We start from the raw sequence: 104,316 nt of genomic DNA, 5'->3' as shown, positions 1-104,316 counted from the left end.
TCATTCATATCTGTCTTCTTTTGTGCCTGCTTCCCCTCAGCTCGAGTGTTAAATCCCATGTCCCGTGAAATCCCTGAAAACCTGTGAAGAAAATGGACGCCAAAGCAAGTGAACGCTCCCATCCTTCGAAACCACCATTCGGGTTCAAAAACGTATAGGGGGCGACCCACACAGCTTCTCTGATTCGCCCCTATCAACAGTGTTCACCAAAACATGGTTTACTGAGGAATGTTTCAGTTGTACTATCTCACCCGTGTTTTGGTGTGTGTTACCCTCCGCTCAGTCTTACTAATAGAGATGCCACCGGCCTGGTACCAGATATCAGGCTGCTATCAGCTGAATGTGCTGGAGTAGATATAATAGGGAAAAAAGAATGGATCTGATCCAATCCTGTAGTAAATCTAGCCTAAAATACTGCTGTCACTCGCTGTCATATCATGTTATCTTATTATTTCTTAGCTTTGAGGTGGTAGCTAGAGAGTTTGGGCAGCTTGAGGATGATAACCTTTTAACTTACATACTCATCTTAGAGGGGATTTCCGATGTTTCAAAATGGCTGCATATTTAATGGGTTGCGATGTAAACAAAGTCATTCAGAGTGGTTTGGTGTGAAACCACAAGCCTAGTTCTAGATAAACTTACCGAGTCTAAGTTGTTCACAGTTGTGGTGATAGGAACCAAACGTCTGAAGAATTTAAGGCCTCTTAAAGCTACAGCAAAGAAAGCTACTTGAAATATACTATGAAATGGATATGAATCAACTGCCTAATGACAAAGTTTAACATTAGTTAGTTAACATTAGTTAGTTAACATGAGGTAGAAATCTGGTCTAAAACATTTACAATTGGCAGAGTGGTACAGGTATTGTACAGCAAAATCCACATTGGTAAGTTTCTCTAGAATTGAGCATTTCATGTCAAACCACTCTGCAGGACTTTATTTACATCTCAACAATAGAACTGTGCAGAAATTATGAAAAATTTGTGAACTTTCCCTTTAAATAAAGTGCTTTGGTTAAAAATAGCTCATTTTAAAGCTTAGTGGTTTTTAAAGAAGACATAGTGGGTCAGTATCCGAAAACAGTTATTACCAAGGTTTCGGTATTGGAAGAGAAGGAATGATACTGTGCCAGCTTTACTTGCATACTCACGATGTACAATCAAATCTTGATTTGTTTACCAAATTAAGTTACCTGTCAATCAGTCAGCATAGATTTATCACCTCCACTTATCCAGCAGAAATTCTGCGACACTGCGTTCTCCGCACAAGAGTTTAACACACTGTTTGTAGACTACACGTTAAGATCCTGGTCACTCCTGGTTTAAACTGTTTGAAGTGCTGAATTTTATGTTTTACTCACTTAGAGAAATACAATTCAATTTCAGTTACACTGGCCTGCTTCATCTGTCTGTTTCACTGTTATTTCAGCTTTACTAAATATGTAACCGTTAATAGTTTAGGAACCATAAATAGTGCTTACATCAGGCAATTGTGTATTGTATTTTGTAGGCCTCATCTGTGAAAGGTCACCCAGTTGCGATTTTGGAAGACTAGAATCATTTCAGTGTTTAACCGCAGTGTTTAAACGCATTTATAAATTTATTGAGAATGCACCTACAAATACAATGGACCTGAGCTGTAATACAGTTCAAACCACTGCTCTGCAGGAATGCCTTTCGAGTGCTCTGGCGCGCTTATTTTTCTGGGTTGCCAGATGGGGTTCCACTTTCACACTCCCCGTAATATTAAAAAGCAACATGTATATGTTATTATACTCAAGAACGAACCTAACTGAGTAAGATCACCACGTTTCCTTTTGATGACAAATATAACCAGTATATATAATAATTAAAGTGGGCCAGACCGCGCTGTCATAAACGCTCCTGCACGTACTAGCAATTTTCCCCTCTCAGAAAACTGAGTAACTGGCAACCTGACAATGTGAATCCCGCCTTCTTGCGTACGACGTCACATGGTGAGGATGCCCTCCTTCGCTCATTCCTGCAGGCCGCCCTGTTTCACTAAGCGACGGACTTTTTCAAAATAACAAAAACAAACGACCTAAGAAGAGTATTTGTTTAGCGCGACTTGCAGACTGGATAGTTTCGCGCCTGTATTTGTGCGTTTCTGAAGATGCTCTGCGGCGAGTGGAGCGAGCGGAGTGCTGCAGTGTTTGAAAAGGCCGGGTGAATTCTGCCGCTGCCGCCGACCAATCGGGAGTGAGTATTTTTCGCGCTGATTGGGATGAGTTTCCCGCAAGCCTTGACTCGAATGAATAGAGGTTGGAGTAATCGTAATGCTGCAAACAGGTTATTTTCAGCTGAAAATCAATGTTCGTATCGTATGGCTTAAAATATTGTTATATTAAACATCGCGTTAGAATTACAGAGGAATAACCAGTCTGTTTGTGGAAAAAACAAGCCGCTTGCTAGCGTGTCACTTGAAGCAGCTGCAGCTGCAGTATGCTATGCTAGCAGGCTAGCTCGTCTCTTGTGTTGGTCCGCCAGTCAAACATAGCTGGTTGGCTAAGCGCATAGAAGGGTTTCAAATTCTGTAGCTAGCCGCGTTGGTCAGATTTGACGTTGCTGCGGGCTCACTGACCCGGTTATTTCTTTCTCTTTCTGGATTTAGATGTTAAATTCTGTAGCTAACCTTGGAGTAGTTTCCTGCATTAAACCACAGCTCAATTGTCATTTTTTATCGTTAAAGCTAGCTAGCAAGCTACATCTTAGCCGTTAGCCATGTACCATTTTAGCCTTATGGCTAACATTAACGTTTTTTCTGTGTTTTTGCGTTTCGTTTCATATTGATACCATTACGGCGTTCATAGCATGTAACTTTGCAGGCGACTAGTTATCTAGGTTAAGTGTAATTATTAACCCTTTTAGCAGCTGGTCTAATGGCTGCTGGGATTGAGCCCGGGCGCTCAGCTGGACTAATTTAACCTAGCTAATGTTAATTAACGTCCCCTATTTAAAAGCTGATCATCCTCAGAAATCGTCCGTTTTGTGTTTGAGTGGTCTACTGGGGAGTCTCCGTTAAATCCATAAGCGAAGCAGTGATCGCTATCTGATCAGTGGCTTTCTCTCACGTAGTGAACGAGGCGGCTTACTGTGATTGCCCATCTTGACAATGAGTTCACATTAGCTTGCTGCCTTCGTTCAAGTCTGAGCTAGTAGCTGGACGTGGCTTCGTTTTTTGACGTCTTGTTTTTCATTACTTTCGGTCGTAACTTTTCTTTAACATTATATTGTGCAAAAGGCGCCGGTGACTTTTTTTTTGCCCTTAATGCACACACCGTTAAATGCTCAGATGCAGCCATTGAGTAAGTTATTGTTGTCATAAAATACCTTTTAATGTGGAAATTTGCATGTTTAATGGCTTGTTTTTGTACGCATAGAAATTTCTGAACTTTTATCGGTCACTGCCGCTAAGAATGAACACATTACACTCGGACGGTGATCTCATTCAGCAGCACACTAGCCGGCCACCCACTCACAGCAAATATAAGAGGGTAGCCATCTTTATGTAGAGCAAAACCCATTTCGTATAACATGAACTAAGGGTTCTCAAACTGCACCAATGGTCTGATGAAGCTGGCGGTATATTACTAATAGGAAGTCCTTTCAGTGTGAGAGCACAGCACCGCGCATACTTTGCTCTCTCGGCCTTCTGTATTCGCTACAGGTGCATCTGTGTGGATGCAGTGCGTTGGCTTCACTTTGAGCGCGGCTGAATGCAGACTGAACGGCAGCAAGCGAATATATCGGAGCACTCATTTTTACTGAGCACGTTCATTTTACCGCCTGTTTCGTTGATTTTTATTTATTTATTTAGAGAAAGTTATCTCTTTTTCGTGTAGGAAAAATGTGTAAAATATACGTAAATAAGCGAAATGAGGCACCGACTTCAAATTTGTGTTGTTTTTTTTTTGTTTTTTAAATTGCAACATACACCGAACAAAACTATAAACAGCACTTTTTTACTTGAAAAGTTTTACTGAAACCCTGCACGAAAACAGTGGGCCGGGAAACAGAATTTCTATCTTGGTATCCAGTGTGACCACTATTTGCTTATAACAGCTCAACACATTCCTGGGACATTTCTTTAAAGTCAAAATAGGAGCAAAACCAAAAGTGTTGTATTTGTGTTTTTTGTTTGGTATAAAATATCTCTCTTATATTGAGGTCTTGTTTCATTTTGCAACAGACACCTGATTGGCAGTGATGGATAGTAAGGGGAGGTCTCTACCTGCAATGCCTGAGCCAAAGAACCCCACCAGTATGAAGCAGCTCTCCGGTTCACCAGGTGGATGTACGGGACGTGGTGATGGAAGCACAGATCCCACCCTTCTGTTAGATAAAGCAGCTGCTCAGGTGGCAGCCACCCCCCAAGAAAGTGTTCTACAGAAGATGAGTAACCACAATCACACTCATGGTCACAACCATGCTCATGAGCGTCTGAAGGATCTGACCTCTCGCTTGTTAAATGGTGATCAAGATAAAATTCCAAAGCTCTGTCCTGCCTCTGCTACACCCCCATTCCTTAAAGGTGTGGAGCCTGGCTCTCAGCATGGCAGTCCCCAAAGGAAATCTGAATCATCTCCCGAGCTTACACTCAAAATAACCAAACATTTGGCCAATGGGAAGTCACCGCCACCAAGTCGCTATGACTCTAGCTATGGAGAAGAAGTGACAGAGGAACCAAATTCAGCTTTGAGCCTCTCTGAGGACATTATGGATTCTCCAGAATCTAGAAAAGAAGGGAGGAAGAGGAAGAGGGGGCCTGTGAAAAAGAGAGTGCCACCAAGGCACCCTATAGTGGCTGCTGCTATTGACCCTGAAAGATCCTCTGTCATGCACACCACCATAGAGCCATTTGACAAGGCCACAGAGTCACCTGGCTTAACCCCTGACGCAGATGTTCTGCCTACCGAGTCTCATGATGTGACTGACACTGATGTGCCTGCCTGTGTATCTCCATTTTTTGTTGTGGTATGGTTCTGCTTCCAGTTTACTGTCTTCCCCATTTGCTCCAGTTACCATATGTACTGTAGTAGCATCAGTGGTCATTTTCAACGTAAACTCCTCTGTTTATTAGAGATGTCCAATTTAACCATTTTTACTGTACATGACTGAATACATTTACTACATGTGTTGCATTGTTAAACAGGAAACATGAGTTTCTAACATAAAAGCTAATAATAATTCACAGCAAATAGAGCATCATAGTTGCTTGAATGCTGTAAAGAAATAATGTCATATGAAGTAAAGTGAAAGGTACTTCACTCACTAGTGAACAAAGTGAAGTGTTTTAATTTTACATTTTTCAAAGATGCCTAGAAAAATTATAGTAGTGATAACACAATGTCATCCTGTGCATTGAACTCCACAGAATATTGAGTATAATCTGAGAAAAGGGGTTCTGTGACTTGCAACAATAGTGGAACCCTTTTTTTTGGTGCTATGGAGAACCACTTTTAAAAGGTTTAAATGATCATGTACAGCTGACTCCTTCATATGGGGGAGCTATTTATGAATTTAAATGCTTCCTGGAGCTGTTATAGTCTTGTATAAATATTGTCTTTACCAACTAACCCTTTGTTTTTCTTGTGGCAGCCCACGTCGACAGCTGAGGAGGACACTTGTGTGCAAGGCGTGGATGAAGTAAAGGGGGGACCTACTGAGGACCAACCTCATTTGCTGTTTTTTGTGGGAGATATTGTCTGGACTAAAGTGTCTGGATACCCCTGGTGGCCATGCATGATCACTACAGACCCAGAGTTTAACCTTCACTTCAGGCAGAAAGGTAAGAACTGGCAGGCATGGTGTAATAGCATAATTCTATTTATAGTTTAAGATATTTAGATAGATTAAAACAGTAATGATGCAATACTTCTTGTTTCTCTTTAGCAGTAAACAGCAGGACAGGGTTATTGTACCACATACAGTATTTTAGTGATGCTCCAGAGAGAGGATACATTGCTGGGAAGAATATGGTCAAATTCTCTGGAAAAGAGCAGTACCAGTTACTCTGTCATGGCAGCAAACAAACCAGTGCGCATTTTGCTGGCAAGAAGGTACTACTGCTTTTCATTCATAGTCTGTGTCATTTGTGGTGTTACTGATGTAGTAGATTTTTATTTATTTTTTTTGTAGAGCTGTTTTTCACAGATTGCTATCTTGTCTTTAGCTGTCAATCCCACGTAAGCTGCGGACACCATGGGAGATGGGCATCTCCCAAGCAACGGAAGCTCTAACTTTATCTGTCGAGGAGCGTCTGGCCAAGTTCAGCTTCACATATGAGGGTGGCCATCCACAGTTTAACTCTCACATGATGCAAGTGCTGCAGCAGCAGCGTGAACAGGAACAGCCACAACAGGGTCACGGGAAATTTCCTGAGACAGCTAGCCTCACTCCCCCAGACTCTACCCAGTCCAGCCCCATCACTGTACAGACTCCCAGCAGCCCTCTCCTTTTCATCTGTCCCACTGACAGCACTTCAGCAGGGAAAATGCCCCTTGGCACTAAAGCACCAGCCAAGAGGAGGCGATACAATCAGCACACTTCTGTGAGGAGGAGAAAGAAAGTAGTGGTGCCTGCCGTAGTTTTCCCTCACACTGACGCTACTGTACAGGTTAGTTGAAGTATTAAGCATGTTCCATCTCATTTTACTCTAGTTTTTCTTGCCTGCTCAAAGTTGTCTATTTACATTTCAGGATATCCCTGTTGACCCATATAAGCAAGAGCCTAAAAATAAGACAGATTCTGGAAAACTGTCTAAAGAGTCATTGCTGAAACAGGTGTGCTTTTTTTTTTTTTAATTAATTTTTTTTTTTTTAATTGTCTTTTTTGAATTGTCTTTTTTTATGTGGTACATGTACCTATCTGTAACTATTTGTACTGTAAGTCTTATTTTGCATGCTTTAACATGTATGTTTGTCCCCATTCGTAGGATATCTTCTTTGCTGACTTTGACCCCCAGCTAAAAGCACCTCAAAAGAAACAGGGAAAACTCAGGCAGAAGTTTCCAGCCGCGCCAAACTCTCTTAAAAATAAGAAAATTAAGGCATCTGCTAGAATTGAAAATGCTGAAAATCTCAACATAGAACCAGCAAAACCAGTGATCATAGGTAAGAGCCATCTGGCATCTCTGGTGTTCTTCCATAGTTTGCATCTTAAGCTGGGTTTGTTGTGCAGGTAATGTTACATATGTTGTTACCAGCTGTGTTCAATCTGAACAACAATGTAGTATTAAAGTTACCATTTTGCACTTATGGTTAATTTTGTATGTCTCTTGTAACAAGATGGAACAGTGGGCAAGATGAGGAGAAAACCTAAAAAGGACTCGGCAGATGCTGGATCTAGAGGTTAGCTAATAATTGTCCCCTTAAGGATAGTTAGGGGTGACCATGATTTTTTTTTTTTTTTTTTTTTTTTTTTTTTTTTTTTTTTTTTTTTTTTTTTAATCCTAACTAAAGCAGCTTTATAACACTGTATACATGCTGAGAAGCTTGGCTGTTCTTTACACAGACAAGGCGGCTTTAAAGCGTGCACTAGAGGAGGCTGAGGAGGAAGAGCCCCATCCCAAGAAGAGAGCTAAGCTGGCAGAAGGTTTAAAACGACACAAGAATCAAAAGGTATGCTAATTACTGTAGATGTTCTTTTTATATATATATATATATATATATATATATATATATATATATATATATATATATATATATATATATATAGAGCACATGAACATTTTTATCTGGCATTATTTCATGCTGGAAATCAATGGGGTAAATCAGTGTGTTTGACTAGGCTCTTAAATGGAGTCCAGGTTGTAGTTGGAAAGCTTTGAACAGTCTAATATAGCAAAGGTGCTTGTGTGTGTCTTTTCTCTGCACATCTCGGCACCAACTACAAACGATCATTAGTGCCATTTAACCAGTCATTCAGCTGGAAAGCTTATTTATTTGCTATATTTTAGAATTGGCTTTGGTGGTACTGATAATTTTTCCTCTCAACCTTTCCAAAGGCACAGACTACTGAGCCAGTTGCCAGTATAAAAAGGAGAAAGAAACCAAGCTCTGCCATGGAAAAAAGGAAGGGATTCAGAACGCCAGCCTCAGGTAAATGTGACTAGCAGTTTAGTAGAGAAAGACTTACATTTGCCTTTTGGACTATTTATAAAATAATGTTTCTGCTGTTTTGCTTACTTTTGTATCAGGAGCAGAGCCTCATGCCAACGCCAAACGTGTTAGGAAGAGGAAGAAGGACTCCGGTAACCGATCAATAGGTGCTACATCCAAGAAGCGTCGCCCTTCATCTCAGCTAGAGCTAGAGGTATATTTGTTTTAATCAACCCAGGGGTATACCATAAAGGAAACTTGACATAGTTAGGTTCTCAGGCAGCCGTAAGTGATGCATCACTGTTATTTTTTCAGACCGAGTACAAGTATGAGTAGGTTTGTAAGGACCTGCTGATACTGATTTCAATACCATGCTCAGTTCCATATTTAGAAATGAGTAGTTTTTAGTGTAAAATAATGGGTTGAACCTTAACTCAGAAATCAAGCTTATTATAAATAATGTGCAGTATCTAGCTGTGCTACAGTGGAGAAGAGTGGGTTTTGTTGCGTGTCAAAGCGTTTCTGTAGAGCTGTAAATAAAGTAGGTTTCACAGTTTTGATCCTCATAGGTCTCTTTTAATAATGGCTCTGTATGGCACAGTGACACCCAAGGCTAATCTGAGGACCGAGCTTGTTGAGTTTTGTCTTACTGTGGTTGAATGTCTTCTAAAGCCTGACATACACTTTGCGAGTTTAGAAATCTTGTTCTTTGTTGAGTCACAAAGCCTACAATTTATGTACTTGCACTGTACAAAAACGCTCAGTCCATGCTGACTATGAACAGCTTTGAATAAATGTAATTCAAAAATAACACAATGTGAACAGATTACTGAGCAAACACACTGACAAGCTGGGCAGCATTGCTAACACTGAGCACTGAAGCTAAAAGACAATGTAGGACAAAACAGTCTTTCTTAAGCCTCATTGTTTCAAAAAATCATTGTTTATACCTGGCCATTCTGCTTATTAAGTCGGTATATAAAAACTTTGGTAGGAATTGTCGACTTTTACACCTCCGTTTGGTTAGCCTACATGTCGCCACCCGTATTGGGGAAGTGGTTGTGATAGTTTGTTTACAAATGGTGTAAAACCTCAATGTAAGTCATACGGGAATTTGCCATGGTGGAAAATTAAAGTGGCCAACTTTCTGTGTGAGCTCCACTGTGTCATGAACACATCTCTGTTTGAGCCGCGCCTCCTTTACTGCCAGCTTGAGTGGTTTGTTCATTAGTGTGGCTTTGGACACTTGGCTTATGTTACACGGTATCAACGGGTATCTCAAAGTTGGTATCAGTGAATTTTAATGAGTGATATTAAATGAGCACAGTACCAGCCTGATACCCAAAGCCCGTATCTGTATTGTTGCATATTGTTGCGACACAATAAGGATTTGCTTAATTGGGGATGTAACACTGTAGCTTATAAAATAGAGCTGTTCATTCTGGATCCTGGAGGGCTGGTGTCCAGCACACTGAGCTCTTTGCTCAGACACAACTGATGCCATTCTGTTAATTCACAGGTTTAGTGGGGGCATAGCCCTTCAGGACCCTTCTCTGCAGATTTATGAATACTCCTTCTCTGCAATTTGAGTTTAGTACTTCATCTATTTCATGCATTTGTTTAGAATTTTTGGGGGGGGAATATTTCTGCTTTGTCACATTTTTAGTCAAACAAAAACATTGACTTTTCCCTCTAACATTTGATGGAACCAGATTTTTCCTACTCTCCTGAGTTTAAACAGTAAAATAACCTGCCCTCAGCATAGTCTTATACTACAGTCATACTCAGTTTCCACTGCTGGATCCGTTGTTAATCCAAACAGTTGGGAAGTTTATAGACTATATCCAGTTATAAAACCGAAGACTAGACTTTGTAGCAATTAATATCAGAAATTGGCCAGATTTAGGGTCTTTGGATAGGAACAGAGGTATTTAGCTTAAAAATAAGTAAAGAGGACAGATGTGCTACACATGTGCATTTATATCACCAGAGAGTAGATGGGTAGTTAAAGGAGTTAAGCTTCCTGTACTGTTTAATAAAGCAGAGTTGAGCTGAAAGCTCAAGCTTGAATCATGTTTATAATTGCCTTGGATTTTGGCCTTCATTAATGATGAAATTAAATGCATTTTAGACTTTGTGTGACGAGAGACCCGATTCTCCCAGTGACAGTACTGATGAGGCCCACACAAACAAGAAGGCAGAACGTGCAAAAAAAGAAAGCGTGTGTCAGGTTAGTGAGCGTGTCCTTGTGTTTTTACTGTTGGTCTGTGCAGACATGTTTTTCATGAGGTGTGTATGTGTGTAGATTTGTGAAAAGACAAGTGAGGACTTGGTGATGTGTGAGGGACAATGCTATGGTTCATACCACCTGCAGTGTGTGGGTTTGGATCAGCCAACAAACAAGGTGCTCTGTACTGCTTGCAGGACAGGTGAGCAAGATGTTTGCTTTGCTTGCTCAAATATTTTGTGTTTATGCTGTGACATGTCATGCAAATGTAACTAATTCTTATTGTCTGTCTCTCTCAGGAGTGCATGCATGTTTCACCTGTAAACAGTCTGAAGGGGAGGTGAAACGCTGCAGTGTCCTGCACTGTGGTAGATTCTACCATGAAGCATGTTTGCGTTTGAATGCTTTGACTGTGTTTGATAACCGAGGGTTCCGCTGCCCGTTGCACACCTGTCTCAGTTGTCACTACAGCAGCCGCGGCACTGCAAAAGCCACCAAAGGTAATATAATGCATGACTAAGGCCAGAGAGAACTGTGCTAGTCATCTTGTATGGCAGAATCTACTAGTAACACTAATTTATGAAAGCTTTTTCACTATAAATTATTTATTTCTCTGGGTTTGTTAATGTTTGTTGCATTTTACATTAATGTTCATAACATTTGTTACTGTTACATTTTAGGAAAGATGATTCGCTGTCTGCGCTGCCCTGTGGCCTATCACACTGGAGACCTGTGCGTAGCTGCAGGAAGCGAAATGTTGACATCTACTGCTATTGTGTGTACTAATCACTTCAACCCTAAGAAAGGCTACAGCCATCACTCGCATGTCAATGTCAGCTGGTGCTTCATCTGCTCAAAGGGTAAGAATATTCCTGTGGTTTGATCAGATTGTGCATTTGAGCATTAAAGGAATTTAGGTTTGAATCCTTTCTTAAGCATGCCATACCCATTTTTGCTAAACTTAATTGTTGTGTTATAAGCTCTATGCGTGTGTTTTTGTTTTAGGTGGCAGTTTGCTATGCTGTGAGTCATGTCCAGCTGCATTTCACCCTGATTGTCTGAACATTGCCATGCCTGATGGCAGCTGGTTCTGTAATGACTGCCGCTCAGGCAAGAAGCCCAAGTACAGGGACATCATCTGGGTCAAACTGGGCAACTACAGGCAAGTCTCAGCCTGCACTAATCATAGAAACGGTTTGCTGGCGGTCTTCTGCTCAGAGCATTAGTTTTAGATGAGCTTACAGTATTTCAGTGACTGTAAGCCATGTATTTTGTAGAATATCCTAGTTTTTGTTGTTTATATTAATCACATTTGTTATATTGAACATTTACATAAAATATTGAAGTAGTATTCAAGGTCATTAAGTAGACCCTTTCTGAAACCTTAGGTGGTGGCCAGCAGAGATCCGTCACCCCAGAAATATCCCTACAAACATTCAGCATTTGCGGCATGAGATTGGAGAATTCCCTGTTTACTTCTTTGGGTCGAAGGACTACTTCTGGACCCACCAGGGCCGTGTGTTCCCTTATATAGAGGGGGACAGGGGAAGCAGGCACCAGAGGAATGGCATTGGGAAAGTCTTCAAGAATGGTCAGGGTTACTCATTAATATAGGTTTCAGCTTATCTTAAATTTTACTGCTTAATAATTTTGATAAGAACATAACGCAGCGTCATTCACATGAACCTGATTGTTCCCTTCCCATTGTTAGCCCTGCTGGAGGCTGAGGCTCGGTTTAAACAGATAAAGATGGAACGAGAAGCTAAAGAGGCCCAGGAGAACAACAAGAAACCTCCTCCATATAAATACATCAAGGTACCGACATATTATGCAATTTTATTTGTGCCTCAAGATCAGCACTGAGCAAATCACACACTTTCACTTTTAGCCATCTGACAGAGTAATGCTGTTCAGATGTGTCCAGTGTTGTTGAATGGTGAGCAAAACTGTTAATGACAACACTCCTCTCCTTTTTTTAGATTAACAAACCATGTGGGCGTGTCCAGATTTACACAGCTGATATCTCGGAGATTCCCAAGTGTAACTGTAAGCCGACTGACGAGCGCCCCTGCAGCTTTGAGTCAGAGTGCCTGAATCGTATGCTTCTGTACGAGTGCCACCCTCAGGTGTGTCCGGCTGGAGAGCGCTGCATGAATCAGGACTTCACCAAACGCCTCTATCCTGAGACCAAAATCTTCCGCACAGCTGGCAAGGGCTGGGGCCTCTTCACTCTACGAGATATTAAAAAGGTTAGAACATGAAGCAGTCTGAATGTGTGACTGAACCTTTTTATTTTATTTTATTTTATTTATTTATTTATTTATTTTATAGTAGTATATCTGGGGTCTGGGTGGGACTAAGTACAACATATATGGAACAGGAGTGGTTTTCTGTGGGTTGGCAATTTGTAAAAGAGTGTTGAAATAAACCAATTAGTATGTTATAGATGTGATTTGAATTTGATTGATTCTTTTATCCCACAGGGCGAGTTTGTGAATGAGTATGTAGGTGAGCTGATTGACGAGGAGGAGTGTAGAGCCAGAATTAAATATGCCCAGGAGAATGACATAACTAACTTCTACATGCTCACTATCGATAAGGTAAATACTTCAGTGAAACTGATGGACGTGTCATTTTGTTTGCAGTATTTCTGTCTGCTCCTGCTACACAGGTTGCAGTCTTTTCAGTGGCTGGACAGTGCAGTAGAGCTAGAGGAACAGTATTTAATTGGGAGTGCCACTGTGTAGCTTGCTGTGGTGCTACAGTATGAAATACTACAACAGTGTTCTAAATAGTATAGCAAGCTTTAGGAACCATGTCTCATGATTACATCTGACTATATGATTTTAGTTCAAAATAAACAGTCTAAGTTGCACATAGTTGTACTGCTTGCCATAAAGCCTTTATCTACATTAAACCTGACCTGTATTAACTTGGTGTCTGTGTATAGGACCGGATTATAGATGCAGGGCCTAAAGGCAATTACTCTCGCTTCATGAACCACAGCTGTCAACCCAACTGTGAGACTCAGAAGTGGACTGTGAACGGTGACACCCGTGTGGGGTTGTTTGCTGTTTGTGACATTCCAACCGGTAAGCTTAGAAAACTCCTGCTAGATGAGCGTTCTACAGTACGCAGTACCACTGTTTGATTTAAAGTAGTATTTGTGTTAAATGAAGCTCTCTTCAGGAGAGGTTTAGGGTTGCTCAAGATGTTCTGTTGTATGTAGGCACAGAGCTGACCTTCAACTACAATTTGGATTGTCTGGGAAATGAGAAGACAGTTTGCCGCTGTGGTGCGCCCAACTGCAGCGGTTTCTTGGGGGACAGACCCAAGGTGAGTATATGTCTATGAAGACCTGTGCTTTTACCGATCTTTCATGGTCCGTAAAAACAAATTGAGAATGATTAGATTTGGATAAGATGGCGTCAGAGCTTAACCAAGGACCTAATCACTCGTCTGCAGATTGCGCCGTCTTCAGAGTCAAAAGCAAAGCCACCGAAGAAGAAGCCTCGGAAGCGACGTGCCCGGAATGAAGGGAAGAAGCAGTCTGAAGACGATTGTTTCCGCTGTGGTGATGGAGGAGAGCTGGTCCTCTGTGATAAGAAGGGCTGCACCAAAGCCTACCACCTGTCCTGCCTGGACCGCACTAAGAGGCCATTTGGTAAGGCACATACTCTTTGTATAGCCTAACTCTCCAGGCCAGGTATAACCCATGTTAAAATACCTAATATTTAAATGATTAGACCTGTAGGAGTTGAAGAAAGATGGAAATAGCTCCCAGTTGTGTACAAGTTTTTCTGATTTTTGTTAATCTGATGCACAGGTCGCTGGGATTGCCCCTGGCACCACTGTGATGTGTGTGGAAAGCCCTCTGATGTCTTCTGTCAGCATTGCCCCAACTCCTTCTGTAAGGCCCACGAAGAGGGTGCACTGCGCCCACACCCCATCACAGGCCAGCTGTGCTGCCAAGAGCATGAAGACTCAGATCTTCAGGCTTCAATGGAGAACAGCAAGGAGCTTTCCAGCACTTCTCAACCTCTTCTGCCTAAAAAAATAGCTAAACGTGGCCGCAAGGCTGGGACCAAGAACACCTCCGATAGAGCTGCCAATAAGGGCCCCAAGAAAAGCTCAAAAAAGGCAGCGGAAGCGTAGAGCTGTTAAGACTACCCTTCCTCTCCCTTCCTTTTCCCTCCCCTCTCCTTCATAGCCTGCCCGCCCTCTACTCATGATTCAGTGGTATTGACGTCGTCTTGACTGTTCTCCAAAACTGCAAGCACTGTGTGTCTGATCAGGGAAGTATGTGAACACTGTAGAGCTCCATAGAGCTGCCACATCAGGTCCCCCCACGCGCTCAACCTCCTCTCAGAATCGAGTGTGCGCACACTGAAAAACACACTCATGCACACTTGTGTCTATGTGCGTTCAACACAGAGCCAACAGACCAAACAGCCTCATTACTACACAGCATTACCGACGCCAAACTTGAATCTTTTTACGCCTATTTTAATCTTTGAGATAGATGCCTTTTTTCTTTTTTTTTTAACAGTAGATATGTATATGGAAATGTATATGAAAGACCAAAATTATAATAATACTGGAATTATTGATAGTAACAGATGCCAGTGAGTTTTTTTTTTTTTTTTTTTTTTTGTTGTTGTTTTTTTTTTTTTTTTTTTTTTTTTTTTTTTTTTTTTTATAATTTTTTTTTTTTTTTTTTAAATAACCAGTGGTATCGTTAAATTTAAGACACTATGGATAGCCCTTGAATTACTTTTTTTATAGTCAATTATAGAATGCATTTAACTATAGAGCAGCATATTTTTAGCACATTTTTGTTAGCTCATTTTTTTGAGTTTACGTAACAGGCTAGAATGTTAAGTCTCTGTGAAATCTACCTATTCAGAGTTTTAAAAAAGGCACAGTAATTTCAGACAGGGCGCTTCTGTGATATTTGGGTATAATAAAGCTTTTTAAAGCAGTTAAGTGTGAATGTGTGGTTTTATTTCATGGTGAATAACGGAAAATGTGGTTAAACTCACAGATCCAAACCTTCTCTTCTTGCATATTCCTAATGGTAGAGTTTTCAGTTTTATTCAGTTCTTCCTGACTGGGGAGGCATAGACTCGGGTCAAGACCCTAAAACCAATTTCCGACCCCTGGAGTATCCTTTTGATTGTTTTCCCTACTTTAAACACACATCAGCAAACAAACTAAAAGGTGGAATTACATTCAATTGCAGTGTGTACAGGTTATACTGAGGATTGATGAAGACTACTTGACTTGTTAACTGGGCAGCCTTGCTTTAGCACTTGAATTTTAGCTATTGTTACCAAGTAGTTGCTTAATCTCATTTCTCTGATAAACACTTTTTTTTTTTCTTCCATGAACTACTGGACTATGAGCTGTGTGTTGATATTTAATAGGAAGGTATACACCTAAAAGTCTACACCTTCAGTGTACGTACAACCCCAATTCCAATGAAGGTGGGACATTGTGTAAAACATAAAAACAGAATACGATGATTTGCAAATCCTTTTCAACCTATATTCAATTGAATACACTACAAAGACAAGATATTTAATGTTCAAACGGATAAACTTTATTGTCTTTTGCAAATATTCACTCATTTTTAATTTGATGCCTGCAGCACGTTCCAAAGAAGTTGGGACAGGGGCATGTTTACCACCATGTTACATCACCTTTCCTTTTAACAACACTCAATAAGCGTTTGGGAACTGAGGACACTAATTGTGAAGCTTTGTAGGTGGAATTCTTTACCATTCTTGCTTGATGTACAACTTCAGTTGCTCAACAGTCCGGGGATTCCGTTGTCACGCTGTTGTAACACGTGCAGAATGTGGCTTGGCATTGTCTTGCTGAAATAAGCAGGACGTCCCTGAAAAAGACGTTGCTTGGATGGCAGCATATGTTGCTCCAAAACCTGTATGTACCTTTTAGCATTAATGCTGCCTTCACAGATGTGAAAGTTACCCATGCCATGGGCACTAACACACCCCCACACCATCAGAGATGCTGGCTTTTGAACTTTGCCCTGATCACAATCCGGACAGTCCTTCTCCTCTTTGGCCCGGAGGACACGATGTCCATGATTTCCAAAAACAATTTGAAGCGTGGACTCGTCAGACCACAGGACACTTTTCCACTTTGCGTCAGTCCATCTCAGATGAGCTCGGGCCCAGAGAAGCTGGTGGTGTTTCTGGGTGTTGTTGATATATGGCTTTCGCTTTGCATGGCAGTTTTAACTTGCACTTGTAGATGGAGCGACGAACTGTGTTCACTGACAGTGGATTTCTGAAGTGTTCCTGAGCCCATGTGGGAATATCCGTTACAGAATGATGTCGGTTTTTAATGCAGTGCTGCCTGAGGGATCAAAGGTCACGGGCATTCAATGTTGGTTTTCTGCCTTGTTGCTTACTTGCAGAGATTTCTCCAGATTCTCTGAATCTTTTGATGATATTATGGACTGTAGATGATGAAATCCCTAAATTCCTTGCAATTGCATGTTGAGAAACATTCTTCTTAAACTGTTGTGGTGAACCTCGCCCCATCCTTGCTTGTGAACGACTGAGCCTTTCAGGGATGCTCCCTTTATACCCAATCATGACACTCACCTGTATCCAATTAACCTGTTTACCTGTGGAATGTTCGAAACAGGTGTTTTTTTGATCATTCCTCAACTTTCCCAGTCTTTTGTTGCCCCTGTCCCAACTTCTTTGGAACGTGTTGCAGGCATCAAATTCAAAATGAGTGAATATTTGCAAAAAACAAAGTTTATCCTTTTGAACATTAAATATCTTAGTGTATTCAATTGAATATAGGTTGAAAAGGATTTGCAAATCGTCATATTCTGTTTATATTTATGTTTTACACAATGTCCCAACTTCATTGGAATTGGGGTTGTAGTTGTGGGCAAAATCCACTGACCGCATTTTAGTCAAACAAGTTAGCTTCTCTAGAGATTTTCAGACTTCTGGAGTAGCTCTGTATCCACAAGATCCCACTGTGCTTTCACTTCTTGATGTCAGGCTTTGTTTGCTGTTTGTGCAGCTGTTTTAGTGTATTATGGTCCTTTCATATGATCCAGAATACCAAAGGTCCAAAAAGCTCTAGAGGAAACCACGGATATGATGCGTTTTAAGTCTTTGAACAAAAGCCACAAAACAAAAGGGTTTCAGAAATGAGTGAACACTTCACAGCCAATACATAAGGAGCCTTATTTTAAAACCCCAAAGATAGAAATTGGCTGCACAGATATACACTATATTGCCAAAAGTACTTGGTCATTGGTTGTCTGTCTTCACACACATATGAAATTTGCTGAGATCCCATTCTTAATCCATAAGGTTTAAAATGATGTTGGGCCACCCTTTACAGCTATAACAGTTTCAACTCTTCGGGGAAGGCTTTCCACAAAGTTTTGGAGTGTGTTTATGGGAATTTTTGACCATTCTTCCAGAAGCACATTTGTGAGGTCAAACATTGATGTTAGACGAGAACACCTGACTCGCAGTCTCTGCTATAATTCATGCCAAAAGTGTTCTATCGTGTTGAGATCAGGACTCTGTATAGGCCAGACAAGTTCTTCCACACCAAACTTGCTCATCCATGTCTTTATGGACCTTGCTTTGTGTACTAGTGCACAGTCATGTTGGAAAGAAGGGGCCGTCCCCAAACTGATCCCACAAAGTTTGGGAACATGAAATTGTCCAAAATCTCTTGGTTGCTGAAGCATTAAGAGTTCCTTTCACTGGAAGGGGACAAGCCCAACTCCTGAAAAACAACCCCACACCATAATCCCCCCTCCACCAAACTTTACACTTCGTACAGTGCAGTCAGACAAGTACCGTTCTCCTGGAAACCAAACCCAGACTCGTCCATCGGATTGCCAGATGGAGAAGCGTGATTGGTCACTCTACAGAACACATGTACATCTACAGGTCCACTGCTCTAGAGTCCAGCTGCGGCACTTTCCACCACTCCAATCGATGCTTTGCATTGCACTTGGTGATGTAAGGCTTGGATGCAACTGGTCAGCCATGGAAACCCATTCCATGAAGCTCTCTACGCTGTTCTTGAATCTAAAGGCCACATGAAGTTTGGAGGTCTGTAGTGACTGACTCTGCAGAAAGTCGGTGACCTCTGCGCACTATGTGCCTCAGCATCCGTTGACCCTGCTCTGTCATTTTACCTGGCCAACCACTTTGTGGCTGAGTTGCTGTCGTTCCCAATCGCTTCCACTTTGTTATAATACCACTGACAGTTGACTGTGGAATATTTAGTAGTGAGGAAATTTCACGACTGGACTTGCACAGCTGGCGTCCGATCACGGGACCATGCTGGAATTCACTGAGCTCCTCAGAGCGACTCATTCGTTCACACGTTTATGGAAGCAGTCTGCGGGCCTAAGTGTTTGGTTTTATACGTTTATAGCTAGTGTATATAGTGCCTGTCCGCTTACCTGTAAACCCAGACAATCCTCTATACCTGATCTGGCTCTGCACCTTTACACGGATAATGTATTGTTTGGCTTCAGTCATTATATACATAATAAATTAAAGAATTTTAAATTATTAATTTGTTTATCCTTTTGGCAAAATTTGGTACTCATGAATGTAAATTTCCTCAATCCAAACCAAATTCTGTTACCCTCAAAACAGTAAGTATGCGCCTTGTTTAATGTTTCCTGTAAAAACATGTGCCCTATGGCTCCCCCTTTCTTTCTTTACTAGCTAAAATTACTGATAAAATAACAAAAATATTACAGTTTTTAATGTTTATGCAGTTTGTTCACTGACGTTGTTCTACTGGACGTCTACAGACAAAAGGCCTGGCCGCGTCCCGTTTTGCCCGGTCAAGTGCTGCATCTCAAAATGGCTCCTCACTCCGCATACAGAGCACTACAGGTTGAACTCTGGGCTTCTTCCGTGGACCGGCCATCAAATGTCCAGCGCAGCGGGCTGAAGCCAGAGCGGCTCTTTGGTTCCGTTATTTTGCGCTGTTTGTGCGCATGAGCCACAGCTGCGAGAGTTGCGCAGTGTACTGCGCAGCGAGGAGGAAATCCGAATCATACCCGTTGCGGCCTAAACGAAGGCCTCTCTCGGTAACGCGCATCTTAAAGGGAAACTCAACCGATTTTTCAAAATTTATGCATAATGAAATGGTTAAAATGTAAACAGAGACATTCAGACTGCTTTGATGTGAAACGATCCGTTCCAGGGAAACTCAGAAGTGTCTCACTGGTGATTTTACGTAGTAAATTAAACGGCTATATTTGCGTTGCTGACACTGCGACCCCTGGTTTCTACCACCACCACTGTAGCTCCTCGACAATGAACCATGTTCAGAACTTGAGAAGAGCAGAGATTTAGATTATTATTTAGGATATTTCACCCTCAATATTTTAGAATTATATTAAGTATTTTCCTTTGATAATAGCTTTATATTAATACATCTTTTGAATTCGATCAATATAGATATTCAATATATACTTTTATGTTTTATTTACGGATTCACATTAATGTAACTGGAGCTGAAAAGTGCTCAGTACTATCAGTGTTGTGGTTTGTGTTGTTCTGTGTTGAGAAAATGAGAGTAAAGAGTGGAAATATTGGTCTCTACTGCGCATTTTTACTTTATCTTTTACACGAAAAAAGCAGCAACGTGGAGTAACTGACATAAAATGTAAGATGTGATTATTTTAAGACACAAAACTAAAAGTCACAATCATTTTATTCAGTTAAAGCACATTAAACCTATTCATTTCAGTATATACACACACATGACAGGTCTATTTCACTTCAAAAAAAAAAACAAAAAAAAACACACAGGCCTAACATGGGTTACAGATTATACATTTAAGATAGCAAAACGTCACGAATGCCAATAAAAATCATGTACAGTGTTAGAATAAAAATTCACATTTCAAAATACAATCCTAGGTTTGATCTTGTTATGACAACTGTTGTAAAAACTAACATTCCAAACCCAACTTAGCCTGGACAACTCACCATTTGGTCAATATTAAACAAACTAGTGGACACGCCTGGGCTTCCACACATGGAAAAAGAACTCCAAAAAAAAAAAAAAAAAGGTGTGCAGTGGAAAAATTGGCACATCTTTTTATGTTTTAAATTACATTAAGAATGAAAACTGGAATTTTAAAACTGTTGGAGAGAGAGCATGACGTGCCATTAAAGATGCTACGGCTCTGAAGCCATTTTGTAAAGTGCAGCTCCAAGTAAGACAGCTTCAGATTTCACTGGCAGCCAGTGTTATTGAATACTTAATGAAACCTTAAATGTATAAGTGCATATAATCCATGTTAAGGAGTCCAACTGGCATTCAGCAGCAGGTTACGGACGATTGCAAGTTCAGATCAAAATATACAGACAATAAACAAGCAACTTTCAACCAGTCCTGAAGCAAAACGGCCACATGCACCACAGTAAGCATCTATGTTGACACTAATTTCACACAGGATGGTGCAGTGACTGCGTTTGTGAGTGTGTACAGTAGTGTTGATCATTCCAGTGTATCAGATTAGCTTATAGTCACATTGATCTAGATCTCACATAAGAGCAGGTGTGTGTGTGTGTGTGTTTGTGCATGTGTATTTGAGGAGAAGACTGTGAGAGAAAATGTTAATGCTCCTCTTTGTCTCGTACTCCTTTCTTTTCCTTTTCATCCTGCAATGCAGTGCCCAGTTTCTTAATGAGAACAGACAGAACTTTATCCAGTGGGTCCATCACTCCTCTTTGAAGCCATTTGGGAATTGTAGTTCTTGCATGATGGAAGCCCAGCTTCTGAAGGATGTAGTCCACTCCCACTGGGTCGATCTTTCGACCTGTCCATGAAATTAACCTGAAAAACATGCACATATATGTTTGTATGCATTATTGCATAAAACAAAACTACAGATTACTTAAACCACTTTGTCAACCATTTGCAAAACAATTACAGACTACTCTCCCAGTCAATCACAACCCTCTCTCAGCACAACTTTGCAAAGAAAAAACTGACGAAATTCCTCAGAACTGATTTAGAGTGAGAACAGCATTTACAGTAAATGGGTTAGAATTATTAGGATAAAAGATGTTTAACCGGAGAACCTGTAATTCAAGCACATACACTATCCAGATCATATGGAGGCTAGCGGTGTTTTTAATTCCCAAAGCTGAAAAAGTTTTGTATTAAAATCTATGGAAAAGCACGGTCAAAGCTCAATGTCAAAACTTGGGTCAAATATATTGGTGTACCTGTTTGTTCTAAGGTAAGCTAAACTGTATTTGCTAAAAAGCATTGTAATATGATGCTACAGCACAAAGGGAGATATTTGTGAAGGAGGCAAAATTGTATGAAAATTTGTTCTTGAAAAAGTCCTAAGTAAAATTCTACATCACATTCATGACATGTTAAACTGCAGAACTGTTCACACATTTGTGCTCATGAGTGTGTAGATTCTGTTCTTACCTGAGAACAAATCCCAAATAAGAAAAAAAAAGGTCATGAAAACTGCTTAAGAGGGTTTTAAGAAGAAATGTTTTTAAAAGAATGGCCAGTGAATGAAGCCCAGTGGTCAGATCACTTAGTCATATGCAGTTAAGCTTGAGAAATTAAACAACTTAACTGTACAGTGCTCACATTTGCAATTAAAATCATTCTGTATAAATATGAAAACGTATTACATTTACATTTATTAACGGCATTTGGCAGACACTCTTATCCAGAGTGACTTACAACTTGATCATTTTTACACAGGTAGGCCAGGGTAGTGTTAAGAGTCTTGCCCAAGGATTCTTACTGGTACAGTATAGGGTGCTTGCCCTGGTGGGGGACTGAACCTCAGTTTACAGCGTAGAAGGCAGAGGTGTTACCCACTACACTATCCAACCATAGTATTAACTCCTATGCTTCCCATTGCTGCTGTTTAAAATTTGCTTGTATACAAGCCAAACCCTTTGTAAATTGGCCAACATCCATATCTTGTCAACTCCCAAACGTCTGTTTGGACTAAACATTTATGCTAAAATTGTAAATGTTTCTACAGATTCTATCAGACAGCATGAACTGAAAGTTTGACAGGCACGGCAACAGTAACTATGAGAGGCAGGACCTGGAAATGTATAAACTGACGTGAAATTACAAAATCCACCATTGTGTAATGATTAGATTCATGAAGACAGTCCAGATTTAATCACTAAAACTCAGCTGTCTATAGTAAGACAGCTGCAGATATTCTGTGTTTGTTACCGCAGTGTGGGCTCCAGGTGCCAGGTATTGCAGAGGAACTCCCGCCAGTCCACAGTGGTGTAGTTTGTTCCATCTTCTTTGGGTTTCTCCTTCTCGGTTGAGCCCTCTTCCTGCAGCGCCGTGGGGCTCTTCTGACCAGGCCGTGATGAAAACATCCGTGGGGCAAACAGGGCTGCAGCAAATTCACACGAAAAAACACACTTCAATAAAATTCCAGCGTGATGAATACAGAGGCTGAACATGGAGAGAGGTTCAGATTTTATACCTGTTATATTAGGTGTGTAAAGCAAAAGTTAAATTGAAACATTTATTTTTATTTAGCCATTTAGAACCGATACTAAACATTTGCCAAATACAACTGCACTTTTGCCAAAACTAATTCAGCAGTGCTCACTAAAATGCTTTTTTTACACCTTTAAAAGTAACATGACAGATTATCCTTTGACTAACACCTTAAAAGAGCATATTCACAATAATCTCTTAACATATTCTAGAATTATGCAAAATGTTTCTGACATGCTTTCATGTTTTTAATGCTGAAGTACAACCATTACATTACACACTGAAACTGCACAGTTGTTGTCTCTGGAAAATCTGTTTTCCTGTCTCATCTGACATTGTTGGTATTTATGAACTGCAACTAACCCCCCAATACAGGTATACACGTATCCATATGTACTAATATATATATATATATATATATATATATATATATATATATATATATATATATATATATATATATATATATACATACATATGTATATATATAAAAAATTATCTTTAGTCAATTAAGACGCATACATGCTCACTGAAAAGTTCCTGTTGTCTAGCTATTGTTACTCAGAAGCTACCTGGATTTCAGACAACTGTGCTTCAGTTTTAAACACTTGCCCCAGTGAAATGCACACTGCTGTAAATCCAAACTAGTATGAGTGCTAATATCTGCCTGTAAAGTGGTTGGATGCAAATCAGTAAACAGTGGTGGACGAAGTACACAAATCATGTACTTGAGTTAAAGTAGAGATACCCAAGGTAAAATATTACTCCAGGAAAAGTAGAAGTCCTTACTCTAGACCTCAACTTGAGTAAAAGTACAAAAGTATTTGGCTTCAAATGTACTTAAGTAACGAAAGTAAAAGTACTAAAAGATTAATTATGGCTGTTATCATTTTTGCAACAAGACTCGCTTCATGAACTCATTTCAGGTGAAAATCCTCCAGCGTCTCTCTTGGTAAACCAGTCTTTTAATAGAATGTCATTAATTAGTGATGCTGACATCTATTAAAATGATCATAAGCACAAAACACTGAAGGTAAACAGTTTCCATCAGGGAGAACCGAGTGGCTCTGAAATCAGTTTTTACTAACAAGCAAAGTTTCAGTTTAAGATTACTTTGTAAATTAGTTACAAGTTGAATAAAAACTTGCTTTAAACTCAAGATCACAAATAAGTTTTCCTTTACTGTATTGATCTGTAGGTCTCTGTTCATAAACATAAACTAATTTACTATAAAATGAAAGTGTTTGCATGAATTCAGAAAAAAAGAAGCATGCCAGTCAAACTGCATTTGTACATAATTCTATATACAGAAAAAAAAAAAACTACTTAAGTACAGTAAAGAATTACATTTACTTAGTTACTGTCCACCACTGTCAGTAAATAACTGCTTGATAATAGATTTTGAGGTGAATACAGGTGATACAGGTTTGGATGCATTTTACCTTTTTCCTTCTCTTTCAGGTAGGCAGAGACCAGATCATGCAGGAACATGATGAGTTCAGCATCCATGGTAACACAGATATGATCTGTAAACTCCGTCACCACACTGCACTCCACTTTGGGCTTGCTGTTGGCATCTACAGACAGAAATACACATGCTCAGATACAAGTGTCTAGATAAAATTTCACAAAACAACGACAATATCTTCTCTTAAATGATGGTACAAGACACTGATAAGCTGGTGGATTAAATAAGATAAGTGGGTTAAATAAGACGCCTGCTGTTCCAATTCATGCTGCACTGTGAGTACCACTAAGAGAAGGCTCCTCTGGGTCTTGCACGTGAATGGATTTGAAGTCAAGCTGCATCCTTGGCAAAGCGAAGATGGTCTCAGTCTCATGGTTGTAGCTAGATGAGCCTCGGAAGCCACTCAGCAAGCTGGAGCTCTTAGCAGCAGCTCCGTTCTCTGAATTATTTGCATCCACATTCCTTAGTAAATTCAGCTCTGAGAAAGAAACAGACAGAAATAAACAGAGATGCAATAATCAATGTTATTAACTTTATCAACTAATCATACCAGCTACAGAGTGTGTGCCTTTATCTACAGTACCTTCATTCCTCATTGCTGTGACATAACTGAACCACTCTTTGACTGTGGCAACTCCATGAGGTGGGTTCTCATGTCGGCGGCGGGAAACCTTGGTGATGGTTGCCATAGGGCTCTCTAGTGCTCCACAAGGCTTGGTTACCATGGTATTGTGTCCTAGGTGAAAATCCAGAGTCTGTACAATGTATGTAGAGTCATCGTTGGATCCTGGACACACAGATAGGGGGAGAAAGAGAACAACAGAAGACCCTGTTAGTTACACTTTTGTGTAGTCAAGTTGATGTTAGATTTTGGGAACAACATCATGTTAGTTTTTAAAACAACATTTTTACAAGAGCCGATTAATTTCAATTGCAAGCAGTTTGGCCAAAGATTACATAGATGTATTAGCAACTGTTTAACAAAGCTACCATTTTTGCTGCAGTCAGTGTCAGTATGGACTGTCAGGTAGGTTTCAGTACCATCCTCCCAGATCTTCTGAGCCTCAGTCCAGAAGGCGATGTTGGGCTCCTCCAGGTGGAACAGAACCCATAACTTGGAGCGGAAGTTGGGCCCATGGAAACAGGCAAGGGTCATGTGGTTGCCATGAAGACTCATGGAGCCTCCTAGCTGCACCGCATCCTCTGGAAGGGGCATCTGGAAGAGCGAGATGTGACAGCCAGCTACCATCTTCAGCACAGCCGGCCAGTGTCGGTGATGAGCTGCATCCATATCTGAGAGAGCGAGAGAGCAAGAGCGAAGCAAGAGTGATTAATTTTTCATCAATTCTTAATCATTCTCTAAAATAAACCTAAGAGAATAATGTTCTAAAGCCATCAGTTGGCTGCAGTTTCACTTTCCAGGCATGAGTAAGGTTCATGTTGCAACTCTACAGTCTAATCAAAGCTGAATCTTACACATGCATGATTTTTACACAGAGACCAGGATTAGCATGCACTGACGCACAGACACTCACAGAGCTCAGCAGCACCTTTTTCCACATTAGCCACAGGTGTTTTGGGGGGCGGGAAGGAGCCTGGGCCCCAGGTAGACAGCGCACGCTTGCTGGTGTCAAACTGCTGAGTGAAAAACTCCTGCAGCTTCATCCCAATCTTTATGAGATCGGGCGTGGTGGAGCGAGAGATAATCACCTGGAAGATATCCCACTGCAGGTCTCCATGCACAAAGATCTCACTGTACAACACACATATACAGATATGTGAAGGAATAATGAAATAATTTAAAGGCTTTGAAACTACAGTAGATTATGAAATTTCAGTTCTGATAAATCCACTACTCTCTTTTGACCAACAAACCTACTTTCCTGTTAAAGTGTAATTCAGCAGGCAGTACAATGCTTGTTGCTTATTTTTGATAGTTTCCTTTCTCTGACAGACCACTTGGTGCACTTCTCAACCCTTTACCTTTTCTCTGATAAGCTGGCCTCCGTGCAAAGGTTGACCTTCCACTCATCCTGGAGCTGCAGGTCAGCATTGCTGAAGACCCCCATTAGAATGCTAGAGCCCATGTAGTCCAGCCGGGCCTCTGTTGAACCCATTGTGATCTGGATCTTATGGCTGGGCTGCTGGTTGGGATGCTCTGAGATATGGGCTATAAGAAGTCAGAAATTAATAAAAATACCACCCAGTTTGAAATATCACCCAGGCTGAATTACCACCCAGGCTACAAACTATGAACATACAGTGTTTTCTAAATTTGAAAAACAGCCAATCTTCAGGTATGGGCAGGAAAAGGATCAAAAGGTGTACTTACAGACCATCTCAAGTGTGTTCACATCAATGTTTCCTCCCACCACTCCTCCTTTGGAGTCCAGTTTGGAACGACCTAGTCCCACAGCCATGCTGATCTCTCGATCTCGATTACTGCCCACCGAGAGACGTCCCTGACTCTTTAAGCCACTCGTTGTCCACCTATAAACACACACAGCCAAACACAAATTTGATTGCATCCACTATATATTTGGAAATACTATATAGACCTGGCACTTCCATTTGGTTTAATTGTATAAAGAGCAGGTTGTGACATAATATCAAGCTTGTATGTTCATGTAAATACAGATGTGGTGTCAGGTTGGTCTCGTACGTGTTGTTGCCCATTACGTTGCTCATGTTCATTTGGACATTGAGCTGTTTGAGGTTGATGACGAATACCACCAAAGTCTCCCATGGCGACCCCTGCTGTGCTGCTGCCTTATTATTCCGGAACGGGGTGGAAGTTTTAGTCACAGAATCTGCAGAAGACAACATAACATTAATTAAACAACACCTCTGTGAGTATTTATGGTATGGTGCAAGAATGTGGGAATGTAGTTTTTGGACCAATATTGCAATGGTGAATTGCTATTATTTTCCATAAATATATATATTTTTAATTATTAAATTAAGCTCTAGGCCTTTTGTCCTCAAGATGACCAGCACATCCATTTTTTTTCAGGCTTAAATGCTTAAAGGTCCTATATCTTACATTTTTCACGATTACATTTCCCAGTTATAATGCTTGTGTGCTTCTGTGAGCCTAAAACAGTATAATAATTTGTGCATAACCATTTCCAAACCTCTCTTTATTTTTAGAATTAAACAAGCTGTTTGTTGTTACTGTGCATTTAAGACTGATGTAAGTGAATAATTTCCATTCTGGTCGGCAGCCCTGCATTATGCCAGGTTCCTCGTGTACCTCGACGGGGTGCAGAGGAGTCAGACACACTACGAGAGCGGCCAGTAGCAGGTGATTTGAGGTGCGTGTGACTGGGGGTGGAATCATTGAACACATTGGAGGAGGGGTGCTGGGCTGGCTGGCCATCCCACGTCCTCCAGTATGCTTTACGGCTGGACTCAGGAGACAGATGCTGGGCTACACTTTCAGCTGAGTCTGGGGTGGCAGGGCCAGAAGCTGAAACATACACGAGCAACAACAGCAAAACTGAGAACAGGTTTAGGAGGATTTAGATGAAAATCAACATGCAATAGACACGTTATGATGTCTGACCTGGAAGATTAATTGTCTGGTCTCCAAGGAACAGTCGCCTTGCAATGCTGCGTCGGTACCAGGCTTTCGGGAAGGCCAAGATCTCACTGAGACGCCTCATGTCGTACTTAAAGGAGGCTGAACCAATATCGCACACCGCTAAATAAGAAGACATGCAAATATACTCTCTCAGGTGATGTATGCTGGAGGTGCCCAGAAGGTGAAAAGTTAGTGGTGTTTAAAAAAAAAAAAACAACAACACCAATCATCATAATGCACCCGTCTAAAGATGGCGATTCAACTCTTTATTTTATAGTTCCACCAGCTGCATGTGTGAACTCAGTGTATTGTTAAAAATAAATTGATACCAAGATAATCAAATCAAACGTTAATTGAACAGAATCAGGTCAGTACTTGATATTGGATATTACAAATGTACCTGAGATGTTAATGAGAGTGGTGTCCATCTTGCCCCCTTTGCTGGCGAGGAAGGTGTCAATAAAGGCAGGGCATCCTGTGCGCCTCATCCTGGACAGACTGACTTTGACAAACTCCAGGTTAATAGAGAGTGAGTCCTTCCTGCCTGTCACGGAGGTGCTCTCCTCCTCCACTGCTCCTGAAACACAAGCATTCATAAGCTTCACAGCAAATAAGTGCTAAAAGTGAAACAAGAACCTCAAAAGGTTCAGTAAAAAACCTCAAAAAAAACAATACAATAAAGCTTTATGAGGATCTCCAGTGTGGGACTCCTACCCAGTGGTCCTGGTCCTGGTGGCAGGCCAGTTACAGCAGACTTTTGCTTGCCGGCCCCGTAGGGATGGAACACGTAGAGAGAGAAATCAGACATGCATGCTGTGAAGCTCAGCCCTGAAGAGTTAGTGGATGGTCCTGATAAATCAGACTGACTGCTACTGTGTCGACTCCGCCCCAGAGGACTGCCCAAACCTGTAGATGGACCTGTTCAAAGAGATTTCAGTCAAAGCATTACAAAGAATGTCTGAAAGAATTTAGGGCTGAGCTCAGAAATTAAATAGAATTTTTTGGTGTATTTTCTCTTCATGTTTCTCAATATCTGACAGCCTAGATGATTAGAAAATATCAGTGGATGAAGTGTGCCTAAGATGTGACTGTGCAAGTAATGTCCTCACTATGTTGTGACACAGATCTCTGTTGCAATCCCTGTTTAAACCTTCAAAATATTTAATATTTAATAACATTCTTCTCTTTTATAAACTTTGATGAATATTCAGCCCTACAGAGAAATAAGATCCTACCCTTACTGCCAGGCACCCTGTGGGCATTGTGCACAGAGGGGGGTGTGGATGAGGGTGTATGTTGCGTTTCGGCAGGATGGGTGGAGGTGGGGGGTTCCAGTTCACCCCTATTGGAGGAGAAGACAAGGTCCAGAGAGGGTAGCTTCAACATACACTCCACACGGGACATGGGCAGACAGCTGAAGCGAATCTGAGATGGCTGAAAGACATACACACAAACTTAATCATTAAAGCACTTCAAAAACTTACGTAATACAACAAAGGGACAAAATAATACTCACATTCTATGATCTAATTTATGATGTTTTATAATCTATTCTTCTCTATTATAATTTTACAGTACTGTACAAATCAGAAACCACCCTTCACGTAATTAATTTCCAAACATAATGGCCATTCAATAACCAAGTTGTTCTGTACACATTTTTCAGTATTTTGTGTTCACATTTTGCTTCTATCAGTTTACAGTTTCCATTCTTTTAAAGAGACTCACTTTCAGTTGTTCAAAGAAATCTGCAGGGATATTTTTCCGTATTCAGTAAATAAAGGGTGGTCTTTAACTTTTGCACAGTACATGTACTTTTTTGCCAGAAATGAACGGTGTACTTCCTAAAAAAAAAAACCACACAAACTACCTGTACTCTGACGTAGACGACCACATCCACTGGAAAAGAGGAGTATGGCGAGGCAGACGCTGACACCAGAGAGACCTGAGACTCCTCCAGGGGATCCACAGAGTCAAAATGCCCAACATCCTCCTCAGGAGCACTCACTGTTACACACACACACACACACACACACACACACACACACACACACACACACACACACACACACACACTTCACCATAGCATCAATGATACACTCTACTTCTCTATATGCCAAACATCTCTTTAACAGATTAGCTAACTGAAATCTTATAAAGTACACACCTGTATAGTTCCTGTCCACTGGTGTAATGGGGATGGTCTCCAAAGCTTTCTCAAGGAAGTCCAACAAGCAAGGGCTAATCACCATTTCCTCTGGAAGAGTCTGCAGGGCCACCCATGCATACAGCTTAGCAGTCTTCACACCGACACTCGCCTTGCCTTTAGCTAAACACAAACAGTAGTTAACCTCTCTTACCCATGTCATGACGACAGCAGCTCTCAAACACTTCTCATTACTACTAATATGTGTTTGTCCACTAGACTGACACAAATGCACACAAAAGCTCATTTTACAAATTCTGCTCTTTGGCTAACATCAGATCAGGCTATGGAGGCATATAAAAGTAGGCAAGTCTCTCAAAGCGTGCATGCACCATGTGAGACGCAGAACTGATAATGCACCATGTGAGACGCAGAACTACACGCCATAAGCATTTAGTATTGAAAAGCCTTCTAGAATGAAAACCCACCCATTTCAATACCGGTTTTAATATGCCCTTGGCCTCACCATTTTCACTCAGGAGAATCCACATTGCCATCCTAAAGGTTGTTTCATTGTTTTATTAGCTCAAGTGAAGTCTGTTAGATGGGTCCTTGGAGGGGTGAGGGACTGAGTGAATATAATTAATTTCAGCAGATGTACTTGTTGAGAAATCATTGTAGTCTGACACAATTCCCTTTTCAAACCCCAGAATAAGAATTTATTTAAGAAATAAGAATTTATTCTGGGGCCAGTTTGCTCACTGTGGCCAACAGTGTCAAGGGTGAGCGTGTTCTGATTTGTAATGCAAAATAGTAAATGGGTGTGATGCATAACCAAATGGTGAGTCAAAGTTGGTGAGGGCATGTTAAAAATTACTGAAATGGAGCCAATGTTTCCTATTTCATTAGAAATGTAGAATAGCAGTGCTTAGGTGTGTGACACTGTGTGATAATGGGGTTCCTGGTACTGTAAGAAAGACTTGTTTCCCCAGCAAAAGAAACTCAAACATCACTCCAAAGCGCTGTGCCATGCAAACAAAATGTGTCTGAGTGGGCACCTTCATCGTGGCCATGTAGAGATTTACACACAGACAGCAAACACACACACACACACACACACACACAGAAAGAAAGTCACAAGCTGAAGCTAAGAAAGCCACAGTGAGGTGAGTACTGCGCTACTGCAGAAGCAACAGAGCACAGCCTGAGGGCCATGTGGTTGGCCATGCTCCAGGGATGCAGGCTGGGCTGGGAGCATGCAGCTGGCCTGGCTTGGCAGGAGCAGGCACTTGGGCAGATAGAGAGACAGAGAGAGTGTGTGTACCTGAGGGCAGAGGAGGGGGAGGAGGGGACAGGAGTGTGTTAGTCTTGCCAGGGGCTGTGGGCACAGGGCCAGGAGAGTCTCTCATACCATACAGCTTGGACTCTTTAGAGAAGGTTCTTGGTAAGGATGAGCCTCGCGAGGCATTGGGCGAGTCCGTCTTCAAGGTTTTGGAGTTGTAGTGCAGCTGTGGAGACATGATTCACATTAAATATGTCAACAACAACAACAACAACAACAACAACAACAACAACAACAACAACAACAACAACAACAACAACAACAGCAACAGCTTTAAGCTTTTTATGTGCACATCCTAATACTTATTATTCAGTAACATTGTAAAAAAAGAAACAAAACGGCTGAGCGATGAGGCGAGCATAGGAAGGATTAACCCGTCACATAGTAGGTGAAGGTTGCAAGGTTCAAATATGCCTTTCAAGACTTCTGGAATTGGAGACAATTAAATCGAGGAGAAAAATCAGGTAAAAATCCAAAAAAAAAAAAAAAAAAATTCTCTCAGCTTAAACACATCACAATGTTTTAACTGTTTTCTTTTAGTTCCACAGTCAGAGAAGGGTGCTTTTGCAGACGAGTGGACATGGTACCATAGCACCAAGCTAAAACCTTTATTAACCGCAAACTTGCTAGCCGAGCTAACCTTGAACTAATGCGCTAGCCCTGGGCTAATACACTGAGCAACTTGACCAAACCATTAAATACATTTGATTCTCATAAGTATGAATGGGATAAATGGTAAAGGTTTTCTGCAGGAGTGGAATAAAATCTTGTGGGAGCAGGACTGAAAAACCATGCAGACCTTTATGTCTGACCTTACTTTAACTTTGATTATCTGCCTTTTCAACTGACTTTATTAAAGCATCAGATGAGTAAGAGTGCTTGAGTGTGTGGCTGCAGACCTTGACGTCTACTCCCGGAATGTAAAAGACTGTGGTCTCGATGTCACTACTTTTGCTCTGTAGGGAGGAGGGCACTCTTTTAGCACTCAGCATGTTCGAGCTAGAGGTGAAGCTGGGCTGCAGCTTTCGTCTCTTTGGAGGAGAATCTTGATCCAGACTCCGCGAACTCCGATCACAACTCCTACAGGGAGGAGGGAGAGTATCACACATACGCAAATCTGATTATGTACACAGCAGATACACACTAACAATAAACTGTTGCTAATGACTGTGAGGTTGAACTGTATGTATGTGTGAGTGAACTTGTACGAGTGGCCAGGGATGAACCATTACCTGCGCACTGCGAGGTCCTCATGCTCCGGCGGCTGAGTGCTAGGATGTAACACACACTTTCCACTGTCAATCTCCACACGCACATCCAGCTCAAAGTCAATGTTCCGCTCGGTGGGTGGCGTTAAAGCTCCACGCTGAGGAGGAGTGGTTGGCCATCGCTCACTAAATAACGCAACCAATCCTGAGGACTTTTTCTGAGATGATCTGAGAAATACAATTGCACGCAGTCAGTCATGGAGAGCATGTCTGAGGATGTCTTGAGTCTTCATATGACCACACAACGCGAACAGGCAAGCTGATGTGTAAATATGCATCCATCTATGTGTGTATGTGGACCAAACATGCAGTATACAAGAAAGCTGGATTCACATATTCTCTATTAAATGTAGTTCTAAATGGACTGGACACTACAGTGACCATTTATACACTTATTCTAAAAAAAGTTGGGTTAACACAAGCTAAATCAACACTAGTAAAAAAAAGTTGAAAAAATAATCATTTGTTAAGGTGAAATGTAATAAAGATTAAGATTATCCCATTTTAGTACAATATCCAGAATCAACAAAACTGCCTGATTTTTATATTTTTATATTAACACCAATTAATTAAGCGGAAATTCTTTCAAAAAGTTCAATTAAGTTCAGGTAAAGAATGCTTTTCTTGAGTATAACTGACAGTATGCTACAGATGCATCATATAGGGGCTTGCTAGAAAAACAATGGAGTATTTCTTTAATCTTCCTTTAATTCCTTTAATCTCAACTCAGAACTCAATTCAATAACTGAATCCAGCTTGCAGTTCTACCTCACTGACTGTGTGAGAACTAAATATTGTGTGTGGTGCTCACAATGGCCGGCGGTAGTAGCTTGGCGCTCTCTCACGGTCAAATTCTTCATCCTTATCTGAGTCCTCTGACGAAGAGGTGGACAGGTCATCACGGCGACTGTCATCAGGCTGGAAGGGAATGCTGGGTGAGAAGACTTCAGGCGTAGCGGGCGCACTGAACACTGAGCATGATGGGAAATGGCGAGCAGGATCATCAATGGTGACAGACAATAAATCCATCTCTGTCTCCTCCGGGAACTTCAACAACCAGCAAGAGTCAACAGTCAGAGCATCCATCTACTCAACCACCCAACCATCACGTTGCCTATCCATCCTACAGTCTTTGGGAATTATGCCACATCTCTTCACTGATCCAACTTTTACCATAATTTTCTCAAGGAGACAAAGCCAAAAAAAAAAAAAAAAAAAAAAAAAAAAAAAAAAAAAATCATTCTCCATCTACAAGGTTCTGCGATTATAAAAAGCTAAATCTAGTTATTTTTTAAACCAATCATTTTAAGAGGTGCTAAAAAGGGCACAGGAGCAAAGAACCACTTTTTGTTCTCTAAAGAATATTTCAATTGATGATTTTTATAGGATAATTTTTGTAAATGATGCATGAAGAAACTTTCTAAAGTTTGAAGAACCTCTGTATAATGTAAAGGTTCTAGGAAGAACCCTGAAATAGGTATACAACTATCTGAAGGTTCTTTAAACCTTTAAAAAGGTTCTTCAAATTCACTCCTTTAAACATGGACGTTTAGGGAAGCAAAAGTGGTTCTTCTAAGACAGGGGTGTCCAATTCTAAATGCAAAGTGAAAGTTTTTTTGGAATGTGGCTGAAAGTTTTGATTAAAACAAATAAGTAGCTTATATCTAGAACTATAATTTACAACTATAACATGCTCCAGTTCGTGTGGAGTGAAAAGCAACCACAACAGCCCTTGGCATCACTCAAACCCTTTGTAGCCCCTTCTGCCCATTAAAATAATGTAAAAAAATTCCTCCCCATTTTCTTGTTTATCTCATCAAACCCATAAGCTCCTCAAGTAATCTAAACTCATTCACGTATACCTACTTTACCAACTAAATGCTCATGGTAACCAAATCTGTTGACCAGCTGCTTTTAACCAGTTAGTACTTTGGAGAGAGTAGTTCTCTTTTTCCCCAATACATGCATGTCTCCAAAACCCAACGGAGGAGAGAGGGATGAGAGATGAAGCAATGAAAGAACAGATGAAAAAGAAGCTACAGTGAATGTCAATAGTGTGGAAATGCAACACACAGAAACCCAGTTCCAGAGCTGTAGACAAAAGCGTCAACCAGAAAGACGAACACAGGATGACCATCACATTTCAGCTTCAGTGTGGCCGTGAGAGGACACGCAGGACTGATACAGCGGAAAACCAGAGGCCAGGACAGAGAGGTGCAGCAGCTCTATTCATGCTCTGTAGCCATCTTTGATTGGGTTTTGAAATGGCAGATTTGGTTATCCAGAAATACAGTAATTTCCATAAAGTTATTTTCACATTTGGGCTGTACCTTGAAGACAGAGTCGGCTGGACTCTGTGTGGGTGGGAGTGGAGTTTGTAGGGTGTCCAGCGGCACATTACTCATCTTAAACATAAATACATGTATGAAAAACCCATCCAAATATGATAGAGGACTGTACCAGTGTTTGAGCACATGTTCAGGAAAGGTTCTAACAGCAGAAGAATAAGGAACCTCTCCAGACATGACACATACTGGACACAGCAAGAGAATACTCTCACAGATAAACAGAGACCAAAGCAGCTACAAACATCTGTATGTGTGTTCATACGTGCATGAGTGCTTGTCTGTCTAAATATTCCTCTACGACTACATGTAAGACATGAACAGAAATGTATATGGCATATAGAAACAAACATGAAACATGAAACATGAAAGTGCAAAAGAGCTAAACAAGAATAAACACAATAATGCATAAAATAAAGATATGAAGTAACACATACACACACACACCCATGCATACATACACACTTCACATGGGTCAATGAAAAATGGGGGATTTCAAAATGATAATTTTAGAAATTCTAAATTTAAAAATTATTAAAAAGGATAAGATGTGCATTTTTATCTGTAAGAATCTATTCAGTGTGTTGGTTCACAGCTGTTATAACAGTATAAATGTATCTTTATACAGTGTAATCTACTTTACAGCCCAGAACATGTCAGCTGGAACAACCACACATCAATTAAAATATTATTACAATATATAATATTTTGAATATATATTTTCAACATTTTCTTTAATTAAATACACACTGATATAATTATACCACATGTTCATGGTTTTCTTAGCATCACACAATACTTAATAAAGAGCTTTTGACCTTAGTATTGCACTAAGGTCTTGCACTAACTAAGAAACTAAGGTTACTTGGGGTCTCCAAGCATTAAAACATGGCAAACTATATCACTAAATTATCTTTTTAATTGTTTATTTAATCTGCATTCATCGTTGAACAGTTGCAACACCTGACATTTTTAGATTCTGGGAGGCATAAATGCCTATACAAATTTTGATTCACTGAATATTTATGCCCATAAAGGAGGTATTATAGAGTAATGTGACATATGCATTTATTAAATAATTGAATAGGAAAACTTTGGACTGAAGCACACACACACAAAAATGCACATTGTGTCATTGACCCACATACACACAAGCACACATCACACACAAAATACCGTGTCAATGTTGAAGGTAACTCTTGGTCCTGGAGATGCAGCATCCACTTTAATGTCTGGAAGATCATCCATTTCTCCTAGTCTGGAACTAAAAGTACAAAAACACACACACACATACATACATACATACAATTGCATTTAGAACACATACAATCAAATCAACTCGGCAGTTACATTACTCATTACTGTCTGTGTACCTCTGTCTCTCAATCCTCTTCATGGGTGGTCTCCCAGCTGCAGAGATGCTCTTTGACCTGCTGTAGCTGGGCTTATAGCCAAGACCCCATTTATCCTTTAGAGATGCAGCCTGAAAAACACCATGGCTGTAGTTTGTATTCTGAGAGCAAACAGTCAGGGTAAAGGGCTTCACTGAGCACTGATGAAGGCCTCCTCACCCTCATACTGGACCGGCGAAGTTTCTTGCGCACATCACGGCGAATATCATTTACAGCAACCGACTCCAGCTGCTGGTACCTCTGGATTTCCTGATTTATAGTTCCCTCGCTCGCTCCCAGTTTTCTGTCGCAGAAATAGACAGAGAGGAAAAGAGAAAGGGAGGGAATGCACAAGAGTGAGAAAGAGTAGAAAAAAGTGAAAGAAAAAGAGTAAGAGATAGAGAGATGGAGAGCAAGAGTGAACAAGCGTGAGACAGAAAACGAAGTGCAAGAGGAAGAGGGAGAAAATATTTTTTAAAAAGTGGAGGGGTACAAAAGTGAAAAGAAAAAAAAGGGAAGAAAAAAAAGAAAAAAGTGCAAGAGCAAGTTAGAAAAGAGAAAGTGCATGAGAGAGAATGAAAAGATGGGGGGAGAGAGAGAGAGAGAGACAGAGAGAGAGAGAGAGAGAGAGAGAGAGAGAGAGAGAGAGAGAGAGAGAGAGAGAGAGAGAGAGAGAAGTGATGTGAAAGTGATGGAAAGATAAAACTCAGATTTTAATCCATCAAGTTAGCTTGTAGGCTTGACTTATTGATCCTACTGATGTCTTACTTGAGGTCATCAATGACTTTGGCCTGCTCATTGAGCTCCCTGATGTCCACTAGACGTTTGGTGAATTTACGTCCCCGGGCATCGATGATCTGATTACCCATAACCACCTGCCTGCGCGGGTCAATGGATTCCTGGTTAAGGGAGAAGAAAGTCAATATATAGTCATTATTAAAACACACAGCCCCACCGTCTGCATACACACACACAAACAGCAACCCCAAAAATCATAAACCCTAGACAGAATGCTGTGCTCCTACTGAATTGCAGTGCATGCCAAAAGAACGTTTTCCACACGCTTTTTTCACCATAGCGAAAATAATCAAATAGCAGCCCATTTCACACACTTGATTACTGAAGCACTTTCCATCCTCACACACACACTCACACAGAAACATACCCTTTTGGCCCTTGGGGATTGGGGGAAAGGGGTACTGAAATGAGATTGGTCACCCATTTCTCATAGTGAGAAGAATCAGACAGCAAACAATGAGCAAAAGGTTCCAGAAAAGTTCAAGCTGCCCCTACAACTCCACCACTGTCAGGATACAACTTATCATGTCCATTCTGTTTCATCTCAGCCACTGACTTTGAGTATAACAAACAGGATTATAAATCAAAATGCAAAAAAATATTACATACTGGAACAGTCACGTGTTAAATATGGAGTTTCTAGAGTAGAATAGCTTAACAAATGTTTTACATGCGTTTTTGATTAGGGCTGAGTGATTTGGGCATCATATGTGATTGCATATCTAATCCCAAAGATCTAAATGTTGTTAGGTTAAATTTCCTATTTTAAACATTTTGGCAATGTTGACTAATGTAAGATATCATTAAAATTACAGCTCTTGTGATTTTAAAATTGCACTCGATATAAAAACAACTAATTGTTCATCCCTATGTAGATGAGGTTAAATTTCGTTTTCACACAGTTTTCACCCAAGGTCAATGCAGATGCAAAGAAAGGAGTTTCAGAGAGATCAAGAGAGAGATGAAAACGGGCTTAGCTCTGAAGTACATACACAGCCCCAGGATAGGGGTCTTGGGTGTCTAGTTCTTTGTGCACTGGCAGAAGGAGGCAGTCGAACGCTTCTCGATTTGGAGCGAGTGATCGAGGACGCGGCAGAAACATCCCGATACTCTGAGTGTGTGGAGGGTGAGCGAGGGGGCAGTGTGGGGCTAAGGCCCAGAATGCTGTTCACCAGCCGCTTCCTGAATGAGACTCTGGGGCTCAGGTCCCCTTCCACACACTGTAAACAATGGCCACACATACAGCTAGCCAAACACTTCCACAAACATCTACCATGTACATACCTTCCACAGGGCACACAATACTGAAGCACTAAAACAATGACTCCACTTAATTCTATACACTGACATACACAGACAAAAAAAAGAGGTCAAACAACTGATACTGAAGCGCTTAAAAAGGAATACTCAAGCATTTGTCATCTTAACTGTTATCTGCCAAACTTGCATCACATATATGTGAGTGATATACCAGTGAAATTCTTCATCCAGTATGTCATAACTGCCTCTTTAGCTGAGTTTGAGGGATGTTTCAGGCATGTTTCAAATAAAAATTTAAAAAATAGTGGGGCCATGTGCACAAAGCAAGTCACAAACCAATCAGTACTGGCAGCTTTACAACTGTAATATTTTCCAAACTCCAGCAATGTCTGAGAGATTAAGGCACGGATGTATGGGACACACATACAAGACAAATGACTGAGTAATTCAACAAAGCTAAAGCTGCCTTTTTATTTATAAATTCCCATTCCACTTTAAATGGTCCAGCAGTTACCTTCAGGTGCCTGTGGAGGTGCCAGAATGCAACTGCTGCCCCATTTAAGGCAAAACAGAAAATCAAAACAAAAAGCTGGCCAATGAAAAATTCTGACATTAAAAAACCATTTAGGATTGTTTTTGCTGTGTGTCTCAAAGTAGGGAAACACTCATATAAAATAAAAACAGTTTGGCAGACAGTGATCCAATTTTACAAATCAGGAAACGTTCCTTGTTGGTAACATGGCCTAGCAGGTTTCTCCCTTCCCCCACAGATTGTGTTTAAAACTGGATCGCTGTCTGAAAAAACATTTTCAATTTAAAAGGGTGTTACTTACTTTTGAGACACCCTGTATGCATAAATAATTTGTGAAAAGAACAGAAAACCCTTTGACTCAGAATTCTATAGGCTGGTGTTAAAGCTTGAGATTTGGCTGAAAAATGCTAAAGTATTCCTTTCACGAAAATGAACTGTCACAAGAATACAGAGAGGCATCCAGCAGCACAATGTCTATGGCTAAAGAGCTGGTGTATGACAAAGAGCACTGACCATGTGTATAGTGGGGGACATGCCGTCACTCTCATCCTCATCCGACAGATCAGCCATGTTTTCTGAGTTCAGGTCAGTGATGTCATCTATGTCTTCTTCACCCGTCAGCGAGGTGAGCGTGTTACCCAGAGCATTGAGACGCTTACCAATGTTGGGGTCCATATGCACGTCTATCCCGCACATCTTCCATAGAACGTTCAGGGTCCACGTACCTGCACTGCTGCTCTCTATACAACAGATATCATTTGCTCTCAGAGACATAGCAACAATGAGAAACACTGAGGCTGATTAAAATAAAAGGACATACACACATACCTGCAGAGGCTTGGCCTGTAGTTCTTGAACAAACTTCATATGTGCCATCAGGGACAACACCTGAGAAAAACAGATCTTGTTTACACTTAATCCAATTACACAAGCTAAGCTCACATCAAGCCTTATTGTTCAGATGTAATGTTGCTGTCGATGTTTGTTTGTAATTGTAGATCACCCAGATCTGTCGTAAGTGTGAACCTGTGCCCTCTCAATCAAATTAGCCAACGCTCACATGCTGCAGACACTGAAGGATGATAGTGATATCTGCATGCTCAGCGAAGTGTGAAAGCATTAGAACAACTGGGTCTGTATCCTGTAAGAGTGCTGATCGTAGAATCAGTTTTTGTGATAATGACCATCATAAATACGGAGGAATCTGATCCTGCATTGTCAATAGCAGCTCTGTAGCAATAGTAAAGCCATGAAGCTACCTTAAATTTTAAAAGTACTATAAAAATCACTTAGTAAGCACACTCTCAATGAACACCTGAGGTTTTATGGATGCATTTAAAAAAATTATTTGGGTAGCTATTGACTATTGAGCATTGTTTGTTAGCAACATTAATCTTGTAGGTGCAAATTAAAACTGCCTGATCAACTAAATCTACAGTAAGTGACAAAAGCTCTGAAATTAACTTTCATTTAGTAGACTTTAGTGATGCATTACTCACAGGCATTCATAACCAGGTCTCCTCTGACCTCAGGCTTCCAGTCGTCCCATGTTGTCTCAAATCCCTCGGCGAAGCGGATACAAAAGTTCTTAAAGTGTCCTTTACTGACCAGGGATTCGGACGAGCAGGCCGTTATCAGAGTACTCTCTATGGTCAGCACCAGTGCAGAGCCCGTATCAAAATCCAAAGTGTGATTGGCCTAAGAGTGAACAGGAGAGAGAAACAAATCATTTTATACATACATACATACATACATACATACATACATACACACCAGCTGAAGACAGGTACTTAGTTAGCTAGCTTGTTTAATTAATCAATTACTGCAGCAGAAACTTAAAGCAAAAGGCTGTGTGTGAAAAACTGATTGGACTGGACTGTAACCTGAGAGGCGCCGGTGATAGGTAGGCAGATGCCCAGGTCGTTGACCGTGAGCTGGAGGAAGAGAGTGCTGAAGGCTTGTACACTGGTCTGCTGGATCGCTGGTAGTTTGTCCACCACCTCTTTAGTGGCCACATGAATGTCTGAATTTAACGCAAGCCGCTGCTCCTTCCAGTTATCATAGGCTGCCTTATAGTTGAGCCAGAACAGAACAGCTGAAACACACATACACAGGCACAAAAATAACTATTAACAAATACATATATACAGTATACATGCATTCACAGACTTCCCTGATATAGCAATACTTTACCTCTGTCAAACGCCACTGGTTGGGCAAATACTATTGGCCGGTTGAGTGTGATAAGGACAGCCTCTTTATCAGAGCAGCTACTGATCTCCTCCTGAAGGGCATTGCGCAAGCCAATACGAGTGCGGAAATATGCAACCTGATGAAAATCTGATCCGGCCTCCTCATAGACCTATTGTAATAAGAATTCTTTTTAAGTAAACAGCCTCTATTATTTGAATGTACACAAAAGACAGTGTGGGTGAAAAAGTACATACCTGGTGTTTGACGATTTGTCCAAGTGCAAGGTTCAGATCCACTTGACATTTCCCAAAAAGTTTCAGATAGCTGCTTCCTGTTGGCGTGGCCTTACACTGAATACGATTGGACAGCTCCAGCTCAATCAACCCAGTCTCAAAACGAACAGCTCGCATAGACGGAGTTGTGGCAGTCATTTGAATGCCCTACAATTAGACACAAATGATCCTTTTTAAGTTACACAGTTTAAATAGGAAATCATATTAGGAAATTCTGCCTTGTTTAAATCATTTTACAAACAGAATAGGTGTTATTCTAGAAAAAAAAACTAAGCACCTTAAATAAAAGATTCAGGGAGTAGAGCAGGATTTTAGGTTTGTCTCCATCAGTTGACACATCATGTTCATTCCACAGTGGAATAGGCTGCTCTCCCCCTACACACATCCACATTAACATAAAGCTGAGTAAATGTCATAAACTGCAAACTGCAAACTGTCATAATCTGAGATTTAATTGCAATCAATTATTGATTAATTGCAGTATTCTTGATAAAACACTCATCAGCATCACTAAATGGCTCCCAGGCTTACATACCTGAGACTTTCTGGATGACCTCATTGACCTCCTTCATGAAGACCTTCTGGAGGAAGACCAAGTGGTTCAGAAGATCTGTGGTCAGGTTGTGTTCAAATGACCCAATCTGAAAGGGACAAATCAAATCTTCAATCAAGCCATATGTAAAACATAATTTAAACAACTACAAATATGACTACAAACACTGAAGCTGTCAAGATAATTAATTCACCTCAGCCACGCAGCGCAGGTAGTTGCCCTGGAGATAGCCATGCTTGGTAGGCATGTCATCAGGGGCCCAGGGGGTATCACTGTGGCCTTCGTGCTCCTGGATAATATACTCTCCAGACATGATGACCTGTGGCAGGGTCAGGCTGGCTGAGGGAGGCACGGCTGACACGTCCACTGGAGAGACCTTGGACTGGAAGCACAGCTTATGATTGGGGAGCTCGAATGTGAACCTCGTCTGGGCACCTGCAAAACAAGACATTCATTTGACACTCACTCCTTTGATCTCTGGCACAGCTACGACTTGCAGCAGTAAATAATACTTCACATTCTGTGAGTCACAGACTTAAAAAGGTGTCAACCCATATGGTTTGCCAACATTTTTGTTGCAACTTCAGAGATATGCGGCCCTATGACCTTGGTAATCAAATCATAGAATTTACTTCTACTTCATCTATGACATCCAACTGAAGAATTTATGAGTGGTGGAAAAAGAAATTAAGCCTCCTTTAGAAGACTCAAAGGACCCAAAGGAAGTACCAGTCATTCCATGGCTCTTCATTCTGCCCATCTTGTACTCTGCCTTGAGAGATGGGAGCAGCGCGGCACCAATAGTGATCCCATCTAGCATGGCGCTGAACTTCAGAACAATTGGTTTCTTCTCCAACCCTTCAGGCAGCTGTGGAAACTCATTGGCCTCCACTGGCGTTTGATTAATGCTTGAGGCCTTATCAGATGGCTGTGGAGTAGGCGTTTCTTCTCTGTTTGGGGGTGGACTAAAATAAAGAGACCCCAGTTAGTATCAGCAATAGCATGCAAATAACAAATGTGAAGAATGTAGAGAAACTAGACCTTTACACTGATCATATTAATCAAATTCAGTGTTTTTACACTCTAAAGAAAAACAGAAGTTTTAAGAATATATTTTGGCCTCACGGATTAGAAGGCTGGCGGATCAGGTCTGAGATCTGTTTGGAAAGTTGATGAGAGCTGCGGACCATCATGCTATGAAGCGTTGCAGGGTGTTGTGGGATATTGATCATGATGGCACCCACTTTAAATACAGCAGCATTATTGGTCTTCAGCCCACGCTGGGCACTGTACAGAGCCTGAGACTTAGCAATGTTACACTTCACCACCGTCCTACAACACACACAGTCATTTACATTACAAAAGTTATGACAAAACAAATGCACATATAACTGAATGGCAAATAGCTTTTTCGAGCCCTAAGATTTGTTTGCCAGCAAGAAACTATGGGAGAGCCAATAAGGAAAGAAGGATGGGGTGAGAACATGAATGAATTTCATAGTTCCACATAAAATGCCAAACAGTCCTATGGTAAATGATGAAGAAAGCACATTGTGGGTCAGGTCTATAGAGGTTTTAGAAAACCATCTAATCACTATCAAATCACTCCACAATGAGATGTCCTGAGAAAGTGCTAAAATCATAAATAAACCCAACCCACTACTAAAACAAACCAAAAGCCTATGGCCAGGGGTTCTCGACTGCTAGAGTCCTACCTGGAAATTGTCCTAAATAGCTGTTTCCTTGGGCTGAGCCATCTCATATAGTATACCGTACAATCACTTACCAATTCTGAGGTATCCATCTCGCTTTCCATTAATCTCCATTAAGACTCTGGAATATTGTCAATTTCTATCTTTTCTGTCTTTTAATAAAAACATAATGGCACTCATAATGGCATCATTTTAAGCTATTTATAAATTAACCAATTCTTTGCAAGACCATTTTCATATTAATTCATACTGGTACTTATAAACTGACCTATGAACTTTGGTTCTTTTTCTACTGCAGGTTTCTCAGACCATCTATCTTTTTCCTACATGGAAAACAAGTGTTTGTAAATGTTTTTACCAATTTTTGTTGAAAACCCCAGCACTATACACTGCCAGAACATAAACAGGCCTCACCAGGTAAATTACTAACAGCATGATGACTTTTAATGGAGCACAATATGAAGTAAGGCAATGATTGTAAAAAGCCCCAGACAAACAATGGGAGAGAAGTCAGTTCCACTGTGGAATGAATTTTAGAGATGTCTTATAAATATATTATAAATTGTAATTCTATAGTAACTAGTGTTTATACTGACACTAAGGAAACATTAAGCTGCATGAAATACTGAGGAATATGAAACAATTACAGAGGAAAATTTAACATACAGAAACTCTTGCTTGGCTGTGCTGGTAGGGGAGGTTGGGAAATCCTCCAGTCTGCCAGCGAGAGAGACATAAAAACAGAGAGAAGAGAGAAAACAGAACATGACAAAGAAAAAAAAAAGCAAGAAAGAAAGAAGTAAAGGAAGAAAAACAAAGAAGTAAAGAAAGAAGTAAAAAAGAAAGAAATAAAGAAAGAAAGACAGATATGTAAGTTCAAATCATTCAAAAAATAGCCAAGGTGTTTCCTAGATCAGTCTGAAATCTGAAAAGATGTTAGAGGAAAAAGGAGGAAAAAAAAGAAAAGAAAAAACACCTGAAAACAAGCAAAAGTTTTACATATGTCAGAATGAAATGAAACAAAATAACTTTCAATATAAGCCAAGAAGTTTGTTTTTATTACATTAGCTAATACAAGTAGTTAGCGTAGGCTGTAACGAGTAAGGTGTTAAAAGTTATTCAATACAGATTAGAACAGCTGTAAAGGAGAGAAGTTTAAAAGTGAAGGATATGAGCTATAAATGTTAGCGATTGAGTTCAAAGTTTCAGGGTTTAAGAATCTGTAAGGCAGGGGTTGAAAGTATATACTGACTGAATGTTTGGTGTAATTCCCTCCAAAAGCACAATGTTCACTCCACCAATGTGGGCTGATGCACACGTCTCAGTCATCTTCTGATGAAGAATATCTACAGAAAGTAAAACATATTAGTGTGTGTATGATCACCATAGAGCTTGTAAGTGCAGCAGTGTTTTGGTGGACATTACCTTTCATTTTTTCCTTTAGCGTGAAGCTGCCGTGTATTTTCTTTAGTTCTGCCTCCATGGTCAGTCCTCCAATGTCTGCTTCTAGATGTGTACGGTTCACCATGCCCACACCAAATACTATCAGAGTTACATGCTGAGGCTCAGAGCTCACCAAGCTCCGTCTACGCCCTGGCCGGCTCGGTGGAGACTCCGCCTCAGACTCAAACACCAACCGGCATGGAGGCTCTGCAGGACTCCGCCCACCCTCTGCCAAAAACAAAGAGAAAAAAAAAGAAAGAAAAAAAAATGAATGAGATTTGTGATTTTAAGCTGCCATGTCAGTAGTTTTCACAAGTCTGCAACATAATATCTCCTGAGCAAATTATCCTCTGCAATTCATCAAACTCTGAGTTCCTTTAGTAATTGTAGTCCTGTTCAGATCAACCTCACAATAATGTTATTTTTGATGGCAGGGAGTAGAAGCTAATTGCTACAATGGATGCACAGTTCTTTTATTCTTCATTAAAAACACGAGCGCGGAAAAAACAAGCAGCCCTGTTAGGTGTAAATTATAACATTAAATGGGCTGTCTTTACTAGCCTAATGCTACTGTATCTGGTATTACAACCCCAATTCCAATGAAGTTGGGACGTTGTGTAAAACATAAATAAAAACAGAATACGATGATTTGCAAATCCTTTTCAACCTATATTCAATTGATTCTACAAAGACAAGATATTTAATGTTCAAACGGATAAACTTTATTGTTTTTTGCAAATATTCACTCATTTTGAATTTGATGCCTGCAACACGTTCCAAAGAAGTTGGGACAGGTGCATGTTTACCACTGTGTTACATCACCTTTCATTTTAACAACACTCAATAAGCGTTTGGGAACTGACGACACAATTGTTGAAGCTTTGTAGGTGGAATTCTTTCCCATTCTTGCTTGATGTACAACTTCAGTTGTTCAACAGTCCGGGGTCTCCATTGTCGTATTTTGCGCTTCATAATGTGCCACACATTTTCAATGGGAGACAGCTGTGGACTGCAGGCAGGCCAGTCTAGTACCTGCACTCTTTTACTATGAAGCTACGCTGTTGTAACACGTGCAGAATGCCCTCCCTTTATACCCAATCATGACACTCACCTGTTTCCAGTTAACCTGTTCACCTGTGGAATGTTCCAAACAGGTGTTTTTTTGAGCATTCCTCAACTTTCCCAGTCTTCTATTGCCCCTGTCCCAACTTCTTTGGAATGTGTTGCAGGCATCAAATTCAAAATGAGTGAATATTTGCAAAAAACAATAAAGTTTATCAGTTTGAACATTAAATATTTTGTCTTTGTAGAGTCAATTGAATATAGGTTGAAAAGGATTTGCAAATCATCGTATTCTGTTTTTATGTTTTAGACAACGTCCCAACTTCATTGGAATTGGGGTTGTAATTGAAAGTGTGTTTTTGTTGTTTGTTTGGATGCGTTTAATTCAAATCTGAACACTGAAGTTTTGATCCAGGGTACCTGAGGAAATCTGTGGAAATCCCACAGATACTCTAACCCATATAAATCAGCCAACTGAATTCCTCACAGATTACATTATTGGACTTCCCCTAGTAAAACTAATCTACAGGGTGGGCCATTTATATGGATACACCCAAATAAAATGGGAATGGTTGGTGGTATTAACTTCCTGTTTGTGGCACATTAGTTTATGGTAGGGGGAAAACTTTTCAAGATGGATGGTGACCATGGCGGCCATTTTGGATCCAAATTTAGTTCCCAGTGGGAAGAGGGTCGTGTCACACATCCAACCCTCTCCTCCCACTCTTCACACACTGATAGCAACACCGCAGAAGAAATGCTAGCACAGGCTTCCAGTATCCGTAGTTTCAGGTGCTGCACATCTCGTATCTTCACAGCATAGACAATTGCCTTCAGATGACCCCAAAGATAAAAGTCTAAGGGGGTCAGATCAGGAAACCTTGGGGGCCATTCAACTGGCCCACGACGACCAATCCACTTTCCAGGAAACTGTTCATCTAGGAATGCTTGGACCTGACACCCATAATGTGGTGGTGCACCATCTTGCTGGAAAAACTCAGGGAACGTGCCAGCTTCCAAAGTGGATTGGTCGTGTTGCTATCAGTGTGTGAAGAGTGGGAGAAGAGGGCTGCATTGACAATCCAACACAATGTGCAGCACTTGGAACACATTTTATAAGTGGTCAGAAACTTGTAAATAACTCATGAAAGAATAAAGTTATGTTAAAACCAAGCACACCATTGTTTTTCTTGTGAAATTCTCAATAAGTCTGATGTGTCACACGACCCTCTTCCCACTGAAAAAACTAAATTTGGATCCAAAATGGCCGACTTCAAAATGGCCGCCATGGTCACCACCCATCTTGAAAAGTTTTCCCCCTCCCATATACTAATGTGCCACAAACAGGAAGTTAATATCACCAACCATTCCCATTTTATTTGGGTGTATCTATATAAATGGCCTCTCCTTGGATCACCACCTTATCGTGGTGGAGGGGTTTGCGTGCTTGAATGATCTTAGGAGCTATGTTGTCTGGAGCAAAAGCTCCTGGTAGGGTCTCCCATGGCAAACTGGTCCTAGGTGACAGGTCAGACAAAGTGTGATCCATAATAACCCCTATGAAGACAGAAAAACAGGACTTGTGTACCCTGCCCGGAACAGGGTTACCGGGGCCCCACCCTAGAGCCAGGCCTGGGGAAGGGGCTCGCCAGCGAGCGTCTGGTGGCCGGGCATTTACTCATGGTGCCCGGCCGGGCCCAGCCCGAAGGAGTTACATGAGTCCCCCCTCCCATCGACCCACCACCAATGGGAGGGGCAGTAGTAGGGGTTCGGTGCGTTGTGGATCGGGCAGTGTCCGAAGGCGTGGGCCTTGGCGTTCTGATCCTCGGTTGCTGAAACTGGCTTTTGGAACTTGGAACGTTACCTCACTGGCGGGGAAGGAGCCTGAGTTGGTGCGCGAGGTTGAGAGATACCGGCTAGATATGGTCGGGCTCACCTCAACACACAGCTTGGGCTCTGGGTCCAATCTCCTTGAGAGGGGCTGGACTTTATTCTTTTCTGGAGTTGCCCATGGTGAGAGGCGGCGGGCAGGTGTGGGCTTTCTCATAGCCCCTCGACTCGGTGCCTGTATGTTGGGGTTTTCTCCGGTGGACGAGAGGGTAGCTTCCCTACGCCTTCGGGTTGGGGAACGGGTCCTGACTGTTGTCTGTGCTTATGCACCGAACAGCAGTTCAGAGTACCCAGCCTTCTTAGAGTCCTTGGGAAGGGTGCTTGAAAGTGCTCCTCCTGGAGACTCTATTGTCCTACTGGGGGACTTCAACGCTCACGTGGGCAATGACAGTGAGACCTGGAGGAGTGTGATTGGGAGGAATGGCCTCTCTGATCTGAACCCGAGTGGTGTTCAGTTTTTGGACTTCTGTGCAAACCACAGTTTGCCCATCACGAACACCATGTTTGAACACAAGGATGTCCATAAGTGCACATGGCACCAGGACACCCTAGGCCACAGTTCAATGATTGACTTTGTAGTCGTGTCATCGGACTTGCGGCCATGTGTTCTGGACACTCGGGTAAAGAGAGGAGCTGAGCTGTCAACTGATCACCACCTGGTGGTGAGTTGGATCAGGTGGTGGGGGAAGATGCCGGTCAGACCAGGCAAGCCCAAACGCATAGTGAGGGTTTGCTGGGAACGTCTAGCAGAAGAACCTGTCAGATTGATCTTCAACTCACACCTCCGTCAGAACTTTGACCAGATATCGGGGGAGGTGGGGGACATTGACTCAGAATGGGCCATGTTCCGTTCCTCCATTGCTGAAGCGGCTGACTGTAGCTGTGGCCGTAAGGTAGTTGGTGCCTGTCGGGGCGGTAATCCTCGAACCCGGTGGTGGACACCCCAGGTGAGAGATGCCGTCAAGCTGAAGAAGGAGTCCTACCGGGCATGGTTGGCCTGTGGGACACCAGAGGCAGCTGGCAGGTATCGACAGGCCAAGCGATCTGCGGCTTCAGTTGTTGCCAAGGCAAAAACCCGTGTATGGGAGGAGTTTGGTGAGGCCTTGGAAACTGACTTTAAGTCGGCTCCGAAAAGATTCTGGCAAACCGTCAGGCGACTCAGAAGGGGAAAGCAGTGTGCCACTAGCACTGTATATAGTGGAGATGGTGTGCTGCTGACTTCGACTGAAGACGTCATTGGGCGGTGGAAGGAATACTTTGAGGACCTTCTCAATCCCACCGACACGTTCTCCAGTGAGGAGGCTGAGTCTGGGGACATGGGAATAGGCTTGTCCATTACTGAGGCCGAAGTCGCTAAGGTAGTTAAGAAGCTCCTTGGTGGCAAGGCTCCAGGGGTGGATGAGATCCGCCCTGAGTTCCTCAAGGCTCTGGATGTTGTGGGGCTGTCTTGGCTGACACGTCTTTTCAACATTGCGTGGACATCGGGGGCGGTGCCACTGGATTGGCAGACTGGGGTGGTGGTGCCTCTTTTTAAAAAAGGGGACCGGAGGGTGTGTTCCAACTACAGGGGAATCACACTCCTCAGCCTCCCTGGCAAGGTCTATGCAGGGGTACTGGAGAAGAGAGTCCGGCTTATAGTCGAACCTCGGATCCAGGAGGAACAGTGCGGGTTCCGCCCTGGTCGTAGAACACTGGACCAACTCTTCACCCTCTCCAGGATTCTGGAGGGTTCATGGGAGTTTGCCCAACCAGTCCACATGTGCTTTGTGGATCTGGAGAAGGCATTCGACTGTGTTCCCCGGGGTATTCTGTGGGAGGTGCTTCGGGAGTACGGGGTACATGGCTCTTTGCTACGAGCCATTCAGGCCCTGTACAAACAAAGCTGGAGTTTGGTTCGCATAGCCGGCAGTAAGTCAGACTCGTTCCCAGTGAGAGTTGGACTCCGTCAGGGCTGCCCTTTGTCACCGATTCTATTCATAATTTTTATGGATAGAATTTCTAGGCGCAGTCAAGGGATGGAGGGTGTCCGGTTTGGTGACCTCAGGGTCACATCACTGCTGTTTGCAGATGATGTGGTCCTATTGGGGACATCAGGCCGCGAACTTCAGCTTTCGCTGGATCGGTTTGCAGCCGAGTGTGAAGCGGCTGGGATGAGAATCAGTACCTCTAAATCCGAGACCATGGTTCTCAGGCGGAAAAGGGTGGAGAGCCCTCTCTGGGTCGGGGATAGGCTCTTGCCTCAAGTGGAGGAGTTCAAGTATCTCGGGGTCTTGTTCACGAGTGATGGTACAAGGGAGCGGGAGATTGACAGGCGGATTGGTGCTGGGTCAGCAGTGATGCGGGCTCTTTACCGGTCTGTTGTGGTAAAGAAAGAGCTGAGCCATAAGGCAAGGCTCTCGATTTACCGGTCGATCTACGTTCCCACTCTCACCTATGGTCATGAGCTTTGGGTAATGACCGAAAGAATAAGATCGCGAATACAAGCGGCCGAAATGAGTTTCCTCCGCAGGGTGTCTGGACTCTCCCTTAGAGATAGGGTGAGAAGTTCAGTCATCCGGGAAGGACTCGGAGTAGAGCCGCTGCTTCTTCACGTTGAGAGGAGCCAGCTGAGGTGGTTCGGGCATCTGGTTAGGATGCCTCCTGGACGCCTCCCTCGGGAGGTGTCACAGGCGAGTCCACCTGGGAGGAGACCCCGGGGAAGACCCAGGACACGCTGGCGCGACTATATCGCCCAGCTGGCCTGGGAGCGCCTCGGAATCCCCCTTGGAGAGCTGGTGGAAGTGGCTGGGGAAAGGGAGGTCTGGGCTTCATTGCTTAGGATGCTGCCCCCGCGACCCGAACCCCGGACAAGCGGAAGATAATGGATGGATGGATGGATATATAAATGGCCGACCCTGTATAAGGATTACCCATAAAAACTTATCTATTCAGTGGCAGTTAATAGAACATGTAACCATTTAATCACTATGGGCAGTCACAGAAGTGTCTCACTCACCTGAGAGCGCATTGTCATGGCTTTTCTCCAAGATGCCTGTGGGGTCAGAAATGAGTGAGTAAAAGTTGAGCAGCTTATACATGTTCTGCCAGCACTCGGCTGACGGCTCGCTCTGCTCAGACACTGTAATGGAGTCAGAATCATCCATCTGGATGGTCATATGATCTGCCACGTCCCGCGACCCCTTCCGTGACACTTTGGATGTCCGTCTCTCCGACCTGCCCAGCGAGCTCCTGCCCCGCGGCTCCCGGTTGCGGGTCAGCGTGTCCAGGCCCGGCCCAGCAGCAGCCCGCTTGCCTTTTTGCGTGCTGAGGCGGGGGGCACCGTTCAGGCTGCCACGGGAGCTGCGGCTAAAGTCTGAGGAGCGGAACTCGCGATATGGTCGAGCCTTGAAGGTGGGAGTGGGTGAAGCGGAGCCAGCAGTGTAGCGACTGAGCTTGATGTCTGTTTGTGTGGCCTTGATGTCGTCGATCATGGTGCTGAACTGGTGGATGAGGCGCACCAGGGCCATGTCCACATGCTGGCGGATGGCTTGGCAGGCCAGTGTGAAGTGGCAGTGTACACTGGCTTGCGGACGCCGGCTCAGCTCATGAAAGGAGAGAGCGCTGGCTGACGGTGGTGATGACATGCATTTCTCCAGGATCACTGCGTTCAGACTAAATGTTTCAATCATCAGTGCTGGCTTGAACTCCAGCGGTGGAAGATTCACCATGCCCTGCCTATGACACATACAAACAAAGGGTAAACAGTCACATTACAATGCTTCTGTGCTTGCTCACTGACCTAGGTGTCACATGCTGCATGTTTGGTGCTCTTGAACCATTAATTAAACATTTTTTCTATTACTCGATATGTTATTGGATAGGCGGTTTAGATTATGTGTGTGTGTGTGTGATACATTATTGGTTTCTCAATGATAAAGGTATCCCTGCTCTGCAAATACACTGTTTATACTGCTTTCATACCACGTTTATGACAACTGAAAACTTACGTTTAACTTACGTTTAGACGTTAAACTCTGAGCTTAATACTTCCAACCTCATTAACAATAATTCATCTGTATCTGTAAAGGCTGCATTTCAAATAAATTACTACCTGTACACTCCATTTCATCTAGCAGAGACAGAGCGTTTTCATACAGTGTGAGTGACCAAAGAAAAGATTTCTAAAAATCATGTGTATGTCTGGTTTTAGAGGATGTTCAGCTACAGCTCAACCAGCCAAACTACAGATTTCAGATTTAAAAGCTCCTTGGATGCGATTCCTGTTGTCATTATGCTATAGAGACTGAGCAACAAAACTATGAATCATGCTTTATTTACAGCTGTACAGCAGCACTTCTCTGATGTGTAACAAAAACCCAGTCTTCAATCAAAGGTAATTACTGTGGCATAGCTGGCTAATGGACATTTTAGTAACATTTGGCATCAGCATGCAGACTGAGGAAAAGGAGTTGAGCTACTACCTTCGGGCTCGTTTGTTCTTCCTTTCTTTGCTGGTGTCTGAGTCAACAATGTCAGCCCTCAGACATTCCAGAGTGCCACTGAAAGACAGGTGCTCCCCGAAGTACATCTTATAACTGAGAGACTGAGGAGTGTCCTGAGACTGAATCCCCATGTGACTCAGTAGAGGCTTAAACACCACCTACACACAAACACACAGAGCTGCAGTCACAGTATCAAAAAAGGGGCACTGTGTTTCCAGTGTTACACACACAGTACACAGTCTAAAAACATTATTTATTTATTCACAAAGCTTTAGTAGAAAGGGACAGCAAGACAGAGACTAAAGAAACAAATCAGTGAAAAATCTAGTTAAGTTTGATATCTGATGTTCTTTATTTTACACAAGGAGATCCTAGGCTAACACATACCATCACCAAATTCATCTCAAAAACCTATCAAAAATCTACATATGCAAGTTTTAAAAAGGGCTCAGATAGACCTTTAAAGTTTAAGCTAAAACTGGAACTACATTATCATCCGCATAATGTCCTGCTTCATAGTTCTACTCCACTTTCAAACTGGACTCCTGTCTTGGCTGATGAAAACTGAGTAAATTAGATTTTTTTTTGCCACTTTTTTCATTAAAGAGCATGTATGTGTAGGTGCATGTATGTGTATATTACTTGTGCATCAGCTAGTTGCACTGCCGCAGGGCAGAGGTTAGTCTCATCTTGCTCAAGCAGGTCATCTTGGCTGGTGCTATGTTGAGAGTGTGTGTGCTGAGAGTGTGTGTCCATTGTGTTCTGGTCACTCGACAGAACTGTGTTAAAGTCTGACGCTGAGGGAATGGTCGGGAGCATGCCTAGAAAGAGACAACATATTTATCAGTGCGGTACTGCTAAGTATTTTAGCGGCACATTTTTTTTTTCATCCACACTACAGACACAAGCACACACCTCCAGTCTGCAGGCTGTTGTGCTGAGAGCGGTTGAGTGGAGACTCCTGCACGTTGCCCCCCTGGCGGTTTCCAACAGCGATGGACATCCAGTTGTAGAAGCTGACAGATGATGGCTCAGACAGGAGCGGATGCTCTGTCAGCATGTCTGTACAAAGACATGCACAAAAATATTAGATTTGGATAAGTACAGAACCTCTGCTGGCACTTGGTAAAATATTACATTCTATCTTACTTTCCAGTCTCCTATCTGTAGATAGGTATGTACCTGTACGTGTCAGAGAGCTGCTCTTAGCTGCCGTTTGTTCAGTAGTGCGAGGAGGTGTGGCTTCTAGCAGGTTATGCAAGCTGGGAAAGCTTCCAGTCAAGTAGCTTAGCAAAGACTCCTTTCGTGGACTATGATTGGACTGTAGCCCTGTCCGGCTCACATGAGCTGGTGAATCAGCTGCGGTGTCTCCACTTGTGTAGCTCAAGGACTGATAAGGATGCGAACCCTTATACAAAAAAAACACAAACCAAAAAAAAAAAAAAAAAAAATCACCAAAATCAACTGATTTACAAGTTACTGATACAAAAAATGCAAAACTAATTATTATTAGCACACTCACATACCTTGATCTTGAGACCTGACTCACTGTGAGTGTGAGATTTAGACAGCTTCCTCATGATCTCAACGCCACTCACAGGAGCAGAGGTTCCAGTGGGAGCTTGTCGACTGCACCCTCCAACAGCATCCAACAGCATTGTGTGTTCACTAACAGTGCCTAAACACAAAATAATAAGAAACGCACAACATTCAGGACAAAAAACAAAAAATATCAAATATGCCGTGTTTGCTCTTTATCTGTCGAAACTCGACTCACTGGTTCAGACATTATTTCCTAAATATGTATCAGGCTGAGGTGAAGTTTAAATTTACTGTTCGGGTTGTTGTAGGGCAATCCACACTATTAACAGATACCTTGGATTTTCCCTGCTTTAGTTTTTCTCTTTAGTTAAAGACCGCATTCAAGTTCAGACCAAAATTTCAGGCCCAAATAAAGCTCTAATGTGTAAGCATTGCCTAAAATAGTAAAAAGCACAGCACAACCCCAAAGTGCATCGCAGTAGTATTACTAAGGGGCCCTCTGGTATTTATCGTTTGTTTGTTCGGTTTTTAAAACCGCTAAACTCCAAATAGATAATACGGCATTCATCCATCACAATCGTGCATGATATTCAATTGAATACATCAATTTGCATTTGAAATATTTAGGCCAGTTAAATCTTTCTTGGTTAGCTGTGAAAACGTCTGAGGTTGGTGTTGGTCGCAAGTTGCAGATATGAGAATAGCATATGGACTGCTTAACTGTACTGCTGAGTGGGATCAAAGTTCTTATCGCAAAGTCTGCTCATTAGGCAGCCATCTTTACAACACCATCGGGCAGTTATTTTCAGGCATACAAAAACTTCTCTCTCTGAATAAGGAGAGACCAAAAAACTTGAAACTGACAGTCAAAAAAATATTTTCTAGCATTTGGCTCAATAACACAAAAATCATGTATATTTGGGTTGTTCTGTCTAGTGCGCTTGCACAGATCTCCACAATGAGGTGGGGCTCTCCCTGATCATGCCACAATATCCTTGACAATTCTCAGCTTGCAGCATAACCGATGAGTTGACGGTCTCTTTTTCTTGAAGGACGGTACTTTATCCACAAACAGACGTGATGTTTAGCATTACAAGTGTTCCTATTTGTATTTTAACTAATGACTGGTCTCCTCCCTTATAACATCCCTGGTTAGCTTCTTTCCATACATATATTTGGAATCCTATGATTAAACTGTAATTTATGAGGAACCATATTAAGTACTTAAAGTATATATGAATAGTATTGAGAATAGTATTGAGAAATAAAGAGAAAAAGTATGTCTTACCTGCATCAAACTCAATCTCAACACCATCAGCACTGGTGTCACTCTGAAGGGCACCTCCGCTGTCCACACCTAGGCCAGGGTCAGGATCCGTGAGGGCAGGCTCTTTGGGTTTTGGCAGCTGATTGGGTCGTAGCAGACCAACTGCCTTAAAGCCCTGAGTAACGACGATGAACTTCATCCACTGACGAGCAAGTGCAACCAAACCCTTTTTCAGTGTCACCAGAGCAGGGAGGCCATCGTTCTAATAGAGGAAAAAAATAGGAAAAGTCAGAATGCATAAACAGAATGCATTAACACAGACACACAATGAACAGTACCATCTACTGTCTTACCATGGTAGCCTCCTCTATGATGCTGTAGTCAGCTTGTTGAAGGTAGCGGTGTAAAATATTACAAAGTAAACAGGATGGGTTCTCATGAAGATACCGTGCTCGTTTCGTCACACGGTTATATTTGCTCCGGAATGGAATGTGAATGCTCTTCTTCTGTTACAATTAAGCACACGTTCATATTACATCAGTGGTACCCATTCATGTCACTCAGAATAAACATCTTAAAAGTGCTACACTGACCTCCAGTGCTTCGGTCATAATGCAGCCCATGACTGCACACACCCGCAGTGTGGCCTCCATGTCCAGTTTCTGAAGTGAGGATTTCAGTTGGTCGATAGGCACCAGCCACGCACCAACAGCAGGAGTGGCAGTGCTTAACAGATTGAGCTGCCTGCAAACACAAAACCAAAACAGGAATGCATTTAGACACAGTGAGCTCAGTGACTTTTGTTGTGGGTCTAGTGAACATGTCCTTTTCTTTATTATTTCCTGTGCATGTGCATATACCTGGACATGGTCTGTGCTTGAGATCGTATGTTGGTTGGAGCAGCAAAACTGAACCAGATCTCCTTTATAGTAAGCTTCATACTGCTGGAGTCAGGAGGAGGGGGCAATAAAGGGAGGTCCTTCTTCAAGTCATCAGACTCCACCCCTTCATCCTGAATACACCATCATTAGCAGCCAGTTAGAAAGGGGATAATAGAGAAAGCCAAATAAAAGACAAACCACATGTGTCAGTACCTGCTCGTCAGAGTCAGAGTTGTTGTTGGGTTCAGAGGCAGGGCTATGAGCATCATTAGGCAGGTTGTCGTCAGATACATCAGTGCTGTAGCCACTTCCGGTCTGAGAGCCACTAGAGCCATTAGATTTAGAAACACCGCCTCTACCACCAGCGTCCGTTCCTCCCATCACTCCAAATGCACTGTAGAGTACCGCCCCTGACTGACGCCCACCTGGAAAAGGAGTGCACACCCACATAAATCAAGCGTGCATACACTCAATGATCTAACAATATGATAACAATAATAATAATACTCATAATTAACAATAATGAATTTAATTATTATTGTCAGCATTAAAACTGAAATTCACATACCTTTGACGGTAAGGTTCTCAATCCCACACTCAAACATGATCCAGCCCCATTTCTCAGGGCTCGCCACAGAGCGGGCAGGGTCAGAGGCATGGTCTGGGACATGATCCGTGCTGATTGATGGCTCAGTCTCATCCACCAAGGCAAAATCATCAGTCTCCTCCAAGCTGAAAAGAACCTTGGACTTCTCAAATGGAATGGCAGTTATAGCACAAGCTCCCAGGTCTGCAACATACCCAACCCAAGCACATAACACTTCTGTTAAATCACATAAAAATGTGTGAAGTTATTAATCATGTGAACTTTCTGTCAATTTAATTGTGCTTAAATAAGCATGGTGTTGGGTTTTGTGCTTGTACCTGATGAGTCAAGGCCACGCAGCTGGCTGTGTATGCGGTGGATGTTGAGTCTGGCTGCTATTTCTTTGCCCTTCTCTATTCCTGCATTTGAACGTAGAGATCCACTGGACTGCGGAGCCATCTTGGAAGCAGATGAGAACTTCTCCATCATTACAGAGGGCTTTTCTGTGTCTTCCACTATTCCCCTGCACATTACAATCACCACATAAACATCCTCTTTTGACTCTAACCACATACACACATCTTAAGAAGAGTTCTTGCTTTCATTTAAAGGAATACTCCAGCATAACCTGTCTGCTGTATCTGTGTTATAGAACTGATCACCACAGAAATTAAGGAGAAATTCCACCATTTTTTTCAAAATTACACTTAACGCACTAAAATCATTGAGATGTAATTCAGAGTGGTCTGGTGCGAAGATTAACGCTTATTTCTTTACAACGGTGGAACCTGGGCTTGTGATGTCAACACTGGAAATATTACCATTTTATTTTCTATTCATATATATAACTTTCTGTCAGAGAGCTTTCAGAGGCATTTAACTCTTCAGATGTCTGGTTCCTGTCACAACCATAGGGAACAATTCTGTCTCAGTAAGTTTCTCTGAGATAGATCATTTCACATCAAACCTCTCTGAACTACTTTTAACTCTATCATTTAACTATGCAAAAATTAAGGGTACTTCAGATCGTGTTTACAGGAAAACATAGCAAAATTAATTTTCACGGTAAATGACTATGCTACAGCTGCAGAAGTTAGAGATTAGGTTGAATAAATGTCTAGAAGATTCCTTTAAAAATACAATCATGCTGCACAATCAATATACAGGGAGAAAGAAAAAGACTGAAATTAAAAAGGAACGTAGTGGTTATGGATGCATAGGTTTTATGTTACCGGTTCATTCGGAGCTGAGTAGCAATTCTGTCAAAGCACAGGGCCACAAGAGAGACATGTGTGATACTCTTATTAGAGGGAGAACCCTCCTCGACTGAAGCCTGCAGCACACACAGATTCACCTGCAAACACCCATAGAGACAAAAATCAATCAAAAAGTCAATCAATTCCATTTCTCTCAGTCTTTTTCTCTCTTATAGAGACCTACCTTTGGGACAGTAACATTGGCTTGCAGGCCTTTTATTTTCACATTATCAGGTTTCACAGACAGGTCGGTCTGTCCATGAGGTGTATTCAGGGATCCAGGAGTGGTGCCCTCAGTTTTCGAGATTTTATGCTCAGGCTTTGCAGTGCTCTATAATACACACACACACACACACACACACACACACACACACACACACACCCACACACAATGAATTACATACAATGTTTTCATCCTCCATCTAACTACAGCACAGCTATGCCTATTTTTCACATGTTTATGGAAGTGCCAGTGAGAGTGTCCATGTTTACTCACAGACTCCGTCACAGTAGACTTGCTGATCTGGTAAGCTTCATTCAGCACTCTGCCATGCAGGTCATCCAGAATGGAAGCTGGGTGGCGAATACTGGCAAAGTGCACCATGGACTCAATGTACCTACAATACAAAACCACACATGAATTTATAGCTTATATTCTACAAACAATTAAGCTTGTTTCATAGAATTAAGTTGGCAGTATACTTCAAAAGACAAAAAAACTGAAAAACCTGAACTATCACTGAATATTAATCTTAAGTATACTTAGAAAGAACTCTTATGTATGTCTTCGCACCACTAGAAGCCCACTTTGTGCTGTGGATCAACCACAGTCAGAGGGAGGTGTCAGAAAAAAGATGCAGTTATAAGGAGCCAAGTATGTGTCAGGATGTAACATTGCTTCAAAACAATGCTTTCATTTGAAATATGCTGCCAGCAACTCTAATAGTCTGTATATGAGCCTGTAAAACAATTCACAACTCGTATCTTAGTAGATACTGAACAGTTCATATCAGATATTGAATAATTCATAGCAGTTACTAAACAATTCATAGCAGATACTGAGTAATTCATAGTAGTTACCATATAAGTCATAGCAGACAATGAGTAAGCCACAGCAGAGTAAAGTGAATAATGCACAATAATATTATTTCATTGTAGATACTGAATAATTCATATCAGTTACTGAATAATTTATAGGTGATACTGAAGTCTTAAGATGCAAATTAATAATCAATCAGTGTGCAGTTTAAGGTGTTAAGGGTTACCAATATATTACTGACCTGTCCAGTGCTTCAGCCACTAGAGGGGTCAGCACAATATTGACTGCTCCTTTTACTTCTACGATAGCAGTAGTCCGAGTCTGGGCCAGTGGCTGATCTACTGTCCAATCTTCTGTTGTTGTGTCTTCATCTGTGTTTTCCATTGCCCGCTTGTCAAGGGGTGTATAGGGAGTGCTACACATACACAAAAACAGCTGTAAGTACTAAATTGAAAATGAGCATGTTGATCACTGCAAATAACGTGGCATTTTCACATTACCTGCTTAAATCTCCCATGAGCTGAACCCCTCTGTCTAACAGAGAGCTTGCAGACAGACCTGCTTTAACCATCTGCAGAAGAGCAGAGAAATTACATAAGTATTAATTAACACACAGCTACATGTGATTTTAAACTAGAACACACATACACACCAACCTTAAAAGCAGGAATAGACAACTGATCAAAGGATGCAGAGCTTTCTTCACTAGTGGGCGTATCCAGGTCAAGAGGGCGGTGTAGAGATGACTTAGACGTCCTCTTATTGGTTGGCTGCTTAACTGCCCAGTTTGACACATGGTAATGAGCTAGATAATTATGGTAGCAAGCCATTAGGTGTGGTTGTGTTGTTAGTAGGCCAGTCTCCGCCCTCTCCGTTTCTACAGAACCCTCTTCCTCCAATCCCAGTGCAGACACAAAAGATGCCTGTGAGGTGTGGCTAGGAAGTGGAGGTGGGCGGGTCTCTGTGATTGACAGTGGTCCTTCCACACTGTGATATATTGAGGTGCGGCTGTGCTCGATATGGGGCTGTCCTTGTTGTCTCCGTCTCCGTTTTCTTCCAGGGTAAGTGCCCGGCCCCTCGTCACTGCTGATTGGTTCAAAGTCCTCGTTGGCACTGAAGTAGGCTTCACTATCAGCGACAGACATGGAGGAGTCCACTGAGCGATACTGATGGAAAGTGCTGGAATCTGCTGATGGAGTGAAAGGGAAAGAGCCGTAGCTACGCCTCTGTCGTGGAGAGTCCAAAACATTTTCGTCACTACGAGACACTTCACTGCTAAACTGCACACCTGCAGGGGGTGGGGCCTTTTCTGCAAAGACAGCGGCTGACAAGCTTTTGGTGCTACCAAGGCGAGCAGACTGCACAGAGGACTGGCGCTTGAGGGGAGAGCGGAGAGGAGAACGCATTGGTGGGCCTTCAGGGACAGGCCCATCAGTGGTCACACTCATTAACCTGTATACACATGCAAAAATATAGTGTGGTCAAAAATATAAGTGGTCAATTTCAATTGCAGAAGAAATTATTACATAATATTTTCACTAACATACACATAAGAGAAACTCACTCTGCACAGGGGGAGGGGCTCTCTCGCTCCCCGGCCAACAGAGGCAGAGCAGCACTTGAAGAGGAGTTTTCCTCAGATGAAGAGGCAGAGCTGTGAGAACGCTGAGGTACCTGTAGACTCAGGTGCTGGCCACGTCTCTCCACATCAGTCATTGGAGCAGGAGAACACGTATTAGCTCGTATCACACCTTTAGCTACAAGAAAATCATGAAACCTTTAACCAGCATTCATATTTCAGTTTTAAAAATTTCAAGGCCAGACTGAAATAGAGAACATACTTTCAGGAAGTTTAGGTGGCTCCTTGGTGACTATCCACTCCCCAGGTTGCAACAGGGATTGACCGTAGCTCATGTCACTCTCAGCACTGCCACTCGAGAAGGCAGAGCTCGATGAGGGTGTGATTTCTTCCAAACGGAAAAAATCCAAACCACCAGCTGAGCCGCCAAAAAAACGGCATCCACCTAAACATCCACATCGGTTCCTGCTGCGCTTATACTTCTCCTCTGGCCACAAGAACCACAACCTGATATGCACACATACAACTATATTTACACAAACAGATACAAGCTTTTGATATCTAGCATGTTAGTATTTGATATTTACTGTTTCAAAGTGCACTTACCTCTTGGTTTGCATGTCATGGAGCTCCAGGAAATGTCTCTGTACCTCATATTTGGCCGGATGGTCAGCAGCCAAAGCAACATCAGCAGTGATGAGGTTAAAAGTCACAGAACCAGCCTCAAGCCAATTGGATCGCCGCAGAAGCGGTGGTGGAAGGCCGAGCCTTGCCACCTCCTGCTGCTCAATGAACTGAGCAACAACGACATCTTGGAGGACAGCACTTATGCCTTCCCCTACTGCAGCCGTGTGCAGATTGCAGGTAGCCAACCGAAATGCACCCGTCTAAGGAGGACACACACATTGACATTTATTGTGCATCATATTGCGCATTCAACAAGACTACTACCATACAAAAAAGCCCCACCCTCATGTTTTCATTCAGGAATATAATAACGAGTAGGGATGAACCATGACAATCAGAGCTAGACCTTGAATGTTTGGCCATAAATGATAAAATGCAGTCAAAAACAATTATTTCTGGTTATTGTAGACATTTTAAGCATGTAAAGGAATTAAATTTTTTATTTGAAGTTATATTGACATATTAACATATCTTTGTAGCAATTTCTCACAAAACTGGCCCCACCCATTGGAAATCAAAATGTGACTAAGTTCACTGTCAGTTCCTAATTACTATCGTTGTTAATCTGATACATCACACCTTCAGCTCCGCTCATGAAGTCCTAATCAATGGATAATTTTCCATTGGGTGTTTAATAATTTAACCACTTTGTTTCCAACTAAAATTTTATATTGAAATAAAATAACTTGCATAATAATTGTATAAAATAAAAATTTCAATTACTTTTTATTTTTAAATACTTTTATTTATAAATTACTTTTATTAGGCCTAGAAGGCCCTTATGTGCAACATCAACTCACATTCCAACAGGCTTGAATAAGATGTAGACATTTGGATATAACAGGCAGGCTAATACTTGGTTTGTAGTGTTAATGTCTCATGTGGCATTTGCTCAATTGTGCAAAATTATCAAACTTTTTCTGGTTAACATAATTTATGTATGTATAACCCATTATAACATACAACCCATTTAAATAAACAGCTGAAAAGAGAATAACAAAAGAAGAGAAACTAAAGCATGGTGTTGCACCTTTTCTAGGGGAAACTGATGTGGCTGACCTTAATGTTGGCTGCACAGCCATGCTCCACGATGAAAACCTGGGCTCCATCTACTGACAATCGTGTCATGGTATACTTCAAGTCTTCAGACGTCCGGCAAGGTCCAGGCATGGCTGAATACTACAAAACCCATTTTACACAGATAGTTCAAGTTTACATAGCACCGTCAAAGCAGAGCGCACTCTGTATGGTCCACAAACTGTTATTAGTCGTGGGATCTTGTGCGTTAGTGAGAATGCTCTACCTTGCTGTCACACACTCTCCGGTCAACTCCATGCTGACAGGTGACGGAGGGTTTAGGCTGCTCCAGCTGGAACTCCCGGGAAACTACATGAAACAAAAATGTCTCCCCCCACTCCAGCAGGGAGGCACACTGGAAAAAAAAATCATTATCATTATTCATCACCAGATAGATTAGCTCTATTCCACTCTTTTTGGACATCCTAATACACACCTGTGGCACCGTGACTTTGCCTGTAAGAGCCCCGGCCTGAACATCAATAAGCCAGGCATATTCAAGCGTGTCACTGCCTGCTGGTAACCCTTCAGCTGAAAACATGGCATGAGCTCGCATCTGCAAACCTGATAGGCTCAGGTGGCCATCACGCAGCACACCATCAACAGCAGGTCTCTACACATTTATGAAAGAATTAAGCATTAGAAAGAAACTGGAAAGAATGCGCAGAACACAGAAATACATCCACCCCAATAGGGTTACATCTAGCCCACCTGGTAGTTGTCACTGACAAACACGTGCATAGGAGAGAGGACAAGCTGAAGCAGGGTTTCTCTGTAGCCCTTCTTCATCTCAAAACAAAGCCGTTCCAGATACCCTGTTGGACCTTCTGGACTGTCACTGCTGCAATGCTGTCACACAAAGACATAAATCAAATATGCATTACTGAAAAGAAAAACAGTTCAATTGTAAGGTCACAGTTTATCACAAGCAACAGTGATAGTTTTGAAATTGTATGAGCATTTATTTCACTTACAGTAGGGAGGCGTCCATGGACTTTGTGCAAATTGATGAGTACAGTGATGTCCCAGGGGCGTAGTGAGAGAGGATGGGGCGCATCTTTGTGGCCACTTTCCTCTAGTCCCACTCCAGTCCAACCAGATGAGGAGGAACATGAGCTCAGCACTGGGCTGGACAGAGACTCCTCAAAGTCTGTGTACATGTCATCCTCACCAAAGTAATTCTCCTGCATAAACCAACACACTGGTTGTAGCAGTCTTTTTTCAACTTGTCAGACAGTGTGCTTTTTAAAAAGTTTACATGCATGTCAGGTCGTTTAGTAAAACCACTAATCTGTATGCTTCACATAGCTCTCTCTGAACTAGCATGAGCTCAGATCAGTGAGTTTAGGTCAAAGAGAGTGCTTTCATACCTTAATGGACACCAGTGCTCTGAGTAGGGGCCCATAGAGGGTGATGTGGGAGTCAGGGCTAAGCTCCATCTCCACATGTAGCCGGTCTGGAGGTAGCAGGCTGGGGTCGGACGGTGCCCGAGGGGGAGGAGGAACAGGGGATATGTGCTCTGGGGGGCGCAAGGCTGACAGCATGGATTCTTCCATCTCAGATACTGCAGACAGGTAAGAATTTTTACATTCTGTTCCACTCAAGTCAATCTCTTGTATGATGTTCAAGGTAGGTTGAACCTCTGTTCACCAATTACTTTACACCAGGCATGTCAAACTAGGGATGTTACAGAGATCAGCGTTTACCCACATCTACACTCTAAATCCAGTTCATAAAGGCCTTATTAGCTGAATCGGGTGTGTTTGATGAGGCGGTGTGCTGAAGTCTGCAGTGTTTTAGCCTGCGAGGACCAGAGCCTTACATGTGCTTTACACAATGCAAGTTGCACAGCTGGTAATTCCATCTTTAAAAATAAAGAATACATAATCCTTCAGTTGATCAGGCCTAAAAATTAAAGCTATAGAAAAATGTGCAAAAGAAATATGCACCAATCTTGTCAAGCTGCACAAGACCGCAAAACTGCTCTTGAAAGTGTGCAGTATGTTTATGACTTATACCATGTTACGCTATACTGCCAAAGGTATTCATTCACTCACCCATCCAAATCACTGATTTCAGGTGTTCCAATCACTTCCATGGCCACAGGTGTATAAAACCAAGCACCTAGGCATGCAGACTGCTTCTACAAACATTTGTGAAAGAATGGGTCGCTCTCAGGAGCTCAGTGAATTCCAGCATGATATCGTGATGCCACCTGGGCGTGAAATTTCCTCGCTACTAAATATTCCACAGTCAACTGTCAGTGGTATTATAACAAAGTGGAAGTGATTGGGAATGATGGCAACTCAGCCACTCAGTGGTAGGCCACATAAAATAACAGAGCGGGGTCAGTGGATGCTGAGGCACATAGTGCGCAGGTCACCAACTTTCTGCAGAGTCAATCGCTCCAAACTTCATGTGGCCTTCAGATTAGCTCAAGAACAGCGTAGAGAGCTTCATGGAATGGGTTTCCATGGCTGAGCAGCTGATTTAGCCAAGGCCATCAAGAGTTGTTCAACCACATGACTTAGAACATCAACGTTATAAAAACTCACAGGACTGCTTGAGCTGCTGGTCAGATTTCTGAGGATAGATGGGATGCCAGTTGTAGTCTATGATGAGTCCAAAATTTGGAACACTCCAGCAGTCCACCCACCCAGCCCTGGAGAAAAATCCATAAAATCATAAATACTCAATAACAATGAATGGGCAAAGGGATGAAAGAAAGTGAAGAAAGAAAAAACAGAGCAGAGGGTAACAGAGAGACTTCATACTCAGCATGTGTCATGTTTCTCCAGCGAGCTTTGCTGTTCTTTGGAGGAGCCCCTTGTGGCTCAGCTGACATGCTGTTGTCTGGCGGGGCCTTGCTGTGTTGGTAATCCTTGGCAAGGGTGAGTAGGGGATATCGACTGGGATGGCAGTCAGGCAAACACAGTCGCATATCTGTGTCCTCGGCCTGAGAGAAAAACATCACAGATATTCAGGACTAATGCAGCAGCAATAAAGAAAAGCAGGTCCAGGAAGAACGAGGACATTAATCAGCAAAGTTTGATAGCACCAACAGTAAGCAAGTGTTTGCATGCCTGTTGTTTATACTCACTCTCAAACGGAAACATGTGTTACAGGTAGCAGGAACAAACTCGTGAAAAGGTAAAGTGAAGTCAATGTTCAGAGTTTCTCCACAGGCAGCAAGATACACTGAAGAGATTAAGAAAAAATGCTAATTATAGCATGAGAAAATCTAGGAAACATATCTTAAACTGATGTATTCATTAATCCAAAAACTTTGCGTATTAATCCTGAAATAACATTGTTCATCATTAGTGGAAGCTTGTCGGAGTGTCTTAGTGATTTCTGAGGCTCATAAACTCTAGGTTCATCCTTCAGAACAGGCGCATCTTTTACTTAAAATCTCAGCTCATATATTCACTATGACATGTATAATTCTGGTCTCCCTCACCATTCTCCTGTTGTTTGGTGGAACAGTCAATCCAGTTGTGTTGATTGGCAGCCCATATCATCTCAAACTGATGAAAAAGCATTTTGAACGTCCACGAGTATGGCACAAATGAGTAGATGTCTGGCTCGCTATCACTGGCCCAGTCTTGTATCAAATCTGCACAAAGTGGAATGAATGTGCTGCATTTAAACTGACTATAAAAAGAGAAATACAGATAATATACCCCAGCTGCAAAGATGCAGGGAAAACAGTAAAATGTGTTCACCTGAGAAGAAGTTCTTCTGCGCATAGATGAAGTGATAAGTGGCTTTGTACACCTCAATCTCACACTGCCAGGACTGTGGCATATTCCACACACGTGGGTAACTTGCTATCACATAGAACTGAAAAGAAGCAGAAAGAGCAATTAATACCCTTACTGTATACACACACACACACACACACACACACACACACACACACACACTCAAACACACACACACACACACACACATTCTCTTAATATTCTATTATTGTGAACTCACAGCCAACATCTCAGCCTCCAGCAGGGTCCTATATTGCATGCTGCTGGTGGTGTCCACGTGCAGTAACTGACCTTTAACTGTGGGGGAATAACCTGAGATAGACAGACAGCAGATAGACAAGTAGGAAGAAAGAAAGTGGTGCATTTGATCAATTCATTCCTACAGACGTTTTACCATCACTGTAAGCTGTTACTGCAATAACCACTTATAAAAGGTGTAATACATACCACTTTCTCCTACAGTCATTGGAATGTTGACCTCCAAATAAGACCCTGCACCAACATTTACATGAATAGCATTTGTCTCCTGTGAAAATTAATAAATAATAAGTCAACTGTGTTCAATCCTGAAAAGCACATCAGTTTCAGATAATCCGACAGACAGTGAGAGAGACAGAGAGGCAGATCATACCCTGTTCTTGGTGAACAGCAGATCTATAGTCGCGTCTGCTATGATGTTCATGCGAAGCTCAAAGGCCTGGATTTGTCTGGGCTTTCCTGGAGTAGGAACATCGCTCATTTTCATTGGCTGATAGTCTGCAGGCAGGAAGAATTTCCACAAACTGTCCCTGTGCAGACATAATCATCAGAATTAGGAACACAGTGCAAACTCAGGCACTGCAGTAAGCAGGGATTTTCTTGCATGAGCACATCTTTGCTCAAGCATGTGCGTACCTCTGTCGGTCAGCCCAGGGCCCATAATTGAAGTCTGTTCCTTTCCCACACACTATGTCCAAGCCCCAGCATGGAGGCAGATCTTGCAGCTTAGTTCCCTCAGAGCAGGCCTCTGTATCTCCATTCTCCAGCTCCTCAGGGACCAGACCTATAAACAAAACACATACAGACAATTCAGATACTTCAATTAGATCAGCAGCATTCACCTCCACATGCCTCTGTATTACTGTGTAATATGTATTAAATGACTGTGGCGTGCCACCTTTAAACCACTAGATCAGTGTGCGCACATGATAATTTCAAACAAGACAACAGTAAAATCAATAAATAGAAAGATGAATAAAAACCAAACCTGGTTCATCCTGGTAGTAGTAAATATCTACATCATTTGACTGCATGACAACAAAGCCTTCTCCCATGAGTCTAGGTGGCCTGAAAAAATGCAAAAACTCAGCAAATTAAATTTATATATAATTATTCTTAAATAATATTTGTTCTTACATTACCTTACCAATCATGCTTCATCAGTAATAACACATCTCAATTAACCCTAAATACACTACAACTAATTATATTTACACAAAAAGTGTCAGCTTCAATTAACCTTGCCTTCGCTTCATCTCACATAATTATGGGTAATATCAGGGGGATTGTAAAAGACCAGACAGGCAATTAAAATAAAAGACAGCTCGGTTCTGTCAATGCAGTGTATGTGTCAGGGTTACTTCTACTTCTGAGATGCATATAACTCCGATTTTGAATCCAACGGCCTAAATGTTTGCGGGAATATCTACCATTTATTTCCAGTTATAGGAAAATTCCATGCTTGTACACACATGCCTGCATGCGCCTCCACACCCACACATGTTCCTAAGACGTGTGCAACAAGAGAACACAACACACTACCCGAAGCTACTTTCTTCTTACTTGTTAAATTTCAGATTCTAATCTGATGTCTAAACTGCTCAGAAGTTGTGGTCGAGATGAGCTGGGACACTGATCAGTGTTTTAAAAAAATTTAAGAAATGAATTTCTTCCTTATAGCTCTGGTATTGTAAACTGTACTGTAACTGTAAACAAAAGCCAACGTTTGCTATAATGCAATGGTTCCACCTCCCTCTCCAATAGGTTTTTAGGATTATTTACAGTCATCATCCACACAATCTTTTTACTAGTGCAGTTTCTGCTTCTCATGATCCAAGTAATTCCCAACACATTCAATCATGCTGAGGTCTGGGGAAGTCAATCCAATGTTCTGAGAATACCAGCAGCTTCTTTGTTCATTCTGCAAATTCTTTTCTCAGTAACAGTTTCTTTGCAGCCACACATCCTTTCAGACTCATGTTGAGTTGTCTTCTCTCAGTGAAAGGATGGACAGAAACACCTATGGATTTTTTCAGAACTGAAGAAGTAAGAGTGGAGCTTGATTTTCTCCTCCATCAAAGATGAAAGCTTTACTGCTTGTCTGATGGAGACAGTTTGGGGGGTCTACCAGGTCTTGCACGGTTATTATGAGTCATTTTCTCTGTGAAAATTCTCTTTGAATAATTTTTTCACTTTTTTCCCCTCTCATGCAAGTGAATTATCTGCTACTTCCTCAGAAACAGCTCCTGAAAAAAGGATTAAAGAACTTAATGGCTGTTTTGACCATAAATTAAATAAGTGAAAGGCAGAATCTGACTTTTGCACATTGCTCTTCTAACAACACTATAGATAATGCTTGTGTGATAAACAATAAGAGCCTCTAATTCAAGCTCTGTTAAGTCACATAAATGTTTGATTAACATGATCCTCACCCAACACTGTTTCATCTTTGCCCTGATAGGGAGCGTGCAAGCTCACTTCTTAAATATTTAACTGTTTCTAGCATACATGATTATTAAAATGATAGAAACAGCCAAGAAATTTCACATGCCCAAGGTACAAGAAGCTAAACAGACTGCAACTTTATATCTACAGCTAAAGATGAGAAAAAAAAAACTATGAAAAACAGCTTCACACAAAGTTACAGGCACAGATATGAAGAAAGTCAGCCTATTTCAACAATTCATCTTGCCTTCTCAAGAGCTGCTTGCTTCACACTTCATAAAATCACAAGTATACATACGTGTGCACTTTCTGCCACAAAGCTGTAAGCTTACAGGAAATGCTATCAAGCAAGACACACAATTCCACTTCCTCAGTACAGAGACAAACTGATGTTTGAACTGTTTTCATGTTAAACCTTTAGATATTTCTAACTATCATTTACTGTGAACAGAGCTGTGCGCCTTATTTAAACAAACCCTTATAAAACAGACTCTAACTGTGAAATTTGAAACAAACAAGAACAAAATGTTCCATTCGATTCTCACAGTAATCTGACTGGTGACAGTGCTTCAATCAATACCATTACAGATGTGAATTAGCCTTTTCAAATGTCCAAATGCAGAACACATTACAACTTCAGAAAATCACATTATATAGAATAGAATTAACTCTTGCATTAGCAATATAAAAACTAGGGATGCACAATGGTATAAGAATCATATCAGCACATACATACTTGCTTAAAAAACAAAATATCAGCATCAGACAGAGGCGGTGACAAAACTGACTGATATTTTAAACTGAATGCCCTCCAGAATAACAACACTGAGCTGATGTGTTATATTGTCTGCACTGTATTCATTTTACTGTGTTTACAATCCTGTAGAAATAAATTACATTCCATCTCAATGTAGTGCCAAAACTGAAAGTCTTTTAGAAGTCTTTTTTTTAGAAATACCAGCATTAGCAGATAATTATGAAAAAGTTTGCACACCCATGGTCAAATTACATTTGATTCATTGATTTCTAAGTGAAAATGAGTAAACATTCTCTACGAAGAAAAAAAATTGGGATTTGTCTGTAAATTTGTTTTCTGCAAAACATATTTATACAAATAAAACATTAAAAGGTGGCATACATTTCGCATAAGCCATTTTTTCCCAATATGTTACATCCAACCAATTAACAGTATTTGCACATTAAAATGTGCAGAACTGTGTTCTGTGTATAATTTGTAATTTGAAGTTAAAAAAAAAACAACAACACATTATCTGACTAGGGTCACATTTTGCATAACACTGTACATGACAAATTTCAGATATTCTGAACCAGAATTCTTACACTGGTGCATCCCTAATAAAGAACTAAACAATTTCACGCTACTGAATTAGCATAGGTGTTCTTTAGGGAAATAACAGGCTGCCTATTTACAGAGTACATGCAGAGCAGTTACAGGTATAACTCACTCATCATTCTGCAGACCAAGGTAGCGAGGGCTGGGCACCAGCATGACGCGAACGTTTTCCAGCGAACCCTTCACTATGTGCATGAATTGATCCAGATGGCTGCTGGGAGGCTTGGTGGCATAAGTCAGAAAGGCATCATCAAAGTTCATGCACAGAGTCTGAGGAAGATGATGATTACCAAATGCGACCCGACCCTGGGAGAGAAAGAGAGGGAGAGAGAGAAGGACAAAGTGAGAGAGCAGGAGAGATAGAGAGCGAGAGCGTGAGAGGGAGAGGTGCATTCTTTTTATTCACTTCTAGAACCATGTGAATATCTTCATTTCATTTTTCTGGGCTCTAAAGTTAAGCCTTTAGTTTGGTTAGGTTGTAGGACCCAGACTACTGTGTATCTTGAGCGATATGGGCTCCAAATTTGAGTGAACGGATATGACAGTGCTGCCTTATTGCTGTACTCACTGTGCTGATATTGACTTTTATGACTGGGATGAGAGACCGCCACGATGAAGAGGGGTCCTGGGATTCAGCATTGATGTGAACACTACAAAAAGAGCACATAAAAGGGTGAAGAACTGTTGGGCTAAAAAAAAAAAAAAAAAAAAAATATATATATATATATATATATATATATATATATATATATATATATATATATATATATATATACAAAACATAAATATATATATATATATAAATATATATATATATATATATATATATATATATATATACACACATACATACATACATACACACACACACACACACACACACACACACAATGATTTTGACTTCAAACAGATAAACTCTGAAAATCAAATTAACAGGTCTTTTAGTCACATTTTAGTGAGAGGTTCAAGTTGCTTTAGTATTATGTACAGAGGAAATCTGCCCATTAGATCATCAAAGTAAAACACTAATAAGTATCTGCAACATTGCTTGCTACCTGTCAAGGGTTTTGTTATGCTCTTCTCTGCCTTTCTCCTCATCTCGTCGGGGTGAGATAAGCGTGGGCTCCAAACCAAAGATCTCCTGTAGTCGTGCATACAGATCTGTGCGATTATATACATGGAACTCAAAACCATTAACGGTCACATACAGCCGTGTTTCAGCCTTTGGGTCTGCAAATGAATAAGAAAACAAAAATCACTGACCATAAAAGTTTTTTTTTTTCTACAGGTGCCATGTATGGACACACAAGCAAACCACCAAACAGAATACCACATAAACAAAACACAGACATAGAGAAGCTTATTCACATATTTGTTACAGCAGATTTGATTACTGTAATGCTCTTCTTTAGGCTTCTTCAGAAAACATTCCATCTTCTACAACTCAAAATGAAGCATCACAGACTCTAACAATGAAAAAACAGAGCTCATACTACTTCTCTTTCAAAAGAACCACTACAGCTACCTGTATCTTTCAGGATAGATTTTTTTTAGTTCTGCTAATAGTTTTTAAGGCTCTAAATGACATAGCACCCACTTATATCACAAAGCCTATCTATATTTGACATATACGTGATCTTAGATCTGCAGATGCGGATCTTCTGCAAATGCTTTCCGCAAAAAAAAGTGCATGAAAGAAAGCAAAAAGAAAAATATAAAATGATGTAAAAGAACAGTAAGAAACAGTTAAGAGGTTTCAGAAGACAGTATATAGAATATAGAAGAATTAGCACATAATTTCTGTGTATTTACCATGTTGCTTCTGTTTGGGGTTATACATCTTCCACCATCGAAATATAAGGAAGCCATCTTGAATTCTGTGAAACACATTTGATGGTGTGATTAGTAAAATGTTCATACTATACAGAAACACGCGCTGAACACTTTATTAATACTTCTCTTAAAACAGCCTCAATGCTCTGTGGCATGGATTCCTCAAGATGTTAAACATTCCTTTGAGATTGTGGTTCATGTAGATTTTCAAGTGCACTTCAATGTTGCTAACTGTATCCCAATCTATCACGTACCAAACGTGTTCTATTGGATTCATATCCAGTGACTGGAGAGCCCACTGAAGAATGTTGAACATGACAATGAGTTCATCAAACCAGTGTAAGTCGACTTTGGCTTTGTGACATGTTCCATTTGAAGATGGCTAAATTGCGGCCATGGACAGATGTACATGGTCAGCAACAATACTCAGATAGGCTGTGGAATTCAAGTGATGATTGATTGCAATTAACAGACCCAAACTTTGCCAAGAAAACATTCCCCATACCATTACACCACCTCCACCAGCCTGGACAGTTGACACAAGGTAGGTTGGGTCCATGGATTCACACTGTTGGCAACAATTCTGACCCTACCATTGAGATTCAACAGACCAGGTTACATTTTGCAGTCTTCAACTGTCTAGTTTTGGTGAGCTTATGCCCACTGCAGCCTCAGCTTTTGTTTTTGGCTGACAGAAGTGAAATAAAGTGGTCATCGGCCGTTGCACCCCATCCGCCTCAAGGTTTGACATATAGTATATTCTGGGATGCTTTCACAATTGTACGGGTTTTCTGTGTTACCATAGCCTTTCTGTAGGTGTACAGTAGGCCTGGGGAATAGGGCAACACAATCTATCATTATTGTCGATGATGAACAAGTAACCCCACCATGATGTCTAAAAGGCATAAGTTTACCTTTAGAGAATGGAATCAAAAATAAATCCCTACGTGATCTTGAACTCCTTTATAACATCCCTGATATTACTGTTGAGCAGATAGCTCCAACCTGGAGAAAAAGTTCTTCAGATCCCCATCAAAACCTGGTGTTAGATATTATCGATAATAACATTTTTTAGATATTGCCCAGGCCTACAGTTCTTCCTAATAAAGGGCTCAATGAGTGTACAATTTCTCTGATGTAAAGATGGACAACCAGAAGATCACAGCATGTTTTAAATAACCTGAATCGTCTCAGACAAAAACGTCTCATCTGTGATATGAACAAAACCCAAATTAATTGAACAGAATGGACTGATAGGCTAATAGAGAACAGCATGCTCACTAAACATATCCAACTTGGCAAAAGAAAAAAAGATGATGTACAGCTGCAAACAGTGAAAGAAAAGGTAAAAATGTGTCATAGGCAGACATACCTAATTGACATGTCCTCATTGATGTAGTAGACATCTCGGAACATGACCTTCCCAGAGAGCACAGAAAAGGAAAACGAGCCTGCAAGATGATATACAAATACGTCAATAAACACACTAAAGCATGGCTCACCGGTACATCCATCTATCACATTTTCACACTTTCACTGACCAATGTGTATATATCCATTTTTGTAGAGTCTGTTGATAATAAGAGTAAGGACGAGCCCAATGTTACGAGAGTTGTAGTATGTCAAGTATATGATCCATCCACAGGACAGAATAGTGGCTGAGAAAATAAACAAAGAAAAAGGTTAAGTTCAGTCTCTTTTTTATTTACATGTTAAAAAACACAGATGGCATGCTCCATGGAACCTGGAGTCCTTTAGGTCTTTATGTAGATGTATTTTGTTATGCTATAACAGAAAATAGGGATGAGATGAATTAGCAGTCAAGCAGTAAATGCTGTCTTACCCACAAGTAGCCAGACTAAGTTGGAATTGTGTTTGTTGAGGTAATCATCCAAGTCACCGAAACTAGGAACCAAACTGTTGTTGGGCATGGAATCCATGGTTAGACCCCACTGCAGGTAGAAGTTGATACAGCAATGATCAATAAAAATAACAGTAATAATTTTATTCTTCTTCTTCTTTCGGCTGCTCCCTTTAGGGGTCGCCACAGCGGATCATCTGCCTCCATCTTGCCCTATCCATTGCCTCCTCTACTTTCACACCAACCATCTCCATGTCCACCTTCACTACATCCATAAACCTTCTCTGAGGTCTACCTCTTCTCCTTCCACCCGGCAGCTCCATCTCCAACATTCTTTGCCCAATATATCCACTAACAGTAATAATTTTATTATTGCTCTTATTTATTTATTTATGTTGTTTATTTGCCATAATAATAATAATAATAATAATCAATAACAACATAAAATGTGGTTGGTGTAAAAGTTATGGTACATTTAATATTGACTGAATGTTCTCTTATTGGGTGAGAGGGAAGGGTTAGGGTAACTTTCTGACAGACCAAAATAAAAGTCCTCATGGGCCAAATTTTGGCTCTTTATTGCCCCGTAATGCAAATAGTTCAAAGATTAAACACATGCATTTAAACTGAATATATGAGATAGCCTGCAATGCACTACAGAAATAATATTGTTCTAGAACAATGTGTAGTGTCAGCAATACAATCCAACTGTGGTCATGTGAGTCTGTGAGCCTCTTGACAGGCCTGTTTCTGTAACTTTGGTATACTGCTGGCGTGTTGGTAAACTACTTAGTTGGTGCTGTAATGAGTTTTGCACAATCCCCTCAAATATGACAGAACGATAAAGAGTATGAGAGCGGAGTCTGATTTTAAAGTCCAAAAGGGAATAACTGACATTCCAACTCTAAAGGAAAGCAGAATATGAATATTACACAAAGTATCACATACATGCTTACACAAAACTAACCTGTATGAAAGCCCTGTGCTGGTTGCATAAGAAGGAAACTGAGGAGGAAAGTGTTGCTTCAGAAGAATTGCTACAAACATAAGCATTTAGATCTGCTTAGCACTGAGTGATGTGCTTAACTGACACATACCTTCTAAATAAGTTTGAAGATATTAAAGATTAGGAATAATGGAAGATACAGGAGATTGAATATGGAGATATGGAACCACTTAGGACGTTGGATGGATGATGACTACCTTAAAAAGAATAATGAAAGGAATTCTGGAAACTAACTTGCACATCAAAACAAAGTATGTGTCTAATGAGTCTACACTAAACGTCCCTTCTAATAAGTTAATGAAGCTACTTTAAGGTGCATCCTTTACTGACAGAGGTAATAAAGGAAACCGCTTGTATAACATCCACAGAATAGCACAGACAATAGAATGAGACAGTTTGGAGTAGCCACACATGAGCAGAAGGTCACCATGTCCCATGCCAAGCATCAGCTAGAGGGGTATAAAGTCATCGCCCCGCCCCAAACATTGAGCTGTGGAGCAGTGGAACTGTGTGCTCTGCGATGATGGAGCTTTATCCAGTACCTTTGGGATAAGTATAATATACACGTCTCACAACGTCAGCATGCTATGATGTCAATAATATATACATGCAATGCTTAATGCTGCATCACATATCGAGGTCTGTGATATTGCCTCATAAATGTTTCACATAACTGACTTAGTCTGTTTTGGTTTTGACTCAAGGTATCACTGAGGTCAATTGATGGACCCTACTAGAGCTGGGCAATACAAGAATATTTATAACTCATAATAAGCTGCATCACAATATGTGTTTGAGCATCTAGTGGATACTGTCAGTAGTTAAACATACTTACCACCTGCATGTTTAATTACAAAGAGAGCATAACTAGCCCTGTTTAACTGAATAGTTCAATGTGTAAAATGTTGAATACAAATAATTGGGTTCATAAGTTTTGATGGTATATTTTCAAAACGTGGCAATAAGTTACATGGTCTGCTCTAACTTACCAGATGTCACAAGCAATACATTTCATGATACCTCGTGCATAATAAACATTTCCTGAAGTATCGCGATCCCACATAAAGCCATATCTCCCACCTCTAGAATGCAGCTCGTTGTTTCTAAGGTTTTCAGGGCGCTAAGCTGTTAAACAAGAACAAGCCAAAAGCTTCATCAGGGCGACTGTAGCCAAGATAGGTTAGCTGTCACGTCGATGTAAGTCAGCTATATGAAAAACGAGAAGTCAATAACACCACAGCTCTGTCCACCCGCCAGTGCTTCCTTTAGACTGCGATTTAAACGTCACGTCTAACAAAATCTTAGCCAGACTGTCGTCGCAACGTGATGAGAGTGTCTGACAGCTCAGCACATCCATTCTAGTCAACAAGCTAACCGATACCGAGCTAAGAGCTAAACACAGGCATGCACTGAGCCACACAGCTAACGCCTAGCGAAGCCCTGCTTCTGCAGATGAGGCCTCGCTTTATGAACACGCACTCCGGAGTCAGACACTCATTACAAAAACCTAGAATAAACAAACTCGCCTTGACTTACAGACTGTGGAACTACATGTCACGTCTCCATAACAATCCTTAACAGGTGCCTTTCTTGTTTACTCTCGGCTGACGGCACCAACATCTCCAAGCAGAGAGCCTCTCTCCGGAATATTTACATAGACGCCATTGGGCTTCCTGTTGGTTTTTTTCTCCCTACTTTGGTCACGTGTGTGTTTTAACCAATAGGCTATTGAGTGGATTAGTGCACGAAGAGCCATTCGCTACCGACAGGGGTCACTTCACAAAACAGACACATCCATTTAATCTGTGCTCAGAACACAGAAACCATCACATTACATTTTCTAAAGGTAGTGTTTAGATCAATTACCTTTTACATTTTAGCAAAGTCATTTTAGAATACTAAAACATGAATTAAAACAAACAATATTCAGAAGAAACACCATCAACAGTTGTTTATGAGCTGTTTTAGGGTCAGTGCAACATGTACCAAACATGTGACAAACATGATAATAGCAGCTAGAAATGCTGCCAAGTTCTCTGGGCTCCAGCTCATCTGAAATGACACACTGATGCAAAGTGGAAACATTTCATGGTCTGAAGAGTCAACTTTTCACATTGTCTACGGACTTAATGGAAGTTGTGATTTCCAGGCCAGAAAAAAAGGCCATAGAGATTTTTACCAGCATGAAGTTAAAAAGCCGGGATCTGACATGATAAGGGAGTATATCAGTTCTGGTTGTAAAATATGTGTGAAGGCACCATTAACACAGAAAAATATATACACATTTCGGAGCACAATATGCCTCTAGACATCATCTTTTTCAGAGAAGAGCCACATTCACATTACAACAGCATGGCGGTGTAATCAGATAGTTCAGATGTTAGACTGGCCTGCCAACAGTCCAGATTCATCTCCCTCTGTAAATGTGTGATGGATAAACAAGTGTTGAATAAGCAACAGGATATAATAATGAAGGCACTGGACAGTTGCTCAGCTGAAGACTTATGTAACTAAAAAATGGCAGTAAATTCCACTTTTAAAACTGGATTGATTGGTGCCTTCAGTCCATAAATGATTACTAAGTGTTGTTTGTACTGTTTTTAATGCAAAACAGGTAAAACTGAATTTACTAATAATTGCCTTCTGTTTTAATAGTTTTGCAAACTGTCCTAAATATTTTGGAATTACTGTTTGTAAATTCAAGAACTTACCATAGTTAATGTGAGTTAATGTGAAGTATCCTTTAATACTTATCAACTATAGATGCACCATAAACATTCAGATTATTTTTTCAATGAGCCAATGAGTTTGGTTAAAAGTAATCACTTTTCCATGTGTGTGAATCATCTGCATGCATTTGCTACTCCTGTTTGGCCTGAGTGGCAGTTCTCCAATCAACCATTGCATGCCAAAGCCAGGTGTCATTAAAGTGTTCAATTTACTTAAGGTGTTACCTGGGTACATAAATAATTTTGCCCCATGCCTTACAGTTTTATTTATCATATTAAAGAATGACACTCCCCAGCTGTTAAAGCCAAACAGCTGTTGTTAGGTAAGGTAGTATACTTTCCAGTTTTAAAAACACATCTGTTGCATTTATTTGTATTGCTTCTTTAACCTTTTTAACTCTTTGAGACCACAGGTGGCTCCAAAACACACTTTGTTGTATTCTCCATAACTTTCATATTTCATAAGCTTCAAAAGGTGGGTGTCGTATGAGGCTGTAACTGTCTTCCTTCTAGTCAAATATATGGGTAATGTAATTTTAAACCCACATTTTTTTTTACTGAAAGTCAACCCATTTTTCCACAAATCTGGGCTATAATCTATAAACAGATGGTGTCTTTTCAGTGATCTTCTCTCTAAAAATTATTTTTATAAAATAATACAAAGAGCATCTAAGATTGTTGGCTTTCAGTAGTACATAGTATACATATAGCTATATGTGTATCATAAAACACATGTTCTGTTCATTTGAGGGGAGCTTTTAAAAAATCAAAATGAAAATTCATTTTTATTTATTTCATGCAGTGACTGAATAATTTGCCTTACAATTTGGTCATGTAAATTCAGATGGACAAACCAAAATAGGTTAATAGGTTAAATGAAACATGTTCAATTTCTAGTATGTACTAGTATGTGAAGGCATTTAATTAAAACCCTAACAAAACATTGTCTGGATTTGATTTTCCTTTCTAATTCACACAGTTCTCCACTTACCACAGCTGCTAAAATAGCTCAGGGAAGCTAACATTGCTAACAAATACTAGGACTCAACAGTCACCCAAGTAGCCCAAATCATTTCTGTAAAAAGTCAAAACCAAAAATCAACCTCTTTCAACCAACTCAAACCACATCCTTAGGGAAACTAGACCTTAAAGAAGATATGGATGTGGTTTGGAGATCTTTCTTTTACTGAATGGATTTGGCCATTTGGATGACTGCTTAGTTCTAGGGTTTGTTAGCAATGTTCAGGGTTGGGATAGCTACTGAAAAATTAGTAGTTAGTTACTTTTTGAAAAGTAGTGCTCTACTTTTTAGCTACTTTTTAGCTACTTTCAAAGCACGATTGTCAGAATGTTTGTGAATCTCCACCTGATACACCAAAGAAGACCAACTGACAGTGTGAACAAGACACTGCATTTAATCCTGTGCCAGAAACACACAATTGAAAAGCTGCAAATATACAAAAAGATCACCAAAAAGTGTAACCAACAATCAAACTTACACAACCACATGTGTGACATCCAAAAAAATCAAGACTAAATGCAAAGTCAGTCATTACAGGTTTTTCTTAACAAAAATAACCAAATACAAACCAGAGAATTTTGTGCAAAACATGGTCAACTGTTGAAATAAAACTGCTCCTATTTAAACATTTCAGCAAGATACACTGATCAGGCATAACATTATGACCATAGAAACCTTGTTTCTTTGCTCATTGTCTATTTTATGAGCTCCACTGTTGTAAGTGGTGTATAGGTGCACTTTGTAGTTCTACAATTACAGACTGTAGTCCATCTGTTCCTCTGCATACTTTATTAGCCTCCTTTTACCCTGTTCTTCAGTGGTCAGGACCACCATGGAGAACAGGTACTATTTTGGTGGTGGATCATTCTCAGCACTGCAGTAACAGTGTGGTGTGTTAGTGTGTGTTGCACTGGTCTGAGTGGATCAGTTTTTAAACACCTCAGTGTCTCTGCTGGACTAAGAATAGCCCACGAACCAAAAATATCCAGCCAATAGTGTCCTGTGACCACTGATGAAGGACTAGACGATGATTAGCTCATACTGTACAGCAAGAGATGAGCTGTCGTCTCTGGCTTTGCATCTACAGGATGAACCGACAATGCAGGTGCATCTAATAGTGTGAGTGTAATAGAGTGTAATAGACAGTGAGTGGACACAGCGTTTAAATACTCGTCAGTGTTACTGCAGTGCTGAGAATGAGCCACCACCCAAATAGTACCTCAATAGAGTCCATGGGGGTCCTGATCACTGAAGAACAGGGTAAAAGGGGCTAATAAAGTATGTAGAGAAACAAATGGACTACAGTCTGTAATTGTAGAACTACAAAGTGCACCTATATAGTAAGTGGAGCTGATAAAATGGACAATGAGCACAGAAACAAGGAGGTGGTCATAATGTTATGCCAGATTGGTGTATGAACAGACATGACATTCAGTCTTTAATAAACTTAAGCAGCACTAGCTTCAAAATCCTAGGTTAAAGCAGAACAAAGTAAGTCTGAGTTTATATTTTCAGCCTGTACATCAGCACATAGTGAGGCATACTTCCAGCCAAGAGCAAAATGTTGTGCCTCCCAAGGTGGCCTGATTTTTGTTGAAAGGTCAAAAGGCTCTTGTTAACATTTCGGTTGGAACCCCTGAGTTAAGCCTACTAGTAAGGGGTGATCAACGCGTGGGGCGAGCGTGGAGCGTTTGCTCCAACTGTCCGCGTCTCAATCAGGACTGCAGTCACCACCAGCCCAGTGAACCACCGCGCTCTGTGGTTCATTTTGCGCAGATTGTCTGAAGCCTGTAGCGAAAATTTTCACTATAGCGACACAAAAATTTCTAGGCGATACAGCTACATTTCATAAAACTGTAGCAGCTACAGCTACTAGCTAATCAAATTTGTAGCTAGCTACAAAAAGCAGCACTCTACCTAGCTACTCCCCCATCCCCGGCAATGTTATTCACATAGGACCTCATAGGTCCAGTTTAAAAAAGTAAAATTTGGACACCAAACATGTCTTGGCTGATCTGGGGTAAGTGGAAAATTGGGTACATCAAATTTTTTTGCCAAACTGTTCCTTTAAGGTTTGACCAGATTCCACAGCAAGACTGTGCCTGTTTACCATCTTTGTATGCATTTTTATTTCATTTATATTGAGGTCATTGTAATGTATTATAAAATATAACAGACCATTTTTGCTTACAGTATAAGGGAAGTTAGAGCAAAGTTGTACCTTCAGGGGACTGTATGGCAGCTTCATAATCCTCATAGTTTAAATAAACAACACAGTTGTAGTTTGCACAGCGTTTGTCTGGTAAAAAGTTCTCAGTATTTTAAAGCGAAATAATCCACAATGCAAAAAGTTACACATTCATTACACTGGTTTGTCGGAGAACACTTACAGGTCATGCAAGGTCTACAGATTATCCTAAGAAATGCGCTGTACGTATACAATACTTGACACAGAACCACAGTTCAAGCACATGAGTTGACAGCATTCCAGACGGTCTTGTGGATACTTGACAGTGTTTTGGCAGTGTCCATTTGAGAGTTTAGAAGTGAAAGGTCAGAAGCTCATGAGTAGGTCACGCTCCTGCACACTGGTGAAGAATGGCTTCCCGAAGACAAAGGAGTGAAGACCTGCCCGCAGCTTCTCCGCCATTGCCATCACGATGTTCAGGTCACCTTCCACAGTCAAGTCCAGGTCAGTCTTCAGATTGCGCAGTGACCGGAACGGCTTCCTCCCCTTCTGGCTACAACAACATTATCACCACTGCATTCAATACGACATCAGACTATGAAGACCAAGCTGCCCTAGCTGACCCCAAATCAATAGCTGCACCATGATCAATAATAACAAAGAGCACAGCTTGTTATTCTCTGAGTAAAAAAATGTGATGAAGTTAATGAGGATATTGATGATTAGGATACTGATGATTAGGATACTGATGATTAGTTCTAATTCCTTTATACCAGTAGCTTTTGGTTGACCTCCATACTGAATAAATGTTCTTTGTTATTTTCTCACACTGTTACGTGTAGCCTATGCTCTGTAGATCTCCCAGATTGCATTGATTCCATGCAAATCTGCACTTGCTAACCTTGAAAAACCTCACATTAGTATGCTGCTTGGCACTTTGCCAAGGAATTACCTTCTTCAGACCTGCACTCAGCGACACTGAAAGAGCCAATGCACAGTAATTCAGTTTGATTAATGGGTGCAGCAATGCCTATCAGAGTATATGTCACTATAACTGATAAGATGAGGCCATTGTAAACATACAGCATGAGTTTGCCTGGTAAATGTGTTGGTCAGCTCTGTGGAGCATTATGGTACATACGTCTCGTCTTCAATATATCGGAGCAGTGTCAAAGCCTTCCTGTGCAGCAGTAGGAGAAAATGGGACAAGTAGACACTCCGCAAAGATAGGCCTGGCTTCAGGAGGAAAACCTAAACACACACACACACACACACACACACACACACACACACACACACACACACACACACACACACACACACACACACATCAGAACTCACAATGCATGTTTATTGTTAAGTCTTCAGCACCCAAGAGAAACTGCCACATACTGTTCACTGTGAGAGGCAGCTTAGATGAAATGGCTACTGTACTGACCTATATTTTTATTCCTGTAGCCAGGCAAACCAGAAGGTACTGCTTAGAAGAGTTGAAGGTGAGAACAGCTCTTACCTCATCTATGAAAGACTTCACCAGTGTGTCCTTGTGCATCACGTCCTGAAATATATTCCTATATATACACAAGGAGAAAAGTCTCATTACTGTATGTTCAGAGAGAGAGAATTTTTACTATACAGTACTGTGCAAAAGTCCACCCTTTATTCCAGTCAAAACTGACAATAAGTATAAGTTATTCATTTTTCAGTGCCAGGATAAAACAGACACACATATTTAAAAGAAAATTACACAGAAGCCTCAACAACCAATTATATATATATATTTTAATCATTTAGTATGTCCACTCTTTGCCTTTATTATAGCTTGCATTCTTTGCAGAAGATCTGCTTCCAGTTTTTCAAAGAAATTAGCAAGGATATTTTTCCACTCCTTCAGTCTGAGGAGTTGCATTTTCTGCTTCGCTGGATCCACAGGATCCCAAATACATTCAGTGATTTTGAGGTTTGGGCTAAGGAAATTGTTCTTTTAACACCAGCAGCTTCTTTGCTTGATTGGCAAATTTACCACATTTTTGTCTCTTTCCTGTTCTCAGAAATGGCCTTTTGACAGCTACTCATCCTTTCAGCCACAGGAGTGAACCATAGCATCCCTCATAGATGAAAGCTGTTTATCTGATGGTGATATTTTTGGTGGCCCACCAGGTCCAGGTTTTGAAATGTCCTTTGCTATTCCTCTTTCCTATCCAAATGTCTTACATTTAACCTCCTCAGATAAATAAAATAAATAAAGGGTGGACTCTGGGTGACTTTTCACCACAGTACTGTACACTTACCATGTATTTCCATTTTGTAGGTATACAATTACGGGTTTTCTGTTTTTTGTACAATTTATCAGTTACCCTCTACCCCATCCATCAATGGAAAGGACAACCATAGGCCCATCAAGACCAGATATTATTTGGGTTGTGGAACATTCTGAGCACAACAGTGACATCAACATATTTATGGAACGTTATTGGGAATTGTGCTGGTACATTTCTTTGATGTACAGGCTAAAGACAGGCTGCAGACTGCAATTGTATACCTACAAAAATGTGTATGGTAGGTGTTGTGATAAAATGGCCAGGTACAAGGTGTACCTAATAAACTGAACATACCGTATATGGAAACACCTACACAACTGTACCATCCATGCACGAAACACTGAATAGCCCATGCATTTCTTCAGTAGTGAATAGGTGGTTGAATGGGACTATAGTATGTAGGCCATGGCAAATCAATGGCTTAGCAACTGTAAGATTTTAAGCCAAAGTCTTAGTCATACAGTAAGAGACGAAAGAGCAGGTCTACTAAGCCTCTGAGTGAGTTTAAAAGTGTAGCATAAGTGTGCACATAAATCGAATGTCTCTTTTCAATGCCTTCAAAGCAGCAGCAGCAGCAGTCTGCATTGATTGAAACCAGGGCAAATTTCTTAGTGCAATTATAATTTTTTTTCTGGCGGTCAGTCAGCAGCTTTTCTCATCACTAAGCACTGCAGTATCTTGGCAGGAGGCTGTGCTGATAAATACAGTTCTCTTGCTGCCCTTCATTAATACAACCATCATAAATACAATACAAAGAAATTTAGCCCAGTGGCAGAATTTCCTTCTATTTAATCCTTATTTTGGGCCTTTCTTAATTAACCTGTCCTCTTACTAGGTTTAAAACCTGATAGACAAAGAAATGTCTGATTATGTGTATATAGTGGCATCTGTGGTGTAAAATATCATACAGGTCAGGGGTGAAGGAGTCTTGGGCATTGATAAGGTTGTCAGGGCTAATGTCATCCTCGCTGGCGGCTCTCCAGAGTGCGCTCAGCTCAGCCCTCATGTAGCGGCGCTGGTGGTACGTATGCTCATGGCAAGGAGGCATCTGCTTTACCGTGTTAATGTCCACATCTATGTGAGTGGTTGGGTAAGGAGAGTACAGCACCTGCCGGTAAGGCAGAACAAAACTCCCTGTAGAGTCCTGTGTAGAGAAAGAGGAGTTGCATTTACACGCTACAGAAGGCACTCAATAATCACTGCACAATCATACAAGTACAACCAGAGCTGTTCAGTTCATAAACTACACTTCAACCTTTCCTAGTAACTGCAGATCCTGAAAAGCAGGAAAGCCAAAAATGTTTGATTTGCCTTTTGATCTTAACGTCACAATTCAGTTTGATTTCTTTTTCAATATGCTCATTTCCCAAATAATAATCTTTACTTTATTCAGAGTAAATGTAACATCACAGAACATTAGCAAACCTTAATGAACTTTATACTCATATAGTTTATGTTTTTATTTGTTTTTACTGCAGTTTTAAAAAATAATTCCTAAACAGTTCTTCGTTGGACATTTGGTTTATACATTATATATATATAAATAAAATGTGTGTGTGTGTGTGTGTGTGTGTGTGTGTCTCCTTATATACTATCTGGAGCTACTTTTAACAGGTCTCACTTTAAAAACAATTCCTTAAATAATCATCCACTAATAGATTCTTCAGGGAAATAAAAGTAGTTTCTCTGTGGCAGAGCTGTTCAATCTTATCTGCAAAGAGCCAGTGTAGCTGCAAATTTTCATTCCAACAAAGCAGGAGCTTTGGAGTCTAATTGTCAGTAGACTGAGACCAACTGATTTTACAAGGTGATTTAACAAGTAGTACAAGTACAATCAGGTGTGACACACGGAACCTTTGTGGGTAAGACTGGACACACTTGTTCTATGGCATTATTCAAAGGATCGCTTTTAGTTTCATTTTGCACCTTTATTTTTAAATGTCTGGATGAGGTTCAAAACAGGGCAGCTAATCAGAACAGAGATCATTTCCATATTTCAGTCTTAATAGTACAGTAACAAAAACAGTCTGGTTAATTCTAAGGGATAAAGAAAGGCTGGAGAATGGTCATGTAAAGTTTAATAATGACTATTTTTGGTAGACAAACCCTTGCAAACATCATAAGTGGATCTCCGGGGGAAAGAACAAAAGAAAAGAAAAATGTAGCATGTGGGCCTTTTAAGCTGGTGTGTAGAGAACTGGATGTGCTGTTGGGAATTTGGGCAGCATACCTTCAGCAGGCCCTGAACGAACAGCCCCGTGTCATATTTGAAGGAGTCGTCAGCTCGGCACAGTCGAGAGCACTTCCTCTCAGCGGGAGTGAGAAAGAGACACAGCGTGAACACGATCTACAGCACAAAACAACCCAACCAGTAAACACACTGTGCTTGTGTCAGCAAACACCAATTAACACATTAACACATTTTTACGTGAGTGGTGTTGTAATATCAAGCATGCAAGTGTCTGTGTATGGACCTTGTTGACTTTGTCTGGGTTGCTGCCAACAACGACAGAGCAGCCGCAGGTCTGTAGATGAGAGCTGATGGCTCTGAAACATAAAAACAGGAACTATTTATAATGTTTTTAAAACACACAAATTCAACACACAAATTCAACAAGTCATATGTTTACATACATCTTAGCCCCAATCATTTAAACTCAAGGTTTTCACAATTCCTGACACTTAATCCTAGTACACATTCCTTCTCTTAGGTCAATTAGGATCACTATTTTAGGAATGTGAAATGTCAGAATAATACTAGAGACAATAATTTATTTCAGCTTTTATTTCTTTCATCACATTCCCACTGGCCCAGTATTTTACATACATGTGGTTAGTATTTGGTAGTATTGCCTTGAAATTGTTTAACTAGGATCAAAAGTTTTGGGCAGCCTTTCACAACTTTCTCACAATATGTTGCTGGAATTTTGGCCCATTTCTCCCAACAGAACTGGTAAGATAACATGAGATAAGATAATCCTTTATTAGTCCCACAGTGGGGAAATTCACAGTTGGCGTAAATCAGATTTGTAGGCCTCCTTGCTCGCTCATTTGGAAGACCCATTTGCACCCAACTTCCTGGCTGGTGTCTTAAGATGTTGCTAAAATCTCTCCATGTCATTTTCCTTACTTGTAATGCCATTGATTTTGTTAAGCGAACCAGTCTCTCCTGCAGCAAAGCACACCCACAACATGATGCTACCACCCCCATGCTTCACAGTTGGGATGGTGTTCTTTGGCTTGCAAGCCTTCCCCTTTTGCCTCCATATTTAACTATGATCATTATGGCCAAACAGCTCCATCTGTGGGTCATTTCTCCAAAAAGTAAGATATTTGTTCTCATGTGCAGCAGCAAACAGTAACATGTTTTTAATGGTGGTTTTGGAACAGTGGCTTCTTCCTTGCTGAGCAGCTTTTCAGGTCATGTCGGTACAGGACACATTTTACTGTTGATATAGACACTTGTACTCATTTTCTCCAGCATCTTCTCAAGATTGTTTGCTGTTGTCCCTGGATTGATTTGTATTTTTCACACCAAAGTACGTCCATCTCAAGGAGACAGAAAGTGTCTCCTTCCTGAATTACATGGTTGTGTGGTCACATGGTGTTTACACCTGCATATTGTCGTTTGACCAGGTGAATGTGGTACCTTTAGGCATTTGGACATTGCTTCCAAGGATGCACCAGACCTGTGGAGGTCCATAATTCTTTTATAATTATAATTTTTAGAATTATAAGTCAAATAATCTGTCTGTTAACATTTGTTGGAAGAAAGGCTTGAGTTATGTAGAAAGTAAGCCCTTCCTGGATCGGGGCCTTGTCATGGCAGAAGGGCTTGTGTGGTCTAGGGATCTTCAGAGCTAAGTCATCTGGAGCAATAATGTCCTCGTAGGGTCTCCCAGGACAAACAGGTCTGGAGTGAAAACCCAGACTAACTCGATCCAAAATCCCTCCATGAAAAACAGACACAGACAATCGTGTACCCTACCCAGGAGAGGGTCACCAAAACCTACCCCTGGAGCCAGGCCTGGGGGTAGCATCCCTCGGCGAGCACCTGGTGGCCAGGCAGCCCATGTAACCTACCTGGGCTCAGCCTGAATGTGGGCCGACCACCTGCAAGGTGTAGCATGGGGGAGCAGTGCAGTGCCGTATAGGCAGCGGGAGATTGCAGGGGGGCCCTTGGTGGCTTAGGCCCCTGCGGCAGAAACTGGCTCTTGGTATGTGGAACGTAACCTCACTGAGGGAAGGACCCGAAGCTTGTGTTGGAGGTTGAGAGGAACCAACTAGATATAGTTGGGCTCACCTCCACCCACAGTCGGCTCTGGAACCAAACTCCTGGATAGGGGTTGGTCCCTTTACAATTCAGCGGTTGCAAAGGGTGAGCCCCCTACTGGCGGCCATGCAGTTGAAGTTGTTGGTCCCGGTGGATGAGAGGGTTGCCTTAATGCAAATTAAAATCGCAGAGAGGAAAACTTTGTGTGCTTATGCACCAAACAGTAGGTCAGAGAATTCTGCCTTCTGGAGTGGGTGGGCGGAGTTCTGGAAAGGGTCCTGCCTACAGACTCCATAGTCTTACTGGGAGAATTCAATGCTCACAATGGCAATGACTGGAAGACCTGGAGAGGCGCGAATGGGAAGAACGGCCTGCCTGATATAAACCCGAATGGCGAATTGTTACTGGACTTCTGTGCCAGGCATGGATTGTACATTGTCAAACACGAGGATGTTCATAAGTGTAAATGGTACCAGGGCTCCTTGGGTTAGAGGTCAATGATCGACTTTGTTGTCACTTCATCTGACTTGGGACCATATGTTCTGAACACTCAGGTGAAGAGAGGTGCTGAGCTGTCAACTGGCAGGGAAGACTGATGATCAGACCCAGCAGGCCCAAGGAAATAGTGAAGGTGTGCTGGGAACAACTGTTGGAGGCCCCTGTTCGGAATAATTTTAACTCCCATCTCTGTAAGAGCTTGTCACATGTCCTGGAGGAGGTAGAGGACATGGAGCCTGAATGGACCCTGTTCAAAACCTCCATTGTGGAAGCTGCCAGATGTAGCTGTGGCCAAAAGCTTGTGGGTGCCTGTCAAGGCGGTAACCCAAGAACCCCCTGGTGGACACGAGTGGTGAGGGAGGCCATTAAGCTGAAGAAAGAGGCCTTCAAGGACAGGATGGCCTGAAGGACTCCTGACTCAGTAGATATGTACCAACAGGCAAAAAAGGTGGAAGAATCAAAATCCAGGGCGTGGGAGGAGTTTGTTGAAGCCATGGAAAAATACATTTGGTCAGCTTCAAGAAGGTTCTAGACAACTGTCTGGTGACTCAGGAGCAGTCAGAGTGGCTGAGCACAAGCTGTATTTGGCAGGGGTGGAGAAACTCTGACTTCAAATGGGTATATTGTCGGTCAGTGGAAGGAGCACTTTGAAGAACTCCTTGGTCCGGAAGACATCAGGGCCGGAGGCATGTAAAGCTCCATTTCCCTGGTGGAGGTCACTGAAGTAGTTGGCAAGCTCTTCAATGGCAAGGCACCGGGAGTGGATGAGATTCGTCTGGAGATGCTTAAGGCTCTGGCTATTGTGGGGCTGTCACGGCTGACTCACCTCTGCAATACTGCATGGAGCTCGGGAACAGTACCCTTGGACTGGCAGACTGGGGTGGTGGTCCCTATTTTTAAGAAAGGGGACTGGAGGGTGTGTGCCAACTACCGGGTTATCACACTGCTCAGCCTCCGTGGGAAAGTCTATGCCAAGGTGCTGGAAAGGAGACTTCAACCGATAGTTGAACCTCAGATTGAGGAGGAACAATGCGGATTCCGTCCTGGCCATGGAACAATGGACCAGCTTTTCACCCTCTCACGGATTGTTGAAAGGGCATGGAAGTTTGCCAACCCAGTCTACATGTGCTTTGTGGATTTGTAGAAGGCTTACGACCGTGTTCCTCGAGATACCACTCCTGGTCATTCATTCTCTGTACTTCTGGAGTGAGAGCTGTGTTTGTATACTCGGCATTAAGTTGGACTCTTTCAGTGTAAGTGTTGGACTCCACCAGGGTTGTACCGTCTCCACTCCTATTCGTGATATTCATGGACAGGGTCTCAAGGCATAGCCAGGGTCAGGAGGGCATTATGTGTGGAGATGTATGATGTATGATGATGATGTAGAAAGTAGAGTTCCTAAACAACATGCTAAAGCTATAGTTTGTTGACATGAAATCTGTGGAGGAGATAAATATGAATTTAAATGATTCAACTTAAGTGTATGTAAACTTATGACTTTAACTGAACGTTGAAAGAGAGCCGTTGGTTGTAGCCTTGCATGCTACCTTTACAACACCTTCAAACTAACGTCATAACCAAGCATTTACTAAGTCTAATAACTTCACAGACCAATTGCAGCACATCTCTGACCCTAAAGGACATTCTATAATTTCTTAATCTTTGAGCAGTTCATGCTTGTAGAGCTTACTTGTGCAGGAAGTCCTCATGACAGCTGTCTCCAATGTCATCATCATTCAATAATGTGTCTTTGATCTATGGCATAAGAAGAATATGTAGAAAATGATACACAATTTGTTATGAGAAAAAGGATATAAAGGAAAGGTAATGAGAAAAGAACGACTCACATCAACTTCTTCTGGTACACTGTGGGTCTTCATGGAGGAGAGCAGCTCCATGATGGGAACGATCTCAGACGTTAACATAGAGATAATGCTGTAACCCTGCAAATACAAACAACACCCAGATCAGACAAAACAGAATTCAAAAGATTTGAAAGCCCAGTTTACACCGGAGATTAGACAACAGAGTTTTAGAATCTTAGCAGTAAAACTGAGAACTTGCACTGAATTGATAGTTGATGTGACAGTTTCGACAACCTCAAAGTCATTTGATGATCTAAGGTTTTCAGTCATGTTGATTCACTGTCCATCCATTAAATCAATCCCACTCATCAAAGTGTCTGGTATTGGTCAAAACTGTTGACATAATCTTAGTCACTGCTTGATGTTTTCAATGCTTGCAGTTTCTAACCTCATAATCAAATTACACCAGCAATCTCCTGGAGAGTTTGCATTCGTCGTTATATTAATGCAACATACAGTGCATCCGGAAAGTATTCACAGCGCTTCACTTTTTCCACATTTTGTTTTGTTACAGCCTTATTCCAAATTGAATTAAATTAATCTTTTTCCTCTAAATTCTACACAAAATACCCCATTGTGACCATGTGAAAAACGTTTTCTCGAGAGTTTTGAAAATTTATTAAAATTAAAAAACAAAGAAATCATATTTACATAAGTATTCACAGCCTTTGCTTAATACTTTGTAGAACCACCTTTGGCAGCAACTACAGCCTCAAGTCTTTTTGAATATGATGCCACAAGCTTGGCACACCTATCTTTAGGCAGTTTTGCCCATTCTTCTTTGCAGTACCTCTGAAGCTCCATCAGGTTGGATGGGAGACGTCTGTGCACAGCCATTTTCAGATCTCTCCAGAGATGTTCAATCGGATTCAAGTCTGGGCTCTGGCTGGGCCACTCCAGGACATTCACAGAGTGGTCCTGAAGCCACTGCTTTGAGATCTTGGCTGTGTGCTTCGGATCGTTGTCCTGCTGAAAAATGAACCGTCGCCCCAGTCTGAGGTCAAGAGCGCTCTGGAGCAGGTTTTTATCCAGGATGTCTCTGTACATTGCGGCATTCATCTTTCCCTCTATCCTGACTAGTCTGCCAGTTCCTGCTGCTGAGAAACATCCCCATAGCATGATGCTGCCACCACCATGCTTGACTGTAGGGATGGTATTGGCCTCGTGATGAGCAGTGCCTGGTTTCCTCCAAACATGACGCCTGGCATTCACACCAAAGAGTTCAATCTTTGTCTCATCAGACCAGAGAATTTTGTTTCTCATGGTCTGAGAGTCCTTCAGGTGCCTTTTTGCAAATTCCAGACGGGCTGCCTTGTGCCTTTTACTAAGGAGTGGCTTTCGCCTGGCCACTCTGCCATACAGGCCTGATTGGTGGATTGCTGCAGAGATGGTTGTCCTTCTGCAAGGTTCTCCTCTCTCCACGGAGGAACGCTGGAGCTCTGACAGAGTGATCATTGGGTTCTTGGTCACCTCCCTGACCAAGGCCCTTCTCCCCCGATCGCTCAATTTAGACGGCCGGCCAGCTCTAGGAAGAGTCCTGGTGGTTCCGAACTTCTTCCATTTACGAATGATGGAGGCCACTGTGCTCATTGGGACCTTCAACGCAGCAGTAATTTTTCTGTATCCTTCCCCAGATTTGTGCCTCGAGACAATTTTGTCTCGGAGGTCTACAGACAATTCCTTTGACTTCATGCTTGGTGTTTGCGCTCTGACATGCAGTCAACTGTGGGACCTTATATAGACAGGTGTGTGCCTTTCCAAATCATGTCCAATCAACCACAGGTGGACTCCATTTAAGCTGTAGAAACATCTCAAGGATGATCAGTGGAAACAGGATGCACCTGAGCTCAATTTTGAGCTTCATGGCAAAGGCTGTGAATACTTATGTAAATATGATTTCTTTGTTTTTTAATTTTAATACATTTTCAAAACTCTCGAGAAAACTTTTTTCACATGGTCACAATGGGGTATTTTGTGTAGAATTTTGAGGAAAAAGATTAATATAATTAAATTTGGAATAAGGCTGTAACAAAACAAAATGTGGAAAAAGTGAAGCGCTGTGAATACTTTCCGGATGCACTGTATAGTACTGCAGTCAATTATTGAGGAATTTTTACTGAAAGGAGCATCTCTCTCTCTCTCTCCTGTGTTCTAAATTCGACCAGTTTTTCAAACACACGGTAGGCTTGATTGGTCAAGCATGTTGATTTTTCAAGCATGTTGGTTGGTGAAGCAAATAATACTAAAATTAGGGTCTAAAACTGACCATGTTCACCTTTTCAACTTCACAAAAGGCTGAAACTGCATTTTAGGGATAAATATGGGACACTCACTTTTCATTGTGATCCACAAATCATAAAATAAGAAATACAAACAGGAAACATGATCCTTATTAGAACCCCATTTTAGTGTGATATTGTTACATAAGGATGCCTTTACTGTCAAAGTAACACTTTATTTTATAAATCTACTTTTTACTTGTATTTATTTTTTCCTTTAAGGTCCACTTATAAAAATTGTGAGGTCCACTTACAAAAATATCATTAAAATATAATTGCCTTAATTGCCTTTTTACATGGCAATTTTCCAACATCTCTTTATTAAACAAGCTATTTTTGTAACTCTACCTGATATTACATAAATGAGCTCTGTGGTGTTTGGCTGCCCCATATTTGTGCCTCATTCAAACAGCACTCAAAGCTAAAACACCCCTTACAACTTTCAATATGAATGGGTGGAGCTAAACTGCTGCAGACTGAATAAACATCACAGAAACTGCTTGAATTTCTTCAATCTAAAGAAATGGACAGAGTGTGAAACTTTAAAGAAAATATTGCATGTCTGTGACATGCAAAAAAATATGTTTTATGACTGATATCTGTGTGTTTTTTTTTTTCAAACTACAACTGTCCAGCTTGCTTAAAAGCTTAATAGCTTAATAGGTTATTTATTTTGCAAACATAAAATTACAAGCCTTTGGATTTACTTGTAAAAGTATGGAGAACCTCTATTGGGAAGTACTTATTACTGATAACTAATTATTCAATTTGACATGTAAATAAATATTGAACACGACAAGACAGTATCCACCCATTAATCTCCCTAGTGGCTGTTCCACTTGTGGCATCCAGTGCCCCATTATATGCCAATATATTGGTAATATGGGGCAAAGGAAAAATTGCTTACAGTAAAAAACATAATTATTTGAACTTTTTTGATCACTGTAGTATAATCCCATTTAGAAACATAGAATCAAACTTAGGTGTCCTTAAAACACTCTAATACCATTTCGTCCCAACTCATCTGGTGAGTGCAAACTGTGCTTAGAGTGAAAGTAAAGAATGCTTGAGCTACAAACCTTCTGCATGCAGATGCGTCCTTTGCGGACAATGTGCTTGAGCCTCTCCACACAGACACTGTGCAGGGGCAGGTAGAAGTTCAGCTCTGACTGAGGCAAAATGATGGACAGTGCGCAGGTGTTTTTATCACCCTTTAGTTCTCCATCAAATATAAGTGAGACGATGATCACTCCTTTCTCTGACAAGACGAAGAACTTGACATCCACTGCGCCACTCTCGGCACTCCGCAGAATCTCGCCATTCAGCGTGTGGTTGGCCAGAAAAGTCACCTCCCCATCACTGAGCAGTAACGAACCCTGACCTTTGGGGGCCCAGATGTGTCGTACACGAGGCCCTAGAATGTTGTCCCAGTAGGCAAAGGTAGCTGCTAGTAGAGGGCACCATCCTTCCAACGGCACCTCTGTCTTAGCCACGGCCGGAGACTGCGGTGGGCAGGCAGCAGACATAGTGCCTCACTCACTCCACTTGTCTTCCACTTTCACAGTGCAAGAGTCACACTCAGAGGCGGCACGCTGATTCAAACTGTGTGAATTAGGACAGGACAGAGGCATTACACTGCTCACCAAGAACATTAACCTGGAGTTTCATTTTATTTAGAGCTCCTTTTTCTTCTATTGCTGTCAATCAAACTCTACTTTGAGCTGCCACTGGTATGAAAAGAACTGTATAAATAAGATTTATTATTATTGTTATTATTATTAGCGTTATTAGTAGCGGTAGTAGTAGTATGTACATAAGATTTTTAAATTGAGCATTGTGGGAAGACGACTGACCATCATGGAAAAATCCACGTCAAGCATTTCAAATCCATTATATTAATGAATGAATTCATTTTAAAAATCTCCACCCTTATTAGGGATGCACAATGATGCCGGAGTCATATTAGCACCAGCATTAAGATTTGATATATAGATTAGATATTTGGTGATGCAACCCTGGAAAAACAAGTGACATTGTTTAGGTGACACTGGGCTACTGCACTAAAATATCTGCATTTTATTCCATTAACAGCATTTCTAACCACGCAGAAATTAATGGTCTATTTATCTGTAATACTAATCTCCTCCTCACCTTTCCCGGCTACACACTTTGAGGATACAGTTTGAGGATTTTTACGAGACAAAACATCATTTAGCACGACTGAATCGATGAAAGAAACCTTAGATTTAACCTGGGAGTTTACAGGAAGCATGAACAGCTGATAGTCAGCGTTAGTAAAGCGAAAACGAGGAACTTGAATATTAACATTAACACTGATTTCAACGAGCGGCTCTGCGTTACACCCGCGTCATCACGTGCAGATCAGTCAGTTTCGGTTTTAGGACCTTACACTCTGCTTACTGACACCGAGCTGACCTTTGCCTTTGGTGTTTTGTATTCTAAATACCAGATTTAAGCTCTGCTTACCCGTTTTTATAACGATACACGAAGAACATCCAACGCCGAGTCCTTCCTGTGTTGTTTGTTGATATTTGAGAAGAAGAGTAGCGCGGTCTTGAAGTGGTCGTCCAGTATCACACTGCCCCCTGCAGGCAGGTCTACTTTTTTCTTCTTGTGTTTTTCCTAAATTTATTTTAGGTGCAAATCCATATATTACATGAGCTGATATATTTAAATATGTTTGTTTGTATGTTTACGTCCAGTTATTCGTGTACCCTATGCTGTTTTGTATATTATGAGATGCATATTCTTTGCACATGCAGGTGGATTGTTGTACGTTACTCGGTTTGACACTAGATGGAGTTGTTTTCTTATTTTGGTATACTGACTGGATATTTGTTGCAATAGGACTGTAATCGGCTCACTACGGCAACACGCACACACACACACACACACACACACACACACACACACACAAAACCACCACCAAACGAGTAAATCTGCATTCCTATCTAATGTATTTTCGAGGACATTTGCATGATGCTTTATTACTGTGTATAAATGCAGCTATGGTTCACCTAATCTAATCCTAACATTACCCTCAAGACCCAAAAGGAAATAATGCCCTTTACTTTTCAAATAAGCTGCATTTTTTAAAATAAAAGGCTTTTTTTTTCAAGCATGCCAGCACAATGTTTTCTCCAACACACACACACACACACACACACACACACATAGAGTGAAGCTGTGGGCTTTATAAAATAGGCCTAATGTCAGACATATCTACCTCTGACCCTTTAGAATATAAAGAAAATGTCCTCCAGCACTGTATAATGCACTAGTCCATTATGTTTTACTGTGAGATCTATAACATAACCCAGCAGTGGTTATGTGAGTTTAAAGGATGCTCTCAGTAGATTCTCCCAGATCATATGAGATGTCTGAAGGCAGCATGTTTGAGTTGGTGGGCAACAAGTCATTTGTGCGCAAAGAGTCTCCTCTGCTCAGATGATTCCTCCGTGATTTAACAGGCTGACAGAGAAAGAGGTATAGGCATTCGAGTTGTCATGGTAACAATAGTGTGCAGCACGGTTAGCAACACTTTTAGGCAGCGCCTAGCAACCGTCTCCATGCATCTAATGGCCAGGTTACTAGACAGCACCACGAAGGAGCATCCGGCTCTATTGGCTCTCTCTCTCTTAATGGGCGTTGCCTCCAGATTGCTTCATCTGACAATGTGTGAGAAATACACAACAACAGCACTTCCAGAGTTGGCTGATTTTGACTGTGAGGAACTATATATATAGATAGATTCCTGCACACATATCCCCTCCTTGATCAGGACTCATTGCACTGATTAACCGTTGTCATGTTTGCTCTTTACTGAGCCATTATGTCTGCCTGAATGATTCCCCTCAACCCCACTCATCCTTTTAGCATTCGCTGGTGTGGAAGAGTGGAGATGCATGCTCCCTGTGCCACCCTTTCTCACAGGGGAAAGAAGGAGGCTATTATTTCTATATCAGCCTTCCTAATGCCGATGGTCTGTTTACAGCACATATACAATGTGACTAGTGCATTAGTGTACCATTGCTAAAAGCAACGCATTCATTTCAGCAGAGTCAGCCCAGGACGCAGCAGCGGGCATCTCAGCACAAGCCTGGTGAGCAGATCTGCAGTGGCGATGGGGTCTGGGACTGTATAGAGGGTGACTGTGTATCTAATGGCTTTGGAAGATATGAGAGAAGCTGTGAGATTTATGACTGGGGTTCAGCTGGTGACATGTTGATCCTCCAGCACTCTTTGTTCCTTCTGTTCTTATTTGGAAGGCTGATGGGCTGCGCTAGCGAACACTGGGTGTCAGACTGAAAGCTCTGAACTTCCTTTGTTCTCAGGACACAGTGATCTGAAGGAGAGTCAAGTGGTGAACCACACCTTGGTGATTAGCATAACTCAGCCTGAACGTCTAAGTCAAAAATGTTGAATGGAGAGAAACACTTCTCTAAGAGGATTGGGAGTGTTTCTCACAATGAGGGGAGACAGCTGGCAACTTTATTAGAAACTAGAGATGCACTGAAATTTAGGCCACTGAAACTAGAGATGTTCTGAAATCTTGGCCTAAAATGGTCAAAAATAGTAATTTTGGTTTCCATGAGGGATGTTAGATGAGTGATTTATAATCTCTGTTCATGTTGAATGCCTAAGAACTCTTTCACTACTGATTTGATACAACTTAAAAACATGACACAACGTTCGATATACAGAATACAGCAAAACAACAGACGCAGAAAGGAATGAAAGTAAAAAGGTAACACCACATGCAAACTTTATTGTGAAATTTCCTGCAAAATTTAGTGCACAATTTTTTTTGAATGAATGAATGAATTTAGAACCTTTAGCCAACTGTGTTTTGCACACAGTGGAATTTGTCCTCCGCATTTAACCCATCCATGCAGTGAAACACCCACATACATGCACACTAGTGAACACACACACTAGTTTTTCAGTAAAAATGGTTCTATATAGAGACCTGTCCTGTCCAGGGTGTATCCTGCCTTCTGCCTAATGTCTGCTGGGATAGGCTCCAGCACCCCTCAGCAACCCTGAGGGAGAAGCGGCTTGGAAAATGTATGTGTGTCTGTATGTGTGTGGTTCTATATAGAACCATGCACACTTTGCCTTTGCATGATTAAAGGGTTCTTTGCATCATGAAAGAGTTCTTCCGATTGATTCTTCAGAATGTACTGTTTATGGTTCTATATAGAACCTTTTTGAAAAACTTTCTATGTAGCACCACAAAGTGCTCTTCAATTGTCAAGCTATAATAGTAGCAATAGCAGAACCTTTTTTGGTGCTATATAAAACCCTTTTCAGGAAGATTCTATATAGAACCATATACAACATATTCTCCATCATTCTGAAGAACTCTTTCATGATGCAAAGAACCCTTCAATAATGCAAAGGGTTGTTTAAATATTCATGGTTCTACAACCCAAAAACTTTCCAAAAAAGTTCAGACGATGTGTAGAATGTAAATTTAAACAAAATGCAATGATGTGCAAATCATTTAAACTCTATATTTAATTGAAAATATCACAAAGACAACAAATCTGAAAATCAGAAACTGAGAAATTTTATATATTTTTTAAAAAATTAATGCCCGCTTTGAATTTGATGCCAACATCATGTCCCGAAAAACTTGGGACAGGGGAAGAAAAGGCTGGTAAAGTTGTGTATTGATAAAAAAAATCCTGGTGGTTGATTAGCAGCAGGTCAGTAACATGACTGGGTATAAAGAGCATCTCAGAGAGGTGGAGTCTTTCAGAAGTAAAGATGAGGAGGGTTCAACACTCTGTGAAAGACCAAATGTGCACCATCAAATAGTGCAAAAATTCAAGAAGAACATTTCTCAACATAAAATAGCAAAGAACTTCTCCTTTTCATCGTCTATAGTATATCTTCTTCTTTCGGCTGCTCCCTTTAGGGGTCGCCACAGCGGATCATCTGCCTCCATCTTGCCCTATCCATTGCCTCTTCTACTTTCACACCAACCATCTCCATGTCCACCTTAACTACATCCATAAACCTTCTCTGAGGTCTACCTCTTCTCCTTCTACCCGGCAGCTCCATCTCCAAAATTCTTTGCCCAATATATCCACTATTCCTCCTCAACACATGTCCAAACCATCTCAACCTGGCCTCTCTGGCTTTATCTCCAAACTGCTCCACCTTCACTGTCCCTCTGATCTGCTCATTTCTAATCTTGTCCATCCTTGTCATGTACATAATATCAGTAAAAGATCCAGAGAATCTGGAGAAATCTCTGTATGTAAGGAATGAGGCCAAAAACCAGTATTAGCTGGCCATGATCTTTGGGCCCTCAGACGGCACTGCGTTAAAAACAGACAGGATTCTGTAGTGGAAATCACTGCATGGGCTCAGAAACACTTCTGAAAACCACTGACTGTGAAAACAGTTCATCACTGCATCCACAAATGCAGTTAAAACTAAAACGCAAAGAAAAAAAGATATAAACAGGATCCAGAAATGCTGCCACCTTCTGTGGGCCTGAGTGGAAAAGTGTCCTGTGGTCTGACGAATCAAAATTTTAAATTCTTTTTGGAAATCATGGACACATGGTATCCTCCGTGCTAAAGACCATTCAGCTTGTTATCAGTGCACAGTTCAAAAGCCAGTATTCATGATGGTTTAGGGGCATTAGTGCACATGGCATGGGTGACATGCTCAAGGTGCTATTAATACTGAATGATATATACATGTTAAGGCAACATCTGCTGCCATCCAGATGACGTCTTTTTCAGGGAAGGCCTTGATTATTTCAGCAGGATGGTGTAAAACCACATTCTGCATGTATTGCAGCAGCATTGCTCTGTATTAAAAGAGTCTGGGTGCTAAACTGACCTGTCTGCAGTCCAGCCCTGTCACCACTGAGAACAATTGGCACATTATGAAATGAAAAATACAACAAATGAGCCCCTGAAACTGATGAGCAGCTGAAATCCTGTATCAAACCAAAACAGAAAACATTTTTCTTTCAGAACTACAGCAGCATCTCCTCAGTTCCCAAACACTTACAGAGTGCTGTTAAAGAGTAAACACAGCAGTAAACAGGCCCCCATCCCAACTTTTTTGGAACATGTTGTTGCCATCAAACTCAAAATGGACAAAGAACAATTTTCAAAGAACAATACAATTTCTCAGTTTCAACATTTCATATGTTGCCTTTGTGGTATTTTCCTTTAAACATGTGATTTAAATGATTGCATTTTATTTTTATTTACATTTTGCACAGCGTACCAACGTTTTTGGAAATGGGGTTGTATATAGAATCATTTTCTTTATTAAATTGAATTGAATTGAATGAACTTTATTGTCATTGCACATTGTACTTGTACACTTGCACAATGAAATTGAAGTACAAACCCCGACTCTCGGTGCACAGAAAAAGCAGAAAGAGAAAATAAAATAATCTAAACACTATACAAATTTACACTTAACAAAATGTAAACAATTCGATTGCACATGACCCATCAAAGTTATTGAATTTTTCATTTTTAAATTGCACTGGCCCATTTGAAATGAACTTTTAATTTGCATAGTATGGCATTGCCCCAGTGTGGAATTGCACCAAAACCTGATCAGTCACATGTTTGTATTTAACAGAACTATGGCCCTGTTGTAAAAACTGTCTTTTAGTCTGTTTGTCCTTGTTTTCATTTGTCTGTAACGTCTGCCAGAACTGGCATCAGTTTAAACATTCGGTACCCTGGGTGTGTACTGTCTTTTTTAATTCTGTCTGCCCTTCTGAGAGAGCGGTAGCTATAGAGTTCCTTAAGGGATGGTAGGGAATGTACAATGATTTTTTGGGCGGTGTTGATGACCCTTTGTAAGTCCTTTTTGTGTGCCGTGGTGCAACTGGAGAACCACACAGAGATACAATAAGTCAGCACACTCTCCATGGAGAAGCAGTAGAAAACAGTCAGCAGTTCCTTATTAAGATTGAGCCTCCTGAGGATCCTTAGGAAGTGGAGATGTGGCTGTGCCCTTTTCATGACCGCTGAGGTGTTGGAACTCCATTAGAGGTTTGCGTCCATATGTACCCCCAGGAACTTCAAACTGGATAACCTCTCCACACACTCCCCATTTATCCAGATTGTCTGCAAATCGGACTTCCTCCTCCTGAAGTCTACAATAAGTTCTTTAGTTTTGGAGGTGTTGATGACTAAGTAGTTGTCTGAACACCAACCTACCAGCTTTTGGACCTCCTCCTGGTATGCTGTTTCATCACCATTAGATGTAAGTCCAATTAGGGTGGTGTCATCCACAAACTTAACTGTAACGTTGTCTGGATGGCTACTAACACAGTTATACATGTACAGGGTATAGTGTAATGGACTCAACACGCAGCCCTGTGGCGATCCAGTGTTGAGTCTGAGGGCTGTGGAGAGATTTGGACCAACTCTAACTCTCTGTATGAGATCTGAGAGGAAGTCTTTAATCCAGCAGCAGATGTCCAATATCCAATAACTTAACTATCAGTCTTTCCGGGAGTATGGTATTGAAAGCAGAGCTAAAGTCAACAAAGAGCAGCCTGGCATAGCGCCCCTGTACTTCCAGGTGGGAGATGGTGGTGTGGAGTGCTGTTACTATGGCATCCTCTATTGATCTCTTAGCTCTGTATGCAAACTGAAATGGGTCAAGTGCGGGTGAGAGACAGGACACGATGTGACGTTTAACCAGTTTCTCAAAACACTTCATGACAATCAGTGTCAGAGCGACTGGTCGATAATCATTGAGGATGCTGATACTGGTCTTTTTAGGCACTGGTACAATTATGGCTGACTTCAGACGTGGTGGTATGAAGGACTGGGACAGTGATGCATTGAAGATCTTAGTGAAAACCCCAGCCAGCTGATGTGAAGAAGGGGTTCAAATCCTCCTCAGGCGTCGAGTCACCTACAGCCATCATGGTGTTGCTTGTCTTGTAGTGGGTGAGATGCTGGACTCCTGCCACTCTTGCCTCGTGTTGTTGGTCCTGAAATGATTTTTGATCTTTGCTTTGTACTGCATGAGTACAGGGATCTCCTAATCCCTCTCTTCAGGTCAGCTCTGGCAGCGCCATACAGCGCACCATCACCAGACCTGAAAGTGATGTCACGTTGCCTCAGCAGGACATGAACTTCTTTAGTCATCCAGGGTTTCTGGTTGGAATATACCCATAGTGGTTTGTCCACAGTCACATTTTCAACACAGAAGTTGATGTAGGAGAGCACTGTTGTGGTGTATACCTCCAGATCCTGGTGTTCAAAAACTCTCCAATCTGTACTCTCGAAACAGTCCTGCAGCTGGTGTAATGCCCCCTCAGGCCATGTTCTTATAGTCTTTGTGGCTGGTGGAATTCTCTTCCTGCAGGGTGTGTATGCAGGAACTAACAGCATGGATATATGATCCGACAGGCCCAGGTGTGGTAAGGGATTTGTCTTATAGCCTTTTCTGATGTTACTATAGATTTTGTCCAGTGTGTTTCCACCCCTAGTTGCACACTTAATGTGCTGTTCGACTTTTGGAAATACTGTTAATAATTCTGCATGGTTGAAATCCCCCGCTACAATGTACACTGCATCAGGATATTAGTTCTGTTGGTTGCTTATTGTGTTATGCAGCTCGCCCAGAGCCCGGTTAGCATTAGCATTGGGTGGTATATATATATATATACAGCTGTTACCATGACGACAGTGAACCCGTGAGGTAAATAGACAGGTCTACATTAGACGGTTGAATATTCCAAATTCGGGGAACAGTGGTTGTTTACTGTCCTTACATCTTAACACCAGCGGTTGTTTGTGTAAATGCATAAACTTCCTCCTCTGCTCTTACCACAGTCGCTGTTTCTATCGATGAGCCATGTAGCATGCTAACTCGACAGCTGAATCCACTATGGTGGGCTGCAGCCAGGTCTCTGTAATTATTGCAATACTGCAGTTACGAAGACATTTGTTATCCGCAAATTGTAGCCTCATTTCATCAATTTTGTTCATTATGGATCTGGCATTTGTGAGGAGAGCTGGTGTGGCTGCTCACAAAGAGCTGGTGTGGCTGCAGGTTTTTATTCCAATGAAGCAGGAGATCACCTGATCAGCAATTTGAAGACTAAAATCAACTGATTAAAAAAGGGGAATCAGGTGTGCTCCAGCTTGTTCCACGTGAAAACCTGCAGCCACTCTGGCCCTTTGTGGATAAGATAGGACACCCCTGATGTACAGGATATGTTAAATCAATAAAGCATGCAATTTGACCAGGGGTGCCCAAACCTTTGCATACAACTGTATTTCTAGCCAGCCTTTGATTTTATTTGATTTTTCGTTTTTTGGGCCAAGTGTGTCCTGAAGTATAGTTTCAGCCAAGGATTTTCATTTTGGTGCATCACTATTAAAAACACAATTTGTGATATATTGTGTCCATTTATAAGTGGTCAGTTTTTGTCCACAGGGTCAGTTTTTATTGTATATCTTTTGCGTGGCGGACCACTCTAAACTGCTGTAGCTGAAAACACTAGCACCACTGTACAACTTTCATGTCAGTATCACCGCTGTGTTCAGATTAGTATCTGCACAGCCCTGTAGTCAGAAACTGACCAATGATAAATAAGTCAGATAACAGGGTGGCTGATGTGATAGGTTATGCATGTCAAGTGATAGGTTATGCATGTCAACAGATTGGCTACAGTCTGTACACCTAGATAGTGACCTATAAGGTAAGTGGACCTCATAAAGTGGCCAGTGAGTAAAAGCACTACGTGCTGGAAAATGATGAGCTCTTCACCCCAGCTGACATGGACCAAGCCATGTATCGCTTGGCTTTATAAATAACTACTTGATTGCTTCATGCTTCACTCTCAAGATTGCTCATCAGGCTCTCTCATTAGAACTATTTGTTAGCTCCCCTTAGACACGCTCTCTCTTTTTCTGTCTGTCTCTCTATCTGGCAGTGGGCGGTTCCTCAGGTCCAGCTGAAGGCTAAGCTCATGCATCAGTACATGCTGCGATGTGTCTCTGAGGGAGACTCATTCACACAGAAAAGCTACGCCCGCTCGGGCCCTTGTCCTCAACTCGTACTGACAGAATGCAGCAAGGTCAAGCTGCGGACACTCGAGGCACTACATACTGTTGTGTGGATGACGCATCCCAGTGATACACCTACACACACGTACACAAAAGTCATAACAGTGAAGGACTAAAATAACTTGTTGGGTTAGATAAACGGCTGGTTGTATACACCGCTTACTGTTCATGGTCTTTTTAAATCCTTTTTGACAGCTTTCTCTCAGTTTTAGACATAGCAACTCCCTTTAATTGTCACTGTTGTCTCAGTGCCTCACTCAATGCAGCTTCTCACATTGCTGACCACCAGGGTTGGGATGTAATGGAATACAAGTATTCAGAATACAGAAACAAGGTATCTGTATTCAGTCCAAGTTACGTTTTGTAGTAGGAATACGGAATTCAAAATACAGTTACTTTTTATATGTTAGGAGACCACTTTCAGAATACTTACCTACTAAAATACATACAATCTTCAAAAGAAACACCATCAACGCTAGCTTTTAAAATCAGTAAAAACTAACTCTAAAGAGGACCTCAATTAATGACTTCTTTACAAACAAAGTTCTCACTAAAGCTTGAGTAGACTGATGAATCAGTGTGATGATCAGTTATTAATCTGTGTTACTGAGCTCTGCTAAAGCCTGAGTAGACTGATAAATCAATGTAGTGATCAGTTATTAACCTCAGTGTTACTGAGCTCTGTTAAAGCTTGAGAAGACTGACAAATCAATTTAAGCCAGTTATTAATCTCAGCATGGCAGTGCTCTTTTAAGGGATGATCAGACTTGATTATTGCACCAGCAGTGAACTGAAGCAGATGGTAAGAGAATTTTTTTTTAATTTCAGAACATCATTTAAAGAAAGAGTGAATTTTTCATGAAACATATTAACAAAAGACCTTCTGCCCAATGACTGCTGGGATAGGCTCCAGCAACCCCCCGTGACCCTGAGGGAGAAGCAGC

General features: G+C 41.4%; 3 protein-coding genes across 21 annotated transcripts; 1 reads left to right on the top strand and 2 right to left on the bottom strand.

The window, feature by feature from the left end:
- The first annotated feature begins 2,046 nt into the window (after positions 1-2,046).
- nsd2 (nuclear receptor binding SET domain protein 2) lies at positions 2,047-14,989 on the top strand. Of its 6 annotated transcripts, none has more exons than XM_037538290.1 (24): positions 2,047-2,219; positions 4,210-4,994; positions 5,619-5,808; positions 5,913-6,079; positions 6,193-6,636; positions 6,719-6,802; positions 6,955-7,132; positions 7,307-7,369; positions 7,533-7,639; positions 8,026-8,119; positions 8,218-8,333; positions 10,251-10,349; positions 10,425-10,548; positions 10,646-10,846; positions 11,027-11,206; positions 11,352-11,508; positions 11,735-11,937; positions 12,058-12,161; positions 12,326-12,595; positions 12,830-12,946; positions 13,297-13,438; positions 13,576-13,682; positions 13,812-14,010; positions 14,173-14,989. In XM_037538290.1, exons 2-24 carry the CDS (start codon positions 4,227-4,229, stop codon positions 14,499-14,501), a joined length of 4,443 nt encoding a protein of 1,480 aa, XP_037394187.1. In that variant the 5' UTR covers positions 2,047-2,219; positions 4,210-4,226; the 3' UTR covers positions 14,502-14,989. The 6 variants fall into 6 exon arrangements, with proteins under 6 accessions (XP_037394187.1, XP_037394188.1, XP_037394190.1 ...); XM_037538291.1 differs by lacking the exon at positions 2,047-2,219 and adding an exon at positions 2,240-2,309; XM_037538293.1 differs by lacking the exon at positions 2,047-2,219 and adding an exon at positions 2,244-2,332 and having other exon boundaries at positions 5,916-6,079.
- Positions 14,990-20,081: 5,092 nt separating this feature from the next.
- kiaa1109 (KIAA1109 ortholog) lies at positions 20,082-76,773 on the bottom strand. Of its 14 annotated transcripts, none has more exons than XM_017690456.2 (87): positions 76,623-76,773; positions 74,073-74,181; positions 73,771-73,887; positions 73,602-73,680; positions 72,209-72,273; positions 71,452-71,626; positions 70,965-71,046; positions 70,509-70,702; positions 67,586-67,665; positions 67,234-67,381; positions 66,971-67,127; positions 66,787-66,865; positions 66,560-66,651; positions 66,301-66,418; positions 66,036-66,191; positions 65,676-65,773; positions 65,350-65,531; positions 65,131-65,237; positions 63,946-64,139; positions 63,550-63,759; positions 63,287-63,424; positions 63,012-63,188; positions 62,802-62,930; positions 62,558-62,677; positions 61,418-61,698; positions 61,074-61,318; positions 60,797-60,989; positions 59,889-60,684; positions 59,733-59,803; positions 59,474-59,647; positions 58,690-58,810; positions 58,378-58,524; positions 58,170-58,291; positions 57,276-57,460; positions 56,920-57,141; positions 56,565-56,776; positions 56,331-56,482; positions 56,064-56,214; positions 55,824-55,976; positions 55,492-55,732; positions 54,188-54,339; positions 53,844-54,069; positions 53,577-53,723; positions 53,304-53,482; positions 52,641-52,819; positions 51,176-51,894; positions 45,211-45,456; positions 45,038-45,131; positions 44,452-44,502; positions 43,199-43,405; positions 42,803-43,038; positions 42,267-42,508; positions 42,056-42,161; positions 41,798-41,895; positions 41,482-41,667; positions 41,228-41,396; positions 40,918-41,129; positions 40,534-40,732; positions 39,863-39,922; positions 39,548-39,774; positions 38,235-38,462; positions 37,213-37,343; positions 36,625-36,748; positions 36,427-36,536; positions 36,230-36,317; positions 35,039-35,113; positions 33,520-33,755; positions 32,673-32,876; positions 32,340-32,520; positions 31,423-31,606; positions 30,120-30,281; positions 29,823-29,959; positions 29,188-29,386; positions 28,667-28,870; positions 28,353-28,529; positions 27,935-28,072; positions 27,623-27,838; positions 27,032-27,179; positions 26,702-26,859; positions 26,353-26,539; positions 25,905-26,122; positions 25,360-25,662; positions 24,953-25,156; positions 24,653-24,847; positions 24,344-24,478; positions 22,620-22,791; positions 20,082-21,230 (listed from the first exon to the last, which is right to left on the bottom strand). In XM_017690456.2, exons 2-87 carry the CDS (start codon positions 74,167-74,169, stop codon positions 21,011-21,013), a joined length of 15,129 nt encoding a protein of 5,042 aa, XP_017545945.2. In that variant the 5' UTR covers positions 74,170-74,181; positions 76,623-76,773; the 3' UTR covers positions 20,082-21,010. The 14 variants fall into 14 exon arrangements, with proteins under 14 accessions (XP_017545945.2, XP_017545944.2, XP_017545950.2 ...); XM_017690455.2 differs by having other exon boundaries at positions 76,633-76,773; XM_017690461.2 differs by having other exon boundaries at positions 25,411-25,662; positions 76,633-76,773.
- Positions 76,774-80,947: 4,174 nt separating this feature from the next.
- On the bottom strand, positions 80,948-94,855 carry c9orf72 (C9orf72-SMCR8 complex subunit). The gene is made up of 10 exons (XM_017690472.2): positions 94,758-94,855; positions 93,350-93,872; positions 89,974-90,069; positions 89,817-89,881; positions 85,830-85,902; positions 85,586-85,702; positions 84,264-84,499; positions 82,548-82,605; positions 82,176-82,285; positions 80,948-81,587 (listed from the first exon to the last, which is right to left on the bottom strand). Exons 2-10 carry the CDS (start codon positions 93,794-93,796, stop codon positions 81,401-81,403), a joined length of 1,389 nt encoding a protein of 462 aa, XP_017545961.1. The 5' UTR covers positions 93,797-93,872; positions 94,758-94,855; the 3' UTR covers positions 80,948-81,400.
- Positions 94,856-104,316: the final 9,461 nt, after the last annotated feature.

The sequence above is a fragment of the Pygocentrus nattereri genome, chromosome 5 (assembly GCF_015220715.1).
Source record: "Pygocentrus nattereri isolate fPygNat1 chromosome 5, fPygNat1.pri, whole genome shotgun sequence".
Taxonomy (NCBI): domain Eukaryota; kingdom Metazoa; phylum Chordata; class Actinopteri; order Characiformes; family Serrasalmidae; genus Pygocentrus; species Pygocentrus nattereri.
This window is presented reverse-complemented; position numbering and strand designations above follow the sequence as displayed.

Bases quoted from the DNA above. Each gene is read 5' to 3' on its own strand.
- nsd2 (XM_037538290.1), top strand. From the start codon at position 4,227: ATGGATAGTAAGGGGAGGTCTCTACCTGCAATGCCTGAGCCAAAGAAC. The intron at 8,120-8,217 runs GTAAATGTGACT...CTTTTGTATCAG, and splicing joins ATTCAGAACGCCAGCCTCAG to GAGCAGAGCCTCATGCCAAC. The intron at 10,350-10,424 runs GTTAGTGAGCGT...GTATGTGTGTAG, and splicing joins AAAAAGAAAGCGTGTGTCAG to ATTTGTGAAAAGACAAGTGA.
- kiaa1109 (XM_017690456.2), bottom strand. From the start codon at position 74,169: ATGGATTCCATGCCCAACAACAGTTTGGTTCCTAGTTTCGGTGACTTG. The intron at 36,749-37,212 runs GTAAGACATCAG...TTTCTGCGACAG, and splicing joins AAAGTCATTGATGACCTCAA to AAAACTGGGAGCGAGCGAGG. The intron at 26,123-26,352 runs GTAAAGGGTTGA...TGTGTTGTACAG, and splicing joins GCCAGCTTATCAGAGAAAAG to TGAGATCTTTGTGCATGGAG.
- c9orf72 (XM_017690472.2), bottom strand. From the start codon at position 93,796: ATGTCTGCTGCCTGCCCACCGCAGTCTCCGGCCGTGGCTAAGACAGAG. The intron at 85,903-89,816 runs GTAAGCTCTACA...TTTATGTTTCAG, and splicing joins CATGAGGACTTCCTGCACAA to AGCCATCAGCTCTCATCTAC. The intron at 82,606-84,263 runs GTATGATATTTT...GTGTATATATAG, and splicing joins GACTCCTTCACCCCTGACCT to GAATATATTTCAGGACGTGA.